Below are 121548 nucleotides of genomic sequence, written 5' to 3' on the forward strand. Positions count from 1 at the left end.
ATTCATCATATGTGTTGACGCCTGGTACAGTCATTTCCACCTGTATGCATTTGTTGTGCATTTTAACCAAAGTTATGCATGTCCGTGGTTTAAGGAATCCAGTGGTTCTTGGGGGTTTTCCAGGAAAAGCAGCTGTCTCAGGACCACCTTCCCGGCAGGCAGTTTCCAAGTCAGGGCTCATCCCAGTCCCTCCTGTGAACGCCTCTGCTTTCACTGCTGCATTCCTCAGCCAGGGCGTACCCCTGCAGGATGAGGAACTAGCAGCTCCCACAGCCCCACACCTACTTCTTGGTCCCTCTATCTTTCTTCCTTTTTTTTTTTTCCAATTTTACTGGTCTAGTTGATTTACAGTGTTGTGTTAATTTCTGCTGTACAGCGAAGTGACTCAGTTATACGTATATATATTCTTTTTCATATTCTTTTCTATTCTGGTTTATCACGAGATACTGAATACAGTTCCCTGTGCTCTACAGTAGGACCTTGTTGTTTATCCATCCTACGTATAATAGTTTGCACCTGTGAACCCCAAACTCCCCATACTTCCCTCCCCCACCCCTACCCCCTTGGCAACCACAAGTCTGTTCTCTATGTCTGTGAGTCTGTTTCTGTTTTGTAGATAAGCTCTTTTGTGTCATATTTTAGATTCCACATATAAGTGATATCATATGGTATTTGTTTTTCTGACTTACTTCACTTAGTATGATAATCTCTAGGTCCATCCATGTTGCTGCAAATGGCATTACTTCATTCTTTTGAATGGCTGAGTAATAGTCCATTTTATCTCTCTCTCTATAAATACATATGTATATATGTAAAGAAGATGTGGGACATATATACAATGGAATATATACCCGCCACATCTTCTTTCTCCATTCATCTGTCGATGGACATTTAGGTTGCTTCCATGGCTTGGCTATGCACACGGGGTGCATGTATCTTTTTGAATTATAGTTTTGTCTGAGTATATGCCCAGGAATGGAACTGCTGGATCATATGGCAACTCTATTTTTAGTTTTTTGAGGAACCTCCATACTGTTCTCCACAGTGGCTATACCAATTTACATTCCCATCAACAGTGTAGGAGGGTTCCCTTTTCTCCACACCCTCTCCAGCATTTATTATTTGTAGACTTTTCTTTTTTAATAATTTATTTATTATTTATGGCTGCATTGGGTTTTCGTTGCTGTGCGTGGGCTTTCTCTAGTTGCGACGAGCGGGGGCTACTCTTCGTTGCGGTGCGCAGGCTTCTCATTGCAGTGGCTTCTCTTGTTGCAGAGCCTGGGCTCTAGGCACGCAGGCTTCCGTAGCTGTAACTTGCGGGCTCTAGAGCGCAGGCTCAGTAGTTGTGGCGGACGGGCTTAGTTGCTCCGCGGCATGTGGGACTTTCCCGGACCAGGGCTCGAACCCGTGTCCCCTGCACTGGCAGGCGGATTCTTAACCACTGCGTCACCAGGGAAGTCCCTATTTGTAGACTTTTTAATGATGGCCATTCTGACCCGTGTGAGGTGATACCTCATTGTAGTTTTGATTTGCATTTCTCTAATAATTAGCAATGTTGAGTGTCTTTTCATGTGCCTGCTGGCCATCTGTGTGTCTTCTTTGGAGAAATGTCTATCTAGGTCTTCTGCCCATTTTTCCATTGTGTTGTTTGTTTTTCTGATGTTGAGTTGTATGAGCTGTTTGTATATTTTGGAAATTAAGCCCTTATCGGTCACATCATTTGCAAATATTTTCCCCCAGTCCATAGGTTGTCTTTTTGTTTTGTTTATGGTTTCTTTTGCTGTGCAAAAGCTTATAAGCTTGATTAGGTCCCATTTGTTTATTTTTGCTTTTATTTCTATTACCTTGGGAGACTGACCTAAGAAAACATTGGTATGATTTATGTCAGAGAATGTTTTGCTTATGTTCTCTTCTAGGAGTTTTATGGTGTTCTCTCTTATATCTGTCTTTAAGTTATTTTGAGTTTATTTTTGTGTATGGTATGAGGGAGTGCTCTAACTTCACTGATTTACACGCAGCTGTCCAGCTTTCCCAGCACCACTTGCTGAAGAGACTTTCTTTTCCCCATTGTATAATCTTGCCTCTTTTGTCAAAGATTAATTGTCCATAGGCGTGTGGGCTTATTTCTGGTTGGCCTCTCTGTCTTTCTTTTTAAAATTTCCGGGTCCTTCATCTCAATGGATTGGTGGAGGGTTCTCCTCTCTGTAAAGGTTTGAAGCCATGTTCACAGTTCTAATTTTCTAGGGGGATCCTTCCGCGCACACCCCGAAGTTCGCCACAGGTGCGTCCAATCATCCAGGGTTACCTACATTCAGATGCGCTCCCCAGATAAAGACCCCCAGCATCCCTGGGCCCTGACCCCACAGCCCCTCCACTCCGCAGGGACTCCATCAGGACCACGAACGACGCTGTGGGCTGGTCTTACCCTGTCCTCTTAAAGACATACGCGAGACAGGTCGAACACACGTGCCGTCGTGCTCTTTAATCGTCGAGGCTGAGGACGACAGGCCCCACCTCCCTCTCTCATTGGTGGAGGACCGAGTCCCCGCCCACCTCGGTGATCTCATCACCATCCGCCTTGGCCGCAGCTGGAAGTACCGTTCGCCGCCGAGATGCCCTTCCTGCCTGGAGGTACCTTACGGCCCTGCAAATGCTTATCAGTCGCTTTAACAGATGCATCCGCCAGCCATCGTCACCTCTCCTCCGTCTTCCTGCCCCATCTGCACGGTCCCCGCCGCCCACCCCGGGTTAGGAGAGCGCCTCCGTTCTGCCTATGGCCTGTTGGATTCTGATGCCTCCTTACTCCGTGACTGTTGCCTTAACAGTACCCTGGTCTCTGTTTTTTGGGCACAATATCTTATCTCTCTGGGGATTGTGATTTCAAAGGGCATTTTGGTGGCGGCATCCCCAGACTGCCTGCTTTGTCCCCGTTTTTCCAGCACTTCTATATGATTTGGTCCTTCCCTTTGGGGGCGGGGGGGGGGGTGCGTGGAATTCCTTGGCTGTCCTTCCACGTGGACAAGAAGGACCAGCAGCGCCTTGTGGGATCCGAGCAGCGCCTGGTGACTGGCCGGCCTCTTTCTTGGGGTCCCCGAAAGGAGGTCTTCTTCCCCTGAGAAGCTTGCTTGGGTCTCCTGCGTGGGTGGGGTGGAGTGCCCGTCTGGCTGGTGGCATCCCGGAGCAGAGTGCGGGAAAAGGGGCCCGACCACAGGTCGGAAGGCGGCACCTCCTTTACCCCTCCCCCAGCCCTCGCCGTCCCCCACTTTCCCAAGGTTGGGGCCTCGCGGACCCAGTTTCTCTGGTAAGGAGGGTCTGAGCTCATTTTGTCCCGGGGCCTGGCGGTGGGAGGTAGGGAAGGTCAGACCCCTCACATCCACCTGTGCCCCACTGCTCATCACTGACCCCTTCTGCAGGGACTGGGTTTTTCACTGTCACAATATTCACATCTGGGGGGTGGGGGGATGGGTGCACTCCTGTCCCTGGACAACTGGCCAGGCCACCTGACCTGCCTCGGCCAGTGGTTCGTGAGCAGTCATGAGGGCCACAGCCAAGCAAAAGCTTAAAGGTCAGGGTGTGTCTCTGCCTCCTTGCTTTTCCCTTTGCTGCAGGATGGCCAGAGAGGGCTGTCTTCCCACCGGGCACCTGGAGGAGGACAGCATGTGAGTGGAGCCTTGGGGAACCTGGCAGGGGGGACACGGTGCCTGTGTGAGAAAGGAACATCAGCTGCCGACAGCCACCGTGGTTGCCGGGCTGTTTGTACCAAGCGCGGCCGGGCCGGGCTGACAGCTGCCCTCACTGAGGTGGGTACCAGCCTCACCTTCCCATTAGAATCTCTCACCCACTGCTGTCTCCTCTCCAGTTTCCTTTGCTCCTGTGGGTTCTCCTCTGGTTAAAAGCCCTCCGTGGTCATTCCGGAGGGGCTTGCCGAGGGGGACGTGGCTGCAGTGACCCTGTGCCTGTTTCCCAGCCAACACTCGTGCAGACTTTACGGGCGCCCCTGACGCCCCTGAGCCCATGCCTCTTGGGTTCTCTCGCCCCTGTTCGCTTTCAGAGCAGCTTGTGGGAGCAAACTCCCTGAGTGCCCGTGTGTTTGAAAATGCCTTTAATTCCATTGTTGTGCTTGAAAGACTGTGGCTTGGAGTAGAATTTGAAGCGTCCCTTCACTGTCTTCATTCTCCAGGTGTACCTGTCCCCCTGATTTTTGTTCCTTTTCCCCCTCGTATCCTCCCCCACCCCTCCGTCCCTTCCTTCTCTCCATCCTTAATTTCCTGTGGCTGCTGCCACAAACCTGGTGACTGAGAACAGCAGACACCTGTTGTCTCCCAGTTCTGGAGGCTGGAAGTCAGAAGATCCAGGAGTGGCAGGGCTGTGTCCCCTGCAGTCTCCGGGCGAGGGTCTGTCCCAGGCTCTCCCCCTCTGCTGCCAGCCGCTCGGCCTGGAGCTGCGTCACTGCCCTGTCTGCCCATCTCGTCACGTGGCCCCTCCGTGTCTCCCTCTTCTTTTTTTTTTTTTTTTTGGCTGCACCACACAACCTGCGGGATCTTTGTTCCCTGACCAGGGATCGAACCCGTGCCCCCTGCAGTGGAAGCGCAGAGTCTTAACCACTGGACCACCAAGGAAGTCTCTCCGTCTTCTTATGAGGACATGAGTCACTGGACTTAGGATGTCAGTGTGACCTCATCCTCACTTGATCACATCTGCAAAGTCTCCATTTCCAAATAAAGTCACATTCACATGTATCGGGGGTTAGGCCTGAAACATATTTGGTGGGGGGACACCATCAAATCCACAGCACCCCTCTCCATTTTGAAGATTTGTCTTTATCTTTAGAGTTCTGACATTTTACTATTATGTGTCAGGTCAAGATTTTCTAACCTGGAAACCACATTCCTCTTCAGTTTCGGGGAAACTTTCCCCAGCGTGTGTGTGTGTGTGTGTGTGTGTGTGTGTGTGTGTGTGTGTGTGTGTGTGTGTGTGCGCGCGCGCGCGCGCGCGCGGAGTGCCTTCCCTCCCCCTCCCTCCCCTCTGGTCTCCTCCTGGAACTCCTGCTAGAGGGACAGTAGGCCTGGGGCATCTCTCCTCCACGTCTCGTGACTGTGTTTTTCTGGGCTCTACATTCTCGAGGGATTCCTCGGCTCAGCACATGAATCTATTTACTGCAGGGACACGATTCCTTCCGCAGACGCTGCCCTCTCTGGCCTCCCTGCATCCCAGAGTCTTCTCCGGCTGCTCCGTCAACTGTGTTTCCCAGGCTTGGGGGTGGGGGTGGGGTTCTTTCTTCAATCGAGCTGCTGTTTCCCGCCCGTCCTGGCCTGCTTCCAGTGCCCGGTGTGCTGGCTGAGTAACAAGCCCAGAGACGTTCCCGTCCAGATCCCTGAGATACGCTATTTCACACGGCCGCTGGGGCTTTGGGATTAAACTCAGGGTCTTGAGAAGCGAGAGCTCTCTGGATGGTCCAGGTAGGCCCAGGGCCATCGCACCGGTCCTATAACAGGGAGGTGGGAGGGTTGGCCCGTAGGGGAGACGGATGTGTCACAGGGTCCAAGAGAAGCTGGGTCGGAGACAGGCTGCGTTGCTGGCTTTGCAGGTGGAGGAGGGGCCACGAGGCAAGGGATGCTGGCGGCTTCTAGGAGCAGATTCTCCCCCGAGGCTGCAGAAGGAATGTCTCTGCTGACACTTTTAAGCCCCCAGGCCTCCTTTGGACTTCTGCCCTCCAGGCTGTTGGATGAGGGCGTGTTGTCTTGGTCTCGCTCAGTTTGCAGTGATTTGCAGCCCAAGGACATGGGCTTAGGGACCTGCTCTGCTGCCCCTCTGCCCCTGTAACCTAGTCATAAAACTAATACGTGTTCATCCGATAAATTCTGGGAAGTACAGAAAAAGTGTTAAAATTTTGCGTGGAAGATTCATACTCTGGCTCACGGGCAACCATTGTAATGGTTGGATGCACTTCTCGCCATCCACAGGAGAGATGGGGGAGGGGACTCAGGGATGGAGGGAGCTGGGCGGGAATATGAGCCATTTCTGTTTCTCCCACTTGTGTCTTAGGTTCCGAGCGCTCGAGCGTCAGGACTTTCTAAGCAGCATTTTGGTGTCTGTACTTCCACTCGATGGGCGTTTCATTCCGTTATTTATGTCACCGGGTTTTGAAGTTTGCATTTTTTCACTATTGGCCTAAATCGTGTATCTCTGATCATTTTCCTGGCCTCAGTGCCCGGGAGCGGAGTTGCGAGGCCAGTGGGAAGGGGAGTTTTAAAAGCTTCGCATCTGGAGCGAGTTGTGGAGACAGTGTTGTCCCCCGGGGCCCAGCGCCAGGACCCGAGCCAGAAAAGGGCTGAGGAGGTGGCGCTTCGTCGGTGGGCACGGGGCACAGTGGGCATTTGGGCTGGAGCCCGATGCCACCCTTCTCTGCCCAGAGAGATGGTGCAGGCAGCGTCTGGGGGGCTGGAGGCACCTGGAGGCGCCCAGCTTCACCAAGTGTCTCCCAAACACCTCTCAGTGCTGGAACGCAGGGATTGGCCCGTGAGGCTAGAGAAGGTGGCCCAGGCCCCGGGGGGACACCTGTGTGGACGGCCTCGGGGGTGTGGCTGTCAGGGCTGCTTGCCCCTTGGCTACCCTGGGCCCCAAGTCCCAGCGGGCCTGCAAGTGGCCTGCTCACTGGGGTGCGTGGGAGAGACCTCAGCCGCACACTCGGCAATTACCGCGTGCCCCCGATGGACGTGTCAGACGTGGCGCCCACGCTGGGCAGAGAGGAGCCTGGCTCGGGCCCATCCCAGCGGCCATCTCCAGGGCTGTCACACCGTGCCCCACCCGCCCCCGGCCGTCCCCCATCTTGTGGCTCAGGGTTCATGGAGGGCCGCTTTGGGCCCTGGAGAAGGGTGGTGGGCACCCAGCACAGGCTGGCTGACCCTTGGCCAAGGTGGACACTCCCCCGGTTGCACGGCTCCTGGGAGAGGCCAGCGGAGGCTGGTGGGGGAGGGAAGGCCTGCCCTAGGGGCCACCCCCGTCTCAGAGCTGGGACCCGAGGCTGCTGTGAGCGCCGAGGCCCTGAGGACGGGCAGCAGGTGGCAGCAGCTGGCAGTGGGCACAGGGCACAGCCCTGAGCTGCTAGAGCCTCCGGAGCAGCCCTGGGCTGTGAGGCCAGACCCAGTTCAAGCTCCGGAGAGAGAACCTGGGGCTGGGGGCCCTCAGGGGCGGGCATCCACTGATGCCTGGGGGAGGGGGCCCCGGAGGTAGGCAGGGGGCAACTCTGATGCCCCCACCTCCCCCGGGGTTGAGGGAGGGCAGGGCCCTGGGGTTCCTGTCACTGTTTGGGGCGGGAGCAACCAGCCACATCCCTCACTTCTGAAGTTTCCACAGTTGGGAGGATTCAGTGAATGGGGTGGGGAGGGGGAGGAGGGCCCCACCCCCGCTCCTCGCTGCCCAGCTCCAGGGGCAGCACGGGATGCAGGGCCCACACCCCTTTGCAGAGCTGGCGACCCCAGGGCACCCCGCCTGCCCCCAAGCCTGGCCTTGAGCCAGCAGCCGGCTTCACACCCCCTTCACCGAGGCCCTAAATCGTAGGTGGTTTTCCTCTCATCTGTGATAAACGATTAACCACAGGTGTGGACCTGCCAGCCAGGTGCCAGCAGGAGGGGTTGGGGGCAGAAGCCGTGACCCCTGCGGTGCCCAGAGGCTGTCGACTGAGGGATGTGACAGGGCTCATCTGCCCAGGGGCCGCCGGGAGCCCCCCAACCTGTAGCCCACGTGGGACAGAAAGCACCCAGGTCCTCGGCCACCCCAGGCGACGGGGACAGGCAGCGAAAGGGCTGGACGATTACTGGGCCCTTTTCCTGCTCTTGGGACATTTATTTTTCCCGACAGGATTTCTTTTTCTTCCGTCTTCCCCCCCTTCCTGAGGCCTGGAGGCCTCCTTTATGCACAAATATGTTATTTGGAAGCACTCTGCATTGTTCTGAGATTTCAAAGTCACGGCCAGAAGCCAGAGACAACATCTTTTTCTGGCTATAACAGTAACAGTAAATCCTGGTCACTGAAGTATGCTTGGAAACTAAGAGAGCACGCGGAGAGAACAAACCTGCCTCCGTGTTGCTGTGTAGAGAGCAGGGCTGAGTACTTTGGTCGCTTCCTCTTCAGTTTAGAGTAACATACACACTCGGCCAAAACTAGCGCATGGCTCTGAAACCTGGTCTTGCATTTAATGCTCTATCCTGTGTGCCCCGGCGTCCCTTCACATTCCTGGTGGCCGTGGGGCATCCCGTCCATAACCAGAGGCTCCTACCCGCCCCTCCAGCAGCCTGTCCTCACCCACAAGGCATGCCTGCCTGGGAGACCCCTACCCTTCGCAGACACTCCCCCCGGCTTTGGGAGTGGGGGGCTGCATTGCACGTGGCAAGTCCGAGGTCTGCCTGGGGTTTGGACTTGAACCTGACGGAGGGACGGGGTACTTCAGCTCAGAAGAGAAAGCCGGTGCCCTCTGACCTTCCCAGTCCCAGGGACCCCCAGGGTGCATGTGGTTTAGGGACCATTCGCACTCAGCTGGGGGTCCACTCACAGTCCCCATTGGACAGAGGGGAAGCTGAGGCTCAGAGAGGGCGCGTGTGGACAGCAGGGGTCAAAGTCTGCGGGTCAGGCAGAGAGACCCCAGGGGCCCGAGGCGCCAGCAGGGTGCTGGCTGGCGGGGGGGGACCCGGCAGGTCCTCTGCCCTGAAGTGCTCACCGCCTGGGTTCCGCGCCGCACCCGAGCCCAGGGGCCGCTTGACCCCGTCCTCCCTGTTCCCCAGGACACCCTGAGATGGGACAGCCCTGGGAGCCCCGTGACACCTGCCATGTCTTTGGAAGAGGGGCCGTTACGCCCAAGGAGAGGCGGCCAGGCAGGCCCCACCTACCACCCACCCAGCACGGCCTCAGCACCCTTGCCACCCACTCTCCACGAGGGCACCGCTGCCAGCTTCAGCCCACGGGGCCTGGCGATTTCCCTCAGCGACCCACTCCCAGGGGCAGGCAGCTCCAGCCCCACCTACGCCTGCCACCCACCGTACCTGCGCGGAATGTGCTCCTCCGACACCCCTGACGTGAGTCAGTTCGACACCAGTGTGGCTGCAAGAGGGCGCACCGTGGAGCAGAGGCCTGGGTGCCTCACCCCAGCGCCAGGCCCCGGACCCGGGGTCCCGGCACAGTCTGACACCAGCACCAGGGCCACCTTGCGACTGGGATCCTCAGGCCGTGGGGAGCTCGGTCAGGCCAGGAAAGGGTGGCAGGGACAGAAAGCACTGTTCCTCACTGGGACCCTGGGCCCGGCATCGCAAAGGAGAACCCAAGCTCTGGTGGCAGAAAAGCCCCCTCCAAGCGTCCGCCCCCCGCGGGAGCCCCGGCCTGATGAGCATGGCCTCGAGTGGAAGCCTGGGTGGTATCCTTCTGTGCAGTTCAGGAAGGCCCACCGGCAACCTTCCCCGCCCGCCTGTGCACCTGCCCCCGCACTGAGCCGGCTCCGTCCTGTGCAGCCACCCTGAGCCCTGCCTGGCCTGCCGCCCGTGTCCTCCGACCCCAGCACCTGGGCCAGGCAAGGGCCAGCCGCCAACACTCCAGCTGCCCGTGTCCTTCTGTTGCAGGAAGGGGGACCCCTTCCAGGGCCGGGGATGGCTCTTGTCTAACGCTCGGAAATGAAATGTCCGAGGAGACAGACGTGCTGACACAGCAAGAGACGTTATTGGGAAGGGGCGCCCGGGGGGAGAGCAGCAGGGTGAGGGGACCCAGGAGGACTGCTCTCCACGTGGCTCGTGGTCTCGGGTTTTACGGTGATGGGGTTAGGTTCCGGGTTGCCTCTGGTCGGTCATCTTGCTTGGCCCATAGTCTGACTCAGGGTCCTTCCTGGTGGCGCGCGCATCTCTCACTCAGGATGGACTCCAGTGAGAAGGACTCTGGGAGGTCGGGTGTCTCCCTCTTCCAGCCCCTCCCGAATCCTCCCGGGGAGTTTTGGCGGTAGCGGCAGCACCGTGTCCCTTATGGGGACCTCCTGTTGTGAGAGAACTCAGGCAAGCGGCCTGGTCAGCGGTTCCCTACCGCTGCCTCATCGGGCGTGCAGCCTCTAGGTGGCAGCCCTGCCGAGCCCTTGGAAGGCAGGGGGAGACTTCCTGGCTCACAGCATCTTCCCTGCGGTGGGGTTTCCCTCAGGCTCAGCCCCTCCCTGCAGGAGGCTCAGCTGCGCCTCCCCCCTCCAAACCTGCTGCCCACCGTTCGCTGGATCTACTTTCCTTTTCCTTTGCTTTTGTGTTTCTAGCATATTCCTCTAGAACATTATGGACCGAGTGGTGTCCCCCCCAGATTCATATGTTGAACCCCAATGTGGTGGTGTTAGGAGATGGGCCTTTGGAGGGTAATTCGGGTTAGATGAGGTCCCCACGATGGCATTATCACCCTTCCAAGAGACACCAGAGGGCTCCAGCTCTCTGTCTGTCTGTCCGTCACGTGAGGACATGGCAAAAAGGTAGCCGCCCGCCTGTAAGCCAAGAAGAGGGTTCTCCCAGGAAACAACCCTGCTGGCCTTGGCCTTGACTCGGACCCCCAGCCTCCAGATGTGAGAAATAGATGTCTGTCCTCTAAGCCTCCGGGGCTGTGGGTCTCTCCTGGCAGTCGGAGCGGACTGGTGTGAGTCTGGTGCCCAGATGTCGTCTTGACTCCTTGTTTCTGCCTCTGCCACACGCTTCCGTCACCCAAGCGAGCTGTGCGCCCCCTTCCAGGCGGCTGAACTCCTACCGCCCAGGAGGGGCCAGCTGGGCTCTTAGCTGTAGGTCTGCCCCCTCCCGTGGTGCAATCACCACCACCACCACCACCACCACCACCACCACCCCCGCGCCCGTGCCCGAGGTGACATCACTGACGTGCAGCACAGCCCTGGAGGGCTGCCCTGTGCTGATGCGCTCAGGCACAGACGGAAAAGTGGAGCAAAATGGTTAGGAAGAGCTGCGTTTCTAACATAACTCATTCTAAGTATTTATAATTAATTTTTTGCTAATGACGGTAACACCCCGCTCACAAAATTCCTGAAAATTTAAGGGCAGGCTCTTGGGAGCCGCTTGGTGTTTCTGTTTCCGGCGGATGCTGAATCCCCAGCCCCCCTCCGTCACCATCGCCCAAGCTCTAGCCCTGGGAGTCTTCCAGCACCTTCCCAGCCTCCCTTGGCGCAGTGGCTCCCAGTGTCGCGGGGTGGGGGTGAGGGGTCCCAGCTGGGGGCACAGGTATCCGCAGGGCCCTCTGGCCCCAGCGGCCTCGCCCTGTTGTGCCCCGGCAGCTTTCCTGGGTGAAAACAAGCACAGGCTGCTCTCCTGCTCTTCCGGGGTCCCGGGCGCGGCCTGGCTCTGGGCTCTCCCGCAGCTGTTCCTGGGCCAGGCTTCTCCGAGCCAGTTTCCCAGCACTGATGACTCGGCTTCGGGATCAGTGTTCCCACCGTGGCCACCTCCCGAGCAGAGGGAGGGAGGTGGGGAAGCTCGGCCTTTCCTGCCCCGAGGTGGTGGCCCTCCAGGGGGGAAGAGCACAGGGCTGGGATACGGAAAGTCCAGGCTGACACAGTTGACCGGCCAGAGGTGACTTGAGACCACTCTCTGGGGGGAGGGCATGGTGACCCAGGGTCCAGCCAGGGCTGCCCCCAGGCCACAGCAGCACCTGGTGGTGGGAGAGCTGCCGGCTCTCCCGGGTCCCTGCCTGGGGTCCCCTGTCCGGGAGACACCGACTCAGGCCCCTCGGGCTCCCGATGCCTCCCCCTGGGCCCTGCATCTCAGCTTCCCCTGCAGACCCCAGCAGGGAGTGCCCACCGGTTCCTCCCAGCCCCACCCAGGCAGCAAACCCAAGGGTGCAGGAGCCCCGACCTCATACCCCTGTGCACTGTTGGGGGTTTCAGCCTTGTCTCTGCGGCGTGGCTCTCCTTCCCTGGGGCCCTGCCGCACCCTGCCCAGGCTGGGCTGCCGGGGCACTGCCTGCTTCCAGGCCCAACACAGACATCCCAGGACTGAGACCCAGGCCACCGCTTTCAGATTCCAATCCATTTCTGGACTACAGAAATTCCTATCATATCTTCGAGTCCAGCCGTTTCTCCTCCCTCTGTATCTGTCTCTCTCTGTCTTGCCGCCTCTGTCTCTCTCCCCCAGGTGTTCAGAAATACTCCAGCGGGGGCCGCATCCTGGACCAAGTGCCTGAGGACTGAAGATGCTCCAGGAGGCCCTGCCATGAACACGGGGGCTGCTGTCAGGGGAGCAGCATCAGGACAGTGAGGTGTGGGGTGGCTGCAAGGAGGGCGCGAGGGCCCTGGACTGACTGAGGGGGCAGCCCCCAGTGGGCCGGCCCCTCCCCAGTTCCCAGGCCTGCATCGCTGTGTGGATCTGCTTCCTGGGCAGAAGAGGAGGCTGGACAAAGGGGAGGAGCGCGGCCCCAGGATCAGGCCTGGCCTTCCCAGGCCGTGGGGCCCTGATCCCTGAGTCCCAGCTGGGGTTCCCTCGAGGGACAGAACCCTGTGAGCACCCCCTGCCCAGAGCATGGGGTGGTCACACCCCTGAGGTCTGGCACTGGACAAGGGCCCGTCGTGAGGCTGGTTATCCCACAGCCAAGTGCACAGGCCCAGGGAGGCCGCTGGTCCGTCCCTGAAGTGTGGTTTTTCCCACCTGAGGTCCGCACTCGGGAGGGGCAGGGGCTGGTTCTGTTGGCCGGGTCATCTCAGGTCCTGGGCCCCCGGCCTCCCTGGCTTTGAGGCAGCCTCGCTCCCTCTGTCTCCAAACCTTCCCCTTCTCTCAGTTTCTCAGGGCCCCTCATGAGGAGGTTCCTGGGGGGCTGCACCCTCCCCCAGCCCCACTTCTGCACAGCCTCAGGGCAGTGCCACTCAGCTGTGGGCGGGGCTCGCCTGGGTGGTGAGAATGGGCTGGGCACCCGCTGGGGTGTCCTCAGCCCCCTGGGCCCCAGGACTTTCCAAGGGGACATGCTCTGTCCTCCCCCTTTGAGGTGTGTGTGGTGTCTGATAAAGGTGACCTGCACCTCCTCACAAGAAGCCATGGGGCCTGGAGTCCACCTGTGAAGTCCCAGGAGGAGACAGGAGCAGGTGAGATGGGGGGGCGATCAGCAAAGTGCAGCCTGGGCCCCTCCGCAGAACAAGTGGCCAGATTTCTTCAGCACCTAAATGGCGAAGGGAAAAAGAGACAAGACGGATCATAACGTGTGGGCCTTACTGGATCTTGATTTGAACAAACTGTGTGTAGTCACACATCTGAAACCACATATATACACATGCACATATATATGAAATTTGAACACTGGCTCTACATTTGATATTAAGGAATTATTGTCAATGTAAAAAAAATTATTTGTAAAAAAAAATACAGTAACATGGCCTTTTTTTTTTTTTTTTTTGTGGTACGCGGGCCTCTCACTGTTGTGGCCTCTCCCGTTGCGGAGCACAGGCTCCGGACGCACAGGCTCAGCGGCCATGGCTCACGGGCCTAGCCGCTCCGTGGCATGTGGGATCTTCCCGGACCGGGGCACAAACCCGTGTCCCCTGCATTGGCAGGCAGACTCTCAACCACTGCGCCACCAGGGAAGCCCAACATGGCCTTTTTTAGTGTATAGTTCTATGAGTTTTACTGCCTGTATGGATTTGCGTAATCTCCAACACAGTCCCATGGCCCGGAAGCCCCCTCCCGCTGCTCCACTGTAGGCGAGGCTGCACCCCAGGCCCTGGAAGCCACCGCTCGGTTCTCCTTCCCTGGTGTTGCGTCCTTGTGCCCATGTCACTTAAACGGAGCCCTGTACCACGTACGCAGCCTTTGGCGACTGGCTTCCTTCTCTCACATGATACATTTATGGCCCCTCAAGTTGCAGAAGTATCAGTGCTTTGTTCCTTTTTATTGCTCAGTGGTGCTCCGTGGTGGGGATGGACCACGGTCTATGCACTCACCCCGTTGAAAGCCATCTGGGTTGTTTCCAGTTTGGGGCGATTATGAATAGACACGCTGTAGACATTTATGTACAGGTTTTTTGGGTTTTTTTTAATTTAATTTTTAACATTTTTATTGGGGTATAACTGCTTTACAATGGTGTGTTAGTTTCTGCTTTATAACAAAGTGAATCAGTTATACATACACATATGTTCCCATATCTCTTCCCTCTTGCGTCTCCCTCCCTCCCACCCTCCCTATCCCACCCCTCCAGGCGGTCACAAAGCACTGAGCTGATCTCCCTGTGCTATGCGGCTGCTTCCCACTAGCTGTCTATTTTACGTTTGGTAGTGTATATATGTCCATGCCACTCTCTCTCTTTGTCACAGCTTACCCTTCCCCCTCCCCATATCCTCAAGTCCATTCTCTAGTAGGTCTGTGTCTTTATTCCCATCCTGCTCCTAGGTTCTTCATAACCTTTTTTTTTTTGCCTTTGATTCCATATATATGTGTTAGCATATGGTATTTGTTTTTCTCTTTCTGACTTACTTCACTCTGTATGACAGACTCTAGGTCCATGCACCTCACTATGTACAGGTTTTTGTGTAAAGGTAGGTTTTCATTTCCCCAGGGTAAGTACCCAGGAACGGCAATGCTGGGTCATTATGTAAAGTGTCTGGTCGACTTTTTTTTTTTTTAAGTAATAAACTTTTTTATTTTTGGCTGCATTTGGTCTTTGTTGCTGGGCGTGGGCTTTTCTCTAGTTGCGGTGAGCGGGGGCTACTCTTCGTTGCGGTGTGCAGGCTTCTCATTGCGGTGGCTTCTCTTGTTGCGGAGCACGGGCTCTAGGTGCATGGGCTTCAGTAGTGGTGGCGCGTGGGTTCAGTAGTTGTGGCTCCCGGGCTCCAGAGCTCAGGCTCAGTAGTTGTGGCGCACGGGCTTAGTTGCTGTGCGGCATGTGGGATCTTCCCAGACCAGGGCTGGAACCCGCGTCCCCTGCACTGGCAGGCGGATTCTTAACCACTGCGCCACCAGGGAAGCCCCAGGTTGACTTTCTAAGAAGCTGCCAAGCTGTTGTCAGAGTGGCTGCACCATTCTGCCTTCTCAGCAGCGACGGCCTATGTCCCAGCTTGCATCTTCACCCTGAGTGACCGACCATCCTGCTTTGCCAGGACCTAGGGGTTTCCTGGGACAGGGGACTTTCAGTGCTGGAACCAGGAAACCCCTAGGAAACCAGGATAGTTCATCACCCTATCTTTGTCAGCACTTGGTATTGTCAGTGTTTTTTATTTTAGCCATTGTAATATGTGAGTAGTTAGTATCTCATTATGGGCTTAATTTGTATTTCCCTGAGAGCTAATGATGTTGAGCATCTGTTCACGTGCTATTTGCCATCCATGTGTCCTCTGTGGGGAAGTGTCTGTTGAAGTCTATTCTCGATTTTTTCTTACTGGGTTGTTTGTTTTTTAACTGTTGATTTTTGAGAGCTCTTTATATATTCTCAGTACATACAGTTGGATATGTGATTTGCAAGTTTTTCTTCCAGTCTATGGCTTGTCTTTTCATTCTCTTAATAATGTCTTTCTGAAAGCAAAATTCAAAAATTTTGATGAAATCCAATTTATCATTGCTCTTTTAAAATTTGTACTAAAATATGAAGAACATAAAATGTATCATTTTAACCTTTTTTTTCATTTTAACCATTTTTAACTGTACAATTCACTGACATGCGTAAATTCACCATGTTGTGTAACTATGATCACTGTCTATTTCCGGAACTTTGTCATCACTCCAAACAGAAACTCTGTACCCATTAGGTAATATCTCCCTGTTTTTCCCCTCCCCCAGCCCCTGGAAATCTCTATTCTACTTTCTGTCTCTTGAATTGGCCCATTCTTTTTTGTTGTTATTGTTGCGGTACGCGGGCCTCTCAGTGCTGCGGCTTCTCCCGTTGCGGAGCACAAGCTCCGGACGCGCAGGCTCAACGGCCATGGCTCACGGGCCCAGCCACTCCGCCGCATGTGGGATTTTCCCGGACCGGGGCACGAACCCGTGTCCCCTGCATCGGCAGGCGGACTCTCAACCACTGCGCCACCAGGGAAGCCTGAAGTGGCCTATTCTTGACCCCTCATCTAAGTGAAGTCATACAGTGTTTGTCCCTTTGTGATAGGTTTATTTCATTTTATTTTATTTATTTTTAATTGTGGTAAAATACAGGTCGCATAAAACGTACCATCTTAACTGTACAGTTCAGCAGCGTTAAATACATTCACACAGGTGTGCAGCCAACCTCCAGACCTCTCTTCATCTTCCCAAACTGAAACTCTGCCCGCATTGAACAATACGCCCACCCTGGCAGTTACCCTTCACCTTTCTGTCTCTACGAATCTGGCTACTCTCGGGACCTCACATACGTGGAATCAAACAGTATTTGTCCTTCCGTGACTGGCTTATGTCACTTAGCGCCACGTCGTCAAGGTTCATCCAGGCAGTGGCTTGTGTCAGAACCGCCTCCCTTTTTCAGGCTGAATAGTGTTCCCGGGCACGTCCAGACCCAGTCATCCCTCCCCGACCGGAGATGCTGGAAGGGGCGGGGCCTGCAGGACAGGACGGGAGCCCAGGGTCAGGTGCTCCCAGGTGCGGGAAGGAGTAGGGGCAGCGCGAGGGCGGAGGGCGGGGCGGGGGGGGAGGGCGGGGCGGGGGGGGAGGGCGGGGCGGAGGGGCGGCCCCACCCCACGGCCGCCCCGGCCCGGCCCCGGCCCGCGGCCTGCCGGGAGACGTAGGCCCGAGCCTCTCAGGAAGCAGGACTCGGAGTCCCAGAGAGCTCTGCGGCGCGCCTGCGGGCCGCGACACTGCTCGCCGCGTGGCCTGCCGGGACTTGTAGTCCAGCGCCTGCGGGCGCCCCGGCGCAGGGCGAGAGAGGGACTCGGTGTCCCAGAGAGCCCCGCGCTGGGCCACGACGCCGCGCGCCCTCGCCGTCGCCGCCGTCGCCGCCGCCGCCGGGCTTTCTCCGGCCGCCGCCGACACTGTCGCTGCTTCGCGGACTGGAGGGCCCAGGCATCTCCGGGCGAGCGGAGGCTGCGGGTGGGAGCCTTCGTGGGCACTGCGGAGCGGGCCGGGGGAGGCCGGGATGGAGCCCCCCGGAGGTGGGCGCGCTGCCGGGCGGGCCCGCGCCTGGGGCGGTTGGGGAGGGGGCCGGGCGGCGGGGGGAGTGGGGCGGGGGGAGGGCTCCGGGGGCGGGGTCGGCGGTGGGGGTGGGGCGCGGAGAGGGCACTGGGGGAGGGGTTAGGGGCGGGGGTCCAGGCGGGGGTCCGGGGTCTGAAGGAAGGGCGGGGGCCGGGGGCGGAGGTGTGAGGGGCTTCGAGGAGTGCCCGGTGTTGGGTGGCTCCTCCGGGGAGGCATTGGGCTGGGCCGGGCGAAGAGGAGAACGCGGCACTGGGGATCCTTCGGAGGAATGGCCCTTCCTTCTGACTCCAGCCCGCCCTCAACCCCAGCTGGTCCCCAGATGGTTGGAGGAGGGGGCGGCCGCCGGGTCCCAGGGGAGCGGGGAGCCCCGTGTACCCGGAACAGGGCACCGAGCAGGCCTGCTCTCCCTGCAGTTGACTGAAGCGGGTGAGCCGAGTTCCAGAGCCTCCAGGCAGGATTTCGGGGCCTCCCGGCGGTGCAGCGGATGGTCTGAGAGCCGCGCAGACATGGCTCACCTCAGGGGATTTGCCAACCAGGTAAGGGGGGCGTCTGGACCGCGGGCGGGTGTGTCGGTGCACGTGCGCCTGACACGGACCGCTGGCTGCAGGGTCTGAGAAAGGGCGCTTCACCAAGGACTGTCTGTTGAAAGTCGTCCTGGCGTTTCCGAAGAGCAGCCCCTGCTAAGGCGTGTGTGGGTTGAAGGGAGGAGCTCGTGGGGAGCCCTGTGATGCACAGCCGTGCGCAAAGCGGGGAGCAGTCTTGCGGTGCTCAGGCTTGGTGGGTGCAGGGCCGACTCCGGTTGGCTGGTTTGCAGCGTTCTGTGGGGCAGGAGTCTCCAAGTCTGTCAGCGTAGAGCCACAGTGCAGGGTCAGTGGAGGGCGTGCAGAGACGTATCTTGGGAACCGGGCCGGCCCGCAGGAACCTGGGTCTGCGCATCTGGAGGCATGTGGAAGGTCGGGGTACACATGGAGCTTCGGCCTGGGTAGGGGCTGGGGGGGGGACGAGAGGGGCTGAGAATGGGTTTTAGCAGCTGTTGGGAGAGTCGGTGTGCAGGGAAAGCCGAGGACACGTGTGTGCCTGTTTCTCTCAAGGGGGCTGGAAAGGGCTGCCCCTGGGCTGGAGGTGCCTGCCTGGAAAGCGCCCACTGCCTTTCTTTTTTGGTTGATTGGTTCTCATAATTCCCGACAGCCACTTTGAGGCGTCTGGCTTTGCACTGGGGACCCTCCACAGTGTGCCCTGAGGCTGGGTGGCTCTGGATAAGAGCGTCGGGGCAGCCAGCTCTGGGCTTCTGGGCCATACGTTTCCCCCTCTTTTGTTAGTTCAAATCGAGTGTGACCCGAAGCTGATGTGAGGTGAGCCACCTGGCAGTTGGGTGTCCCTGCGTCCTAGCTGTTGGGTCTTGTTCTCCTCATCTTGTCGGCTCCAGCGTGGTTTAGGCTGAGCGCTGTGAGGTGTTGGGAGCTGCTCTTAAAGAGAACTTCCGTGGGCTGAGTCTGAGGATGGGTGCTCGGGAGGAACAGGAAGCGTGTGTCTGTGTGTGGGCGGCGGGGCTGGGGTCAGGGTCAGCTCCAGGCCCAGCTGGGCTCCTTGGAGAAACCTGGAGCGCCTCACACAGTTGCTGGGCAGGGCATCCTGGACCGGCTGTGGCTGCAGACGGGCCCCAGGGCCTGCTCGCTGACGCGGACGTGAGCTGGTGGGTTTTCGTTCATCAGTGACATCTTGTGTCTTAAATTACATGACTCAGATGCTGGGAGGGAAGTCTGGCTCGAGTTTATTTTTATAAAGAGCTATAGGAGTGGCTCCCGTGGGTCCCAGAATGAGAAATGGGAGCTATGAGCCCCCCCATACCTGTGTGCTGATGGTGCTTGGAGTGTGGCCTGGGCCTCCGGATCACATGCCCGGGGAAGGGAGCGCAGGCCCAGAGGAGCTGAGGAAGAGACCCCAAAGGAAGGAAGCCCCTTTTGTCCTTTTAGGGGTGGAGAGACTTGGTCTTTGTCGGTGGCAGGAAGCCTGACAGGACGTTGTTTTCTCTTGAGACGGTTGTCACTGTGGCCCTTCGAGGCGGCCCCTGCATGGGGCCGTGGGTGTGCTCCTCCACAGGCATGGGGGAGCCCTGCATGTCAGGCCCCTGCCTAGCTGGTTCCTGCCCTGCCTACAGGCTCTGGATGCCTGCAGGCAGCACCGCGTGCACATTGGCTGCCACCCTTCGTGGGGTGGTGGGGGCCGTTGGGCACCCCTCATCTTGGAGGGTGACGCTTATGGCAGACGTATCGCTAAGCGGACGTACATACAGACACGCTGCTGAGTGGCAGCTGCAGACCTGGCAGCCCCAGGGCTGATTCAGAGAACCAGGGTCTGGGCCCAGCGAGCAGCCTGAGCGATTGTCCAGACCACGCGTGTTGTCAGGAAGGGCGGCCTGAGACCCAGGCCCCGGAGCACTTGTCTCTCCTTCCGCTGGCAGGGCTGTGAGCAGGTTGTGTCTGTGATGTGCCTGTAGGGTTGGGGTCACGGCCAGGAGCCTTCCTGTCACGCTGCCTGCTCAGGGGACTGGCCTGTAGCGGTGGGGACCCAAAGAGTGTGAGAGTTGGGGCCGGGGCTCCCGGCTTCCCTGCCGAGCCTGGAATCTGGTTAGGGGTCTGCCCTGTCCCCCACTTCGGGGCCGTGGAGGGCTGGGCCCCCTGCCTGGGGTATCCCTGGTCAGGCCGCTGTGGGGGACCAGCCCCAGCCCTGCCCCGCGTGGAGAAGGCGGGGAGCGTGTGTCGCTGGCAGAGGCCCGAGAGCTGGAGGGACAGCGGTGTCCATCAGTGCTGCCGGGCCTCGGTCCACCTCCCCTGGGTCTTCTCTGAGACCACCGCAGAAGGAGCGCTGGTGGGACCGGAGGCGTCCCCGGGGCCGTGCCAGCCCTGGCTCGGGCTGGGGCTGGGGCTGGCGTGCGGGTGAGTGGTTTGCTGGACCGGCCCCCAGAGGTGCGAGAGGCCCTCCTGGGCTGGCTGAGCCGAGGGGCACGGGCGGAGGGGCAGGCGGAAGGGGGCTGTGTCCCAGGCTCGCTGGCCCAGCCCTCCCCGAGGCCCCATCACCTGCCACCCTCTCCTGGGAAGGCAGTTCGCTGGCCACTTGGGGTTGACACGTCATCTCAGTCTGAAGCCAGCTGGGCCGCAAACGGAGCTCTGCCTGGGCGTGAACCCCAGGGGTGCACGTGGGCTCTGTGCTCCCCAGGGCTGTCTCCTCCGGACCTGGTGAGCGCGGCTGCCCTGGGATGGGCCCGCCCTCAGCACCATCACGGACAGCGCTTAGCAGCCGAGCAAGTGGTGACGCCGCCGCTTTGGGTGGGCGCCCCCCGAGACGCCCTCTGGGTGATGGTGCTTGGGGTTTGGAGGGACGTGAGTCCTGGTGGATTTGAGGCCCGGCAGGGCTTGGAAAACCCTTTTCACCTCTGTCTGGACTAAATGCTATGCTCCCTGCCAGCCTTTCCACGGGTCCCACCCAGAGCTGCTGAACCTCACGTGGGTCCTGGGGCTGCAGCGCCTGTGCGGCCGCTCCAGGCTCTAAGAACGTCGTCGGTGGCGGGAGTGAGGTGATCTCAGAAGCCCAGGGGACCGCGGGGCGGGGGTGGGGGCGATGCCAGGGGTGCCCCACCCGCTCTCTGGTGCTGCTGCCTCCACGCAGCCCCACGTGGAGCTGTCTCGCCTTGGATGCACTGAGGGTCAGGGACAAAAGCAGGGTTGTCACCGCGGATGCCCCTCTGCCACAGCGTCCAGGTGCTGGGACAAGGAGGCGCCGAGCGCCTCCTGCCCCAGCGGCTCAGCGCCTGTTAGGGTGGTTTTGTGCTTCTGCCTTGAGCACTGGGTGGGACGGCGTTCCGTATATTTGAACCTCCAAGATCAAGCACCCAAGAAAGTGTCAGTTTTCAGCTCTGCGCTGGTGTGAGGACTGATCTGGGGGCTCGAATGGGACTCTCTCTAAGGGGTGTGGCTTCCGGGTGTGGCTTCCAGGTGCGCAGGGAGAACTCGGTTAACGTGTGCTGGGTTTGTTTTTTGTTTTAATTAACAGGATTTATTTTTTAGAGCAGTTTTAGGTTTACAGGAAGATCGGTGAGAGTTCCGTACATCCCTCGTCCCTTCCCCGGGGAGTCTGTTACAGTCACTGATCCAGTGTGGACAGGCTGTTTCTCACGAAGCCGGCAGGGCGCATGAGGCTGGCTCCTGGGTGGTTACAGCGTCGCCCAGGGTCGTCTCACGGTCCCCGCCTCCCTGTGCTCCACCGACTCGTCCCTCCTAACCCGTTACTGTGCCTTTCTGGGCCCTCCCCAGGCGTGGGGTGTGGGCAGGTCGGGGTGACCTGCGTGGCCCCTCTGCCTGCCCACGGCCCTGGTTTCTTGGCGAGAGCCCAGGTCTCGCCGCGCTTTCTGGGGGCGTTTTCCCTTGTGTGGAGGGTAACTTTATCTTCTGAACGAAAAGTGATAAAGGAAGCGAGGAAAGCATCTGGGGGCACTCCCTGGCTCTTCGCGGCTCTTGGGGTCACTGGCTGCCTGGCCCGCCCTCTGTCCCCAGCACTCTCGCGTGGACCCCGAGGAGCTCTTCACCAAGCTCGACCGCATCGGCAAGGGCTCGTTTGGGGAGGTGTACAAGGGCATCGACAACCGCACCAAGGAGGTGGTTGCCATCAAGATCATCGACCTGGAGGAGGCTGAGGACGAGATCGAGGACATCCAGCAGGAGATCACGGTGCTCAGCCAGTGCGACAGCCCCTACATCACGCGCTACTTCGGCTCCTACCTGAAGGTGCCTGCGGGCTGGGGGCTTGCTCTGCGCCAGCCACGCCCGTGCCCGCCCCTCCGGGGAGCCGTCTAGGTTCCCTGTGGCCAGCACGGGGACGGCCCCGGCAGTCCCCGTGTCTGCTTGGGAGGCCGAGGCTGGGTCTGCTCCCACGTGGGCCTGGTCTGAAGGGCAGGGGTCCCGACAGGTCAACACGGACCCAGCCTCACAGTGGAGAGGGCCCCCAAGAAGCGACAGCCCCCAGGGCCAAACGTGCATGCAGAGAGGGGCCTGGCCTCGTCCTGAGGGGGAGCCCTTGGGAGGGCAGGGCGTGAGCAGAGTCTCTGGGGTCGGCCGGCTCTGGAGTGGCCTGGCTGCGCCCGCTGCCCGGGCAAGGGTGCATCTGCTGGGAGAGCTCTGGGACCCCCGCAGCCGGAGCCTGGAGCCCTTCCCAGGAGGGCTTTGAGGGAGGGGGCTCGGCTGCTGACCGGGCACTTGGTCTGTCTGCAGAGCGTCTGCAGCGGGGGCGTGGTGGGAGGGGAGCCAGGCTGGGCTGCCGCAGCCCGTCCCCGGTGGGCGTCCTGGCTGAGTCACCCCGGTGGGGGCGTGTGTCGGGGTCCCATGCTTGTCGGCTGCCCCGTGCTGACGCGCGCTTCTCTGGTACCAGAGCACGAAGCTGTGGATCATCATGGAGTACCTGGGCGGCGGCTCCGCCTTGGACCTGGTGAGGTGTGGGCCACGCAGTGGGTGGCCCGCAGGGCGGGGGCCAGACTGAAGTTGTCTGGGGGTTGTCCTTGGGCCCTGGGTTCCCGTGACCTCCCTCCCTTTGCCGTCTTGGCACATCGGATGTTCCTTGGGACCCAGCCGGTGCTGAGGGGTCCCGGGCCTCTGCAGGCCTCTGGGGGGTAGGGTGGTTAGCTCCCCCAGGCAGACAGCTCAGGGGTGTGGCCAGGACTCCGTTCTCAGCTGTTACGTTTACAGCGAAGGTGAAGGTAGCGTGTGTCTGTCCTCAGAAAAGGGCCTCCCCCACACCCACGTGACGTGGCCTCTGGAACTTCTCTCTCGAGAGTGGGTAAAGAAGTAGGAAGCCCCCGCCATCCAGAGGGTCACCCCGCGCGCGGTAGAGAGGAGGTCGAGCTCAGGCCTTGGCGCTGGCTCTGGGTGGCAGGGAAGGGAGGGTGGGCCGGCGTTGCAGGGGAGGCCCGAGTGTCTCCTGTGTGTCTGCAGCTTAAGCCGGGTCCCCTGGAGGAGACCTACATCGCCACCATCCTGCGAGAGATCCTGAAGGGCCTGGAGTACCTGCACTCAGAGCGCAAGATACACCGAGACATCAAAGGTCCCTCGGGGCTGTGAGGTGGCAGGCGGCTCTGGGGCACGGGGCTGGCGGTGCTCAGTGCGCCCAGCCTGCGCTCCCCGTGGCCTCGGAAACCCAGCGGTTCCATCTTGCTCTGTCTTCCAGAAGACACTGCCAGTAACGGACAGAGCTTTCTGAGTACCGTGTCCCTGTGCGCTGGCAGAGCAGCTCTGCACGTAGCGTAGGAGGGACCCTATTTAGGCCAAAAACATGGACTCTCGCTCAGGTCTTAGATCTGAGAGTGAGGTGTAGTTAGGGCAACCGTGCTGGTGTACACGAGTGGCCAGGCCACCAGGGAGGGACCTGGCTGAGGGGCTGACGGGAGGTGACTGGCAGAGTGAGGGGACGGTCAGGGTCACCTCCGCCTGTTGTGTGACTTGGGAGGAAGGGCCGTCGCTCTGTTTGTGGGATTTTTCGTAAGAGGCGACCACCACGAGGGCCCTGGAGCCTGGCCTGGGGGAAGCACGTGGCTGTGCCCCTCACCTGCCGGCAGTGCCCTGGGGCCCTGGTCAGGTCGTCGGGCGGACGCCGGGAGGGAGGCGCTTCCTCGGGCAGCTGCGTGCGGGCGGGAGCCCTCGTGGCGCGGAGGGTGACGCCCCGCTGTCCTGTGTCGGGCAGCTGCCAACGTGCTGCTCTCAGAGCAGGGTGACGTGAAGCTGGCAGACTTCGGGGTGGCAGGGCAGCTCACGGACACGCAGATCAAGAGGAACACGTTTGTGGGCACCCCCTTCTGGATGGCGCCCGAGGTCATCAAGCAGTCGGCCTATGACTTCAAGGTGGGCGCGGCGGGGGGGGGGGGGCAGGGTCGCGGGCGGGGGCGCTCAAGGTGCCCCGGCTGCAGTGGCCCCGTGTGGCTTTCCGTCCAGGCTGACATCTGGTCGCTGGGGATCACGGCCATCGAGCTGGCCAAGGGCGAGCCCCCCAACTCCGACCTCCACCCCATGCGCGTCTTGTTCCTGATCCCCAAGAACAGCCCACCCACGCTGGAGGGCCGCCACAGCAAGCCCTTCAGGGAGTTCGTGGAGGCGTGCCTCAACAAGGACCCCCGATTCGTAAGCACCTCCAGGCCCCCCGCTCCAGCAGGTGCCAGCTTGCATGGCTGGGCGGGTTCTGGCCGCGCTGGAACCAGGCCCCAGGGGTGTGTGTGTGTGTGTGTGTGTGTGTGTTGGGGGGGTCTGTGTTGGGAGCTGGGAGGCGATGGGGCCTGAGGCCCCTCCCCTGTGCCAGGTGCCCCCTCGCCCCAGCCTCTCTTGGTCCAGGGTGGGCTCTGCTGCAACCCCCGGCGGGTCCGGGGAAGCTCCAGAGGGCTCCCCCCTGGCAAGGACGGCGTGCAGCACCCCCCAGCCTCCCTGTTGCCCCTTCCCACCCGGAGGCCCCTCACCGAGCCCCCGGGAGCAGCAAGGCTGAGGCCCAGGGCTCGGCCCAGGCTGTTTTGCGCCCGAGCCCCCGGAGCTCGAAGGGCGGAGCTTGGCTGCCCGGCGCCAGGTAACCCGTGCCCGTGCCCGGCAGCGGCCCGCCGCCAAGGAGCTCCTGAAGCACAAGTTCATCACGCGCTACACCAAGAAGACCTCCTTCCTCACTGAGCTCATCGACCGCTACAAGCGCTGGAAGTCAGAGGGCCACGGCGAGGAGTCAAGCTCCGAGGACTCCGACATGTAGGGGCCCCGCTCGTCCTGTGGGGCTTCGGTGGGCACAGGGGCGGGGTCCCTGCTCGGGGGTAGGAATTGGGTGCTTGTTCCTGGTGTCGCGGGCCCAGCGTTCAGGGCCGTGAGGCCAGGTGCGCTTCGCGGCCCTTGTGACGCTTCCTCCTCCCCTTCAGCGACGGAGACCCTGAGGACGGAGAGCAGGGCCCCGTCTGGACGTTCCCCCCCACCATCCGGCCGAGCCCGCACGGCAAGCTGCACAAGGGGACGGCCCTGCATGGCCCCCAGAAGGTCTGGCTGTCCCCGCGCCCACGCCAGGAGGGTGGAGGCCTGTTCAGAGCTGACTGAGGGGAGGGCTGTGGGGGGGCACGTCTCCTGGGCACGTGTGCTCCCCAGGGCGGGTTTCCAGGAGACCGGAAACGGGGCGCCTGAGTTCGCTGCCCTGCTCACCCCTCCGCGCTTTGTGTTTGCAGTCAGCGGAGCCTGTCAAGAGGCAGCCGAGGTCCCAGTGCCTGTCCACGCTGGTCCGACCCGTCTTTGGAGAGGTGAGGGCCGGGCCGGGGGGCCTGGGGGGCAGGGGCTGTATTGCTGTTCTTCAGAGATGCTGCCCCCGCAGGGCCACAGCAAGGTACACTGGCCAGCCTGCCGGTGCGCAGGCTTTCTGGGTCCCGTAAAGCCCACGAGGGTGGACCTGTGGACCCGGCCTTCTGAGTGGAAGGGCCAGGGATGGCTGGGGCAAGCTGGCCTAAGGTGACCCTTAAGTTCCCAAGCCTGCCAGGGTTCTCTGGGGTCTCAGGGCAGCTTTGATCGTGAATTACTGTCTTAGGACTTTTTGTCTTGAACCAGCAACACGGGGTGACTCTCTTGTCTAGAGAGAGGCCGGGAGATTTAGATCTTGGTGTTGGGTGTCAGGCCCTGGGCAGGGAGCCCTTAAGGACAACTCCCCAGTGGTCACGTGACCTGGTGTCTGTGTCACCTGCTCGTGGGCAGTCGGTAGCATCCGCAGGAGCATAAGTCAGCCGGCAGTGGGTTGTGGTCAGGTCAGGTTCACACCCAGGGTGTCGCTGGCACCTGGAGCTCGGGGGAGGAGGAGGGGATGTTGGGCGTGGCGGCAGCAGAGCCTTTCCACGGAGGGTGGGGTGCGGGCATGGGGCAGGGGCGTCAGGATGCAGGCAGGCACGCTGCCACCTCCAGGGGCCTGGAATGCCTGGAGTGGGGGGAACGGGATTGGGGGGACTGCCCCTGGTTGTGCGGGCACCTGGGGCTGTGCGGCAGGAGCTCTTGGGGCTCAGCGTGGACAGCTGGATCAGAAGCCTGAGCAAGGCTGCCACGGGGCGGGGACGGCAGCTCTGGGGCTGCGTGGTGTGTGCGCGCGCGTGTGTGTGTGTGTGTGTGTGTGTTCATTCGCGTCCCAGCTGCGAGGGGTGGGCCGTGGGCTGGGCCGTGGGCTGGTGTGTCGGGGTAGGGAGGTGGGTGGGGAGGTGGAGCCCCACCTAGGCTGGCTGGGGCCCCCTTAGGGTCCTGACGCTGTGGGCTGGGCCTGCCTGAGGTCGGCTGCTGGAGGGGTGTCCTGGAAGGTGTGCACCCCTGTTTCTGTAGTGTCGGGCGTGGTGGGGACGGGCTGACCAGTCTCCAGCCCCTCCCTGCCAGGCCAGTTGCAGGGAGGGCATCTCTCTCCTTTGGGTCCTCACAGCCCCGCGGTGCTGGTGGCGCCTGGTCCCGAAGGTCGGGCCGGCGGGTCTGGCTGTGTCCTCTCACTTGGTGGACCTGAGCTGTGGGCTTCTAGGACCCTGGTCAGGGGGAAGCCACGTGATTGGAGAGCCAAGGCCTGAGGACGCGGGTGCTGCAGGGGCAGGCGGGGGGTGGGGCGGCCACTGCCTCTCTTGGGAGCCCCGCCCGCAGGCGTTCCGGGGACCTGCTGTCCCAGCTCTGTGTGGAGGGACCACGCTGCGAGTCACAGGCGAGGGGAGCAGGCCACCAGCCTGAGCCTCTGACCAGGCGCACGGGTGTCTCTCTGCAGCTCAAAGAGAAGCACAAGCAGAGCGGCGGGGGCCTGGGGGCGCTGGAGGAGCTGGAGAACGCCTTCAGCCTGGCTGAGGAGTCGTGCCCCGGCATCTCGGACAAGCTGATGGCTCAGCTGGTGGAGCGCGTGCAGAGGTGAGGGTGCGGGGGCAGGGGGGAGGCCCAGGACGCGCTTTGGGTGCTCGCCCTTGGGACAGGAGGCGGCAGGACGGGGCCGCACCGGCTTCGCTCGGTGTCCCGGAGACCCCACCCCGGGCGGCGGCAGCAGTGACGGGGCCTCGGGTCCGCAGGTTTTCACACAGCAGAAACCACCTGACGTCAGCCCGCTGAAGCCGCTGCGGTTCGCACACAGGGGAGAGAGGGGTCTTCGTCTTGAGCTGCCTTGTCGAGGACCGCGCTCACTGGAAACCCCGTGTGCTGTCGGGGCCGCCGGCCTCCCTGCCGGGCCACGCCCCCAGCCCCGAGCAGAGGGCCGCCCCGTTGCCACGCCCCCCTCGTGGCCAGGCCACGGCCACACTCGGCAGCAGAGCGGCGCCTGGCCGTCCCCTCTGTGGGCTCCCGGGCAGTGCGGCCACCCAGACTGAGGGGCAGATATGCCTCCTCCCCACCCGGCCCGATGGCCCTTGGAGGTTGTAGATTTGCCTTGTGGTGTTGGATCAGGTACCGTGTCTTCTCATAAGTACTTGTCAGCCAGAATGTTGTTTTTTAAGAAAAATCGAACTTCCTTGCTTCCGTAAATAGCCTGAGGGTAAGGAGTTGGTTTTCATAGAACGTTGAGAAGTTCCTGCCACTTTCAATAAAGACCTGACTTGGAGACATGCTGGTGGTGGCCGGGCGGGGTCCACAGCCTGCGCTCCAGGCCTCTGAGCTCATCACAGCTCGCAGGGACCATGTGTGCCCACTGGAAGGAGAGGGGCAGCACGCAGGCATACAGGAGATGCTTTATTTTTAACCACACGCAGGTTAGCACAGCACACCTCCTGGGGGCTGATAAATTACGGGGACTTTGCCTTCCACTTTGCAGAGGTCTGTGGGGTGGGCGGCAGAGTGGCTTCTGCTGGACTTCCATGTGGCTGTGACCCAGGGGCCCTGTCCCACCCCCCGTTTCACCCAGCCTGAAGGGCAGGGTCCTGCTCTGGAGGCGCAGAGAGGGCAGGTGGGCACCAGCCTCGGCAGTGCATGGAGCCGGGCCCATTTCCACGCACATGTGTGTTCGTCCTGCTGCCCCACGGGGCCAAGGGAGTGACTGGGTCTTGAGGGGACTGTGCCCCTCCCAGGTGTCCCTGTGAGTGAGGCCCATCCACTGCCAGTCTGGAGGGGGGACACGGGACGTGCAGTCATGGGCACGTGCTGCTCTGCTTGCTCGGGTCTGTCCTCAGCCGGGCAGGGTGGGCTTCACGCCTCCTCCTCGGAGGTCCCGGCCCTCCCTGGTGAGGTGCTGGCGCTCTTGATCACCTCCATCCACCTGAGAAGAGGTTTCGGGACCGTCAGGACCGGGACCCGTCCCCCGCCCACAGCAGATTGGGAAGCGGGCGTGCTCTGACCATCAGACCAGTGGGCTTGCGCTCAACTGTCTTCCCAAGAGTGACCCCAAATAAGGAGGGCATGGGACTCAGCATGGGCCAGTTAAAAGCCTGGAAACAGTGCTCAGTCCTTCCTTTCTAGGACCCAGAAAACCCGCCTCTGGTGTCCTCAGTGGAAGAGGGAGAGCCGAGGAGATACGGGGGGCCCTGGCAGCCCCCCGCGAAATTACCTCCCTAGCGTGTATTTGCTCTCAGCCCGGAAGAAGTAGACGTGGGACTTGAACTGGAGCTTGAAGACGTGCTCCTTGTGGATGCCGTCGGCCTCCCCGGGGAGGCTCACGCTGTAGCCCAGCAGCGGGAGGCTGGCCAGGGGGCAGTCATCCTGGAAGGCAGCAGGGCACGCGCTCGCCAGGCGCGCAGCCCCCGCCTCTCCCCGCACGGCAGCAGCGGCGGGGCCAGGCTCGTTCAGAACCGAGGGGGTTCTGTGAGGGCGCAGTGGGCGGCCTGGCGGGCCTGCAGTGCCAAGGGCAGAGCCCCCCGCGGGCTCGGTTAAGCACCCCTACCTGGTGGGTTTTGTAGAAGAGCAAAGAGAAATTGGTGACGACCACCCACAGCTTCTGCCAGCCGCTACTGTTCTTGAACTTCCTCAGCAGGTATCCCGAGAGCTGGTTCTGGAAGGAGAAGAAAAGCCTGTGGGCACGGGTGTCCAAGAACCGCCAGCCCCAAGACAGCCACTCTTGCGGGCTCTGTCCTCCCAGGGGCCTCCTGGGAGCAGGTGTCTCCCCAGGGTCACCCCCCCACAGGCTTCGCTGGCTCCGCACTGACACGAGCGCAGTGCCCTTCCCCGTGCTCTGGCGCTCTGCTCGTTGGCAGCTAACAAAGGAGGGTGGTAAAAAGTCTGGACAACGAAGTAGAATAGCGCTCAGTTTCTTTCCCGTCATCACCAATCCCCTGTGACACGGAGCCCAGACAGGAAGGTTCTCAGGCGGTGGGGGGCAGGGGTGCCCCGTAAACAGAGGCCCACGCAGCCAGCGGCCCGGCCTGCAGCGTGGCGCTGTTAGGGAGAGGAGGGGCCGCCCCGCTCAGCCCCGAGGCCTGCGCCGCTCTGCGCCGGCCCTCCTGCCCTCCGGCCGGCGCCACCGCTTCCGTCCTCGCACCTCGCGCTGGGGCGAGGCACACGGGCCCGAGTGCATCCACAGACGGTAGGGCCCTCCCCGTGACGCAGGCCTCTGCCCCCGTGGGGGGCTGATGCTCACGAGGGCCCCGCGCCTCTGACACGTGAGGGGGTGGCACAGACGGTGGACGCGGTGTCCAGGGCCACTCCGCCGTCTTGCAGGCCCCAGCGAGCTGGCCACAATCCCCGCTCTTCCCCGCCCCCCGCCGTGTCAGGACCCACCCACGCTCCTCACCTGCTCTGCTGGTCCCTCCCCCAGCTTCCGCGGAAGCTCAGGCCAAGTGGAGGCAGAGGTGACCCAGGCGCAAAGAGGCCGCTCCCGGTGAGGGAGGCAGCCATCCCAGGATCCCGGGGCGACAGGCCCTTCGGAGAGAGCTCCTGACGGCGCCCTCCCGGCCCCGCCCACCCGGGCTGCTCTCCCCTGCCACCGTGGACCCCGGGTGTCCCATCAGCCCACACAAGCAGGGTCTCCAGTGGCCGCACCTCGACGGCCGCGCTGCGGTCGGCTCTGGAGATGCTGGTGGTGCGGTCCCAGCACACGTGCATGGCAGTGCTGGCCCGGTGCTGGCCCGGCCCCCCTGAGGAGCAGCGGGCCCTGCGAGCGTCGTCTTCCGACTCCTCCAGAGAGACCTCGTCGGAGGGCCCTGGGGGAGAAGTCAGCCCCTGCTCAGAGGAGACGGGACCCGCCCGCGCCCCCGGCCAGCAGCAGGCAGGGTGCGAGACCACGTGCTGCTCCTGCCAGAAGAGCTCCCGCCCGCCCGAAACGTCCCTCGTGGACGGAGAGCACGTGGGCCCAGCGGGCTGCCCGTGACCTGGGTGACACCCACAGGAAAGCTTCCTTGTCTCCTGGGGGCCCGGCCAGCACTCACTGCGGGGAAGGGGGCACAGCACGCTGCCCAGCGGTGCCAGGGCCGTGTCGGCGCTGCTCTTGGCTGCATTGATGGCAGCGTTCAGGTCCCTCATCCACTTTTCCTTCTCCAGCTGGGTGCTGCGGGGCAGGGCCGAAGCTCAGCCACTGGGCAGGGCCCCCTCCCACTGGAGGGCAGAAGGCCAGGGTGCCTGCTTCCCCCTCGTGCGCCCTATCCTTCGGGTCCAGAGGGCTTGTCAGGACGCTGCTGGAGGCCCAGCCTGCACCTGTCACGCTGGAACGGGGGTGCTCTACAGGGTACTTGGTTCCTGGAACGGGTGTTTAGGTCTCTGGGGCTGTGAAGCTGAAATATGAGACTGGGTCCTGGATCATAAATTAAGCTGCCAGGGTTTCCCGGTGGGAGTCCAGTGCCCTGTGCTCTGACATCAGCCAGGACCCCGCAGGATGGGAGCTGAGAGCCAGGCGCCGCCCGCCCGGACACAGGACGACACCTTTGGAAGAAGCTGGGGACGCGGGCTCCCACAGGGGAGGGACCAGGCACAGCGTCCAGGCCGCCAGGAGCTCGGGTCGCCTTGCTGTCCACAGGGTGTGGGGAGTGGGGAAAGCGTCTGTTTGCTCCTGTGCTACGGCCCAGTCAGCCTCCTGCTGCCCAGCTCCGGGGCGGGAGGCACGTGACGCTAGGCCTCGGTGTGGCCGCCCCGCCGGGCTCCCCCCACTAGCCCGCCGGCCCCCTCCCTTGAGCAGCCAGCAGTGTCACAGCCAGTCTCTGCGGATGGTCTCAATGGTCACAAGCTCCCACGGACAGTGAAGCTGCTCCTGCGGTCGCGTAGCTTTGATGCAGTGCTCGAGGGGCTGCGTGTCCCCGCGACCGCGACACTCTCACAACTCAGAGGGGACCAGGGCCGCTGGGATGCGGAACGCGGGCGGAAGGCCCTTACCTGGCTGCCACCACGACTGTCTTCTGAGCGGCGTAGATGGTGAAACAGTGCGGGACAGACCACTCATTCTCCCGTTCTTCCACCTGCGGGCGGGAGAGGAGGGGAGTGTGACCCGGAGCGGGGCTGGCGGAACCCGAGCTTGCGGCAGGACACAGGTGCCGACCAAGCCCACGCCGACTCTACGAGGGGTTACAGGAGACACAAGGGATCCCCGCGCCATGGCGCCTGCTGCCCAGGTGGGCAAGCTGAGGGCCATGGGCACCCAACTACTCACCGGTGGGTCCAGCACTATTAGCTGAAAATCAAGCACGGGAAAAAAGGTTGAGCATTTTAGTTGAAAAGGGAGTTGGACAATTCATGTTTATAAAGTGGTACCAAACGCTAACAGAGTTAGATTCAGGCTAATCTCAGTTATAAGAGATTAAGAGAAGTAACTCCAGAACGAAGTATTCCTTAATCAGACCTAACAGCCTAGAGGAGAAACTGTCCTCTGACGAAGTGAGCTTGTTCTAGGAATGAGGAAGGTGACTGATGGAACCCACCCTGTCACAAAGTCAAAGGGAGAAGAGTGACCATCCCCCTCCACATGCTGAAACACCTTTGCCAAAATCCCACACGTTATTTCTGATAATATCTCTTATATACAAACAGAAGGAAACGGTGTCTTTCACAAGCCAGGAGTCACCATCCTTCCCTCCACAGTCAGGAGCGAGGGCTGTCTGTCTGTCCCCAGGACCAGCCAGTTACAGGTGACCCACCCCAGAACATGGGATGCCAACCACCGAGCCTCACGCTGGACTTAAAAGGGTCTGAAACTAACAGGAGCGCAGCCAGGAGGAGAAGGTTATCAAGATGTCGGCCGCCCCCTCCAAGTCAATATGTAAATTTAATGCAATTTCCACAGAAACGCCAATGTTGTTTCTTGAAGGAATCTGTCCAAATGACTCCAAAGTTTATTTAGAAGAATTAAATAAATACTTGAGCAAAGAACTGTTTAAAAAGAAGGACAAATAAGGGAAGGAACTTACCCACACAGTGACTAACCCTTACACCACCACTAATTAGAAGAGTGTAGACTGATGTTGGGACAGACAGAAATGGAACAGAACCTTCAGAAAGAATCCAAGTGTAAGGACAAGAATTTTTTTATATAATAAAGGCAGACTTTGGGATCAGTAAGAAAATGGAGGATGTAACAAATAACGGGAAAACTGACTATACGAGGAGAAAATGTTACATCCCAACCTAAAAACATCAAAACCAACAAATTTTAGGCGGATTAGGTAAAAGAGAAAAAACCGTAAGCACAGCAGCAAAGAAAGTCCCACAGCAACGTAGTCTTGGTGTGGGAAGGACTTTCTGAGCCCGTGCCAAGGACAGAAACCCTAAATTAGGAAAAGATGGACAGACCGACCACAGAAAAACATCTAAGTTCACCCCTTCAACACATACTCGTCGGGCCTCTGTGCCCGTGGCCATTCTAGGGACAAGACAAACGCGATCCCCGTCTGGAGGGACTTTATAAACTCTGAGGTGACACTGAAGTGCAGGCAAAGTGACGGGAATTACGTACCTGGAAGGCACCTGAGACCTGGAAGGGTTTAGGAACGCTTCACCAACACTAACAGGTCAGAGCGACAGACGCACCCGGTGCCTCCTGGGGGAGAGCAGAGGGCGCAGGAAGCGGCCTTGCTGGCCATCCCTGGGGCGCGGAGGACGGGGTGGATGGCCAGCGCTGCCCAAGGCTGGGACGGCGCAGGCGCAGACGGGCCTGGAGGGAAGGCCACCCAGTCAGCCGCTCCTACAGCCACTCAGTGGGAACAGGGAGCCCCAGGCTCACATACACGCGTGGCGGTTTATCTCAAGGCCGTAACTAAGGACGCGTAGAAAGATCCAATGGCGCTGTTTCTAATTCTGAGAAACTAGACGTAGCCAAAACGTCCGGTGCAGGGAGCTGGTTAACTAAAGTGTGCTTCGGCGCCCCAATCCACTACTCATGGCTCCTGAGCCGGTGGCAGAAGCAGAGGACACAGGAGCATGTTCGAGGTGAACTGCCGAGCAAAGCCAGTGCGGATTACAATGCAGCTTGTGGAGGGTGTTCCCCAGATGATGGCGAAATGCTGACAGCACTTACTACTGGGCAGTAGTACAACGATGAGTGCTTTTCACTGTACATCTTCAGTTTTTCTCTATGCTGAAGGTATAATTTTTAAAAGTATACTTTAAAACAGATGGGGTCTGCTTCCAGGGATGGCAGGTGAGGTCATTCAAACTGACCCCTTTTTGCTGAGAGTTGGAAAAGCTGAACAAATGTTACAGAGACACCTGCGGAGGCTCTGATGCTCTCTGGAAGGTGGTGCAGTGCCCAGGGTGCGGATGGCGGGGAGAAGGCCCAGACGCCACGAAGGAGAAAGGGGCGGAGGACGGCGCTGACGCTTTGGGAATTGGGAACTGGACAGGGGTCGGACCCCACCCATCCTACACCTGGACGGGGCCTGGCAGGGCTGCAGGGAGAGGTGCTCACTGCCTAAGATGTTCTGGACAAACAGCACATCTTTATAGCAAAAACCTGAACTTGGCCTCCTATCTCTGCTGTTCCCAAAGATGGGTTCCAGGCCGAGTCTAGGTTCACACTCAAGAGGGAGTCTCTCCATGACCTTTAAGGCCACAGAAGGCACTGACCACGGAGGAGAAGACAGACCGCATCCCATTAAGACGAAGAATTCCCGCTCATCAGAGACAATATTAACACGCCACGCGGCACTGAGACGGTGGGGATGCGGACACGCCCTGGCGGCATGTGGTGTGGACAGAGCATGAGGTGCGGCCCAGCCCCTCAAGAGCTCTGAAGACAGAGCTTGCGCCTCTTCACGGGGTGGAGGTCAAAGGACAAACGAGAGGACACAGCACGACTCAGTGGAGGTCACCGGGAGCTTCCCTGGGGCCAGTCCTGCCCTGCAGCCCACCCTCTCTTTAGCGGTGGTGGTCTCTGTTTTACCATTATAAAGCTGTGTGTGTGTGTGTGAAATAACTAATTATGATGCCCAAAGAAACCCAAATCGTCAGTATAAAAGAGAGAAGTATAAAATCGAGGAAGTGAACACTCTACAGTCTTAAGAATTCGGGGTCCAGCTTCCTCTTCTCAAAGCTGTGTCAGCACCCAACCCCTCCAGCAGCGCGGTGGCCCCAGCGCCCGACCCAGGCTTTTCACGGAGTCTCCCGCCAAAGGACAGGGCTCCCTGGGAGGAGTAGGTGGGTTCCTGGCGGAGCTGGGCCTTGTCCTGCAGGGGCTGGTGGCCTTGGTCAAGAGGCCCTGGAGGGGCTGCAGGTGGGGCTGTTTGAGCACCGAGAACAGTAGCCATAACAGGGTGAAAAGGCGTGAACAGCCCGGCAGGTGCTGCCACGCGGCGCGGCCCCCGACCCCCGGTCCGGACCCGCCCGGCGCCGGGCGCTCACCAGCATGCCGCGCAGCGGGAGGAGTCCCCGGATCCGGAAGCGGCTGGTCCCTGAGGCACCTCTGCCTGTGTACAGCAGCATGTCTGAGAACTGAGGGACCAGAAGCTTTAGAAAAATGAATTCTAAAAACAAGTAACAAGGATTCAACATCTTAACAATCAGACCAACTTCAACTCCAAGGGCCCCGTGTGCTTATGCAGTTTGCTGGAGGTTTTTGGCAGAAAAAGGATTTTTGTTCCATTCGTACAGTCATTTTGCCCAGGGGTGACCAGCAACCACATGGGCCAGCAGACCTCTTGGCCGGCGGGAGGCGCTGGGGGGCTGGTCCTGAAAGTCACCCCCACCCAGGAAGGCTGGGGTTTGAATCCACTAGCTGGGCGCGAGGAAGGGAGCTGACAAAAGGGGACCTGCTGGCGGCAGGGACTTGCTGGGAGGACCTCTGGGCTCGTGAGTAAGGCCCTGCGAACTGACGCTGGCACGAGCAGAGCGGTCCTGCAGCCGCAGGTGTGTGGATTTTTCTACCTTCGGGCTTTTGCTCATCCTGCAGACAGGTGCCCAGAACCCAGAATAAGGAAGGTGGCAGGCCCGGGAGTGTTTCTGCGACCCTCTCCGGCTCCTGACAATGAGGCCGCCCGCCTGGACCGCGCCCATCGCACCTACCAGAAAGAACATCCTCTGCTGCAGGCCCTTCCTGGTGAGCTTGTGGAGGCAGCCCTCGCGGATAAACTCCTGCAAGACACCATCGGGGTCCCTGTGTGCTGGCCGAGGGCACCTCGGGCCCTTCCGCGGCGCCCTCCTGCCCGGATGGATGCCTGAGGACCCGCCGTGCCACTCCAGCCTCCCTCCCGTCCGCTCCCCTCGGTCACCCGCATCCTGTTTGGTGTCGGTTAACTCGGTGCCTGGTCTCTGAGCTCCCACAGGCCGGCTGTGCTGAGAGCCGGCACACAAGGCAAAGGGCATTGTTGAGGGGCAGCTTCTGGAAGGTTCCACCATGGAGATGACGTGAGTTCAGCTCTGAGAAAAGCTGGGCGGGGCAGCTTGAGAATGGGAGGGAGGAGGACAGGACACCTGGTTCCCACCAAACGTCACAGGGGACTTGTTAGCTGCCACCCTGGTGCTTGAGCAGAGGATTCCTAAGGCCACGAAGGTGCTACGGCCCAGAGTGAGACCCTCCCGTGGGCTGAGGCTCAGCGGAAGCCCCCCGTGTCCCGGGCAGCCCTCTCCCCCCGGGACTCGGGGCTCCCCTCACCGCCGGGCCGGGCCCCGCACCTGCCTCCGGGGCACAGATGTCTGACATCCCTAACTGCCTGCGCCCTGGCTGAAGCACTGTCCCGGGGACCCCAACAGTCCGCTTTGGACGATTTCTGGGGACTCTTCTACCGTCCGCTGTTCTATCAGACAAACAGCACGGGCTGGTGCCCCGAGAACACCCCGGCCTTAACAGCCCTCAGATGACCTGAGCAAGGGCACAGGGAGGAGAGCTCACCCAGTAATCCTCACGGACACAGCGAGATGAGAAACCAGCCCCAACCCAAGGGACAGCCCTGCAGGAGGAGGCGGGCGGCCCCCAGCCCTCTCTGGGCCGCAGCTGGCAGGTCTTCCCGCCGTCGTTGCAGGGCCAGCTCCGCCGCTCCCCAGAGACCCCAGCCCTTGGGGGTGCGCTCCCCGAGGTCCCGCCTCCTCAATGCCTGGCAGTGCTCACCCTCGGGGCCTCGTCACCCACCTTCAGTTCACAGCCCTGCTCTTCGACCCTGCGCTCAGACAACTGGGGTGGGCTCGCCTCTGACTGATGCACACATTTCACTTGGGGAGGCCAGGAGCCCCGGGGGTTAAGGCAGGACTCGGAGACCCTGACGCAAGGCCGCGCCGGGGAGCCCGCCCGGCCTCTGCTCTACGTGGCTGCTCTTGTTTATTTGCCCCTCTGGTGACAGTTTCCTGGGGCCACCATCTATAAGTCACTGCATGGGGCACTCAGAGAAACAACAGTGTAACAAGAGCCCTCCCAGCTCCCAGCCAAGGCCCTGCTCCAGGAGGGCAAAACCTTCCTTAGTCTTGTTTCTTTGAGCTCATGGTCCCACACTCGCAGTACCTTTCTTCTAACAAGGGCTAATGCAAAACAGGATTTATACACCCACGCTCCAATACTCTTACGTTTGTGCTGAGACAGGAACATCCCACATCCCTGTGCAACCCTTTGTTTTCGGGATCTTAGTTCCCTGACCAGGGATCGAACCTGCGCCCCCTGCATTGGAAGCATGGATTCTTAACCACTGGACTTGTGCAACCCTTAAAACAATTTTCTTTTGCTGACAGTACTGAGTCCAAAGCAAAAGGAATTAGTGACAGAAAGTAAGCAGCCTGGGAGACATACAGACCCATGGATACAACTGAAGGTTCAAAAACGAACTCACACTCCACGGCCCACTGATTTTTGACAAAGGAGTGAAGACAGTTCAGCAAAGGTGTTGGGACAACTATACATCCACTTGGAAAAGAGCAAAGTTGGACCCATATCTCACACCATACACAAAACTCAAAATGATCAGCTCTAAATGTAAGAGCTAAAACATAAACAACCTTTAGATGAAAACACAGAGGTAAACCTTCATACCTTGGATCAGGCAACAGTTTCTTAGCTATGACACCTAAAGCACAAGCAACCAAAGAAAAAACAGACAAATTAGACATCAGCTAAATTAAAACCTTTAGTGTTGTAAATGATACCATCAAGAAAGTGAAAAGATAACCCACAAAATGGGAGAACATATTGCAAGTCATGTTCTGGCAAGGGTCTGGTATCCAGAGTAGATAAGGAGTCTCGCAACAGTAAAAACACAACCCAATTAAAAGGTGGGCAAAAGACTTGAACAGGCATTTCTCCAAAGAAGGCACAGAAATGACCAATAAACATATGAAAAGATGCTTGATGTTAGTCACTAGGGAAATGCAAATCACAACCACGAAGGGATGCCACTATGTAACACCAGGATGGCTAGAATCAAAGACAAGATACGGAGAAGGGCTTCCCTGGTGGCGAAGTGGTGGAGAGTCCGCCTGCCGATGCAGGGGACACGGGTTCGTGCCCCGGTCCGGGAGGATCCCACATGCCGCGGAGCGGCTGGGCCCGTGAGCCATGGCCGCTGAGCCTGCACGTCCGGAGCCTGTGCTCCGCAACGGGAGAGGCCACAACGGTGAGAGGCCCGCCTACCGCGCAAAAAAAAAAAAAAAAAAAAAAAAAGATATGGAGAAGTCGGAACCATTCTATACCCTTGGCGGGAACGTAAAGTGGTGCAGCCACTGTGGACAACTCTGGCGGTTCCTCAAAACGTTAAACACAGGCCCGGCAATTCCACTCCTAGGTATGTACGTTTGTGCCCAGGAGAAATGAAAACACATGTTCACACAAGGACTTGTACATGACATTCACAGAAGCACTATTCACAATGGCCGAAAAGTGGAAACAACCCAAGTGTCTATCAGCAGATGAACAGGTAACCAAAATACGGTGTCTCCAGAGAATGAACACTATTCAGGCACAAGAAGCAATGAAGCCCCAACACAACACACAATACGAATGAAGCCTGAAGACACTGCGCTGAGTGAAAGAAGTGAGACACAGAAGGCCACACACCGTGAGAGTCCATGTGTATGAAATGTCCGGAGAGAAGCCCAGAGACAGAAAGCCGATGAGAAGCTGCCAGGGACCGGGGAGCGGGGCGGGGGCGGCTGCTGACAGCGATGGGGCTTCTTTTCGGGGAATGAAAATGTTCTGGAATTAGTGGTGACGGTTGCACAACCTCATGAATATACTGAGAGCCACCAAGTCACATTTTGAATTATATCTCAATTAAAAACAGTAACCAGTTCACAGAACTTTCTCAAAGTCACTCACCCTGCCGGGAGCAATAAGGTTCTCTATGCCGACCAAGTCCCGCTGCAGCTCCATCAGCTTCTGGAGGTTCTCCAGCCGGACGAGGCTGTGCTGGAGTGTGGAGGTCACCTCCGTGATGGCCTTGAGGGCTTCTGCGTGGGGAGGTCCCTCAGTACAGGTGCCCGGGCAGGTGAGCTGGGGGTGGCATGGTCGAAACCCTCCACCCACCAGTTTGTGACAGGAACTGACAATTTAAAGGTGGTTTTAATTCCAGGAACATTGTACTCAAACTCCTCACAGGACTGCTAGGGACAGCAAGTGTGGGTCCCTGCAGATGACCTGAAACGTGGACTCGTTCAGCCCAAACTGCTGACTAGCCAACGCTCACGCTCGGTAAAGAGAAAGGGCAGAGTCTTTATAAACAACTATTTAACGTTACGGGCAAAGCAGCGTCGCCCACCCTCCTTTTACCTGTGCTGCTCTTCTTTCACATTTCCCCTAAAATGCATGGAAACATTCTGGGCAATTTTGTCCCCTCCTTTTTGGCAAACACAAAACACTTGCTTTTAGGATGCAGAGGAAGGGCGCTGTCCACATCATACGGTCTGTTTTGCTCCCTGTACGTCAGAAAGTTATCTGATCTATTCTCAGGACACCGGGAGACCCGCTGGAAGGAAGGGCTACCTAGCTCTTCGTATTGTACTTTCAGAGACAGACAGCGGTGACCGGACCTGAGAGGCAGTGACTTCCTGCTCTACGTTTGTGCTGCAGCTGGAAGTCAGTCCTATCTGAGGTCACAAGGGTCAGGGTTTATTCCTTCGTCCCTCTCACCGAAGTCAGGAATGACAAAGCCCACCGACATCAGAAGCTTCCCCCAGGCCACGTGGCCCCCCAGGTGTGCGGCTCAGAAGCAGACCACCGACCCCCTGCCCTGGGCGCCGCGGGCGGAGAACGGGGTGCCCGCGGGGGCTGGGTGTTGGGCGCGCACTCACCGCGGCGGTCGGCGCGGTCCTGGTCGCCGCGGTCGGGGTCCTGGCGGTCGGAGGCGCACAGGCGGCGCAGCAGCAGCCGGTAGTGGCGCAGGCGCTGCAGCGGCTTCAGCAGGAAGGCGTTCAGCGGCAGGTAGCAGACTTTCTGCAGCTCGAAGTCCCGGCGCAGCGCCTCCAGCCTCCGCAGGCGCCTGCTTGCCGCTTCCAGCTCCGTCAGGACCTCGTGGAGCCTCTGGAAGTGGCGGGTGAGCGTCTGCGGGGCGGGGGGCAGCTGAGCGGCGGCCCCCGGGCCCCGCCCTCCCCTGTCCGGTCTCCCCCTACACCGGTCTGCCTCGGTGGGCATCACAGGGGACGCGCCGGGCTGGAGGAGCGCCGCCCGGCGGCCGCGCGTGCGTGTGGGCCCTAAGTTCACGCCGCGCGCCTCCGCCTCCGGGACGCGCTCACCACCCGCCCCCAAAACCGGGGGCCTGGAGGCACGGCGGGGCCTCGGGGGCGGGGCCTCGGCGACGCGCTGGCGGCGCCCACCCCATCGGTCCCGGTCCCGCGAGAGCGCCGAGCGCTGGAAGCACGACCCGCGCCGCCGCCCGGAGCGCTGAGGCCGCGGGAGAGGCCGGGAACGGGCGCGAGCTCAGCAGGAGCAGCCGCACCGGCCCGCGGCTCCGAGGGGAGCCCGGCCCGGCGGGACGCGGCCCCGCGGGAGCGCGCTTTATCCCGAGGAGAGCGTGTCGGGACGAGAGTGCCGGCCAGCGCTGCGCTGCGCGGGAGGCGGCTCTCAGAGGACCTGCCCCGAGGGGGCGTGTCCCGAGCGGCGATAGCGCTGGGAGCGGAGCGCGCGCCGACCCGGACGCCGTCCTCTCGGGACGCCGCGCTGCCTGAGGGGAAAGCTGCCCTGACTCGTGCACCACTCTCAGGGGAACACTGTCCTGACGCGGAGGCGGGCGCCCACACGGCCAGCTGCTAGGCCGAGAGCCGCGCGCACACCCGCGCTACCTTTAGCTGAAGCATGTTGCTGAGCAGGACGTCCCCGATGCGTCGGTGGTCGCCTGCGGCCTGGGCACTGGAAGACCCCTCCCTGGAGTGGAGACGGACAGACACACACGGTCAAAACCTCGCGACAGCGTGTGAGACACGCTTCGCTTGCTGCCAGTGCCATGGGGGGTCCCAGGCTCAGCAAGCACCTCTGAGGGCGAGGCCGTACTTGACAGAGGCCGTTGTCCCATCTCAGCCATCCTCCAAATGGTGGTGACCGGGCGAAAAGGGGTCTCCTTGTAACCTGCCTCTGCCCTCTCCTCTGGAACAGGGTGAATGCAAGTGACGTTCCCTATGGACTAACGCCGACTCGTGCAATAGCGGCCCTCGCGAACTAGCTAGGACGCTGGGAAGCTCCCGCGCACGGGACGGGGACGCGGGCACGGGACGCTGGGAAGCTCCCGCGCACGGGACGGGGCAGCCTGCGGCCGTTACCAGAGCGCCAGCCTCTGCTCCACCTCGCGCAGGAAGCCGCTGTGGAACTCATAGATGGGGTCGATGTTGGAGAAGAGCAGCGTCATCAGGTCCGCAGGCATGGCGTCCGCCTTGACCACAGCGCTCCGGAACCACTGCCGGGAGAGCTCAGGGTGACCCAGGGACCTGGCCCCGGAGCCCCCACGAGGCCAGCTCAAATCAGCGCCGCGGCTGACCAGCCAGTTTGCACAACAGAAGAGAGCAATTCTGGGTGAAAAGCTTCGAAGGGATATATTCCCAGGTTCACAGAAAATCGGACCCACTATTCTGACCTGACGTAGACATGTTTTAAGGCAGGCGTATTTAACAGAACATGTACACACACACACACACACACACACACACACACACACACGCAGGTCTCGGGGGGGGGGATCCTGTGTCTCTGGCCCAGATTTAAGAAGTATTAAGAAAATCAAAGCAACAAGGGACTTAGGTTTCATACCACGGTAATAACTTCTAAATCCTTCAGGTATGTTCGCTCTGTAGCAAGAATCTCCTTTGCTATGAAGTAGGCCTCGTCCGCGGGCGCACACTGCAAGAAGTGCAGACAGCGTGAGCGTGTCAGCCGGCCACGTCGCCGACGGTCCTGGCGCGCCAGCTCTTCTGCTCAAGTTAACGCTGTCACGTGATCTTCACGTGCACTTCCTGAGAGCGTCACTTCTAAGTAAAGATATAAGCCCCGCTGTATCGCCCCCAGATGTTCTTCTCATTTTATATTATTCTTTTTTGAGAAAAGAATTGCTGTTTAAACAGCAACATATAGTGAAGCTAATTACTCATTTTGTGATGAAATTACTGTTCAGATATCACTCACAGGACTGTAGCTGCTTAACACACAGATACAGGCACACCTCAGAGAGATAGCGGGTTGGGTTCCAGACCACCGCAATAAAGCAAATATTGCAACGAAGTGAGTCACATGAATTTTTCTGGTTTCCCAGTGCATATAAAATTACATTTCCCCCATACTGTAGTCTATTAAGGGTACAACAGCCTTGTGTCTTTCCCTTTTTTTTTGGCCATGCTGCACAGCTTGAGGGATTCTAGTTCCCTGACCAGGGACTGAACCTGGGGCCATGGCAGTGAAAGCACCAAGTCCTAACCACTGGACCGCCAGGGAATTCCCACATTATGTCTAAAAAAACAATGTACATACCTTAATTAAAAATTACTTAATTGGGACTTCCCTGGTGGCAGAGTGGTTAAGAATCTGCCTGCCAATGCAGGAGACACGGGTTCGAGCCCTGGTCCAGGAAGATCCCACATGCCGCAGAGCAACAAAGCCCGTGCGTCACAACTACTGAGCCTGCGCTCTAGAGCCCACGAGCCACAACTACTGAGCCTGCACTCTAGAGCCTCCGAGCCACGACTATTGAAGCCTGCGTGCCTAGAATCCATGCTCCGCAACAAGAGAAGCCACCGCGATGAGAAGCCCACGCACCCAAACAAAGAGGAGCCCCTCCTCCCCACAACTAGAGAAAGCCCATGGGCAGCAACGAAGACTCAATGCAGCCAAAAAAAAGCAAAACAAACAAACAAAACTACTTAACTGCTAAAAATACTAACCATCATCTGGGCCCTCAGTGAGTGGCAGTAGTAACATCAAAGCTCACTGACCACAGATACCACAACAATCATAATAATAATGGAAAAGTTTGAGGTATTGTGAGAATTATCAAAATGTGACACAGAGACACAAAGTGAGCAAATACTATTGGAAAAATGGTGCTGGCAGACTTGACACAGGGTCACCACAAACCTTCCATTTGTAGGAAAAAAAAAAAAGCAGTACCTGCGGAGCGCAATAATACGAGGTCTGCCCATGCATGAATGTATGTGATTAGCAACAGTTAAGCCTAACTCACACAAAAGTCATTAAAATTGCCAAGCGATGTACGTTTTATCTGTGCCGGCGGTTAGAGCCGGAGGCTGCCTGATGTGGCCCAACCCCGGGGCTCTTAAACCTGCGACAGGGCCGCTGACCATCTGCAGGGGCCACAGGCAAGTCAGCGGTGACAGGACCCTCAGGAGCGGGAAGGGCAGCACAGCGCTCCCAGCGAAGCACAGGCCTCGTGCCCACCTGGGCTGGGGGCTGTGTCTTATCCCTGCAGGGCCCCACCCCACTCTGAGCACACCTCAGAGAGCTGCCTCCGCCTCGGTCAAGGTCGGTGCATGGCCTCTCCTCCACCCTCTCCTACCTGGTGGACACCTGGTCCTGCTCCGCCCCCGCACGCTCGCCCCGCTGCTCTTCCCCCAGATGGAGGATTTAGGGCCGACCCTCCCACGTCTGCAGCCGTGCCAACAGGCACCTGGGACGTGCCCAGGAACAGAGGTCCCTGCCCTCGAGCTGACAGCTTCCCAGGCAGGAAGCAACTCCAGCTACCGGGGAAGTGACCTAGCTGGGCAGCAAAGCGCACAGAAGGACCAAGGGAGCAGGTGGGGTGGAGGCTGGCAGGACAGACGGCTGCCTCCTAGAGAGGGCGGGGCCGGGAGGCTGGGCGGTGGGGGCCAGCCCAGAGGTCAAGGATGGGGGGCTACAAGGTGAGCCAAGTGGTCACCAGCGGGGTGGGAAGGCAGGGTGTTTGGGGCCTATCTGAGCACATCGGGGTGCGCGGGGCTCAGGATGTGTCTGGGGGCCGGGGCTGGTCAGGAGGCGCAGGGAAGGGAGAGCCAGGCTGAGGGGTGCTAACCCTGATGGTCAGGGTCTGGGTGGGGGGAGGTGGCGAGTCGGCCGAGGGAAGGAGTGCGGCAGGGCGAGGGTCCGAGTCTGCAGGTGACCCGTTCGGGGAGGAAGGTGGGGCCGGGTTTGCACCGTGGGGTCTGAGACTTCTCCCCGGGGCCCTGGGGAGTTTAGGGAGGTCGCGGCAGCAGAGGCCGCTCCTCCTGTGTGTCCCGGAGGCCACTGCTACGGCAGCCGCCCCCTCAGCCGCGGGGACACCAGGAGGTTCCACCTGACCCTTCACAGCCTGTCCTGCTGTCCTCCCTCTGGGACTTGTGTGTGGCGCGTCCGTGGGCTGCTTCTCACGCCAGCTTTTCCCACAACACTGGCAGCCACACGGTACCATGGCATCTCCTGGTGTCCTGCCCCGGACACCTGCAGGCCGCCTTTCTAAACTTCATGCTCGTCAATTCTTTCTTTCTGGGCTTTGTGCTATTAAAAAATGACTGCTTCAAATCCACTGAAAAATCACTGAGCTTGTGTGCTCAGTGAGCTCTCTGGGGCCAGAGCTGCCCCAGGAGGCCCACGGTCCTGGTCCGGGAGGCTTCGGCCCTCCCTGCCTGGATCTCCCCGTGGCCAAGCGTCCTGGCTCCGCTCTGGGTCGCGGACACGTCGCACGCACGCTGCCTGGGTCCCCACTGAGGCCCGAGACCAGCTCCTCTTCCCGTGGCGGGTGAAGGTGCCCAGACAGACGCTCAGAAACAACCACGGCAGTATCACTGCTGAGGTCACAGTAATGCTGCAGGTGCCAAGGGGATGCCAGCAGTAGAGAGGTCAGCAGCAGCTCGTGGGTGGCCAGCCTGGGTAGCCAGGGCCAACCCGATTTCCAGAGCAAAGAGCACCTCTCAGGAAACTCAGTGGAGAGACAGCAAAACAGCTGCTGCTCTGCCAGCCATACCAGCAAGCAGACCTGCCCGCAGGCCCCAGGTCAGGGCAGAGCGAGAGGCCCTGCTTTGTCCCCACAGAGCCCCGAGCCTGGTGCCCACACACAGGCAGGGGAGCAACCCCACCTTCCCTTTCAGGCCTTCCCAATACTGTGCGTCCCCACCAATTTCTATTAAAAAGGAAAAACAGCACAGTAAGTGGGAGACACAGGAAGGAGGAGGGATCCCAGGAAGCTGGCACACGGGCTCCGAGGGAGGGTTGGGCAGCCCCCCCGCACCGCCCCCCCCCAAGCCGGGCAGTCAGATGCCGACGCGGGAGCCCAAGGCTTCCAGGACCTGCCAGGGGAGTCATCAGGAAACCTGGGGGTCTCCCAGCGTGCATCTGGGGGCCAGGGCCTCGCTGGCGATGCTTCAGGCTGCGGCCTCACTAGCGAGCAGGCACGTTTCTCTGCCTGGTCCGTGGCGCTCTGCCTACCGACCTCACTCTTCCCCCGCAAGTGCACACGCCCAGCCCCTGGGACGCACCTCCAGAACGCCTCAGCCCTCAGCCCCACGGCCTCGCCTGACCCCCAGGCCTCCTCCCAGCAAAGCGGGGAGGCTGAGACCCCAGGTCCCCGGGATCCACAGCCCCGCACTTGGAACCTACGGGCGCCAGGAACGTGAAAGGAATGAGGAGGCCCGTCTTGGCGCAGAGGGACCCCGAGCGCCCCAGAGGTGGTGGGAGGGTCTCAGGACTGGGGAACCCCCAGCCCCTGCTGCCCAGGCCCCCAGCAGCAAGCCCCCCGGGGGCGCCCACCTTGTGTCTCAGCTCCTCCTGGTCGTCCGTCCCGGCTCCGCCAGCGTCGCTGAGGACGGGGCTCAGCAGGGGAGAGGAGCCCTGCTCGGCTGGGCCCAGTGGGCTCAGGCTCGGTGGGGTCTTCCGGGTGGAGGGAAGCTGAGGACTCTCCACGGAAAGGCCTGGAAGTGAACGGGCGATGGAGCAAGAGATGAAGGGCAGACCCGAGGGACAGCACCTGCCACCAGGCCCTTCCGGAGACACGCAGGCCTCAGTGTGACATAAAGCAACGGTGAGAACCGGTGACAAGTGAGAGCCCGCTTCCCCAGAGAACCTGCAGGGCTCTGGTTCCCGGGGAAGACGCAGGCACAATAGAGCCAACGGGGTGGAGGGAGCGCACGTAAGAGGCCAAACTGACGCTGACTTATCTGGAAAAGAACGTGTATTCTAAGGCCAAACTCATTAACCATTCACTTAAAACACTGGATCACACTCGTCATACTGTTTTCTACTTCCCTGAATTGTTCGTTAGCAAGGATTTTATTCTGATTTCTAGAATCATACCACAAAAGTAACTAATACTTAACTTTTTCCCCTTCTGAAGATGATGTTTGCTTTTGACCAGACTGAAGCCAAAATTCTGGCCTCGTTCTATTTCATCCAACAGTTTGTGATCAAGAAATTCTCTTTTCTATTTAAAAAAATCCTCAAAGGTTTATTTCTAATGTTTTTCTATGAGAGATTAGTAACTATTAAATGCCACGTTTGAAAGTCACCTTAAAGCAGAGTTTTAGAGGAGACGTTTAACTGTTCAAAAGCAATTTAAGATAGACATTTACCTTGAGCTTATAAATGTATGGCGTTTTAACACCCAAACTACCATCATCTCTAAGTATGATCATTAAGTCGGTTTACAAAACGCTAGAAGTAACACAACGGGTTTCAAAACGAGATCCTTTCACACTGTGATTGGGGACCAAATGCAGTTATCCACGGTGACCAGTTTATAGACCCAAAACTTAGTTTATTCAGCCTAAAGCATGAAGTGTGTAGGAGGCAGGCTGGTGCAGAGAGCTTCCTGCTGGCCGGGCTGCCACGCAGAAGCTCCTGCAGCCCTCCACCGTGGCCTGACGGCGGGAGGGAGCCCTTATTTTCACATGGACAAGTTCAGAGCTCTGGGAAGCCGGGACCCCACTCAGGGCTTCTGGGGATGGGCTACCAATGCCGGATAGCAGAGCTCTCCTCTGGGATTCTCACAACCACACAGATTTAAGACAGAGAGAAACGTTCACTGACATTAGAAAACCTGGACAACGTAAGGACGTGAAATTATCGGAACCAGTTTTATTAAAATCTGCTTTTATTACACATTTAAAATAAGCTAAGCCACCTTAAAAGAGCGTGCCTTGCCTACGTCCCCTCCCCCGACAGGCCTGCACTGTCACTTCTCCGGGGACCAAACCGAGCAAGGGCTCTGGGCTGTGCCCGAGGCATGGCTCCTTTGACTGCAGAAGAGGCTCGTTTCCGGCTGAGCTGTTCAGGATCACACTCCAAGGCCCGTTGTGTCCCTAAGTAGCCCGGAATTGCATAATGAGACACCTTCACACAGTGAAAATTCAGAAAAGATGTAGAAGCTACTAATAAGCTACTTATTCTTCCAGGCGTGTTGCTCAAGGTGTGAGAACCAAGACGCTCACCCTCGTTGGTTCTGAGAACAAGTCCATGGGGTGACCCTTGCGTCTTCCCGCCCCGCACAGCCCTCCCGCCCGACAGAAAGCTACTAGTGCACAGTTTACCACAGAGTTCTTGCAAAACCTGACTTTATTTTTACATAGCAGAAGGTGACAGGTGAGGAGGTGGTGTTAGCTCTGAAGCCTCCTGTGACAAGGCCAGGGTGGGCTCGGGGGCCGACAAATGGGCCGACGAACGGGAGACCAAAGCCCAGCAAGTGACCGCCTCGGGACAAACAGCTCGTCTGGAATAAACTGCTTTGATTCTAGGAAGGTTAAAAGCCATCATTTGATATTATCATTGTAGACAAGGCTGCCCTCACATCTGCAGGTTCCACATTTGAAGACTCAATGAGGACGGAATATATCGGGGGGGGGAACGTTCCAGAAAGGTCCCAAAAGCAAGACTTGAATTTGCCGCTCTGGCAACTGTTTACACAGCCTCTTACGTTGCATTTGCAACTATTCACAGAGCATTTACACTGGATTAGGTGCTGCACCTAATGCAGAGATGATTTACAGTGTCCGGGCGCACGTGGGTGGGTTGTATGCAAATACGGCGCCATCTCACAGAGCCTTTCCCGTCAGGGGTTCTGCTATTTGTGGGGTCCTGGAGCCAATGCCCCGTGAATACTAAGGGACAACTGTACTTGCTATTTCACAAAAACTGTCAACTCACAATTTAGTGACTCGATTAAGAAGCACCACAAGCAGACATTAAGCATTTGTTTTTATTAAATCTGTCAGCCGCAGCAAAACGTAATACATCGTACCTACATCAAACTCTGTCAACACAGACGCTACGAGACGAAGCGAATAAATCTGCAAGGAGCTGCTTTCAAGCAAGTGGCAGTAAACGAGGCTGCTGGAGCGTGCGGGCCACTGCCTCTCTGTCGTGACGCCAGTGACGCGAGGGCCCCACGCCCAGAGCACGCCCGTGGGGCCGTGGTTCTGCTGACCAGTTCCAGGAGCGGCCGGGGCGCGTGAAGGCTGCTCTGGACCGTGTGGTGGCGTGACAGGCTCTGACCTTAGAAAGCCCTGTCCACGTGGACGACCTGTATTAGAATGCACACCAACAGGCAGATTGCGTAAGCATTTTTAAGATGCTAAACGTCAAGTTTTAGGTGCCACAGAGTATGTGTAGCCTTAACTGACATGGTGAAGAATCTTAAATGTTTGTAAACCCAGACCTCTGCGTCCAAGGTCCTCTACTGTCAAACAGCCAGGAGGAGTCAATGTCGCTCTGAGTCACAGGACCCGCTCACACGTAGGTGGTGCGCTACTGCCCCACCGTGGCACCGAGAACCACCAAATCCTTGCAGACGAGACAGGTTTGGAAATGCTTCCAAAAGGAAATGCTTTGGGATGGGTGGACAGCTCTCCGTTTCTGCTGTCCACCCAGAGTTCACAGGCAGCCTCTGCTCTCAAAGGTGCAAGGTTTGACCGTCTTCAAAAAAAACACTGCAGGGCTTCCCTGGTGGCGCAGTGGTTGAGAGTCCGCCTGCCGATGCAGGGGACATGGGTTCGTGCCCCGGTCCGGGAAGATCCCACATGCCGCGGAGCGGCTGGGCCCGTGAGCCATGGCTGCTGAGCCTGCGCTCCGCAACGGGAAAGGCCACAATGGTGAGAGGCCCGCGTACTGAAAAAAAAAAAACACTGCAAAGGTAAAACTTTCGTTTCAGTCAGTCAGCAGTGAGCCACCCTGGGAGATGATTTTCTTTGTGGCATTCTTTATTTCCAAACATTTCTAAATATCCATCTGATAATTTTTGACATCGTTTTGAGAAGCGCAGTACTGTGCTTTGTGTAACCTCCTTATCGTCTGACCAGGTGATGAAAGAGAAACATCACATTTAGACAGGAAGCTCAGCTACTTTTATTTCGTACCTTTAAATTCTCTTCTTCAAAACTCTGTAATAAGATAAACAATTTTGAAACTTTTTGCCTTATAGCGGAGCAAGAGTCAGCTCCAGTTTGGAAAGTTCAAGGTCAAGTTTGAAGGTTAACATGATGGAGGGAGTGTAAGATCTAGAAGCTCCCTCTGTGGCTGGAACAGTGATCACTAATCCCATAAGAAAAGGGAAAAGCTGATTTTTCCAAAGCACCCAGGTAAGCGTGACCCTGATGAGCCGCAGGAAACCACGTCTGGCTCCACTTCTGAACTAGGACGTCACGAGTCTCTTATGGGAAACATGGTTCATAAAATAAAGTAGGAGGTAAAGAAGCAGCTACTCCGAGGGGCCCGAGGCCCAGCTCACCCCTTCCTCCTGCTGTGTGTTCGCCTGCCTCCCAGGGCTGTGACGGCTCAGTCTGCAAGTGGCTGTGGTCACCTGAGACTCAGGGGGTGACGTCTACACACATGGCGCACCCAGGGGCATTTTCCCGAGTCTTCTCTTCTGTTTCCTTCTAAGCAAACAAGACTCTTTCCTTGTTAAGAGAAACGGGGGTGCCAACCTACAACTCATTCACACTCTGGGCCACTTGTCCGGATGGCGCCCGCCAGGTGTGGGGTCTCCTCTGCTGACACGTGTAGGTAGTCCAGGGTGCACGTCCTTGTTCTAATAAATGACACATTTTGTCTAAAGTTTGAGAAGCTGTGACTTATGGATCTTCTGAACTATTGGAGCGACGGAGGCAAGGGCCCCGAAACAAACTATTCAAGTAAACTAGGAAGTGTGGAGGTGACGTGCGTTAGGAAGGAGGTGCAGCCTGTGAACGTTCTTGGAAGTAAAGGCCACACAACTTTTACCCTCCTAACTGGTCACCCTGTGCATCCACTGGGTTCATCACGGAGGTGTTGCCACCTCATCCCCGCGGGGGTGACGGCAGTGGGGGCGTCAGTGAGGGACGGGCCGGTGTGATGGGGGAAGAAATGGAGACCCTAGTGATCCACTGTCCTCTGCTCTAAGGGGGGGTCCCCCAGGGAGTTCATGCCAACAGGAGCCTTTCTAGACGCTGCCAGCCACCTCCCGCCCCCATCACACTGGGCGCCAGGTGCCTCGAGACCCCAGAGGGAGCCCGGCCCCCGCCCCGAGGGGCCTGCGCTGCCCCGAGCACCCCGTCCTCAGCCGGCTTGCTGCAGCCGCTGCGCAGGAGTGGGGCAGCCCCGAGGCCTGAGAGGGGCTGAAGAGGCAGACAGCTCCGTGGACGCAGCAGAAGCTCGTGGCAGCCAAGAGAGGGTCCAGGAGGAAAGGCCAGTTCAGAATCTGAGCAGCTGCCGCACTTCGGGCCAGGGATTTTATCAGGTGGGGTCTAGCTGACTGCGGGGAAAAGGCAATAAAACGGTCTCATTTTCAGAGTTAAGAAGCCAACAGCACGTGTTCTGTGCACTATAAGCCCAAGGACCGTGCAGTTCAACCCCAAAGCTGCCAACAGTGTTGCTCTCAGCCGGCACCTTGGAGGCTCATGCGGGCCCAGAGCCAGCAGACCACTGGCTCTCCTACATCCCCCTCTGCACACTGACCACAGGGGCCACGAGCCTGAGCGGGGCCGCTGAGAAAAGCAAGGCACTTCCCCGACTGGCCTTCCATAGGGGCGTTGCCACCCACAGCCGGCATGAGACAGCCTGTGGGCTCCATGGGGCCAACTGCCTATGAAGACAGATGTCGGTGGTGATGTGAAAAGATACAGGGCTGTTTCCGGGGTTCACCTGACACATGAGATAACCTTCCATGGGTGTAAATCAAAACTGCACGCAAGTAGAGGGAAAGGAAGCTTAGAAAGCCATCAAAATCCATAGCAAATATTCCCTTATTTTATTGAGTAAACGAAGAGTTCTGAATTAGTACATATCTGCAAATTTATAAACGGCAATTTCAACAGGAAACAAACTTTCAAGAACCACAAACCAGGCAACGTCAATGTGTCTTTAAAGGATGAACGAGTTCAGGTTTACAGGGAAATGCCACCCCCTTTTCTCCTCATTCCTGGGGACATAGATACGTTCATGCAAAAGACAGCATCCAGGGTCACGGCGGGCAGGGCGCTGCGTGGAGAGACAGTCCCACAGCGGCCCCCGCGCCCCGGCCAGCTGCGACAAGCTCTGTCACTTCAGGACAGGGGCCGGGGCGCAATCCCACGAGTGAACCCGTGGCCTTGAGAACAGACACTGAAATGCCCAACTTTAAGTGCCTGAGAGAACGTTAACATTTTCACCTACAAAGTACTGTGCCAAGAATGGATTTCTTTCTGGTGCTCCCTGAACCGGGAGGGAACAGCACACCCTGAAGACGCACAACTGGCATCCCTTGTCACACACACATAGGGGCGTGGCCCGTGTGCGCCACAGGACCGGAAGCACAGCACGCCTGGTGCTCAGCCACCCCTCCAGGGCAGCAGGTGAGAAGATGCCTGCGGTGAGAACCACACCCACAGTACCAGAGCAATTAAAGGACTTTGCAAAGTGGCGACCTTGGGGATGATCAAAGTTCTCCACGTTAAACTTCTTTGTGCGGTTTTCATTGCCCATCCCTCCATCATTACTACCATTTTAAAAACGCGTGTTAACTGGAAAAAGGAGTCCTGCTCTGACCCCGCACTGAGAGAGCTCCTGTGTGATGTGAAAAGGCACACACGGGACACGCCGCTTCCTGCTTTAGTGCCGTCAACCTGCCTAACGTGAGGCTGTCGTTAGACCCTGGAAACGGAAAGACAATCATAGACTTGACAGCTAGTAAACATAAACAGTCCACGTAAGTGGAGTGCGTCACTCCAGGGGACTTGGCGGGGACGGCGGGCACCGCCTCTGGGCTGCGGTGACAGTGCCGGGCTCCCCCGTGGGCCGGCGTGAGGAGGGCTGCTCCCAAGCCTGTGGGTCCCACGCCAATCTGCACATTCATCCTGTAATCCGGGTCTGCGGGGCCACCCTTCCAAGGTGATGCCACTGCATAACGTGTTTTTCAAATAAAAGGCGATCACCACGAACGGCCTTCAGCAAACCCAGCAAAGGCCGGCTGCTGGCCTCACTCAGAACCATGCTGGATATTTTAATGTTTCCTGTAAGCCAGCTCTTACTAGACAGAACACGACAGTGCCACTGCCTGGGCTACAAGCAGAAAGACAGGACCTGTAGGAGCTATCTTTCAGGCTCATTTTCCCGGTTGCCGAAGGGTCCCCTCCGGGAGGGGGCTCCTCCCACTCGAGTGAAGGGGAAGAAGGGCTGTGGGCAGAGTCCAAAGAAGCCACAACTGATATTAAAGAAATGGTTTCAATATAAAAGGAAAGCTGTAAAATTAAACATATCGTGAACACTCTGGAAAAGGAAAGTTGTTCAAAATTTCTCCAAATCTGACCAAAAAGCTAACCCTGAATCTGAAAATCACACCTTCACCAGCAGTGTCCACAGAGCGTCTGGGATGCTGGGCTCGTTCTACAGCCGCGCTGCCCATGCGTGGAACAGGGAGGGGGTCAGGGGTCGGGGTCAGCAGTCAATGCAGCTGCAGGTCCAGCCTCCAGGGCTGCAGGGCCTGAGGGGCAGACCGACGACAGCCCAGGCCGCTCGGCTTCCCTGCAAGTCACCGGCACAAATGGGAAAGAGGAAGAGGAGACAGACGGGCTATCTCGACCTTGAGCAGCACGCGGACCGGGTCTGGATCCCAATTTGAGCAAACCAGACGTCGGCCAGCACTTCGTCCACCTTGTGGGGTGACATCTGTGTGGGGTCAGTGAGGAGGCGCCTTACGTTTCAGAGACACATGAGCGCTGAGGAAGGTCGTCAGCGCGTCAGGCCCGCTTTATAGGAGGGGGGCAACACCCGGGGGGACGTGGCGGGGGGGACACAGGACAGCCCTGCCCAACAGGCTTGGGCTTCACTCCTGATACGCCTCTTTCCGCTTCTGCATATCCTGAAAACTGTCTAAACAAAAGCTAGAAAATTATCCCCAGAAAAAGAAGTTTCTTTGAAAAAACAAGACAAAACCCGTAACAGGAAGGTCCAGTAAAAGACATCTGAGAACACGGCTTATTCAGACTCTTCGACATGTGACGACGACCACACCCCCCCCCCCACCCCCCGCCCCGCATCCTGCAGCCCCGGCTGCTCTGCTGGCTCAGACTTTCTGCCCAGACACCAGGACGGGCTGCTTTAAAGACAAAAGGACACTCTTGTTAGTTCGGAGCGTCGGGGGGCACAGTCAGGAGACAACAACCGACCAAGGACAGAGGCAGCCGTCGTGTCAACTAAGATTCAGGAAAAGCGTTGGATGGACAGCGTCTGTATCAGCTCCTTGCCACACACACCCACGGTGTGTCTTTTCAGTGACACAAAGTGTCCCAGACGTGCCATCCTCACCAGTGACGTCAGTCACGGTCACACAGTCTCTCCACAGACGCCGGCCAGTCAGCACCAATGCAGACGGACCCACGGCCTGGGAGGTGCGGGGGCGACGGGTGAGAACGTCCCGGGACCAGAGCCACAAGGGACCCAGAGCGGCGGTAAGGCAGCTGCGAGGATGGAAAGTACCGACCCATTAGGCTGAAGCCCCTGCTGGTACCCGACTGACACCATCGACACCATCGACGGACGGCGACCGAGCCTGCAGGGAAGCCCCGGCATCTCCACGCGGCCGCCGGGAACGGGGTCCACACACACGGCGAGGATGGGACTTTCAGGAAGAAAACTAACCTTTAAACACGGTGCTGCTCCACCAGGTGAGACCGGGAAGGAAGCACAAGACCCAGTCCATGGACTCGGTGACAAATCCAGCCCTCGAGGGGCCCGGCCACGCAGCCTGTGCTGAGCGCTGGCCCCACGTCCGCGGGGTGTGGAGCGCAGTGCCCCCAGGGCCACAGCCACCTTGGCCTGTCCACACACATGACCTTGCCCAAGGCCTCTGGACGGATGCGTGCGGATGGGGTCTATCAGAATCAGCCCGCAGCTGTGTCGGGTGCACACCTGACCGGAGGAGACACCACTGCTACAAAAGGCCAAGCCCCCTGCAGCTTGGGGAGGCCCCGGGTGCCCAGTCCCCATGGGGAACAAGCCCCCGTCGGCCCCAAGGAAACGGCTGGCCAGCTCGAGCCAACGCCATGCCCCTTGGGCCGGTTGGTGTGTCTGGTTCTGCCTTCCCTGCAACCGAGTGCGTGGCGTCCCCCAAGGAAGGTGGAAAGGACACAGTCCCGCTTACACCGCAGGTTGAACCAACGCCTCTCCAAGCACGGTCCCTGGATCCTAAGTCACGGACGCAGCCAAGCCTCGGGCGCTGAGCCGCCCTGGGCAGTCCCAGACCACAGCACACGGAGGCCGCAGCCCCCGCTGCCCTCCCCAGGAACTGGGTCCTGTGGGGCCTATTCAAGATTTCGTGCAGTCAAATCAGACAAAACCTCCATCATAATTAATCATGGGCCGCACACCTCACCTTAAGAAGCAGCAACAGGCATAAGGCACACATTCCATTAGAGGTCAACACGAATCAGAACCGTGTCACACTCAAAACACATAGCACCACTTTTGCAGTATCGAAGCCAACGCCAGAAGAATAAAGCTGCACAGGCGAGACGACCAGCCCCGAAGGGTGAGCTGGAGACACTCCCCCACTCTAAACCCGCGGCACAGCTTTTAACACCGCTCCAAGCGCAAGTTTTCACTTTTGGCATTCCAAATGCAACAATCAATCAGAGAATTAGGGTGAAAAAGGAACATCTAGCCGTGACCACAAATCACCTTCTGTATCGAAAGCCGACAGTCGGAGCCCTCACCCCCCGAGCAGGTGAGGGTCCCCAGGAGGGAAGCCGGGAACGGTCAGGACAGGTTTTCATCGACCTGCTCTCCAGGAGTCAAATTCTTTATGTTACTCTGCAGATCGAAAAGGACTCTCTCTCCCCTTGTCAGGGCAAAGGGGTTACCGAAGAAGAGGCTCACGTCTAGGGGGGCCTCGGCCTCGGAGCCCCACGAGTCTGTGTCGGAGCCACTCGGGTCCTCAGCCGTCGTGGGCGGGCAGCTGAGCTGCTCTAACTGGTCGACGATGTCCGAGAAATGGAAGGCTGAGCTGGCCTCGGAGCGGACCGAGCAGGCGGGGAAGTTGGCCATGGAGCTGGCCTCGGACTGGGCGGCAGAGCCGGGCGTGTGCGCGGACAGGCTGCCGGGCAGCGGCGCGTTGCTGAGGGAGCTGGTCTCGGACCGGTGGAGCCGGAGCGAGCTGGCGGCGGACGGGCTGAGCAGGCGCTGCATCAGGCTGGCCTGCGCCTTCACCTCCAGCAGCTCCGAGGTGTCGGCGGGGTGCGCGGCGCCGAGGCTGCCCTCCTCCTCGGACTCAAAGCCGCGCGCCCCACTCCCACGGGCCGGCTCCGGGGAGGACCCCTCCGGGCTGGACGGGGCAGACCCCAGGCGGCCACACAGCAGGGCCTGCGGGCGCAGACTGCCGAAGGGGAAAGGAAAGGCCTCAGAGCCTCCGGCAAAGAAGGAGATGTCTGCCAGGCCGCCATCTCTGAACTCCTCGAACGCCGGCAGCTGGGCGCTTGTCAATGTGAAAACAGGGCCCCCCCGGAGGCTCTGCCGGCCACACATGGGCGCCCCCCTGGAAGGGGAGGGGCCCACGGTCAAGGCACCCTCACCATGGCCACTGTGACCCGCACGCTCCCTGCCGGCCCCCCCTGCCTCTAGGCCTAGGGTGGCGCGACTCAGCCCCTCAGTACTGCTGGGGCCACAGCTCCACACGCCCCGACCCGACCCGACACCTTGGCAAGGCTGGAAAGCAGGCGGCCCGGGGGGCGGGGCCGCGGCCACGCCGCTCCTCTCTGCAGCTGGCCACCTGGCGCTGGGAGCCGGGGGCCCCGTCGGGGAGCCGCTGCCGTCCTTGGAACCGAGCAGGCCCACGGGGGCTGGAGGGGAGGCGGGGCCCGAACAGAAGGAGGCACTTGTTGAAGACGGGGACGCGGGAGTCCTCGTGCCCTCGGTGAACAAGACGCTCTGGGGATCAAATCAGGAGAAGAGAAAAAGGAACACGTGAAATGAGCAATTACTGCTGGGAAGTCGCAGAGCTAACTGGGCCCAGGTGAGTACAGCCGCACCCACACATTTCTGTCACAGCTTCTACAAAGGAGGGCAGCAGGTCAGACCTTTCCTTTTAGAACTGAAGATCTGTAAATGCAGACATGATTTCAAACGGACCCAGGATCTATTTAGGTCCCTTGTAAGTCCACTTTTTTCTCTGCATTAGGCGTGACCTGTCTACAAGAAAGGCCATTTCCACCACTAAAGGCCCTGAGTCTCCCTGGCACCCGGGTCACCCTGAAGTTGCCTGGGGCTGTCTTTGGGCATCATTGTTCCCCTGGGGCTGGGCAGCTGGAGGAGGGGTGAGCTGCCCCACTCGGCTACCCAGGCGCCCTCCCCCGCCCTGCCAGGGGTCACCGGGGGACAAAAGGCATTGGTGCATCCACACACCGCCCAGGCAGCAAGGGCCAGGTCCGCACACGGAGCTCCTCGCCCACGCCGTGCACAGGAGCCCCGGGCATCTTGGAGGCGCAGGAGCGGCCCCGCGTATGAGCAGGAAGAGGCTCACGAGGGGGGCGCAGGGTGCTGGGAGGGGCTGCTCGCCCCGCCGGGCGCCTGCGCTGCGTCCTGGCTCACGGTCCCACACGCAGGGACACGGAGCAGCCCTTCCCACTCACGTGTCACCGAGACACAGCCGTGTCACACCGGCACTCACAACATCACAAGGGGGCGGTCAGACCAAAGCAGAAGCAGCAGCAGCAGCAGCAGCACAGCGACCACCCCTTTAGACAAAGCGGCAGCTCGCGACCCGTAAGATTAATCCCTTTTGCGACCCGTAAGATTAATCCCTTTTCGTGTGTCTACCACGTGGCTTTTTCCTAATCATCGACCATATTCCATATTCTCTGTGATTTTTAAAAGACAGCATCAGAGAACTGAAAGCTTAAGTGTAACTTTTAGACTACTCACAAATTTGAACTTTGTTAAAGAAACAAAAATAAGTTCTTTTAATTTCAGTTGATTTAACAAGGAATTCCAAAATAGAAAACATACCTAGAAGAGTTAAAGAATGTTGATATTTAAAAGACCCGATTAAAAGAAAATTTAGGACACATGAGCTTTAATATATGAGGTACAAGTGTAGCTTCTGGAAATACTATAACAGTATAAATGACAAAACTGTCAACGAAAATCAACTTTGTGCAGCAATAAAAATGTATAAATATGAAACTATACAGCCACACATAGAAAGTTACGAAATAACAGTACATGAAAAGAGCAAGATTCTCTGTAAAAATATACTTGCATGTGGCAGTCAACACGCAAATGTGAACACAGGGAGCGACAGCAGAGAAGCAGACCTGAAACACAGAGTCACCGACGTCCCGGCCTCGCAACACAGAACTGTCACGTCTGGGACACTGTGGCCAAACGTCTCCTGTGAGTGTTTGTGTGCACCTGTGTGCACCTGTCTTCATATAGCTGTGATCATGTCAAACACACAGGCATACACATTTGTTTCCTGCTTTTCACCCTTAAGATAATAGCAAAAGATGCACTCAGTGAACACGGCTTCACTAAGCAAATCATCTCCCTAAGCTGGCATTTAACCGCACCTTGCACTTTTACAGAAGGAGTATTTCTCAGTTGTTTTCCTGACAACAAAAAGCACTGTGTCCACAGCACAAAGAGAAGAAAAAAATACATAGAGAGAAGCACAAAGAGAAGATAAAAACTGCCTGGATCCAATCGCTCAGAGATCACGTTTGATGCTGTGCATACACTTCTCTTTTTAAATCAGAACGAGGACGTGACCCAGGCTGCTTCGCACCCTGCTACTTTCACGTACTGATGTTCTCTGGGCGCGTCCTGCTCGCGCACTATTCCCCCGAAACGAGATTTTTAAAGGCTCTTGAGTAGCGCCTCCCGCGGACACGCCCAGAACTGCCAGTGACTCACCCGGCACAGACGGTGGTCGCTAGGATCTCTCGAATGATAAACAACAGTCACACATCTCACTGCACAGAGCTTTCTCTTCACTCAGGACTCCTTTCTGCAAACAGGGTCCCAGGATTGGAATTTCCTCACAAATGACAAAGCTAATCTTAGGGCTCTTGTTACAACATTGCCAGATTATTTCCCCGAAGAGGACAGGTGATCATATCGTGTACGTTTTACGCAGAAGGACTGACCTGCCTCGGCAAGTTGGCATTTAGGGCGCGGAGAGACATCTGGGTCTTGCTGTGTTTTCTGCAAACAGAGAACAGGCTGTGAGCCCCCAGCCCTCCTCTAAAGCAGCACATGCTGTGCCGCGCGAGGACTTGCATAAACGTGTGGCCAAGCCTCTGTTAACGTGAGGCACGTAACCAGGAATGGCGGGATGACAGAACACAAGCACTCAAACAAAAACTACACGTCCAGAAGAGGTGAAATTGCGCCCTTCACACTGAAGGAAAAGCTCCACATGCAAAGCAACAACATGAATTTTCAGATTCAAAGTTTACCACGCTACGTAAAAACATTACATCTAGGCTAAGCGATACAGACTAGAACCAAAAAGCATTATCTGTATCTGTACACAGTAGCTGTAAATAACTGCAAAATACAAACCTACTACCATTAAAATAAATAAGAGACAGAACTCAAGTGCCAAAACACACGTCTACATGTGTGAAGAGGTTTTTACTCAAATACAGGTTAAAGTATTGAAAACGTTAATTCTCAAAGCCCACACTTTTCATCATGAAGATGAGAAAATTTACCTTTCATACGGAATCCTCTTCATCCCACCGTCTTTGACATAATCCACTAGTTGCTTCTGAGTTCTTCCACTGTGAAAAAAAATCAGGTTTTAAAGAAAAGAATAAACAGTAATTCACAGCACTAATTTTTCACAAAAGCAAAGGAAAAGTAAGACTTGCCCATCCTCTCTCACAAGTTTACATATACATTTAAAAATTATACTTTGCAACAAGCATAACCAGTTTTCTAAACAGTTTTTACGAAGCCTATTTTTCCCACTATTTTATTTGATATGCTTTCTCCAGTTTTACAATAGCTGCAGTCTGCGTGTAGTTCTCTGGAACATTCACACCACCTTCTTCTTGACTGAGGCTGTTCGGGTTCTCAGTCCCACAGACAAGGCCAAGACCCGCCCGGCACTGCTGCCCCACCTGTATCTGAAGGAGGAACCTCTGCTGAAGAGGATGGCTCTAGCTCTGGGCTTCGGCTGATCAGCAAGTCTGAAAAAGGTGTGATACTCTACACACGTCTTCCAGAAGTTCTTACACGCGTCCCTACTCCCCAGCACGAATTCCAGGGTGTCCTGGTAAGGCCCCTGGGAACAAAAGACAAAGGTTCGAGTCACTATACGAAGAATAAAATTTAGGAAGGCAAAAGGCTGCTCCAAAGTTAAAGATTAGCACGTTTTCTTCCTCAAGGTTGTATACAAAGACTTCTGGTGCCATTTACATTTAAGAGAAGAAAAACACAAGGTATATATTCATTGTAGAAACATCAGGAAAATGTGGCCATCTACAATTACACAACTGCTAACATTCTGAAGTTTATCTTTGTAACCTTTTCCCACCTAGGAAACTAAGGCATCTTTCCAGGCCGGCTGACGCATTTATCTGTTATCACCCAATCATTCTCCTGGGGGTTCTTCTGGGATGTTTCAGATGCCCAGGACACACAGGGTTTTCAGGCTCACAAACATCACCATGAAGAAACTACTGCATTGTCTCTCACGGCTATTCCTTAGGATAAATTCCCAGAAATGGTATATTGAGCTCAGAAACAACGCACATTTTTGAACCTTATGATATATTATTACCAAATTACTTGCCAGAAAGAACGTAATACTTTGACTCCTATGTTTCATCTTAAAAATGTAAGTGCTTAGGGATACAAAACGTAACCTTGCCAGGTGCAGAGACAGACACAGTCCGGAACTTTGAAACATCACGCTGTTCCAAAGAAGAGCTGCTTTGGGATATAAAGCCGCAATTCTCTTCTCTCCCTGTCCTTTCAGAATAACTGCCAGAAACGTCTTTTTTTTTTTTTACAGAGAAAAAAAACGCAGCCTTTTACTTGTATTTTGTACATGTTTTTGGCATTCCTTATACTTCTCTCTCATCCGCAGAAGAAATATTTGAGTAAAAAACAATTAAGCTATCTGTTCATACTTGCTACCAAACACACTTACACGCCGCACATGACCCTGGGGTTTGACAAAAGCTAATCAAGTTGAGCCTTTGAAAAGCTTAGGTGAAGCCTCTCCTCCAGACTGGCCCGGAGCTCTGATCTCCCAGAGTGTGTCTAAGCTGACAGCCTCCTAAGCTTCAACGCCACAGCGGCTCAGCTAATCTACTTTTTATTTCCTAACTTCCTTTGTACAATAGACATATAACAATGTGAACATCTCTGAATAGTCTGACGTACTGGATTTTTCCAACTATCAGACTGTACAGACATTTACTTTTCCCCCTTTTTACTAATTTCAGTAAATTTATATTTAATTATTACCTTACTGACTCACAATCTCAAAAGAAAGGAACATTTATTTTCTGAAAATCAAGTCTACTTCAATTAGAGCTATTAAAGGGTCAATTTCTGAATCAAAGACACATGAGAATATTGGAAACGCCCCTCTCTTCATTCTGGACAGAAGCTCCAACACTGATTTGCTGTGCAGCTTCTTCTGATCACAGCTAAACACTCCGTATTTCAGCTTTATTACCCAAAGAAGGACTGGCTGTAATAGACCAACAGTTCTCAGCAGCCGTGGGAGTCTGTCCCACGTGCACTCTCTCAGGCCAACCCCACAGCTGAGTCTTGGGCGGGGCCACCCCCGGGGATGCTGATATGCCCTCTAGGTGAGAAGTGCTGGGCAGGTCACCCCGAAGCCTGTCCCCAGTCCCGAATCCTGTCCTTAAATTCTTATGTGAGTTATGCTGAAACGATATATAAAGTAATTAAAGGGACTTCCCTAGTGGTGCAGTGGTTAAGAAGCCTCCTGCCAGTGCAGGGGACACGGGTTCGAGCCCTGGTCTGGGAAGATCCCACATGCCGCAGAGCAACGAAGCCCGTGCGCCACAACTACTGAGCCTGTGTGCCACAACTACTGCAGCCCACGTGCCCTAGAGCCCGTGCTCTGCAACAAGAGAAGCCACCGCAATGAGAAGCCCGTGCACCGCAACTTAGAGTAGCCCCTGCTCGCCGCAACTAGAGAAGGCCCACGTGCAGCAACAAAGACCCAACTCAGCCAAAATTAAACAAATAAATTTTAAAAAGAAGTAATTAAAAACTCAGTATTCTAGCAGAGTAAATTCTCTTACAACTTAAAAAGTTCTCAAAATAATACTTACATGGACCTCTGGGTGGAGTTTGATAAGAAACCTCTTCCTCTTAAAGCTGAGCTTCCGGAGCCTGGACCAGTTGAAAGTGTTGATCTTGGTGCTGCTCTGGAATTCAGGACACAGACGTTCGTTGAGGAACATCTGTAACCTGACGCGTGCACACGACTTCTCATGAAACAGAGAAGGTTAAGTCACATCCTTGCCGGAAAGCACAGCAAGCCCCTGCCACTTTATGTTCGGAAAGACTGAATTAAAACGTCAGTACTAACCACACCGATCTCTGTTTTAGGAAGAAAACTTTATTTCTTTGATAAAGCTTGATTACAACCTCCTTTTTTCAATGTTAACAGTGAACATTTTTGAAGCCCCCCTACTGCGAGGACGGCGGCTGGGAGGGGCCTGGTGGTGGCAGGGCGGGGCTGGGTTTCCCACTGAAGGGAAGGACGGAGGGATCCCAGGGGTGCCGGATGGGACCCGGATCCAAGGCTGAACCCCCGACTCTCCAGAGTGGGCACACCGGGCAAGGACCTCAGCTTCTAAACAATTTTGTCCACTAAGGAGACCAGGGCCCTTTGCTCTTCCAGGGTGGGGCAGGCAAAGAACAAAGGAACCTGGACCATCTTATTGTGTAAGGAAGTAAACAAGTGCTCAAAAAATGACGGGGAAATGTCGAAAGGACACAGGAGGGATTTCCTTCCCTGGTGGTCCAGTGGTTAGGACTGCACCTTCCAATGCAGGGGGCGCGGGTTCGATCTCTGGTTGGGGAGCTAAGATCCCACATGCCTCGCAGCCAAAAGACCAAAGCATAAAACAGAAGCAATATTGTAACAAATTCAATAAAGACTTTAAAAATGGTCCACATCAAAAAAATCTAAAAAAAAAGAAAAGGGCACAGGAGCCACCTGAAGGGACTCCCTGATGTGGGTCAATTTAAAGATCAAAACAAATAATGAGAACAGATCAAGTATCAGATTATAACCCGAATTATAACTTGAGTGATAGTACGATTATAATACAAACCCATGATCCACAGGGACGTAAAGACAATAAACAAACGAGGAGAAAACCCTTCTAGGATCATGAAGAATGGAATTTAAAAAGCTGCCTTTTGGCAACCATCCGGGAAATTTACAGTCTTAAGTATCTCTCCACAAAATGCTTACTAATTACAAAGGATAAAAAGTCACTTCGCAGCGAAGAAGCCTGTCAAATGCCTTCCAACCATGTGATGGATACTGGCACTACCGGCAATGGGACAGACAGGCACCGTGGGCCACCTCGCGGGCTGCACCAGGCACACTCGCTTCTGTCATTCACCCGCCCAAGAAGCTTAACTAGGGTCTGATCGTCAGCAGGTGCTGGGAGGCCCATGTCACAAAATGACTGGCCTTGAACCTTCCAAAGCATCAAGGTCAGGAGAATCAAGGAGAGAAGGAAGAGAGTTCCAGACTGAAGAGGCCAGAGCGGGATCCTGACTGGGCAGAGCGCTTGGCCTCAGAAGGGATCTTCTGAAACCAACGAGACTGGGGCAACTGGTGGAAGCTGGATGCGGTCTCTGGGGAAGGAGCATGTTCTACTGTTCTCATATCCTTTCCATAACCTTGAAACATTTCCAGAATTAAAATGTTAAATGGACTGAAACACTTTTCTGGCATTTTCTTTTCTATTCTCGACTATCATGACCATTTACTCTTTTCTACAAATTCAAGATGGGGGGTGGCAAGGTGAAGAATGTTTTCCCTTCAGAGATACTAAAACAAACAAACAAACAAAACAAAACAAAAAACCCACAACAACTTAAGCAATTAAAGAGGAAGGAGGCACTGAAACATGCACGACAGGGACAAACTCTGAGACAGGGGAAAGCTGTCAGGCACAAAGGCCATTTACAGGAACGTCCAGACAAGGAAATCAGCAGAGACAGAAAGCAGCTTAGTGGCTGTCAGGGGCGGGCAGTGACTGCTACGGTGTGTGGGGTGAGGCTGCGATTTAAACGTTCTGGGGTTAGTGGTGACGGTGACACAATTCTGTGAATATACTAAAAACAACTGAATTATACTTTTAAATGGTGAACTTTACGTTACGTGTGAATTATATCCAGTTTTTAAAATTCCTGAGTTAAGAAGTGTCCTTGAGGCCAAGATACAAATGACAGGGTCTAGATGAGACCCAAGTATCCCAGCTCCCAACACTGTCCAGACACGAAGTCACTTCAACTGCTACTCAAAGTAAAATATTTGAGGGTTTTCAACTGGGTTCTCAAAAAAGCAAACAAAACAACCAAACAATAAAACATCAACAAAAGAAAAGAAAAGAAAACGCCCACCGCCAGCTCTCACCTCTAGATGGTAGGTGCCTAGGGCAAAGGCTTAAGAAAGCAGGTGGCCACAGGAGGGGCAGGGAAGGGCCTGTCCTCCCCAGGAAGACACAGAAAAGAGCGAGAGACACACTGTTCCCAGCTGCAAGCTTGCCTTCCCATTTTCCCTTTGGGTCAAAATAAAAAATCACCACATCCCAGGGCTTTAACCGAGTCATAAATCGAAACAAAGAATCCACGGATGACTGCCCTCACTCTGCCCTGGGCAACCCTGACACTCACCGAGCAGCGCCACTCAGAGCCACTGCTTTCATTTTGGATTTTATCAAAAAAATCCACGGCTCAGCTGTAAATGCCAAGTAAGACCTGAAACAGAACCCGGAGACTCAGGGCTCTCTGGGCCACCCTCAGGCCTGCTCCCCCGGACAGAACCGCCTTCCGGACCTGCATCCGCATGTCCACACAGCTTGTCCAAGGCTGCTACTGTACCCTGCTCTGAGATCTCGTCTCCTGGACCTCCACACCCACCACGACCTCACGTCCACCCCTCCCCACACTCCCTCCAGTTTTGGTAAATTTAAAATTCAGTATTTATATTACTGATCACGTAAGTACTGCTTGCAAGTTGAGCCAACCTGAATTATAACTATACTTTGCTCCTTTGCTTTTTAAAATTAATTAATTAATTAATTTTGGCTGCTTTGGGTCTTCGTTGCTGCACGCGGGCTTTCTCCAGATGCGGCAAGCAGGGGCTACCCTTCATTGTGGTGCGTGGGCTTCTCGTTGCGGTGGCTTCTCTTGTTGTGGAGCACGGGCTCTAGGTGCACGGGCTTCAGCAGTTGTGGCACATGGGCTCAGCAGTTCTGGCTCGCGGGCTCTAGAGCGCAGGCTCAGTAGTTGCGGTGCACGGGCTTAGCTGCTCCACGGCATGTGGGATCTTCCCGGACCAGGGCTCGAACCCATGTCCCCTGCATTGGCAGGCGGATTCTTAACCGCTGCGCCACCAGGGAAGCCCACTCCTTCGCTTTTAATTTTCCTCGAGTCACTAACTGCCTCTTTTCGTTTGCCTAATCTCTAGGTACCCGTCGCTAATTCTAATTCAGCCCAAAACTTCCCCGCAGACCTTTAGAACTCTTCGATACGGTCTAACCCATGAAGCCATCGCTCATTCTTCCCCCTGCCCCCTCAAAGGCCGCACCTCCCGGCTTGCGGGATCTCAGTTCCCCAACCAGGGACTGGACCCGGACCCTGGCAGCAAAAGCACCGAGTCCTAACCACTGGACGCCAGGGAGCTCCCCCATCAGCCCTTTCTTGGAGGCCGCCTCTGTGCTTATGCTGACGAACGTTCTCCCCATCTGAGCACAGCCTGCACCTCTGCCTTCTCCAATCTGAGTCACCCTGTTTCCTCAGCTCCCATCCGAGTTTCTCCCTCCTCCAGTGTTGGCCTTCAAAAGGCTGTGCAGGAACTGAATTTCTGAAAACCTGCATATCTGAAAATGCTTTCATGTTCTCTGTACAGGAGTCGCGTTGCACAGGGCACAGAATCCCGGGCTGGAAATGCTCTTCTTTCACGTGTAGAACCTCCGGTCTCCAGCTGCCAGTCCTGCCGCTACTAGCCCGGCAGCTCTCCAACTGCCCCCACCTCTGGCAGCTTGCGCTGACGAGCCCTGCTGCCGTCACACTGGAACCTGCAGGCACCTTCAACCTGGAACTTTGTGCCTTGAGTTCTGGAAACTTTTTCTCGTGTAATTTCTTTAACAATTCCTCCACTGCTTTTTGGTTCCTGCCTCTAGAATTCTGGGGTGCTGGACCTCCTGGATGGCGCTGGAATTTTCTTTACTTTTCTCTCCCATCTTTCACCCTTTATTTATTTATTTATTTATTTATTTATTTATTTATTTATTAGCGGTACGCGGGCCTCTCACTGTTGTGGCCTCTCCTGTTGTGGAGCACAGGCTCTGGACGTGCAGGCTCAGCGGCCATGGCTCACGGGCCCAGCCGCTCTGTGGCATGTGGGATCTTCCCAGACCGGGGCACGAACCCGCGTCCCCTGCATCGGCAGGCGGACTCTCAACCACTGCGCCACCAGGGAAGCCCACCCTTTATCTTTTATTCTGTTCTGTGGAGATTTCCTCAACTGCATCTTCCAAACATTCTCGTTCCGCCAATGTGCGTCACTCTTTTTCTCCGTAACTGCCCTGCTCTTGTTTCAGAGATGCAAGCTTTTCCCTTATTTCTGTGAGGCTTTTTAGAAAACGTAATACACACAAATTGAAGGTCTGTGGCAACCCTGCACTGAGCAAGTCTATGGGCGCTGATTTTCCCAATAGCATTTGCTCACTTCGTGTCTCTGTGTCACATTTTGGTAACTCTCACAATATTTCCAACTTTCATTATTATATTTGTTATGATATCTGTGATCAATGATCTTTGATGTTACTCTTGCGAAAAGATTATGACTCTCTGAAGGCTCAGATGATAGTTAACACTGTTAGCAATAAAGTATTTTTAAATTAAAAAAAAGAAGGAAAATGTAATACAGTGACATACTAACAAGGTTCAAATCCTTAAGGTACCAAAATTGAGTCCAGAATGAACAGGCCCCTCTCCCCACTTCCAAAAGCCTGCAGGCTATAGTAACCATCCTAGGGGCAGTCAACACCAGTTTATTTTGTAGGGAATAAATAGAGTGTGTGTGTGTGTAAGTTCCCCTCTTTTCCCCATAAGCGGTAGCAAATTCCACACACAGTTTTGAACATCTTCTCCATTTAACAATACATCTCAAAGAATGTTTCACGTATCAGGACACAGAGAGCACATGCAACCTTTGGACAGTTGTCCAATTATCCCATAATATGGATGCCCCACCATTTATTTAACCGGCCTCCTAATAATTAATCACCAGTATTTTACTATTACAAACAAGGCCAGAATAAAAAATCACAAGAGAAACGTTTACACTCATGCTAAAGCTGTGTTCCTGTTCCCCATGAACGCGATGTGGGTAAAGCGATTTTTCTGTTTTGCCAGTCTGATAGATGAAAAGCAGTAACCTCTCTGAGGAAGCGTGCTTTCCATTTCTTCCACCCTCAGCACAGTTTCTGTTTCTTCTGAGTCTCTTCTTCGCACAAATTTGGGACCTGTCCCTCAAATACCATCTTCCCTTGAAGAAAGGCTCTCCTCAAATTTCTGCCGACCCTTGGTCACTGTCTCTATTTAACAGCAAGGCTCTGGGTGTGCCTGAGTTAGTGACCATCCTGGTAAACACTGGCCAGGGAGCATCACGAGGGGACGCTAGTCTAAGGGACATCTGACAAGGGACAGAACATCTGTGTCTTAAAGCGCCTCTCCATGGACCACTTATGAGTTAAAAGAGGAAAACCAGTAACTATGCAGTAGAGGAACCAGAAAACACAGCGATCAAGGTTCGCATCGCCAGGGAGGCCAGGTGGCATCTCAGGTGTGACCCCCGAGGGGGACACATGTCACCTGGGCAGTGGTCCAGCTGGGAACACGTCACCTGAATCTAATCACAGGAAAACAGCCGACAAACACAGACGAGGAACTTTCTATTACAAAGGGGCTGTGTTCTTCAACACCGTCTTCATAAAAGAAAAAAGAATGTTCCAGATTAAAGGCGACTGCAGCGTGACGGCCTGGTTCTAGATGGGATCCTGTCCTGCAGGGAGACCACTGGCCAGCTGACAGGACTGAGGACGGACCCGTGTGCCAGGTGTTAAGAGCCTGCGGCCTCAGTGGTGACTGACTGTGGTCACGACAGAGCATATACTCTGCTCTTGGGAAACACACACTGAAGTTCTCGGGGTAAAGGCCCCGACGTGTGCAGCTTACTCCCCAAGGCTTCAGAAAAAACTGTGTGCGTCTGGGCGTGTGTCTGTGCGGCAGGGATGAGAACACATGTCAGCGGGAGGTGCAAATGGTGACAGCTGAACCTGGGGGACAGGTGCATGGGGTCTCTGTGTGCTATCCTCATTCTCACAGCTTTTTGGGACGTTTGAATTGAAAGTGTTTCCAGATGGAAGTCTTTACAAGAGGAGGCTCTGAAGTGCTGGTTGGCAGCTCCCAGGGCTGCAGCAGGGCCCCCGATGTCAGAACCCGCTCGTGAGGCACCTCGTCCTGGAGCGGCGGGTCGTGCTGTAGCTGCCGGCCCCGCCCCATCCGGCCTCCCCGCCCCCCTGGGGATCCCAGGCTCCTCGCTGGGCCGTCAGGGCCTGCTTCCCTACTCCCCACACTCTGGCGATAGTCCTTGTTTTCTGTGGTTTCCTTTTCCATTCTTTGTTCTTACTGATGTAAGGTTAAAAAAAAATTCCTTAACGGTCATGCCGGTGGGGATTTTGAGGGAGTGGAAATGAATTCAATCTGCCGCCTTTCATTTCAAGTCTCTAACCTCATGCTTTTGCAGTTTCTTCTGGTCATAAATTATTTGTCCTTTTCTGGAGAAATGACAACAACTTGATCCTGAGGGACGTGATTTCCCCTCTGTGCCAGGTAGGAACCGCCATCAAAGGGAGCGGGTGTGGGAGGCCCTGGACACCACTCAAAGGGCCTGGATTTCAGGTGGAATGTAACAGAACTGACATTCTAAACGCAAAATTAAATTCTTTTCCTACGGGAAATTGAAATTTGCTGGCTAAGTTGAGAAAGAGAAAGGAAAAGCAGAAGAAACAAAGTGTCCTTGATCAGGGAGGCCTGGATCAGACCAGCCGTTTCAGGCGCCGGCAGCGAAGACGGGCCACAGAGGGAAGAGCTGCAAAGCCAGCTGGGCGCCAAGAGCGCCACCGCCAACCCTGGGCACCACGTTCCACCGGAGGTGCCCGACTCCACGGGCCGGGAGCAGGCAGCTCCTGGAGGGGAGGCGGGAGCACCTGGCGAGGCGCGGGCTCCGGAGCTGCAGGCCGGCGCCCTGGCAGCTGTTTCCAGGCGCGTCACACCCCACGGCCCGGCACAAGGACATTCACCACAAACACGACTCAGTGGCCCTTTATGTAACGCTCACCCATCCGAACGCCGCTACCGCACACATCCCCGGGAACCCTAGCACTGCCCTCGGAGGGTCCCCAGGTTGTTCTGTCTTGTGCTTTGAACGGTGACTGGGACCCGTGGCGGAGACCCCACAGGGCAGCAGCCTCCCCGCGGGGGTGGACGCCGCCCTACAGGGCAGCCAGAGCCGGGCTTGAGGTTCCACGGGGGCGACCTTCTGTCAACGTTAGAAGGACAGTGGGACATGACTGTGCGCCCTGCGGGCCATGGGCCCCGTGACAGTGAGTCCAAGACAAGAAGACAACTTCTCTAACGGGTGAGAGGTTGGATCGGAGGGTCCGCAAAGCTCTTCCTCCAAGTCTAAGACGGATTCAGCAACAAAGACTTCCCAGCAAACGTAAAACAACCCCAAGAAGCCACAGCACAGCCGCCCTCCTACCTGGAAGACGAGGACGCCCATGTGGGAAACGGCCAGGTTGATCTTGGCCCCCTCCCTGTCAGAGGCCGTGTGGAACCTGATGCCGTACATTTCCAGCTTCCGGGCAATTTCCAGCACCTGGAAATCCGACTCGGCAGGCGTCTGGCCCCTGTAATAAAAGACAGCATGATCACAGCACCCCTGAAAGAGCCGGAACGCAGGACAGAAGCGACCAGGAAAACAGACCACAGAAACAAACCAACAAAGGAGGCTCTGTTCTTCAGAGGGTCGGTCACCCACTGTATGTTTACGTACACATCAAACAGACCGCACACGGGCCACGGAAACGTCCGCTTGCTTCTATTCTGTAATCCATTTCCTAGTGGGTCAAATGTTTTCTTTGCACTCATTGTATGTTCAGCCTTATAATCTTATCTTAATACAAAGTAATGTGCAAACATTACGTGCAGAGACAAATAGTAAATAAAGGAAATACCACAGATAACTCTAGTATCTCATTAAACCCATTTCAAAACTTTAAAAAACTATTTTCAAAAAGTACAATTCTAACCATTAGAATACACTTTTATAAAAATGAAATTATCGGGCTTCCCTGGTGGCGCAGTGGTTGAGAGTCCGCCTGCCGATGCAGGGGACACGGGTTCGTGCCCTGGTCCGGGAAGATCCCACATGCCACAGAGCGGCTAGGCCCGTGAGCCATGGTCGCTGAGCCTGTGCGTCCGGAGCCTGTGCTCCGCAACAGGAGAGGCCACAACAGTGAGAGGCCCGTGTACCGCAAAAAAAATAAAAATAAAAAACTAAAATTTATATAAAAATATTTTGCTAAAAAAGTGACTACTTACTCAGTTACAGCTAAATATTCTCATAAACATTAAGAATATTACATATTGGGGCTTCCCTGGTGGCGCAATGGTTGAGAGTCCGCCTGCCGATGCAGCGGACACGGGTTCGTGCCCCGGTCCGGGAGGATCCCACATGCCGTGGAGCGGCTGGGCCCATGAACCATGGCCGTTGAGCCTGCACGTCCGGAGCCTGTGCTCCACGACGGGAGAGGCCACAACAGTGAGAGGCCCGTGTACCGCAAAAAAAGAAATAAATTATCAAAATGAAGAAAAATATAATCACCACAACAATTGGTTTTATTGACGCCTCGCACGCGGCCCGCATGGCGCCGAGCAGCTCCAAGGCGTGACGCTCAGGTAAGTCCCAAACACTCCATGTGGGATGTTCCATTAACAACTCTTTTTTTCTTCTTACTTCTGAATGCCTGAGTTTTTGGATCTTTAAGGAATAACATAACTGTTTGCGTTATGCCATTCTTGTGATTTCCATTCTTTGACTAAAATGTCTGTTCTCTGAAGCTGATATAGACATCTATTAACTTGCATTTGAATAAATCATCTTCAACTAGATGATGATTCCATTGTATATCCACCACATCTTATTTGCCCATTCATCTATTGATGGGCACTGCTTCTGTATCTAGGCTATTGTAAATTATGCTGCTATGAACACTGGGGTGCATATATCTTTTTGAGTTAGTGTTTCTCTTTTCTTTGGGTAAATACCCAGGAGTGGAATTGCTGGATCATATGGTAGCTCTATTTTTAATTTTTATTTATTTTAATTTTTTTTTAAAATTGGAGTAGAGCTGATTTACAATGTTGTGTTAGTTTCAGGTGTACAGCAAAGTGAATCTAATATATCTACTCTTTTTTTCGATTCTTTTCCCATATAGGCCATTAGAGAGTATTGAGTCTATTTTTAATTTTGGGGGGAAGCTCCATACTATTTTCCATAGTGGCTGCAGCAATTTTCATTCCCACCAACAGTGCACAAGGGTTCCCTTTTCTCCACATCCTTGCCAACACTTATTTCTTGTCTTTTTTTAAAAAATATTTATTTATTATTTATTTATTTTGGCTGCTCTGGGTCTTCATTGTGGCAACGCAGGATCTTTGCTGCGGCATGTGGGCTCTTAGTTGTGGCATGTGGATCTAGTTCCCCGACCAGGGATTGAACCTGGGCCCCCTGCATTGGGAGCACGGACCTCTGGACCACTAGGGAAGTCCTCTCTTGTCTTTTTTTTCTATCGAAGTACAGCTGATGTACAATGTTATATAAGCTATAGGTGTGCAATATAATGATTCACAATTTTTAAGGGTTAAACTCCATTTATAGTTATTATAAAATATTGGCTATATTCCCTACGTGTATAGTACATCCTTGTAGCTTATCTATTTTATACTTAGTAGTCTGTACCTCTTAATCCCCTACCCCTATCTCACCCCTCCCCGCTTCCCTCTCCCCATGAGTAACCAGTAGTTTGTTCTCTACATCTGAGTTTGTTTCTTTTTTGTTGTATTTACTAGTTTGCTGTGTTTTTAGATTCCACACATAAGTGAAATCGTACAGTATTTCTCATTCTCTGTCTTATTTCACCTAGCACAATGCCCTCCAGGTCCATAGAGGCTGCTGCAAGTGGCAAAGTTTCTGCCTTTTTCACGGCTGAGTAGTGTTCCACTGCACAATACATACACGTCTTCTTTGCCCATTCGTCTGCTGACGCATTGCTTGTCTTTCTGATGACAGCCATTCTGACAGGTGTGCGGTGGTGTCCCATGGTGGTTTGGATGTGCACTCCCCTGATGGTTAGTGAGGGTGAGTGTATTTCCATGTGTCTGTTGGCCATCTGTCTGTCTTCTTTAGAAACATGTCTCTTCAGGTCCTCTGCCCAGCTTTTAATCAAGTTGTTTGCCTTTTTCATGTTGAGCTGTATGAGTTCTTTGTATATTTTTGCAGACATATAATTTGCAAATATCTTCTATTCAGTAGGTGGCCATTTGTCTTGTTGATGGTTTCCTTTGCTGTGCAGAAGTTTTTGGTTTTATTAGGTCCCATTTGTTTATTTTTGCTTTTGTTTCCCTTGCCTAAGGAGACAGATCCAAACAAAAACATAGTTGACCCTGAACAACTCGGGGGTCAGGGGCACCGAGCCTCTGCACGTAAGTTACAGCCAGCCCTCTGTATCCGAGGTTCCACATCTGAGAATTCAACCCGCCTGAGACCACGTAGTATGTAGCATCTACTACGGAAAATGGTCCGTGTATAAGGGGACTCACCCAGTTCACGCATATGTTGTTCAACGGTCAACTGTATTGCTAAGACCCACGTCAAAAAATATACTGCCTGTTTTCTTCTAGGAGTTTTATGGTTTCAGGCGTTACATGTAAGTCATCTTTTAAAAACATTTATTTATTATATTAGTTATTTGGTTGCACCGGGTCTTAGTTGCGGCAGCCAGGCCCCTTAGTTGCGGCTCGTGAACTCTTAGTGGTGTGGGATCTAGTTCCCTGACCAGGGATGGAACCTGGGCCCCCTGCATTGGGAGCGTGGAGTCTTACCCACTGTGCCACAAGGGAAGTCCCCTTACATGTAAGTTTTTAATCCATTTTGAGTTTATTTTTTGTATATGGTGTGAAAAAGGGGTCCAGTTTGATTCTTTCGTGTGTGGCTGTCCAGTTTCCCAATGCTGTTTATTCAAGAGGTTGTCTTCTCCCCATTGTCTAGTCTTGTCTCTTTTCACTCACCCACAAGTGTGTGGGCTCATTTCTGGGCTCTCTGTCCTGTTCCACTGATCTGTGTGTCTGTTTTTATGCCACTTCCTTCCTGTTCTGATGGCTGTAGCTGTGTAGTTGTTTGAAATCAGGGAGTGATTCCTCCAGCTTTGTTCTTCTTTCTCAAGATTATTTTGGCTATTTGGGGTCTTTTGTGTTTCCATACAAACTTTAGAGATATCTGCAACACTTACAAACACATGCACATGTGCATACGAACACACGATGTGCAGGCGCGGAGCCACCTCTCAGGTCTGGTGCTTTACTCCCCTCAAGGCGGGTTCTCAGTGTGACTGAGCATAGACTGGTCACCGTCCCACCGGCCTCCCCATGCATGGGGGGGGGGTCACGTCATGAACCCCCACCCACCGGGCCTGGCAGTGAGCCTCTCCCACGGGGCTCTGGTCCCCATCCTGAAGCACTCTTCCCTGGGGTCCACGGCCCCAGGCTGTCTTCCTTCTTCTGGCTGCTCGTGGCCCTGTCCTGGGGGCCTCCTTCTCACGGCCTGTGGGGCCTCTCCCCACCCCCATCCTCCAGGGGGCATCCTGGCCCCGCCCCGCCTCACCCCTTCCCCCGCCTGCCTCACCCCTGGCCCCGCCCCGCCTGCCTCACCCTGCACAGTGCGCTTTGGCTCCACCCCTGCCCCGTCGCCGCTGCCCAGGTGGGACGCTTCACACCGCGGCCACCCCACCCTCCACGGGCGCCCGGCTCCGGCCCTGTGTGTCCTGGAAGGAAGGGGACCCTGCCCCCAACGCTAGGAGCAAATCCCACACAGGTGACCGTCCCCTTTGGGGCAGACCGGGGACTCACTCAGGCTGGCACGGGGAGGGGGCCCTCTGCTCGTCTGGTCCTCGGGGTTTGGGTGTGACACGGGGTGCGGCGCATTCCCCCGCCACCAGCGAGAACCAAGGCAGCCTCGAAAGAGGCCACGCCCCTCGGCGTGGAAGCGGGGCCAGAGCCCTAAGGGCCAGGTGCGCGCTGAGGCCGCGTCTGGGAAAGGGTGGCCCCGTGTGCACAGCTCGGACGCCCAGCGGTGCCCCAAACCACCACACCCAAGACGGAGGTCAGGCCTTGGCTCCGTGACGAAGGGGGGCGCAGAGCCCAGGGCACGCGTGGCACCGTGGGGTCACGTGCAGCCTCCCGCCAGCAGCTGGGGCTATTACTGGCTCCTAGAACCTTGGGGGGCGTGCCCCCCACCCCCAGGCTGCTGCCTCTGCCGGCACCCTCACGGTCCTCCTGCACCCCATCCTCCCCGCAGAGTGGGCTCTGCCTGGCACTGCAGCCCACATGCCACAAGTGACACATCTGTACAGACAGTGCCACCCCGAGCCAGGCACACAAAGGTCCGCTGGTGGCTCTGAGCGGTGAAGGCATGGAAAAGCGCACGGCCCCACAGGGAAGGGCATCCTCGAGGGTTGGAGCCTGGGTCTGCGTTGCCCAACGCCCGCCCTGCACGTGACGTCAGCGCGCTCACCTCTCAGCAGGCTCCCCCACGAGGGGGGCCCAGTCCTCCAGGACCCCTCCCCATCGAGCTCTCCCTCTGGTGAACTCAAGCTCACAACCCCCGGGCCCGGGGCCGCCAGCCCTTCTCACGGCCTCCCCATCTCTCTTCCCCTCTTCCTCCGGGTCGCCCTCACCTCGTCCCAGCGTCAAGCCTTAGGGAAGCCAGGCAGCAGGGCTGCAGCAGGAACCATCCCGCCCCCACCCGACACCTGAGGACTGGGCGCGGCCAGTGCGGGACCCCGTCCACTGCCCCCCACTTACGGAGGGACGCCAGCACTGCCCGGGGCCCGGGCACCCTCCCAGCCTGTCCCGAAGCGGCCTGTGGACGGAGTCCCGCCCGGCCAGCCGACTGCCCCGACGTCCGGCGGCGCCGACTCACGCGTGCCCCCGATGGAGCTCCAGGATCCGCTCCAGGGCCCGCTCCTGGCCCGGCAGGTACTCGTGGGCCCGCAGGTGCTCCCGGACCAGCTCCTCTTCGTAATCTCCTATTTCCGCTAAGACGAGAAAGTAACAGGCGGTCTTTCTCATGTTTACATGAAGAAAAATACAAGCGTCTGTGCGTGCAAGTGCGTAAATTAAAAGCAGAAGAAAATTACCCTAAATCTGTAGCCAAAAACACATCCCTTAAATAAACAAAACGTTGTATTTTACTTTTCCACGTATTTTATGCCGTTCGAGGCAAACATAAAGGCAGGCGAAGAGAATTCTGAGTCTTGAAGAGGAAAGACGCTGGTGAGCGGCTCCAGGGAGGGAAACTCTGAGCTTTATACCCTGTTTGCTATGTTTTAAACGTTTTCTCTGTAAGTTGTCTCAAGACTACTGTGACCAGGATAAGGTCCTTTATTTTGTTTCAAGATAATGTATTTTAAATTGTTTCTTCCTTCAGGCCCTCTCAAATTCTTGAGGAACAGTGAGTGTTTCTTTCTAATTTCATGTATTTTAAGGCCACACATATTTTCAAAATAGTAGTTAAAGCCCAATAATTTTAAGCAACATACTTTGTTTCGAGACAGTCTCAAATCACAGAAAAGCCGCATGCACAGGATCACAGCTTGGGGTGTGTTTTCTACAAAACGGGATATTCTCATGCATAACCCCGGCAGCACCACCCAGGTAAGGACAAGGCCACCAGCTGCTGCCCCATCCGAGCCTCAGACCCGTTCACGTTTCAGCAGCCGCCTAACTTTAAGGCAAAAGACCCGGTCAGAATCCTACACGGCATCTGGCTGTCGTGGCTCTTTACCACCCTTCAATCTGAGCAGCACACTTCCAAGGTGGAACTTCCAGGCGGACGAGTTATTCTAAGATAACTCAGCTCGCACAGAGCCCTCAGCAAGAGGCACTACCGAAGGCCGTCCGCACTGAAAAGCCACCTGCTGCCTGAGAGGACCTCAGGACAAATCACAGATAACTAAGCCACTGCGACACCTGTGCTTATGGGTGTGAACGGGTCCCATTGTGCAGGACGGCAAACCTCTGGTAAAATCTGCTATTTGGAGAAGGTGAGTCAGGGAAAGGACCAAGTAAACTGCACACTAACCCATTAACTTAGAAGTTCCTAAAATCCTGGAACCTCTCTATATCATACTTCCTGAGTTCAAATTTCAGTATTCGTTCTATGCCAGGAAGATGCGGTCCAGCCTCTAGTCCAGAAGCCAGGCGGGAATTCCCTTCTGTCTGTCCTGCGGTGGGGGGCGGGGGGTGACTGGAGAGCCCGGGCGAAGCGCGCACCTGCTCTCCAGACCCTCCTCTCTCATGCTTCTCCCAGGTCATGCCTGAAGTCACCATGGCGCTCAAACCACCTCCCGCTCTGAGATACTGAAGGGCTTCCTTTGTCCTTCGGGGACTGACACTTGACTTGTCACAGGGGCTGTGACGCTCTCCCCAGAGTCAGGGTGCTGCCTGGCCCCCCTACTGGAGGTCTGAGGGCCACGTGAGACGCAGGGAGGACGCGTGGCCTGTCTCCCCTCCCAGGTGGGAAGTTAACCCTCGGCCCTTCAGAAAAACCTGCAAACTGAACCGCCCGTCCTTTGCTGGTGCCCAGCCTGGGGCAGGTGAGTCAGCCACAGGCGCAGCCATCCCGTGTGAGCGCGGGGCCAGCGGGACACTCACCCTGCAGGAGGTGGGACGCCAGGAGGGCAGCCGTGGTGTCCGTGCAGGTCAGACGCTCCTCCAGAAGGTCTCTCTTAAGTTGCAGGGCAAACAAGTATCTAGGAGGGAGTTCCAAGCACAGAGATCAGCTCCAAAGCTTCTGAACATACTTCCCACGTCTGTCTCAGGAGGACACACAGCCCCAGGTCACACCAGAGCAGACGGTGAGCAAGGGCAGTCACAGGAGGCCCAGCACCACAGAGCTTAGCGCGTCCACACGGCGGGCGGGCCGGCCACACGCCGGGCACACCATGGCCCAGGGCCCCAGATCACCTGGAGCCACACCTTCAAGGGGGAAGCTCACAAGTTCGTGCCACTTCTGTGAACGTGCACAAAACTGCACTCGCGGTTTGTGTGAAGCAGCAGAAACAGCCAATGAGGGCAAAGCTTCAAGTGTGGCTATGGAGCTGTAAGGCAGATGGATAATGTTCGGTCTTGGCTAGAATCTGAGAAAAGGTAGTCTTGAATTAACTGGTGAGAATGTAACAGAGAGGGTGACCGAAACTATTTATATATTCATTTATCCCTTGAGCAAATAATCCCCAAGCACATATATGCTCCAGGTGCTGTTCTGGGAGCTGGAAATACCATGGGGCGCAGGGCAGACGCCCCGCCCTTGTTGGGGGTCCACTCCAGCGTGAGCCGTCAGCGTTTACTGTGCTCTCTTAAACTTGGAATGTACACACCCTTGGCCTTAAGCAATCCCACCCCTATGAACTTTTCTACAGAAACACTTCCAGAGTTCACAAAGATATGTGGACAAGCATGTTTATTTGCAGCATTACAGCAGAGAAAAACTAGAAACAATCTAAATTTGCACTAACATGAGACTGGCTAAATAAATTAGGTTACAGCCATACATACTAATACGGAAAGACATCCATGGCATGCCATGGATATGTGGGGGAAAAAGAAACTCAACCTGCAGTTCTCTGTGTAGAGTTTGATACTGTTTTGTAAAATAATGACTTTAAAGCCCCACGTCTACTGGCATACCGCTGTGAATTCATCTGGAAGACTCACGTCCAAGCGGTAACACTTCTGGGAAGGGTGGGTGGGCAGGGAGTGAAGAGGAACGCTGACTTTTTACTCTACATAACTTTAAAGTTTTTCTTCTTTTACCACAAACATGCAGTTTTTTTATAAATAAAAAGATGACCTTTTGCATAAACCCGGCTTGGACCCAGGACACGGAATTAGGTTAACACTTCCTGTTACTCACCAATGTCTAGGAATAAAAAGTGATTCTCTCAAAAGGGACTTCCTGGTAAATGTGAGGTGTTTAATACACTATTAAGACAAGCTCTGTGCTCACTCGTAAGGCGCTTTCTGCCGTCCTGGGGTTCAGCTCCTAACCCGTAAAGATGAGACTAGAGCCTTGCAGTCTCTACGTGTCCTCGCAGCTGAGTCTATGACTTTGTGATTCAGAAGCGGTTGGCAAAGACCTTCTAAGCAGAGGTTCGAAGACTCTGAGGACCCAGGTATGGATCCACATTTGGTCAGGAAGCTACTCTGTTACCACTGCATCATCATCATCGCTCTCTCTTATCTCACTTCTGACTCCGGGTTTTGAGTTGATTTTTAGGTTTTTGCTTTATTCCTCATGATAAAATCAGTACATAAAACACAAGGAAAGAAACCACTTCCATAATCTTATTGCCCAGATGAAACAACTGCAAACATTTTCTTTCAAAGAATCAATCGCGAATTGAAAAGCAGAGCAGAAGAGAAATCACGTAAAGCATTTCTGCCCCATATGTTCACGAGGACACTCCCAAGTAAGTGTATTTTGTTGGTTAAAAAGTAAAGGAATGGGCGAGATTCCTACCGACTTCATGCACAGGCACAGATCTATGGAGCATATCTGTTCAGCAGTGCCCTCAACGCCATTTTTAATTCTCAAATTTGTGCCATAACCATTCTTCCAAACCCTGTTTGCATTTGTGTCTGTGCAAGAGTGAAAATGCAAAACTATGACACCTTGGTTACAGCTTTGACACAGACACTAGGCTCGTTCTTTGAATAAACAACCCTGACCAGGTGCTTAGGTAAAGCACAGGTGCTGTCGGGGACACAGGTGAAGGAGGACCCTGCCCACGGCAGCTCTGGGTCAGTCAAGCTCTTTACCGTGTATATTCTTCTTGCAACTGACCCGGATCAGGTGGGAAAAATTTCACTGCTAGGCGAAGCACTGTATTCTTTGGCCCTATAAAAAGAAAAATTTTAAAGTCCACAAATAAGGTCACACTCTGTATTTGCTATCTTTCTGCATATTCTGGTGTGACTGAGCTAGTGCTTTCAAATGGACTGTTAAAGCAAATCTTTCCAAGTAAGAGGATGTTAAGAAATTTCCTCTGCGTGAAATTGTTAGTCCTAAGTACCAGTCACATATAGCAAAGAAAAAATTGAAAACTTTTGCTTTAAGTAGAGATTACTAAAAGAACCCTAAAAACAAGCAGGAAACTGCACATTAAAATCTTAAAATGTATTCTTCTTTATATTTTAGAAGTAAAAAAGTGATTAAAAAAAATAAAGGTGTTTATACTATTAGTCATAGTAATAATTTTAAAAGCCTGGGAGTTCCGTGGTGGCCTAGTAGTTAGGACTCCGGGCTTTCACTGCCAGGGTCTGGGTATGATCCCTGGTTGGGGAAATGAAATCTTGTAAGCCATGCGGCAAGGCCAAAAAAAAATTAATAATAAGGGCTTCCCTGGTGGCGCAGTGGTTGAGAGTCAGCCTGCCGATGCAGGGGACGCGGGTTTGTGCCCTGGTCCAGGAAGATCCCACATGCCGTGGAGCGGCTGCCCCTGTGAGCCATGGCCGCTGAGCCTGTGCGTCCGGAGCCTGTGCTCCGCAACGGGAGAGGCCACAACAGTGAGAGGCCCGCGTACCGCAAAAAAAAAAAAAAAAAAAAAAAATTAATAAAAAGGCCATTATTTTTGAAATCCTTATATACTTTAGTGAAAGAAAAATGTTATCATTCACTATACTGAACTAGAACAACCTGATTACTGTAAAGAAAAAGTGTAGGATATTAGCTTATCTGAGTATTTTAGCTTTATTGAAATTTTATAATAACACAGCCACATGATTTCCACCACAAGAAAAGAGGAACTGTTTTGCTAAACTGCTATGGCAACCGAAATGGCCTTTGCTTATCAGTGAACAAAAGTCCCTTCCATACAACCTCTTCTCAATTTAGTCCTAGAAAACTTACAGGTGAATTCAGGACTAGAGATTTCACCCCATATGTCTTTTCATAACTTAGAAACTGCACACTTATTTTTGGCCAAAAATGAAGGCAATATCGAGCAGCATATCCTATTTCTTCCAAATTTGAGGCAAGTAACTGAGAACTGAGTTAAACGACGCTCCACCCTCCACGTCTTACAGTTTAAAGCTGAACGGCAAAGTGACCTCCAAGTTCTCCTGCTGCTGGCGTCACCATGCTGCTGCCCAGAGTGGTGACGACCATGATCGTCTGAACGTGCCTTGAATTTGGACAGTCAAGGACAAAGCATCTTAAGTGAGCAGAGCTTTAAAGAGTTAAGAAAAGGACTTACTTCGTACTTGTCTAACGATGGGTTTCATAGGTTCAAGCCAGATCTAAAGAGGATTTAAGAAAAGATATCAAATCCATTAAATTATTTCTCTATTTAGCAAGAATGTTACAAAACACAAATGTTTATAATTAAGGGAGATATTTAAGGCAGAAGTATTTTGGCCCTGCTGCTCTTGGACACACGTCGAATCCTGATATAACAGAGTACAGCAGGGCACGCTTTGGGAGGCGTGGAACAGGATGCTGCCAACCACCCCACGTTACAGAGGCTGCTGTCGCCGTGCACAGGACCGGCACCCAGAGCTCTGTGTGTGCGTGCTGGGGCTGCTATCTGTCAAGACCAAACAAGTATCGGCCACCTGCTGCCTTTGTAAACAGCGAGCTGATGAGAGGGTTACTGTGTGACAGGGGTAGAAAGGGGCTCTACAGTGCTGACATGCTTTTTGAACTAATGGGTTCATTTGGTTTCTTTAAAAAACAGTTCCACCTGTAAATATTAAAGCTCCAAACTTTTATGGTTCACCTATTAAGTAAAATGAGGCATAACCAGTTTAGTAAAGCAGTTTGCTCAAAATCCACTCTTGAAATGATCATCACACACGATATACTCTAGCTGCTTTTATAACTTATGAAGAAAGGATTTCCTTGGCACATGCGCTAGTAGATTGAAAAAAATTAGGGGGGATGCCAATTCAGGCTTAGGTAGAAGGCAAATATATTCCCTACAGCTGTAAATAAAATACTTTAATAGCACAGCTTTGATAACAACAATGTGCCCTGCTTGTTATCATTCCAGGAGGTCCTCAAAGGTCTCTGGCCCGGATGCATCATCACAAGCACCTGCAGCCCACCTACCGCCTATCTCCAAAAGCAGATGAGAAGCACATACCCAGCAGGACTGGACGTTTTGAAACTCCAAGCCGAAGTAGTCACATTCTATCAGATTCAGGCGCTTCCACACCTGGGTCAGTAACACCTGGCCATAGCATTTAGGCTGTGGTGAGACAGACGAGAAGAAACACGAGGAGGGTTACACGACTTTAGACAACAAAGATTTACGAACACTGTGGCATAAAGTCCCTTCCCACACGCAGAACTTCATTATATTTAACTTCTTGCTTCGCTTTCCTTTCTGACGAGGCGCACAAACTGTCACAAAGCGAACAGATGAACCTGAGGCTCTGTGCGCAGGAACTGAGGCATCAGTAAAGCTAAAAGCGCCTCCATTCTACTTTCTCAGAGCGTGTGGAGTCACATTTCTTTGTAACTTTAAGGTGGTAGGAACCATTCTTAGCCTCAGTAAACATTTTATCCAACAATTCTGATATTTACTAAAACGGTGAGTCTCATAGTTCATGTTTGCATGAGATCCCGTGGATAACTTAGCGTCTGGCAGCCTTTCCCACAGGGAGAAGAGCATGAACTAGGCAACAAACCAGGTGGGGAGCCGGCCCTCCACTCTGCTCACAAAGATCAATTCCAGTGGACTAAAGGCAGAGGAGAATGTTTCCATAATCTCGGGCTGAGTACAGTCTCCTAAGCGGAGCACAAAGGAAAGATTGATAGATCCGGTTAAGTAGAAATGAAACATTTCTGAATAGAAAGACACTGAACAAAGTTACAAACTAGAATCATGCTGAAAAAATTATAACTTACGTCTCATGCTGCTCTTATGAAGCAATACAAATGGCCTTAGGCATACAAAAAGGTACTCAAGGGACTTCCCTGGTGGTCCAGTGGGTAAGACTCCATGCTCCCAATGCAGAGGGCCCCGGGTTTGATTCCTGGTCAGGGAACTAGATCCCGCATGCATGCCGCAAGTAAGAGCACACAGGCCACAATTAAGAGTCCGCATACTGCAACTAAGAGTCTGTAATGCCACAACTAAGACCCAGCGCAACCTAAATAAATATTTAAAAAACCAAAACCAAACAAACAAAAAACCCAAAAAGGTACTCAAGCCCTCTAGCAATAAAATAGATTAAAACAGTGAGGTGTCACTTTTCACCCATCAAAGAGGTTATGATGATGCCAAGAGTGAGTGGCGTGGCCATGGGAAGACAGCCACACACCTGCTGGGATAATGTGAAAACACTTTCCAATCTGAAGTGTATACATGTACCTTCGCCACAGCAACTCCGCTTCTACTTCCTCCTACAGATAGCCCAAAACAACTGCACAGAGCTACACACCAAGGACAAACGAGCAAAGAACTGGCAAAATGCGTAATGGCGTATCCCTAATTAAAAATTACGCGTCCCTGGGCTTCCCTGGTGGCGCAGTGGTTGAGAGTCTGCCTGCCGATGCAGGGGACGCGGGTTCGTGCCCCGGTCTGGGAAGATCCCACATGCCGCGGAGCGGCTGGGCCCGTGAGCCATGGCCGCTGAGCCTGCGCGTCCGGAGCCTGTGCTCCGCAACGGAAGAGGCCACAGCAGTGAGAGGCCCGCGTACTGCAAAAAAAAAATAATAATAAAAAAATAAAAAATAAAAAAAAATTACGCATCCCTTAAAAGGAACACAGAAATTCTGTATGGACCATCACAGAATAAAGTCAAGACTACAGTTCAGTCAGGAAGAAAGGTTTCCATTTCTACACAGTATGATTCCCTTTCATAGAACACACCCTCTGTTAACACACAGCAGAAACAGGTCTGGAAGGCTGTGCTCTGTGTCTCTCAGGGACTGAACAGAGTGTGGGATGCAGACAAGGACTTCCACTTTCACCTCAATCATTAACTTGTCTTAGTCATTAACGTCTCAAGTTTTCATCAGTAGACATGTTATTTTCACAATTAAAATATAATACACACAAGTGGGTGGGGAGGGAAACGTCCACTATTTAACCATTAGATTTTCTCTCCGTGTGCTCAGGAAGTGCTAAGGCTCCTGAAATGAGAATTGTTATTTGAAGGGATAAAACCCCGCCCTTCTGGGCTTCCCTGGTGGCGCAGTGGTTGAGAGTCTGCCTGCCAACGCAGGGGATACAGGTTCGTGCCCTGGTCTGGGAAGATCCCACATGCCACGGAGCGACTGGGCCCGTGAGCCACAATTACTGAGCCTGCGCGTCTGGAGCCTGTGCTCCGCAACAAGAGAGGCCGCGATAGTGAGAGGCCCGCGCATCGCGATGAAGAGTGGCCTCCGCTTGCCACAACTAGAGAAAGCCCTCGCAAAGAAACGAAGACCCAACACAGTCATAAATAAATAAATTAAAAAAAAAAAAAAAAAACCCGCCCTTTGTCCTAACAGAAGCTCACAGAGAATCACAGAGCAGAACGAGCACCTCATCAGGACAGGAAGGTGAGCTACAGTGTGACCTCACGCTGAAAGTACAATTAGTAGGGAACACACACGCAGGTCTCGCTGGGTTCCGTTCCTATGACGTCCCTCAGAGCATCACAGTAGAGCTCCCTGTGACAGAGCAGGTGCTGGGGAGGCCATGCAGTGCCCTGCAGGCCCCGTGTCACCGCAGGGACCACCCACACTGGGGCCCCTACATGGTTAACCGGTCAGAAATCACAGATTCTGCTGCAACCCACCCCTGACCCCACGACCCCTGGGTGTCTGACCCCACAGAAGTCCTCTCAAAGCCACGTCACCCCTCCCCCAGGATGGGCCAGGGCACCCCAGTCCCACCCCCAGCCCCCGCCCAGGGCTGGGTGCACACCTCCCTGTCGGGTCGGCCTAAGGGGGGGGCGTGTCCTCTGAGAACCCGCTAAGGTGCCCTTGACCTCCGCTAGCTCCCCTAACAGTCACATCACGCGGCCCCCGGACAAGGTGCTGGTGGCACTGAGACTGGTTCTCACCCGCCCTGGGCTCCCCACCCCGTCTGCGGTCGGATGGGAGGCGGCACAGCCGTACCCGAGCCGCCCACCCCACTACCCGCCGGCCAGCCCTCCACCTGCAGTGAGCGCGGCCTGAGCTCTGCTCTGGGGCCGTCCCAGTGGGACTACGGGCACCGACCACGGCACGTGTGTGACACGAGGTTGCTCACGACACAATGCTGCCTGGCACCGCCCAACACCCAGGGCAGGGGCTGTATATCGGGGCACAAAGCACATGAGTTACACATGTATTTGTATGTATATGCACATATGTACACACATTTATGGATACACGAAAACACATACATGTATAATGCACATAAGAATGGACACACATACATACACACATGCATGGGTATACATACGGACACACATAAACACATGTGGGGATATGCGTATATAAATGCTCATGTATGATACACATATACACAGACCTGAATGGACAACTATATATATTTAACTTCCTGAATTGGAATAATTTTCTTTTTTTTTTGGCAGTACGCGGGCCTCTCACTGTTGTGGCCTCTCACGTTGCGGAGCACGGGCTCCGGACGCGCAGGCTCAGCGGCCATGGCTCACGGGCCCAGCCGTTCCGCGGCGTGTGGGATCTTCCTGGACCGGGGCACGAACCCGTGTCCCCTGCATCGGCAGGCGGACTCTCAACCACTGCGCCACCAGGGAAGCCCTGGAATAAATTTTACTAAACTAAAAAATTTTCCAAGTCAATTACTAGCCTATGTTCAGGTAACAAAAAGAATTTTGTATTCTCCGTGTGTCCTGAAATACATAATCAATTCCCACAAAAACCATCAGAAACAGGTGTCTCCACAAACCATGAAGGCACAGACATCTCCAAAGATATTTAAATTAATCCAAGGTGACACAGATGGCGGGGCGGGGTGGGGGGGAGGGAATCCCTTAAATTTGCTTTATGGAAAAGAACCCCCAAACTCCAAACAAATCCACATATACACACACATTCCCCAAGAGAAAGATTCCTCCTTATGGATGTCAATGGAAACATCCCAAGTAAAGTATCAGCAAACATAACCTGGCAAAAACAGAAAGAGTGACACATCATAGCCAAGTAAACTTATTCAAGAGAGAGAGGATAATTCAACACACCATTAGGAGATCTAACATTAACCTGCAGAAAAATATCCTACGGTTATTCCCAGAACCTGAGACTCTGAGAAGGCATCTGATAAAATTCAATTCTTAATAAAATAGGAAGAGAGGCATGATTCCCTAACATCTAACAAGACAGGGTGGCTGCCCCCAACCGCACATTCCATCACTAACTCTAAATGCCAGCACCAAAACAGGAAGAAACGGGAGGCAAAAAAACTGGAAAAGAGGAAGCAAGGTGTCATTACTTGCAGGTATGATACTTTACTTTGAAAATCCAAGAACATCAACTAGAAAACTATTATAAAAAAGATGAAATTCAGTTAGGTGATGGGGGAAAATTATTATACGGATATCACCAGGCTTTTCAGGATAGAGAGGAAGAAACAACCACATTTGTAACAGCAATGAAAAAACTGAAATATCTTGGAATAAACTTACAATAAAAGAAAGCCTTACGGCGAAAATTTTAAAAACACTGTCAGGAGACTGAACAAGGGGCGGAAGTGGACAGCGCCACCTTCTTGGAGAGAAACACCCGCGGAGACGTCAAGCTTCCTTCCATTAATCCACAGACTCCATGCGGCCCTAATAAAAGTACCAAGAGGATTCTTTAAGGAACCTGAGAGGCTGATTCTACAGTTGATGTATTTTTTAAAATGCAAGAATGGTCAGGAAAATTCTGAAAAAGAAAATTAAGAGAGGATGAGCCTTAGCAGATAGTCAAACTGTTGAAAAACTATAGTAATTAAAACATTTGGTACTGGTGCATATGTCCACACAGACAAATCAACGGAATAGAGTAGGAGGTGAAGAAATATACCCGAACACATAAAACAGTGGAGTGCCTGGTAACAGTGACATTTCAAATCAATCAGTGAGAGGAAAACAGATTATTCAATAAATATTATTAGGTATCCATCTGGAAAAAACTAGGCTGTACCCTTATCTGGCATAATAATTTCAAGATGAATAAAATATCTAAACACAAAAATATCTACCCATCAAAGTACTGCAGTGAGATAAATCTGTTTTGTACTCCACATGGGGAGAGGCTGTTTTCATTTCACTCCAGCAGCTAAAAGCCATCACAGGAGGCTTGAGAGACTGAACACAAAAATAAAAACCTCTGCACAGAAAGAAGCACTGTAAAGTCAAGACTTCTTCAAAGATAAACAGGGGAAAAACTTTGATAGCTCGTATCACAAAGGGTTAATTTCTTTAAAACATGCCAAACTGCAACGGAATAGAAAAATGGGCAAAAGGACAGGCTGTTCACAAAAACAGAAACCTAAATGACGTTTAAACACATAATTAGAGATATGCAAATCAAACCTACACTGAGATCCCATTTTTCGTGTATCAGCTGGGCAGAACTCAAGAGTGTCTGAAAGCACCATGTCAGGGAGCAGAGCAAACAGGCACCCCCCGTGGGACCATGCGAGCAAACTGGGACCACCTCTGTGGAATCACGATGGAGCTACCTACCAAAATTTAAATGTCCACACCATGCTTTTAAAAACCCCACTTCTAAACAGTATTTCAGGGGATTCCTTGGCAGTCCAGTGGTTAGAACTCTGCACTCTCACTGCCGAGGGCCCAGGTTCAACCCCTGGTGGGGGAACTAAGATCCTGGAAGCCACGTGGCACGGCCAAAGGAAAAAAAAAGTATTTCACAGGTGCAAAGCTATGCATATAGAACAACATTTGTCACAATAATGCTTCTAATAGCAGACAATTAACCATACCCTAAATCTGCAGCAAACCCGGTGACTCTTGCGGCGGGTGGACGAAGCCGCTCTCCCTGCACTGAAGTGAGCAGACCGCCAAGGTAAACTGTTAGCATAAAAAACCTGGGTGCTGAACAACGCACACACCACCACTGCATGGGGGGATATAAATATAGATATAAATCTATACATACGCATGTACATACTGTAGGTAAACGCACAGACTCTCTCTGAAGGGGCAGTTAACTAGGAACAGTTGTTGGTTCCAGAGAACTGAACCACGTGATGCAGAAAGGACTTAACCACAAAAGAATGTCTGATAAATGGACCACCTGAAAATCAGAAACTTCTGTACATCAGAAGACACTGTTAAGACAGGAAAATGGCAAGTCACAAACTAGAAAATATGTGCAATACGAAAGTCCAACAAAGGTCATGAAGCCAACACATATTTAAAGATCTACAAATCATAAGGAAAAGGTAGACAGTCCAGTTAAACAGAAGTGGGCAGAAACAGCTGAACAGGCACTTTCAATACAGCATTATCTAAATGGCCAATAAACAGTAAGAAAAGCTGCACAGCATGATGTCAGGGAACACAGGCTCAACCAGACGCCCTCCAGGATGCTAAAGAGGAGAGGACTGGCAATACTGACACTGGCAAGAACGTGGGGAACCGCATGCAGGTCGCGTCCAGGCTGATGTGGGTGCAGGTCTGCAGGTCTCCTGGGGAAAGCGGCGGCTAGACCTGCCCTACGGCTGCGCAGTCCCAGTCCCGGGGTACGCTGAACAGAAGTGTCTGCTTACGTACAGCGAAACACACGTTTGAGAACGTTCACAGCAGCTTCACTTATAGGCAAACCCTGACAAGAGCTGAAATGTCAAACTGGATGGATAAACGATATATGGTTTGTTGACACGATGGAATATGACCCAGTGATGGAAAAGAGAGACCACTGCTTCATGCCTCATGCAGCAATACTGGTTACTGATAAATGTCAGCGCACACACCATATGACTGTCTCTGTACCAAACTGAGTATCTGGCAAAACCATTTTATAGTCCTAAAGATCAAAACAGCAGCTATTTGGGGGCTGTAAGTGGCTGGCAGGGGCACAAGGGAGCCTGGGGTCCATCTCCACCAGGGGTGGGGAGCAAGTGCACACACGTCAGCTCACCAAGCTGCACACGAAGGGCTGCACACCTCACTGTGCAAGTGACACCCTGGTACGAAAGTCACCACAAGGAAAATAAGAGGTCAAACATCCTTGGGAGTTCCTGAAAGCTGACCTTTCACCTTTTACATTAATCCTTCTAGAGTTGCTCTGAGGCGTCAGGACGCACAGGGCACGAGGCACCTGGTTCCACCGCTGGACGGCCCTGCCTGGAAAGAGTTCCCAGCCTTTGGCCAAAATGCCTTTGCCTAAATCCTCCCCTGATCCATCTCCTGCAGACATGGTCCAGTTTGTCAAGGGCCCTTTCAGAAAGGTCACCCAGAACAGAACACACCGGAAAAGCCCAAGTCCAGCGTGGCGCTCCACGCGGAACAGACTCACTGGAGCCCATGACCTGTGCAAACGCAGGGACCTGGGGTCAGAACGTGGGTCTCCGTGAGAGCCTGACGCTCACGCACACACCAGCCCGTTCCAGTTTATAAACAATCGTTTCTCAAAGTGCTCAACATGAGAGACAGAGAGACTTTTTTAGACCACAGGTTTTGGGAGAGCAGAAACCATATCTTGAATTTTGTTCAATAATTAACAATTCACCGCACGTGTAGAGACTTTCAATAGAATGAGTTCTCCTTGGGGAAAAAATACGAGGTGGTTCTTGATACTTAAATTATAAAAGAGCGTCAGGAGGTTCTTGGCGCACAAAGTAATTTACAGGACAGGCACTGAGATGTCTGTTAATGAATCAATCCCATAATAACTGGGACAACCCCTTCCATTATGACCATAGGTACTGAAGTCCAACCCAACGTCATTTATTAAAAGACAGGGCAATCCATCCTGAGCAAAAGGATGAGGTGTGGGTGAGGTGCTCCGTGGGCTGCACGCAACTCGGGAAAGCGAAGCGGGAGGGCAAAGCTGCGAGTCTCCGGCCGCTCCCAGCTGCCCTTGGGCCCTCTGTCCCTGCAGCGACACAAGACGCACAGTTCCCGGGCATGTGAAGAATTTTAGGAAGATGCTGAACGGTTATTTTCCAAACCTAAAGAGGACAAAACTAGAAGAAACAGTTTAATCGACAATTTAGACATCAGCTAAAAATATAGAGAGGCATCGATGGTCAAGATGATGAAAGGTGAAAGAATTGGCGTGCTGCCCGATCAGCGCCAAAACGGCAGAGACAGTGACCTGACCAAGCTTGGTCACCCTCTGCCTGACGTGGATGAGAAACCAGGGATTTTCTTGAGATACCTTCCGGCGCCTTGGTTTCATCACAAGGAACAAGTTGCATCATGCGGCCGTAGGAGCACAGACCTGGAGTTGGAATCCTGGCTTTCCGCTTGGTGGCTATGCTGGGCCTGGGTTTTCCTCATTTGAAAAATAAATAATTCTTACCCTGAAAGGGTTTTCTGGGGCTGTCACGAAACCACGTATGAACACTGCCCCACGGGACGCCTGGCACAAGCCGGGTGTGTTGTCTGCACACGCGCAACAGTGTCAGCACTGCACAAAATATCTTCTAACTGTGCACAGAGAGAGCTCCCACCCCCGAGGACCGTCCGTCCAGGTCTTGTGCTTGTTCATCAAGTGTGCACAGTCTCCTCCTGACATGTGTCTGGAAAGAGGCACTCGTTTCATCTGCCTGGAGCAGAAGAGGAAGCAGACGGGGCAGGGAGCCCCTGGACTCTGCACGGGGAGCATGCTTCTCGCAGGCAGCCAGTGGTTTCTCCCTCCTGTCAACACCTATGCAAACACATAGATGCGGACTATGTTTTGTACAGTGTAGTTTAAGAGTATTTCAACATTACTTGCCAGGATAATTTTCTACAGGTTCATTCCTCTCAATTTTTACAGGAGCGTCACAACCACGACTTGGCTGGTGCAATATGGCAGCTCTGTTCTGTGTCCCTAGTATCTGTCACACGTCCATCTCTGCCTTCTCATGTCTTCCATACTCAGAGCTTACCTTCTGTTCCTAAAAATACAGACACTGACCATCAGTCGGACTGCAGTCTGCACGGTCTGTGCCTACAGGGGCGGATGGTCAGAGGGAATGAGGCTGCCTGACCAGCATGAAGGGCGTCTGAGCACCGGCATCCCCGACAGACAACAATGGAGAGACCGACTTCACAGCCCAAACCAGGGCGGGGCTTCAAACACCAAGCCAGAGGAGACACGGCATTAATAACACAACCAAAGTACAATACAGGTTACAGACATTTTGTTCAGTGTTTCCATTTTTCCAGCTGGTCACAACGGCAGAGCTCTTCTCCAAGCTTAGACATAAAGCATATTGTTAAATATCTACATAGACAAAAGTACCATTAAAGATTTTGTCTGGATGGAAATGGGTTACAGCAGCTTCGCTAACAGTACTTCTTTCTTCTCTGTCTTAGCAGCGTGGGAAGATCCTTCTTGAAAAGCCTGACTTTGTCCTGCAGCTCGTTGCTCCATGTGCCCGTCTACAGCTCATTTGTCAAACCACAGCTCCTCCGTCTCTGCTGCTGGACTGAAACTCACATCTCCACTGCTAGCTTCAGGACTTGAGATTTTTCTTGTCTAATGATTAGATCAACCCCGAACTTCCTTTTATAATATTAGACTGTGCAATGAAGACAATCTTGCGAGCTCAGAGGAAACTGTAGCCACGTTCATTCGGGACGCTCTGCAAGGTCACCGCGCTTCTGACGCGCATTTCCCTCTCACTCTGGCTCATACTCAAGTCTGAGATTCTCACATATTCCTCAAATGCTGTATCACCAGAGACCCACTCCCTCCTGCGCTGAAGGCCACAGGAGCTGTGTGAAGCTGGAGGACATGAAGACATCACTGCTACGTGTGCTTATCAGGGAGGGGACACAGTGTCCTTGGACAGAGGCACCAAATGAGCTCACACAGCCGTGGATCCGCTGGTGCCCCAGCTCCTCCTCCAATAGCTTCCCCAAAACTACTCGAGGAAACAGGACAGCTTAAATCCCCAAATAAGACCCTGTTAGTACGGGTGAGCTAGTTCTCTCTTTATTGCCCCTCTGCTCCAAGCCCGCCCTTCTTTGTGGCTTTGTGACCCTGGGACAGGACCTGCAGACATCTCTCTCTGACCAGCTGGAGACAGCACAGGAAGAGAGGGCCTCTCTCCCTGCTTCTGGGCTCTGGGCTCACAGCTGCTGGCCTGTGCAGGAGGCCCAGAAGCGACTCTCTCTCAAGCTCCGGTCCCACCGCTGGGCAGCTCCTGCCCGCAGCCTGTTCCTCGGGCCCTTGGTCTGAGCCTTGGGCTTGGGGGCGGCGGCAGCTGACTGCACTCCCTGCTCCGCATCCTGCGGGCTCCCCTCCCCGCTTCATAGTTACTGTCTGCTACCAGTTAACAATTGTTGCATTTCCCAGTTCACAGGGCAGGTGTATTCTGTCTCCTGACCCAGACCCTGAATAACTCGGCACACAGACCCTGGACGACGCCCACGGCGTGCACAGCCTAGGCAGGAGAGAGTTCCAGAACTGGGGGGAAAGCCAAACCCACAGCAAGCCTCCTGCAGCTCGTCCAAACGCGCACAGTTAGCACAACAGCCGCGACGTGACGGCGGCAGAAGCTCGTGACCAGATGAGGCTTAAACGCCGAACAGTGCGCATTAAACAGAGGGGCACGTAGACGTCTGTCCTGCGGGGTGCTCTCACGAGCGGGGGGAGGGGGCGACAGCAGAGAAGCAGAATCCGTGATGAGCATCCTAACAAGACCCTGTGGAGGGGGGAGGGGCTGAGGTGTGAGCACAGAAGGAGAGAGACGGGAACCCCCCTCCCAGCTCCGGGAAGGACCATCCCGTCTCCTCCCACCAGAGCGAGGGCGCTGGTGACCCGGGTAAAAGAGGCCGCATGTCCCCACCACATCCTTACGTAGTTTATGTCCCATGGCGGCAGCCAAGGAAGCAACCTGATACTTCTGATGAGTTTTAGTAGCTGGGCGATCAACCCACTATTTTTTTTATCCCTTGTCTTTAACTTACCATCAGGGAAAAATAAAACGGAGGGTGTATCTTAGCGGTGAATCTCCTAGAGCAACCAGTGTCTCGGGTGATTCCTTTCTTTCCTCCTCGTCAACAGAAGGGTCTGGTTGGCTTGCCTGCCCTGACGTGTGTGCCCCTGTGCAGACTGCCTGCTCCCCAGCCAGGACCCTACAGAGGGGACCTGCCTACAGAATCAAACTGTGCCTTTAAAAAGGTCACTGGAACCAATACCAAGCAGTCTGAACCTTCATTTGCAAAAATACACGGACAACCAGGAATGAGCAGATGCTTAACACCAAACTCCTGAAACAGAGGTGTCGACCTGGAAAGCAGACAGATGAATTCCCGATGAACGGAGCGGATGTGGTAACCAAAACCAAAACAACGTCATTAAAAAGAATAACGAAGATCCTCAGACAGGCCAATGGAACAGGTCAATGTATTCGTAAAATGAGAAGATTTCGAAGAAGAAAAACAGCAACTAAAGAATAAGAGGAGGAAATAAAAAGATAACTCCAGAAATTAAAGGTCACCAGGAGGCCTGAACTGAACGGGTAAGACGTGCACCTGCATGGGTGTGGACAATAAATGGAGGCATTTCCCTCGAGATGGAGTAATGAAGAAGCGTTCAGACTCAGGAACGTGGGAACCACAAACGTGTCTAAGAGGAATCCCAGGAGGGGGCGACACAGGAGGGGAGGGGTTGGGGGAAGGGGTGCTCAGTGACTCCTCTGAGAACGGCAGTGTAGCCTGCCACTTCCTCAATCTCTTGCTGGAATCACTGAAGATCAAGAAAGAAGATAAGAAACAAAAATGTAAAGTCCATTTTCAGCAAAACTAGGAAACTGCTAAAGCCTGAATCACAGCTTGGTGGGAGGAGTGCCAGCAGCAGAGCCAGCCCGAGGGCGTGGGAGGGCGTGGGACGATGCCCGCCCCGACAAGACGCCAGGGCACAGGTTTCAGCAGAAAGCCTCACAGAGCACTGAGTCACGCGACCCGCACAGCTTGGGGGGTGAAACCTACACCCCTTGTTTGCAAAAAGGAGGGGAAGAGGCGGCGGCGGCAGAACTCAAACCCGGCCCTCCTGGCTTGGAGAGGCACAGGAGGCGGAGCCACATGAGGCACACGCAGGCCAGGATGAAAGACCGCGTGCAAAGACCCAGGCCAGCTGCTGCTTTCGGCTGACTGAAAATGAGGGGTGAACTGAGTTCCCCCCAAGCCTTAGGTCTTACATAAATGCCAAAGGTCCACAACTCTACAACCAGGCACTCATACAAGACCCCTTAAAATAGCTAATCCATGAACAGCTGAACTGCTTCAAAGATGGGTGACCAAAATAGAACAATCCTGCAAATATCCAAAGACATTCAAGATAAAAGGAGGGAAAAAACAGAAAAGAAAGTCAGATGAACACTTAGCAGAAGAGCGCTGCCTCTCAGCAGATGAGACTGCGGCCAAAATTTCATCATGAAGTTAGAGAACAGCTAATAAAGCAACTGCCTCTGTACTATAGGAGCACAACACAGAGAAACGGGCTCTGGAAAGAGAAGAGAAGAGAACAGCTGTTCAAGGAAAAGGGACCACCTGGGAGTGAGTTCCCGGGTGCCGGCTTTCTGGCCATGTGACCCTGGGCAACAGTGTAAACTGGGTTACTTGTCTTTTATTATTGAGTTGTGAGAGTTGTTTTAAAAAATATATTCTAGGGACTTCCCTGGTGGCACGGTGGTTAAGAATCCGCCTGCCAATGCAGGGGACATGGGTTCGAGCCCTGGTCCGGGAAGATCCCACATGCCGCAGAGCAAGGAAGCCCATGCGCCACAACTACTGAGCCTGCGCTCTAGGGCCCGTGAGCCACAACTACTGAGCCTGCGAGCCACAACTACTGAAGCCCGCACACCTAGAGCCCGTGTTCCGCAACAAAAGAAGCCACCGCAATGAGAAGCCCGCACACCGCAACGAAGAGTAGACCCTGCTCGCTGCAACTAGAGAAAGCCCGCACGCAGCAACAAAGATCCAACGCAGCCAAATAAATTTGTATATAAAATATATATATATTTCTAGATAAAGTCCTTATTGATGTGTAATTGTAATTTTTTCTCTCATTCCTTTAACTTTCTCGATAGTATTATTTCTAGCACAATTTTTTTAAATGAAATCCAATTTATTTTTTTTTGTCACGTGTGATTTTGGCGTCATATCTAAGAAGCTACTGTCTAACCTGAGGGCATGAAAATGTACTCCTAGGTTTTCTCCCCAGAGTTTTATAGTTTTAACTCTGACATTTAGGTCATTGATCCATTTTGAGTTACTTTTCGTGCACGGTTTGAGGGGTCCGACTTCACGTAAGGATTTATTTCTGGACTCTCAATTCTATCCCACTGACCTATACCGTCGCCTCTCGGTATCCAGGGGCACTGCCACAGAGAGCCGGATCTGCAGATGCTCAAGTCCCCAGTGGTGCTCCATGTCTGCGGGTCACGTGTGCGTGGATGCATCCGCGCTCGGCTGAATGTGTGATGTGGGGCCTGCAGGCACGGAGGGTGGTCTGTACCTCTGTCCTGCTGGCACCACACCACGTGGATCACTGTTGCGTTCTAGTCATCCTTGGAACGGGAAAGTGTGACTCTTCCAACTTTCTTCTTTTTCAAGATTGTTTTTGGCTATTCTAGGTCCCTTGAATTCCCATATACATTTTCAGATCACCTTGTCAGTTTCTGTAAAAAAGCCAGCTGGGACTTGACAGGGATCACAATAGATCTGTAGGTCAGCCGCGGAGCACCGCCATCTTAATAATAGCAAGGCTGCTGATCCATGAAGATGGGGTATCTTTCCACTGATTTATTTAGATCTTCCTTCACTTCTCTCAGTAGTTTTACAGTTTTCAGTGCACAGGGTGTTTTTTTGTTTGTTTGTTTTAAAGTTACAGTTTCACTGCTCATAATTTCAGTTTCACTGCTCATAATATGTGTTTGGAATTGAGTTGAGCTGTCTCTGGTGACGGTTAGGTCTGGGCCGTCCCAAGCAGGGGTGGGAAGTGGAGGGATGAAATGCAAAGCAAAACTCCTGGGCTTCCACAGCCGAGCTCGATGTTTCCTTTTACCGCCCTTTGCTACAAGCACGAGGAACAGTTGCAAATAAGCAGTTATGACATTTTGGTAAACACCATCCTAAAATGCCAGTGAAAAATATATGTTCTCTAAACCAAATCTTTTCTTTTAATCTTTAGCTATTCATTGAAGGCAAAAAAAAGAAAAGTCTGTTTCTCCTGACATTTGATTCTGGCATTTAAAATTCATCTTTAAAGATCATGTTTTTCAGAAACAGAGTGGGATTTATTGAATTTGTTTTTAGTAGCATGTAGGCATTTCCCCCCCTAATTAATGGAGCTTTTCAGAGAACATGAAATCTGGTTCTATCACAAATCAGTACTTCTAGTAGACAAATGTAAAAGATTCAATTATTTTAGGACTTTACATATATTATTGTGTTTAGTTTTTAGGAAAAAATGCAATGTAAAAAATAGTTAATATTTTTGTAGCTGGATTCAACATAAACACTCTACAGTTGTGGTTTAAGTTTTAAAACATAGGAAAATGGATGGACAATACAAAAGGGAGGATAATTTGACCATATAAATAAAACAAATCAGTGAATTGTAATTTAATTAGAATTTTATTGTGCTTGAGAATTTGCAATTATTTTTATAATTATACTGCAAAGGAGAAAAGAAAAGACCTTTCTAGGCTATTCCCTTTGGAATTTTTTTTCCCATAAATAAAAAGTTTCATTCAAAATCTACAGGTGACTAACTGGCTTTTTTCAAAACTCTTTTTATGGGTTAAAACTACAGACTTCCCCTTCAAGAAATTAGCAGTTGACTACCAGGCAGCATATAAATTTTGAGGTTCTTTTGTTAAATTTGTTCCTAAGTATTTTATTCTTTTTCGATGCCACTGTAAATGGAATTGTTTTCTTAATTTTATTTTGGGATTGTACATTGCTAGTGTATTGAAATACAAATTGATATTTGTATATTAATGTTGTATCCTGTGGCTTTGTTGAATTTAATAGTTCCAACAGTTCTTTTTTTTTTTTTGTAGATTCCTTAGGATTTTCCATATACATCATAATGTCATCTGTAAATAAGAGATAGTTTCACTTCTTCCTTTCCAATACGGATTCCTTTTATTTCATTTTTTCTTACTCTTTTCCTTTTTTTCCTAATTGTCCTGGCTGGAACTTCCAGTACTGGGTAAGTTTTAAAAATTCCCTGTATCTCAGTTTTCTCAATTATAAAACAAAACTAATAATAATGCTGCTAATGGTTAAGGAGGAAATTAAATAGTACAGGCAAAGTGCTTCTGAACAGCACTCAGAATGTGGTAAACACTCAGTGTTGGCCATTAGGTTGTATACAAGAAACACAGCTGAAGCAAATGATACAGAAAGGTTGAAAATAAAAGAATGACATGGTTGAATCACGAATATGGCAAACAACAACAACAAAAAGTAAGGGAACACGAACTTTATAGAATACATGGTTGAATTTAGGCCAAAAAGGCAACTGAGACCAAAAAAAAGTACATATTTTATAAGAGGAAAACAGTGCTATGCCCATCAGCATATTACAACGAATATCTTGGTACCAATTCACATGGTGTCAAGATTCATAGCACAGAAACTACAGGAGGTAAAAAGAGAAACAGGTAAACGCGCAAACGTTGGGAAGTGCTTACATGATCAAGTGGACGGGTGTGACGTGGACTGTGGGCCTGCACCCCACGTGCACACACACGGCTGACCGTCTGGAAGATTAAACGGGTAACATGACCACAATGTCAAAGGCATTATTTCTGGGTGTAGGAGAATAATACATTTAACTGTTTTCCTCTGTACTGACTGACTGAATTTTTTACTGTGAGCATGTATTAATCTTATCATTTGAAAAAAATACATAAAAAGTTTTCTACAGTGAAAAAGAAAAAAAAAATCAACACGAAATACTATAACTTTACAAAGTCAGTTGACTTGAATAATTAAAAATAACAGCATCAGTTTCTAAACTGTAGAAAATCTGCAGCAATAAAAACTTTGGGGGACTTCCCTGGTGGTGCAGTGGTTGGGAATCCACCTGCCAATGCAGGGGACACTGGTTCGAGCCCTGGTCCGGGAAGATCCCACATGCTGTGGAGCAACTAAGCCCGTGCACCACAGCTGCTGGGCCTGCACTCTAGAGCCCGCGTGCCACAACTACTGAAGCCTGCGTGCCTAGAGCCCGTGCTCCGCAACAAGAGAAGCCACCGCAATGAGAAGCCCATGCACCGCAACGAAGAGTAGCCCCCGCTCGCCGCAACTAGAGAAGGCCCGCGCGCAGCAACGAAGATCCAGTACAGCCAAAAATAAAAATAAAATAAATAAAAATTTAAAAAAACAAAAACAAACAAACTTTAGTTTTCCAGAACTTAGAGTAACAATTTTCCGAAACAAGTTTGCCCTCCTCTGGTGCTCTTAGGTGTCTCCTAATCTGATTCCCCTAAATAAGGAAAAATTGAAGACCCTTCGTAGAAGCCTGTGCTCTCAGCAAGAGTGTATCAAAGTCTCTCAAGATGTCTTTTTTTATTCTTTATGTTAATATGCTAACAAGTTAAATTTTATCTCAGTACTTATGTAAAATTTATGGTTTCATTTCATAATACAATTTGGATTCCTCGCTACATTTAGGATATGTTTCTACTATTTTATACGGTTTTAAAAGACATAGAATTGATATAAATCAGAGCCAGAAGCAAACAGCTATAAAACTGACTATCCTTGACTTAGTGTCTGATTTAAAAGAGTCCATGTTCCAACATAATTTCCAGAAGGAAAGCAACGTCTAGAGCCTTAAAGTCATTCTGAGTTGTCTTAACTGAAAATTACTTTAATAGGGGAAAAAAAGGCTTTTCTTCGGCTATAAAAATCTAACTTTATCAGATTCAAATATCAAAACATGCAAAAAAGCATAAGGCCACATATTAGTGGATAAAACAAATGCAAAAAATATAATTATGAGGAAACATAAATATCTAAAAATAGAACAGTAAGAAAGAATGTATCTTTCATAATCAGTAATGTTAAATTTATTTTAGAAAAAGATATTTTAGGCTTAACAGTGAAGCTACGGCAGAAGTCTACACGGGAACTTCTGAAGAAGGCTCAGTCCCAGGCAGGGGTTTGAGACCAGGAGCCAAGCAGGAAAACATTTCTTCCTGATTTTCACTGTCACCAGAAAAAGCCCTCAAGTAAGGGCTGGGCTCCTCTCTGCCACGGTGGCAAGTTACATAAACTACAAAATTACACACACAAAAGCGTAACACATGTGCAAAGGACATTCCAAAGCATTCCAGTAACAACAGTTGGGAAGCACCTACAGATGTTTTTCATGTTTCTTTTAAAGACTAGTCAAAATCTCGCTGAAAATAAAAGCCCATAATTACTGTGACCCAGGAGTCGAGGACAGGAGAGTTTAAAGCGGCCTCCTTGGTCAACAGCTGACATGGCTGGCACGTGTGTCTCGCTGCGAGGGGCCTGAGCGCAGGAGGGCCAGGGCCTCCCTGGGGACCCACCCCCTGCGTCCCCTCTCCTCCCACCCACACGCCCGGCTCTGGGTCCTCAGCCTCCAGGCCCCTGCACCCCCTGCACGTGCCGGTCCATCTCCACCTCTTCCTGTCTAAGGGTGCACCCACACTCCGCCCCTGCCTGCTTTGTTTCTCTCCTGAGCACTAAGGGCTCTGCTTTCCCTAGTTTATCCTCGAGCTTCTACTGCAGCATAAGCAGCAAGAAGGCTGGGCTCACCTGGCATCCCGGCCCGGCTTCCATAGTGGTGCCCGGAGCATCCCAGGTGCTGGGACACACCTGCCCCCGAGAGCCATGGGGTCGCGGAAAGTGGCACAAACGCACACCGACGGCCTGTCCAGGTGTCCAATCCCTGACTGTGCTTGCCATAAACTTTCTGTCCTTTTCTTCACTGTAAGTTGTCACTTTCTGTGATGTCTCCAGCATCTTCTGGCTTTTTCTTTTCACTTCAAATACCATATACTTACTCTCAACTTCCCATTTTTTTTAACTTCTAATATGATGTAGAAAAATTTGCAAATTGCATATTTGATAAGCGACTAAGATCCAGGATATGTAGAGAACTTTTAAAACTTAACAAAAAAACCAAACAACTCAATTCAAAAATGGGCAAAGGACCTGGATAGCTATTTCTCCAAAGAAGACATATATATACAAATAAGCCCATGAAAAGATGCTCAACATCACTGACCATCAGGAAAATGCAAATCAAAACCGCAGTGAGGTACCACCCACACCCATCAGGATAGCTGCTATCAAAAAAAAAAGAAAGAAAAAGAAAAGAAAACAACCAGTGTTGGCTAGGATGTGGAGAAATTAGAAACCTCATGCACCGTTGGTGAGAATGCAAAATGGTACAGTCACTGTGGAAAACAGTATGGAGCTTCCTCAAAAAGTTAAAATAGAATGACCACGTGATTAAGCAATCCCGCTACTGGGTATACACCCAAACGAAAAGAAAGCAGAGTCTTGAGGAGACGTCTGTACGCCCATGTTCACAGCAGCACCACTCACAAGAGCTGAACTGTGGAAGCAACCCATCTGCCCCTCAGCATTTGAAGGGCTAAGCAAAGTGTGGGCCATCCATGCAGTGGAACATCATTCACCTTGAAAAGGAAGTTGTGACACGTGCTGCAACACGAGAGAACCTCGACACCACGGGGCTGAGTGAAACAAGCCACTCGCTCAAGAACAAATACTGTGTGATTCCACTTATTTGAGGTACTCCGAGGAGAAGAATCACAGAGACAGAAGGATGGTGGGTGCCAGGGGCTGGGGGTGGGTCAGCGTTTCAGGGGGACAGAGCTTCAATTTTACAAGATGAAGAGTGACACGGATGGACGGTGGTGATGGCTGCACAACGACGAGACTGGACTTAGCGCCACTGAGCTGCGCACTGAAAAGTGTTTAACGTGGTAAATCTCCCCTGCATCTATTTTACCAAAAAAAAAAAAAAAAAGTAGAGCAAACACACACACAAAAAACCCCTCAAAACAAAACCAAAATAGTTAAGTCTGATAAAACTGTGTCTAAAAAACATAACTTTTGCCTATTAAACTGGAGATTTCATTAGAAACCATAATAGGTGCTGCGGGGGGTGTAAAGCGCTTCTGCCCTCTGTGGGGCTCCCCGAGGGCCGTACAGCACCCGCTGACGCAGAACCTCCAGCTCCAGATATCCATCTACAGGGAAAAATCTAGAATGTGTACAAAGATTTATCACAAAGAAACTGAAAACTAGAAAACTACGTAGTCATTAAAAATTTAAGGAGAAAGTATACAGAAACATGTTCAACAGTATGCTAAGTTTAAAAACAGACTACAAATGTATGTGGTTTGATTCTAGGTGTGTTTAGTGAATATATGTGAACAGATAAAAGGGTGGAAGGATATTCAGAACACTGTGCTTGGCTGTTTCCTGGGTGGTGATTCTTGGCTATAGGCCTTCCCCATCTTCCATTTTCTTACAAGGGACACGTGTGATTTGTAACAATCAGCTGAACTCCCTCCCAAACAGGTGGCATCAGGAACACTGTGTGCCATCCTGGCTGGTCTCTGAGGTACCGGCTGCGCGAGAGCCTCGCCAGCGGCACAGCGTTGCCAGGGAGCGGACCGATTAGCACCGGTGCAAGTGCTAATCCTGGTGGACACGCTATTCGTGAAACAGTAAGATAAACTTCGGAAAAAACGTGTATTAAACACAGTACAAGTGAAAACACAGAACGCTCTCCTTGAAAGAAGAGAGAATTGCAATCTTCCAGCCAGCTTTCTGGAGAATCTTGGTTACTTTCTTTAACTGAAAGTGATCAGTAACACAGAATTAGGTTCTTAGGACAGAAAATGAATTGTGCGGCTGCTACGACCTAGCAAAGCTCCACTGAGAAGTGGAGCTTGGAGGAAGTCTTGTGGGACACCATACCTTCTGAGGGGGGGAGAGGAGGGGAAGAAAGGGGGGAGGGGAGGGAGGGGAGGGGGAGGCGGAGGGTAGGGGAGGGGGAGGCGGAGGGTAGGGGAGGGGAGGGGAGAGGGGGAGGGGAGGGGAGGGGAGAGGGGGAGGGGAGGGGAGGGGAGGGGAGAGGGGGAGGGGAGGGGAGGGGAGGGGAGGGGGAGGCGGGAGGGGGAGGCGGGAGGGGGAGGCGGGAGGGGGAGGGGAGGGGGAGGGTGTGTTTGTTTTGTTCAGGGATTGAATGAATGGACGGAGGGAAGAAATGAGGGTCAGGAGAAATGGGTCAGCAGAGGGTGCCCGGGGTGGGGGAGGGCACACATTCCAGAACCCGTCAGCTCTTCTCGAAACCCCGGCCGCGCATCCTGCCCAGAATCACCTGAGGATTCCTCAGCAGCACGGCATGTTTTAAAGGTGGCCCTGGCGACCCGAATGTGCAGTAGGTGTGAAAGGCTCACTGGAGGCTGCAGGGGGTGGGGTGGGGGGACCAGGAGGACGGCAGCGCTCTCAGATGACCTGGCTGGGGACAGGAATCAGGACGGGATGCAGACAGCCCCGGGGCCAGGCCCACCAGCGGCCCACACTGGGCAGCAGCCCCCGTGGATGGAAGCAGCAGGAGAAAGGCCACAGGATCAGAGAATGGCTGGCAGTGGTCCTGTGTGGACGAAGGGCCCATGAGACGGTCTAACGGGTTTCCAGAGCAATCCACGTACCTGGGCAGGGCAAAAATGGACACATCCTACAACCACAAAGTGCACGCTGGGGACACACCCTAGAGAAACCAGCGCACGCAGCAACACACACAAAAGCATCCGCAGCAGCACTGCTCCTAACATCCAGACACTGTTCACCACCGAACAGAGCGGATTCTATAAGTGCAGAAAGCCCTGGGGTGTGCCAGGCTACACAGCTCAACATGGGGGGCAGGACATGCGGTGTGTGTCGGGCAGCCGAGTGAAGGCCTACAGAGGACGACTCTGGGCCTTTCTAGCCTCCCCGCCCACGTGGCCCCCGCAGGAGCAGACAGGCACGGACGTCACCGCCCCCCCCCCCACTCTGGCTACACGTCCGGACGGGGCCCCTGAGCAAAGCCGTTCCCAGACTTGGAGCAAGGCCCTTCCTCACGCCATCGGGTGGTGAGGCGCTGAGATTTAAAACCTGGTCCTAACGTGCCCCACGCGGCTGTAGGGAGAGGGATAAGCGTGCGAGCCCAGGAGGCCTCGGTGGTCAGGCAGCACCACTCTCAGGCGGGCCACCTCCTTGTGGGGAGTTGCGCCAAGAGTGCAGGCATCGGGAATTTCTGGGAAGGGGTGGAAGCTGAACGGGAACAGTGATTCAAGGGCCCAATCAGTGAAACAAGTACAAGGTCAGCTCTTCTAGCCTCCTATGAACACAGGACAACAGAACCAAATTCTTTCTGATCAGTAAATGAGAGCATCACGTGGATAAGAGCAAGGGTTCTGGAGACAGCCAGGGGGTGGGGTGGGGTCACAGGCCAGCTGCGTCACCCGGCAGCTCACTCTGCCTCTGCCTCCTGCTGGGGTTGCCAACGACATAAACCCGTCACGTGTCTTAAGGGCTCAGGAAACAGCTTGCAAGTCAAGACAACCCAATGGGCAAGTTTCCTTTCTATGACCCTCTGCTGGGACCCTGAGACAAGTCTGCTGTCTTCCATTACACAACGGTGGGGATGGGTCTTCCCTCGGCGACATTTCCCGATTCTTTTCCATTTGTCATCGGTCATCATCGCGGGGTCATCCAACATAGACTGTGCATGCCAACCCTCAGGCATGTCCGTGTGCAGGCGTGTGCGTGCATGTGTGTTGGAGCTTCGATACCACAACTGGGTAAATGTCCACACCTCTGCCTCGTCCCACCCTGCCACATTCCTGGGCTTCAGGGCCAAAACACAGATCAATTTTCCAAAACAAAATAATAGGTTTCAAAACCTAGGGCAGAATCACATAATTGCTGCATATACTAGGGACACACAGAGCTCTTATATAAAGCCTATATTATCGCCAAACTTCAGATGCTGAATTACTAACGTCTTCTTCTGAGATCAGACCAAAATAAGCTCTCAGGCGGTTTCTTTGCCATATTTAGGGCGCTCGTGTAGGAGCAGCGACAGACATCTGGCTACGGTACTCTCCGGAATTCTGGCTATTTCTTCCTGGCCAGAAAGAAAACATTAAGTTTTTACTGGAATAGCAACTTCCAAGTCCTCCAGCATGGGACTTCATGGCTGAGAATCTGTCCTCCTACTTGCCACATATTTAAGCTAAAGCTTTTGCAATTCTAAAAAAAAGAAAGAAAGAAAGCCCACTCTGAAACTTTTGAGGATGTTAAGAAAAGGGGAAACGTGAGCAACCTTCACGTTCATTAGCACTCCACCACACCTGCCAGCGAAGGCATGACATTCACTCCCGTGGGTGAGGTCTCCCTCACCCAAACCACATCCCAGACTGTTCTCTCAATCACTAAATATCACTCTTTCCGCAATACTGACTCCAGATAACAGAAAAGCTATAGGTGACGTCCATTCCTAAACCCGCCATGAATGGTCAGCGACGCAGGAACGTGCCCTGTCCCCAATGCCGCGCCCTCTGCAGTCGAGGGGAGGCCTCTCCAGGGAGGACAGGACCGCCAGCTCGGCCCCTCTGCTGCTCCCAGGGCAGCATGGACACCGCTCACACGTACAGGGCAAGGAGCTGGACACTTTCTACTCCCTGACTTTGCATGCAGGACAATCGAGCCGACACACGGCCTCCAGATGGTTTCTCTTACAGCTGAGAAAAAAAACTTTCCAGACCTGAGGTCAGATTTCTAATTTCAAAACCACAGAATTCATTTAATTAACTGAAAACAAATCATGATTTTACTAGATCAAAAAATTGGTCACTGACTGACCTTCAGGGAGTTAAAAATCCCATCAGTAAATGTCAAACATCACTTAAAATTAGACAGAGTTGAAGTTCCACCCTGAATCCATCAGACAGATTTCTCCCCCTTTCTTTGCGCCCTTCCGGACACAAATTAGTAATCAATATAAAGAACCACGAAGTACACCTTGCTTCATTATCATACGTAATCACGATAAACGTAAGTTTGTTAAAGCAGATGATCCAAATGGATGAGACTAAATCGTAGACATTGGCAGCTAGTACTTACAGATGAGATAAATATTGATTTAAAAATACAATTGCAGGGGACTTCCCTGGTGGTCCAGTGGGTAAGACTCCACGCTCCCAATGCAGGGGGCCCGGGTTCGATCCCTGGTCGGGGAACTAGATCCTGCGTGCCGCAACTAAGAGTCCGCATGCCGCAACTAAGACCCGGCACAGCCCAAATAAATAAATAAATAAACAAACAAATACATCTTTTAAAAATAAATACAGTGTCAGTAAAAGTCTAAATGAAACTTTAAAATGTTTTAAAAATTTTGACACGGCAGCTCCCGCTCCTCTACCAGCTTCAGTTCCCAGGGCCTCCAGGGCCTGCCCTCAGCCTGCTTTCTCTGTGGTCCTCACAACTCTGGGATGTAGAAATGTTCACTCCACGTGTGGTAACTGGGCCACAGCTAGACGGTTAACTCCACAATTACTCATAATCTATCCAAGGAACCACCCCAAAGATAATTTTTTTTTTTTTTTTTTTTTTTTTTGCGGTACGTGGGCCTCTCACTGTTGTGGCCTCTCCCGCTGCGGAGCACAGGCTCCGGACGCGCAGGCTCGGCAGCCATGGCTCATGGGCCCAGCCGCTCCGCGGCATGTGGGATCCTCCCGGACCGGGGCACGAGCCCGTGTCCCCTGCATCGGCAGGCAGACTCGCAACCACTGCGCCACCAGGGAAGCCCCAAAGATAAATTTTTAATGGTACAATTCTCATATTTTTGGGCTGAAAACCTTCCTTTCTTTAGCCATTAAAAATTTTAAAAATTTCACCTCAAACCACAACGAGATACCACTTGAAACCCACTAGGATGTTTAGAATCAAAAAGTCAAAGAATAGTAAGTGTAGTTGAGAACGTGGGGAAATTGGAAGCCTCATAAAGTGGCTGGTGGATATAAATGGTGCGGCTGCTTTGGAAAGCAGTCTGCCAGTTCCCCAAACGATCACACACAGTCGCTGTACGACTCAGCAGTCCCACCCCCAGGGGTCTGTCCGAGACAAGTGGAAACGCATGTCCCCACAAAACCTGTACCCAAATGTTTACAGCAGCGACGTTCGCAACAGCCCAAAGGTGGGACGTCCACCAGCTGACGAGTGGGGAACAAAAAGGAAAATAGCGCTGAGACGTCCAACAACGTGGATGAACCCCTAAAACACCACGCTAAGTGACAAGCCAGTCACAAAAAGCCACGTACGACTCTGCTCAGATGAAAGGGGTCTGTGGAAACAGGACCCAGGTCACGATTTGCTTAGAGCTGGGGGGGGGGGGCACTGAGGATGCTGGGGCTGCGAGGGCGACAGCTAAAGGGCGTGGGGTTTCCAACTGGGAGGGATGAAAACGTTCTAAAACTGACCGGCGTGATGGCTCTGCGTTTCTGTGAATACGTTAAAAACCACTGAATTGCACGCTTTACGTGGGTGACTGTACGGTTATATCTCAATAAAGTTGCTAGAAAGTTTCAGCTTATCCAGTGCTGCTCAGGAAAAAGCAGACAGACCCCAGCTTCCAGCTTCCAGCCACCCTGACTTTGGGGCAGCAGGACTGCAGACCGAGAGAGAAAGCCAGAGGAAGAAAAGGCTCCCGTGTGGCCAGCGGTTTTGGCTCTCAGAGCGCTGGCCGGTATCGTGGGGCCTGAGCTGGCAGAAGCAAAGCTCACATCACCGCCCTAGTGGGTGGGAGACAGACGGAGCCAGGGGCTCGCGGATGCGCTCACCCCTCTGAAGGAAGGGAATGAGGGCTGGGGGAGGGCAGCCTCAGCTGCTGAAGCAGCAGGAGACGATGAGCCACAGACTCTGCCTGTGAAGAGCCACAGGCACCAGCAGAAGACGCCGTTTCAAAAATAACTAAACGTCAACTTCTTCCCCTAAGAATAAACCTTCAGTATCAACCAGGGGAGTCCACACAGGCCACACCAGGCCAGGTGCCACCGGCTGCACATCAACCCTGCGAGTCTGCAGACAATACTGCAGAACACTTAGTAAAAAATAAACCAAATGAGCACACCGTAAGATAGGTGTGGACGGCCCCAAAACCCCAGACACAAAACACAACACCTGAATCCCTAGCGTCAGAAGACGTTGCCATAGAGGGAAAAACTAAAAACTCCTAACGAAAGCACGTTACCCAAGCTCACCCTCGCTTCCGTTCGGTCGACCGCACTTACCGGCACTGGTCCAAACACGGAAGCTGCCTCGCCGCCCAGGAACTGCCTTCCAGGAGGAGAGCCCGGCCAGCTCCGGGGTGGGGGCGTCTTCCCCAAGACCTGCCTTTTGTGCCACCAACAGAGGCCATCCGCCCCGGGACCTCACTGCCCGGCACCTCAAGTCTATACCACCCACAGACCCACAGCGAAAGTCACCCAACCACAGTGTGCCTCTCAGTCCAACTGTACAGGGCGGGCGGGGGAACGACAGACAAGATCGGTGACCAGGGATGGTGGGGCAGGGGCGGCAGGCCCAGGGAGACCCAGCCTGGGCTCTGCATCTCGGATCTTGGCAACGGCGGCCCACGGGAGACACTGGGGAGGAGGGAGCAGGGCAGATGCACCTTCTCCAGCAGCCCCTCCCGGAGGAGGCCCCACAAAGTGCTTCATCTGGCAAACCCGCCCAGCCCGCTGACACCAGATACCAGACCTGCAGAGACTTTCCAGGGACTGTGCACCTGATCCCTGGCAGCAGCCGTGTGAGAGCCTCTGCAGAAAATGGCCACAGACTCCGGGTACTTCTTCAACCTGGGCTTGCCTGGCAGCCTGCTTGATCAGCCAAACCCGGCAGAAGGTACACGTGTGAATTACAAGCCTAGGCCTCAGGGACCTCACAGCTGCCACCCCCGAGCGCATTCCCATCACCATGCGCACAAGGTCACGCCAGCTCGCTGGAGAGTGAGGTCCCACACGGAGAGAGGTTCCAGCTGGGGCCCCAGACATGTGAGCGAGGCCATCCTAGACCACTCAGCACTCAGACCAGAAGAACCTCCAAGCCAACACTCAGACATGCAGAAAATATTAAATATTTGCTCTTTTAAGTTATCAGGTTTGGGGGTGACGTGTTACTCAGCAAAGCTAACTGATACAGTTGTAGACGACTAGGGTACTTAGAAATAGAATACAACTAACTTACAAAAAAATACATTGAGTTTTAACTTCTCCTGAAAGGTATGCATCAGTGAGTAGCACAATTTAAAAAGGACCCCATCCAACTCGGGATATACAACAGCAATCTGATTCTTTACTTTCTGGTAACTCTGCCAGGTCTATCAAAATACCAAACATGATGGTTCTATTTGGTTAAAAGAAACAACAATCTCAATTTATTAAAACTTCGACATGCTCTCTATATTCTGAACCTTTATAAAATGCTATCTCTGATTTAAAAGCAAATTTCTCAGAGAAGGATTACATCTTATTTATGACTCAACGATAAATGTGTGCTTTTTTTCCTTTTCTGGTCCTAGGTTTAGTTGATAAAGACCATTAAGCAGGCCAGAAAAAGATGCTCTAAAAGTAAACCCTAACTAACGCAATTCTTTTCTTTTCTCTTCTTCCTTCCTTTCTTTCAAAAAATCTGAACCTCTTTTAAGCCTAGACCATAGCAAATGTGTTTATCATAGGACGGCTACACGGTGGGAATTCTTCCAAACATTTGTCCGGAAAAGACGTGGGAGCCCAGCTAATTCCCAGATCTTTAACCTGTTTCTCCAGGTGACTCATCCGAGTACGGTAAGACAGGGACCGAGAGCCAGTCCCCCCCTTCAGGGCTCAAAGGTGGCCTGTTCCCAACTCCCTGCCCTGCAAAGGCTGCTTCTTGCAACACAGGAGTGACCTGGGAAGGTGGACAGACAGGCCCTACCAGTTCCAGTTACCACTGCCCTGACGAAATGACATCTGGTTTCTTCCTCAAATAAGACCTAAAAGAAGCATTCAGGGTTCCCTGAGTTCAGACACTAGGAACCTAGGCACTAGATACCTGCCATCGAACACTCAAGGTGTACCCTGGGCTCCAAGCAGGAGGGCACCTCTACTCCTCAAGCCCCCCAGCTGGCCTCTCCCCTCCGCTCCCCGCCCCCGACCGTGCTCACCTCCTTCCTCACCTCTGCCTTCTCACACAAGGCATCCTGCCATCAGGCTCTGCGGGAGCCTCAAGGCTTCCTCTAGGCCTCTTCACACCGGGCCCACAGCTCCTCAATCATCTTTCTATTTTCTGTGTAGCATCTGGACCTCTCCCCAAGCATAAATAAACCTCCTGCTAAAGTTTAAGTTCATTCTCTCGTCTTTACTTTGTGACATTAAGAGCAGGGGATGCTTCCAAAGGTATTACTTTAAACCAATATAAAAATATTAGAAAAAAGAATGTATTCCTGCATTACTTATGAAAATAAGTAATTTTTTAAAAGAACGTTCATTCTATTGCCATTTAGAAAATCAGAAAAGATGTTTTCAAACATTTGCTATATTCAACTGTCTTTGCCAACATTATCAGTGCAATGTATTATTAGAGAATTTTCACGATAAAAATGTCCCTACTGCTGACCTAGAAAGACAAGCCCTGTGCGAGCGCTGTGCCAGGCTCTTCGTGTGCTGAGTGCTCTGCCCTCACCCCAGCCACCCTGGGAAGCGGGGACCTGAGTCACCCTCACATTCAGACGAGGACACACTGTGAGGCTAAGGGGCGTCCCTCACCCAGCGGCTCGGCCACCAGGACCTGGGTGGAGACAAGCTGGTTCCAGTCTGCACTGCGTGGCTCTCAGCCAGCCTCTCAAAAGAGAAGAATGTCAAGACCATATTACGTCAGAATTTTAAGTCAGGAGAACACCACTCCCCAAACTAAAAGGGGAAACGCAGACGGAGTTCCCAAGGATTTTATTACCAGCCCAGCCACTCATGGGCGACTTGACAAACAGGCAAAGTCTAACCAGCAAAATGGAGTTTGGTACATAATACCAAATATTACCCGACTTCTAGAAAACGCGAGGAACTAGGCCTCCAGGAATCTCGCTTCTTACCTCAACGTCAAACACCTCGACGGAGCTGTCCAGCAGCTGCACTCGGATGGGCGTCCTGGCCGCTGGCCACGCCGCTGCTGCCGAGGGGCCCTGCCCAGGCTCGAGGGTGCTGACGCCCGCGGGGGTCTGGGCGCCTAGGCGTGTCCCTGGGGTCTGCAGGACGCGGTAGGTTCCTTCCAGCTCCCCCATTCTTCACCAGCTAAGAGTGAGGAATGCACTAAAACACACAAAAACCCCCCAAATTATCCCCAGTTATTTCAATATTAAAACAACGTAAGAAAATTGTCAGGTACACAAGAACTCTCTGTACTGTTTTTGCACTTCTACGAGTCTTAACGTACATCAAAATTAAGAGTTTAGAAAGATTATCTTCTCCTCATACCTCGACTGGTGAGCATACACAGCAACACGCCGCAACACCACTATCGCTGGGGTGCACGCAAGCTGGCAGTGCGTGAACTCATTTAACCCCCAGACCCTCTGAAGGAGCCGCAGCATCTCTGCCCACCGGCAGGGGAGGGGAGGCCCACAGCCGCCTGCCTCTCTTTCCCCAGACCACCCGGAGGCCCTGCACCTCCTCCCTCCACCAGCCCAGACATTCACGTGCTGACCACACGCTCTGTGTGCCGGACAGCGCTTTTCAGCAAAGGGAAAGGGGTACACACAGCACGGTGCCAGTATGGGTCCTGGGTCCCACCTCCGCTGACACGGTGGGGAAAATGCCAAGGAAGGTGGATGAAGACAGCCAGGCTGTCTGCCCGCTTTGCACACCCTGGTTTTTCTAAGCTGTGTCACCAGGCTGGAGTGGGGGCCACCAGCGGTTCAGGAGGTAACTTCAGACTTGGCGCTGAGTGACAGCCTAGCACACGTCACGGGGAGCACACGCGTGCCACCCTTCCCAGCACCCGCCCTGTCCCGTCCTCATAATACCCTTGTGGTCACCACCACCCACGCCCTCCTCACCTATGACGACACCGAGGGTCTGCAAGGGTCAGAGAGCTGCCCCGGGAGGCGCTCGTGCCCTTTCAACCCTCCTCAACGTGCCGGGGGAAGGGTCTCCGGTTCTTAGCTGTTAAGTGGAACAGAGCCAATCACGCCATTGTTTTTTAACAACCAAAGGACAGGCTCAGTGCCTGCTAGAATCTGGTCATACTGCCTTGCTTTTAGTCGTCCTTATTAATATAATTACCTTCTATTTATGGCTAATTCCCTTCTTAAATACGTGTATTTATGTATGAAAGTCAACTTAAAGAAACATACCTAATGGTTAAACACAGTATGGCAAACACAAATGTCAGATGTTTAATCAAGAAAGAATGCAGGGGCTTCCCTGGTGGCGCAGTGGTTGAGAGTCCGCCTGCCGATGCAGGGGACACGGGTTCGTGCCCTGGTCTGGGAAGATCCCACATGCTGCGGAGCGGCTGGGCCCGTGAGCCATGGCCGCCGAGCCTGCGCGTCCGGAGCCTGTGCTCCGCAACGGGAGAGGCCACAGCAGTGAGAGGCCCGTGTACCGCAAAAAAAAAAAAAAAAAAAAAAAAAAAAGAATGCAGATGCGGTGAAAACCATTTTATTTTGCTTAATCATCTTCAAAAAGTCTTCTACTAATTTGCAGTAAATATTTTAGAGAATTAATCTCACTAAACTCCTAGTCCGTGCCCTTTCATGCCAATTTAATTGCTGAGTCCTGTGGCCTTTTCCTCTTTTTCGAGCTTATTTTGTTATCAAGATAAACCAACTCATGAACTTATTGTCTCTTCAATTAAGATGGAAAAGCTTCTCAGTGACCCACTGCCAAGCAACTCCTACTTACACCCTACTCAGCGAAGACCTTCCCAACAATCTGCGTGAGAATTTCCATGCATGTCTGGTTTATCAAACAAGCAAACAGAAAATGAGAAAGCTGAAACCCCCGGGAAAGGTGAAATGTGCGTAGCATGAGCAAAGTGATGAGGCGACGTGTCCTTCTGCGAAATACAGCTCCCGACCCACCCCATGCGCAAACGGGCTGACCCCCGGCTCGGACTGGCACGTAGATTCCCTGCACCACACGGGTGGTTCAGGTCGGCAGTTACCCACCGTCTTCAGAATTCTCTCTCCAGGCTGCATGCCCCCCGGGAGCGGTCACTAATTCTGTGAATATTTGCTAAGTATTTACTTAATTAACGTCGCAGGCATCAAAGAACAGGCACCGTGTATGCCGCAGTCAGGAACCACACTTCAGAAAAGCCCTGTTTTCCTGCCACTGACTGATACTCAGCGTGAGGTATATGAAGCTCTGAGAGCCATAAACGTGAGCGTTTTCATGCCAGTCTCACAAACTTGAGTAGTTACTGCGGAAGAGAGGGGTGTTAAGGAAGTCAAGCCCACCTCTCAGGTGTCCCAGGTGCGCACGCAGGTGAGAGTAAAGCGTGGTCAGCTCACAGCACTCGCCCAACACCCGCCACCAAGAGGAGCTTCTCCTGAAACAAGCTACGGGATGTTTCACTTTGGGCACCAAAGTGATCCTTTCCCTTTTAAGTAAAGCTACAATTCTGAAAACATATACACAACCAGGATGTACTTTTAGCAGTCACTTCTGCTGTGTATTCCACTGTAAAATTCTCATTTATATTTCCTCATAATAATTTTAGGTGGAAAAAGATTTCTTCAGGTTCTTTCTCTTTTACTTATCATAAGAAAGTCATGTCTGAACGCCTACTTTAAACAAAACAAACCAAACCAAACCAAGCAAGACTAACCTGTCTTGAGGGGCACATCCGGGTGAGAAAACTGCAAGAACAGGCAAGGAGGTTATTCCTAGAACAGTCACGGCAGTGGTTCCCTTGGTGGGAGGGGCCTGTCCCGGGGGCAGGGCACAGGGGAGGGGTCCTGGGTGTGGCCGGCACAGTTCCATCGCTTCACTGGACAGTGTCCACTTTATTCATTAATCTGTACATTTGATTAATGCAGTTTTTCTGTATCTGTGTTTATTTTATAATAAAAAATATATTTAAACCAGCATACTTTTAATTTACCATTGTTTCATCTCTCATAAGAACATAAGATATGTTAGATGAAAAAAACCATTTTCTTGGCTCAAGGAATTCTAAAACATGGCTCTTGAGAGGAAGCCTTTGCAGGTTCGTACACCTTGTGAGCAGCATGCTTACATCCTAGTTATTTGCACCTGGTCAGAGTAAGACACCCACACAGCTTAGGCTGAGACTCCGGACCACGAGACGGCCTGATCCCAGAGGTTCATCCCAGGGAGACAAGTTCTCTTAAGAGGAAGTGACCCCATGGGGCACCCTCCTGCTGATATTCCAAAGAAAGCTCTGTTTGCTATCACACAACGGCAATGGGGCATTAAATCACCCATTTGATAATTACTCAGCTTTAAGTTTAAGAAAGTTTAGAAAGGAAGACACTTAATGGAAAACTGAATGTAACTGCTGTGCTGTGAATGTTAGTTAATAATCATGGTGTCATTTTAGAACGAGCAGCAGAAGGACCCCTCCCTGCAGGAGCGTGAAGCTGCTCATTCAACAGTCTTGCTACATACAGCCTGATTGCTTCCTGTAGTCTGACAATGGGAAAAAATCAAAGGGAAAAATGTATGCACTGAATTTGCTTTACATAAATTAATAAACTAACAGAAATTACTTTATTTTGCTCTGTGTGCTTATAAATAAACATTAAAAAGGCAAGAATATGCAAACTGAACTAGACACACAGAGCGCGTCCCGCAGTCCTGCAGGCTCTAAACGTCAGGCATTAGCCCCTGCTCGCTCCCCTGCTGCTGCCAGAGACCCTCTCCAGAAATCTGGAGGGAATCAGCGGTGTCAAGAGTCAGGTGCCTACGAGGGACTCCAGTTCCCTTCTCCCTCCCAGGTGAACAAAATGATTTGCAGTCTTCATTCCTAAAAATATTTCTGGTGGCTACATACAAACTTCCACCACTGATATTTAGTATTACCTACTACAAACTCGGCTCCTATATATTCTCATTTAATAAAAAATTTAAAAACCGACTCGTGACATAAAATTTCCATCTTGAAGTTGGAAAAATTCGGCTCAAAAGTCTGTCAAGGGGCTTCCCTGGTGGCGCAGTGGTTGAGAGTCCGCCTGCCGATGCAGGAGACACGGGTTCGTGCCCCGGTCTGGGAAGGTCCCACATGCTGCGGAGCGGCTGTGCCTATGAGCCATGGCCGCTGAGCCTGCGCGTCCGGAGCCTGTGCTCCGCAACGGGAGAGGCCACAACAGTGAGAGGCCCGCGTACCGCAAAAAAAAAAAAAAAAAAAAAGTCTGCCAAGGCTTTGGGTGATGATGTGTCAATGCAGGTTTGTAACAAAGGTACCACTCAGGGGGTTGGGGGGGACGGGGGGGAGACTGTGCACGTCTGGGGGCGGGGGGCATATGAGAAATCTGTGAAACTTCCACTCAATTTTGCTGTGAACTTAAAATTGCTCTAAAAATCAGGTCTATTAAAAAGAAAAAGAAGCTCTGCCACATAACACATAATTCAGAAGTGACAAAGCCAGGACATGAGCCCAGCCCAGATTTGGCCCTCAAGTCGTCTCCCCCTCGGCTGGGAAGTCAGCCTGTGGCTCCCCAGACAAGCGCAGTCCACTGTCCACAGCAGTGGAAGTTGCTAAAATTTCGGTCACGCATGGAAACGATCTCTACGTGCTTCTTTGATGAAAAGGTGAATAAAAGCAAGGTACAAAGAAGGCGCATGGCGCACTAACTGGTTAAAAGAGGAAGACGGTAAACACATGCATTTTTCAAACAACCACCCTGGAGGGTAAACCAAAACCTAAAGGAAAGACCTTCCTCTGGGGGCAGGGGGAGGGGGAGGCGCTGGGAGGGCAGCGCTGGGCTCTGCTTCCTGAGTCTACAGTGTTCAGTCATGTCGCATAGGGAACCTTGTCGATGTGCTTTTGCCACGTAACATAACCTGTTCCCAGAAGTAACACCAGGGGGTGACGGCCATGGGGGCCAAAATTCTGCCCACCGCAAGGTCTTTGTCGGGTAATTCCGATGTCTGCATCATCTCAGCTGTAGCCTGTCTTTTCTCGTGTGAGCTGGTATTTCCCTGGTTCTGTGTAGGCCAGGTAATTTTGGATTATATCCTGGACATTTTAAACACTGTGTTATGAGCCTCTGGCCTTGTTCAAATCCCACAGGGAATGTGGCACTTCTCTTTCAGCAGCAGGGCCTTGCCGGGTTCAGGCCGCAGCCGTGGTCTCAGCATCAGCTCCACCTTCAGAGGCTCCATCCTCCCTGTGCACCATCACCCAGCTGACAGCCTGGCTCCCGGGCTGTGGTCGACCCCTTAGCTGAGTTCCCACAGCCTCTGGCAAGTGGCACACGGTCGGCCCCATGCGTGTACAGCTCGGTGTCGAGCCCACAAGTTCACTGGCAACTGTGAGGGGTCACCTCCTGAGCACCGCCCTCCATGGGGGTCACAGGCTGCAGGAAAGAGAGTAAAAAGCCCTTGGAGTTTTAGGTGTCTCAGGCCTGGCTGGAGAACAGGGAGAGAGAGAAGAAATGGTGGCTTTCTCCCACTCCCTCTAGAGCCCAAACTGGGTGGCTCCCCCTGCAGCCCTCCCTATCTGCCCCTGGAGCCCAGCTCCGGGTTTCGGACACCTGAAGACGCTGGGGACCGGGGGTGCTGGAGGGAGAACAGGAAGCTCAGTGCTCCTGCGGCAGGCACTTCAGGCCCTGGCCTTTGTCTGCCCGCCACCGCTTCTTTGCCAGGGTCCTCAGGGCTGCTCCCGCAGCTGTCTAGCTTTGTGGCCACAGTCAGCGGGAGAGACAGGGTGGAGGAGGCTCATTCCTTCTTCCCACAAACGGAACTTGGCATCCATGCATTTAAAGCATGTTTGCAGAGGTCATCTTTGAGAGAGGGAAGAGGGCTGATTTTTATTTCCTTCCTTCCTGGCGCCTGTATCTCTTGAATTGCCTACCGTGATGAACGTGCGCTACTTCTGAAATCAGATGGCTTCCGGGCAGACGACGGCAGGGGTCACCTACAGCCGAGCCGGCTCGCCTTCAAAGAGAGAGCCGGGGTAAGCACCCACGTCTCCTCTAGGTGTTGCGCTTGTTCTTGCTTCTCAAATAGTGCAGTTAAAATAAAAACTAACATTTTAAAACACTCTCTTTAGATCAATTTAAAAAATTGATTTCTTGTTCCGACACTGAGACTTGTTCCCCCCACACTCAGCTTGTGTTAACTATTACCAAGGCAACTGGGATCTGAACGACGCAGGAGGTAAAGTGAATCACGCCCAGTCATTTAAACGGCTGTAAAACAGCCAGCGCTGCTTCCTGCTTCCAGACACATCCCGCCAGCCGCAGGAGGAGGCGCCGTGCACCCTCACGCACGTGCCTCCACGGTGTTGTGTGGCACCAGGCAACGGACCACAGGCTGCCCCTATGCCGGCAGTGTGACTCTAAAGCCATTCTGCCTCGTTTCTGGGCCCCTACCTGGCACCGGCCTGCCAAGGTCCTAAGAAAGGCCCTCAGTGAAGTGCGGCCATGATCACAGCCTTCTGGGAAATTCGAAAACATATTCAAATTGCAATCGACTAACACTGCTGCCCCTTCCACCCCAAGTCTGTTTCTGTCCCTCCTTCCCTCCACGTCAGGCAGCTCAGGAGAGGACCCAGCTACCAGCACAAGGAGCCAGGGACACCCTTAGTTTGGGCTGAAGTGGAGACGTTTCAGGTGTTCACACTGAGGTGACCACCCGCCTCACAATGCAGCTATGGCTCCCGGAACACCACTGCCAGTCCCGTGCTTGCGTGCTGGAGGGTTACAGAACAAAGGTGCAGGGCCCAGGCCCTGCAGCAACATGAACAGACCCGATGGCACCTGGTGCTGGAAGCATGTGGGCCCTGGGAAAGGAGCAAGGTTTGAAACTCGGGGAGCCAGACGCACATTTGTGGGAAAATCATCACCAGACTTGTCAAAATGCAAGCAGAGTTTGGTACTCAGTAGTCAAAACTACACTTCTCGCCTGTCAGAAAAAAAAATTTATAATGTAGCAGTATGACTATAAATACACCATTGATTTTTTAACGTTTTTGAATGGAATTGTGCAAAACAGAATTTATCAGAACTCCTGCTTTTCCGAGACATAGCCGTGCTAGAAACAGCAAGTGTGAAACCATGTTTTATGCATCCTAACAATCACTAATAAGATTTCTGATCAGCCATGCTAGAGGAATCACTGAATTCTTTCTATTCTCTGTCATACGAAGAGACAACTAAAAAGTACATAGCCAAATGAAAAGTATTACAGAAGTGTGTCAGATAATTAACAAATATGCTATCTTTCTGGATTTAGTGATGTCTGTATCAATGGTCAGCTTTTTCAAATCTGTATCTTATTTACGTTTTCTCATTCTAAATAAATATCTGCAAATTAATTTTCAAATTGATTTTTATTTGTAACACTGTATTTTCTTAAAGAGGTCTCCTCCCCCAAACTGGATAAGTCTCAGGCCCCATAAAAGTTGGCATCTGCCCTTGCCCCAGATAAAATTTGATTAGTTCAAACACTGATTGAGCACCTTGCCTCGGTATCAAGCAAGTCTAAGTCCTTAAAGATACGGGAGCCTGTAAGAGGGAGGAAATCCCTCCCATGACAGTGGGAGAAGACAAAGAAGACAGTCTGTTAAAGGGCGGTAAGAGCCATGTGGAAGTGAAGTGAGGGAGCCTCCAGGAATCTGGTAGGTGGAGAGGGAGGGAGGAGACCTCAGCAAAAAGCGGGTGTCTGCACATCTGGTCCTCACAACCCCCATCGCACACATGCTGTCCCGTCTCCGGTTTAAGGGACCCCACGTGGCAAGTACACAATGATCTAGAAGGGGAGACCACTGTGGACGTGGCCCTGACCACTGCCTGCCGCAGCAGTGGAAGGCAGGAGGCACGAGGTAACACCGAGGAAGGCAGCGCGGCTAGCCTGGCCAACGGCTCTCCGGGATGAAGCAGGAGCTGGGCCCTGCGGGGCGACAGGAGACCAGCTGGACAAGAGCAGCCTGTGCGCAGGCAGGGGCTGCTGGGCAAGGCTGAGAGTGGCGGGGGCCCTGAGGATGCCCACGGTGGGTCGGGCTGTGGGGGTCTCGAGGGCCCACCTAAGAGGTCTGGGTGGAATCTCATACCTCCTTCTGTGCTGCAGCTGGGAGAGAGGGGATGAAGAAAGATTCGTCACTGCACCCGACAACGTCAGAGGGCCTTTCTGCTTTTGAATTTTAAAATGACTATAAGCCAGAACACCAGCTTAGCGAGAAAACAGTCCTGTGACCCTAAAATAAAACTACTTACATCACTCCACCTTCCCTTCTGATCCTTGCCCATGTCCTCGCACATTTTTACATCCGTATAATTGCTGTGTACAAACTACCTCGCCTTTTTGGTTAAGACGTGTTTTTGAACATATTTCCATGGATCAAAATGGTTCAAATTTTGCTGGGAAGGAAGGATAGGAAGGAGATTGCCAGAGCATGTCTGCTGGCTGAGGAGTACTCTACCCCTCTGACATGCAGAGTTTATGTATCAAAGTTTGTTTTCAAAAACAAACTGGGATTCCAAAATCAAAATCTTTATCACATACGGCTAGCTGCTCTCCAAAAAGATCAGACGAAATTTACAGAATCACCAGAAACCCACCAAACACCGGCCTCTATCATATTAGGCTTTGTGGAACCCCCTCACATTTCTGGCACCCTGTTGCCAAGGTAAAACCTGGAAATGACACATATGCTACCATGCAATCATGCTCTACACACGGGATCTCAGAGAGCACCACCAGAGTGACCTCGGCGCAACATCCAGCTTTACAGGGGGGTTTCCCTGCGCCTAACGCCAAGCCGTGTGCAGGAAGCTCACGACCCCTGAGCAAATGAGGAGGTGGCAGGCTTATACGAAAGCAGGTGAAGAAAAAACAGGAACAAACCTGAAAGGGCAAAAGCAGCAGCAACAAACACCTGTTACCGTCTCAGGATAGAGGAGGTGCTGGTGTGACTAGAGGCAGGAGTGTTTGGAAAGGAGTGGAACAGAATTCCTTGGGGCCCAGGGGATTTAAAAGAGCTTGCATGGAATTACCCATGCATCCACCTTTGCTTTCTCAATCCAGTGCATATCCTTCCCTCCAAGCAGGATAATTCTGCTTAAATACTGCGTACTTCTCTCTCTACTGTCTACTCAGATCATTCTTCCACCTGGTAATACAATGGCTAACACTTGTCAAGCACTTACTGTGTCCCAGGCATCTAGCTAACAGCGTTTCCACTGATGTTTAATCCTCACAACAAGTCTATGAGGCAGGTAAACTGTAACCTCATTTGCTGATAGGGAACCTGAGGCAGAGATAGATGAATGTATCATACAAACTTCCCTTTTGGGAAAGGATGCCCATGCATGTAAATGAGCCAGTAAACTTCTGCAGCTCCTGTCAGCGTCTGGTCCAAACAGCTCAGTGTGAACTGCTCACGGAGAATCTGCAACAAAGCAGGAGCATGGGGGAAGCAGGGCCAGGGTGTGACCCTAAACCGGTCACCCCGCTCCTCTGCTTCCAGACGGGGCCTGGGCACGTCTCCTCTGCAGATTGTGAGAGAACCAAATAAAATAACGGGCGTGAAGCGCTTCACAACCCTTCCCAAAGAGCTACGTCTGTAGTGTACAGGAACTCATAAAAAACTTTCAAAAAACAGCCGATACAGACAATGAACATTAGATGTGGCCTACCAGCAAAGGTCACTCCATGCCTGCTGACCTCAAATGTCCTCTCCCATCTCTGTGGCAGGAGAAAACTGCACACTGTCCACACACACAAGCAGCCCGCTGGTCCAACGCTCCTGACACCCATCAAGCACCTCCGCAGTCCTCCGCCGGAAGCGCCCTCACAGACGTGAGCAAAGGTACAGAGAAGAGCCACCCTGAGATGTAAATCTTCCCATCCTTTCACTGTGGACTGACATTATTTCCTTCAACGCACCTTGTGTGAATTTGTTTTTCACGGCAATTACTGACCAGCACACGAAAGGCCACCAGAGGCTGCAGCCACCATAGTAAACGGAAACGGGGGCATATTCCAGCCCCAGCTTTCACCGTCTGCCTTTAGAAGTCTCCCCACTGTCTGAGGAGCCGTTCTACACTTCATGGAGTAAAAACATTAACACCTGAGCTTCCCTGGTGGCGCAGTGGTTGAGAGTCCGCCTGCCGATGCAGGGGACGCGGGTTCGTGCCCCGGTCCGGGAAGATCCCACATGTTGCAGAGCGGCTGGGCCCGTGAGCCATGGCCGCTGAGCGTGCGCGTCTGGAGCCTGTGCTCCGCAACGGGAGAGACCACAACAGTGAGAGGCCCGCGTACCGCAAAAAAAACAAAAAACCGAAAAACAAAACGAAAACATTAACACCTAATACCGATTCCCGGCGTTAAGATACAATCTAAGGAAAGGCCAAAAAGGACGTGGTCTCAGGCGGCGCGAGCTTTCACCTGTGGCTCTGCCGGGGCCTCCGCGCGGGACCCTCCCCGCCCACCCCTGGCGCCTCCACGCGGGACCCTCCCGCCCACCCCGGGCCTCCAGCGGGCAGGCTCCCCACACACGGCCCTCCCCGCACGGGGCCTGCCGCCCTAAGTAAGGCCTTCTGAGCCCGGGCGTGGACTCCTCTGGCCTCCCGCCGTCCGGAGGCGCCCGCCCTGCCCTGGGCTTCGGCCCACGGCCTCCGCCGCCCACCCCCGAGGCGCAGCCCGGCCCCTGCCTGACCGGGGCCCCGCTGCCCCGCACGCTCACCAGCCGCCAAGCCCGCGCTGTCGCCTGCAGCGCCCTTCAAATCCCTCGTCTGCTCCGCCCGCTTGCTACCGCCCGTAGGCCGCCCCCGCGCCGCGCGCCCAGTCCCTACCCCCCGCCCAGGGCTCCGCCCCCGCCCCCGCGGACGCGCCGCCGATTGGCCTGCGGACTCTGGGGCGGGGCCTCCGCGGCCGCGGCCTAGAAGCGCGGCACAGAATTCTGATTGGTGAATGGACCGGAGGAGGCAGGGCGAGAGGGCAAGCGCGGAGTCCAATGCAATTCAGCAGATATTCAGCTGGCAGGGCGGCGCGGGGTCCTGGGCGGGGCGCGGTTCCGGCTCGGGGAGGGGCGGGGCGCCGGCTCAGGGGGGCGGGGCGTCGGCTCTGAGAGCAGGGTCCGGCTCGGAGGGCGGGGCGCGGTGCCGGCACGGCCATCTGCTGGCTCCCTCCACCCCCGCCCCTGGCTGCCAGCCTTCCCGTTACCTGCTCCACCCACCAATTGCGATCCTTCTGGGGCTACTGGTGTGGCCTACGGGCACCGATAGCCCCGTGAGGATGTGCTGAGGAGGAAACGGGCCGTGCTGGCGAGGCCCGAGGCCCTTCCAGGCTTCACAGTCCTCCTCTAGCCTTGTGGCCCCCACCCGGAAATGGAAACGTGACACCACGTCCGGAGCCCCCAGGCCCGCGACTAGCGGCAGCACACGCACTTTATTCGAAGAGGTTCAGTGAACTTCTACGCATCCTTCAAGACCCGGTTCAATTTGCCCTGGTCCTGGCCCCCGCCGCAGTCCCCGCGCCTCCCGGGGCAGGCCAGGAGCGCGCCCGCGAGCCCCCGCGCGTCTGTCTAGGGAGTAAACCGAGGATGGACCCGGACCCATCTAGGAGGGACTCCTAGGTTTCTGGCCACCGGATCAAAACCCCGACCCCTTACGTTTCCCAAAGGAAGCAGGAACAGCCGCTCCCCGCGGGGCAGCTTCGGATTCGAGACTCAGAAGGGCACTCCTGTCCCCAGTCGCTCCCTCCGAGCTTTTCCTCTAACTGGCCCCCAGCGACACCACCGGCAGCCCTGATGTCAGAACCCAGGCGCTGTTCTCGCTGCTCCCAGGGTGGCACACACACCCCTCGGCACGGAACCCCGACAGGTGAGCAGCGCCAGTGGGGACCCCGCAGGGGGAAAGCCTGGTCAGAGGCTGCGGGGTGTATGCTGGAGGGCCTGAGGCAGAGGTGCAGGACCTGGGGGAGGAAGGGACCTGGAAAGAAGGAACCAGAGACAGGGTTCTAGGCAGACACTGAGAAAGAAGTAAAGGGGCCCTGGGGTGGTCAGTGGAGTGGGCAGAGGGCCGGCCAGCCACCCACATCAGGCTTACAGTCCAGGTTTTCAATATTTCTTCTAATAAGTTAGTAGTTGTTACTACAGTGAATGAGATCCTTCCCCACATTTTCTATTTAGTGGGCAGACATCACTGAACTCACTAGTGGTCATTTTTATCATTCACTTTAAGTAGATGATCAGA

At 53.8% G+C, this 121548-nt stretch overlaps 2 protein-coding genes across 4 annotated transcripts; one reads left to right on the plus strand and one right to left on the minus strand.

Annotated features, from left to right (window-relative positions):
• The first annotated feature begins 16873 nt into the window (after positions 1 to 16873).
• STK25 (serine/threonine kinase 25) lies at positions 16874 to 27680 on the plus strand. 3 transcript variants are annotated; one of them, XM_082658515.1, is made up of 12 exons: positions 16874 to 16997; positions 17513 to 17635; positions 21650 to 21880; positions 22521 to 22577; positions 23081 to 23189; positions 23826 to 23983; positions 24074 to 24259; positions 24717 to 24862; positions 25027 to 25141; positions 25324 to 25395; positions 26871 to 27007; positions 27163 to 27680. In XM_082658515.1, the coding sequence occupies exons 2-12, from the start codon at positions 17606 to 17608 to the stop codon at positions 27200 to 27202; spliced, it is 1281 nt and encodes a 426-aa protein (XP_082514641.1). In that variant the 5' UTR covers positions 16874 to 16997; positions 17513 to 17605; the 3' UTR covers positions 27203 to 27680. The 3 variants fall into 3 exon arrangements, with proteins under 3 accessions (XP_082514641.1, XP_082514640.1, XP_082514642.1); XM_082658514.1 differs by having other exon boundaries at positions 16894 to 17059; XM_082658516.1 differs by having other exon boundaries at positions 16894 to 17059; positions 21650 to 21823.
• Positions 27681 to 27836: 156 nt separating this feature from the next.
• Positions 27837 to 120107, minus strand: FARP2 (FERM, ARH/RhoGEF and pleckstrin domain protein 2). Its single transcript, XM_082658131.1, has 27 exons — positions 120039 to 120107; positions 109258 to 109474; positions 81074 to 81178; positions 80186 to 80228; positions 78750 to 78828; positions 76584 to 76681; positions 74851 to 74965; positions 69352 to 69499; positions 61604 to 61699; positions 59408 to 59571; positions 58997 to 59065; positions 58427 to 58484; positions 55979 to 56210; positions 45597 to 45757; positions 41640 to 41729; positions 41156 to 41289; positions 40682 to 40763; positions 39695 to 39944; positions 38724 to 38854; positions 35492 to 35560; positions 34832 to 34921; positions 31376 to 31458; positions 30439 to 30557; positions 30053 to 30213; positions 28959 to 29066; positions 28626 to 28777; positions 27837 to 28337 (listed from the first exon to the last, which is right to left on the minus strand). Exons 2-27 carry the CDS (start codon positions 109444 to 109446, stop codon positions 28268 to 28270), a joined length of 3096 nt encoding a protein of 1031 aa, XP_082514257.1. The 5' UTR covers positions 109447 to 109474; positions 120039 to 120107; the 3' UTR covers positions 27837 to 28267.
• Between the last annotated feature and the right edge of the window lie 1441 nt (positions 120108 to 121548).

This window comes from Grampus griseus (assembly GCF_964374135.1).
Source record: "Grampus griseus genome assembly, chromosome: 7".
Classification (NCBI taxonomy): Eukaryota; Metazoa; Chordata; class Mammalia; order Artiodactyla; family Delphinidae; genus Grampus; species Grampus griseus.

Excerpts from the sequence above, each read along its gene's own strand:
- STK25 (XM_082658515.1), top strand. The coding sequence starts at position 17,606 with ATGGCTCACCTCAGGGGATTTGCCAACCAG. Across the intron at positions 24,260-24,716 it reads TCAACAAGGACCCCCGATTC|CGGCCCGCCGCCAAGGAGCT; the intron begins GTAAGCACCTCC and ends CGTGCCCGGCAG. Across the intron at positions 25,142-25,323 it reads CCCTGCATGGCCCCCAGAAG|TCAGCGGAGCCTGTCAAGAG; the intron begins GTCTGGCTGTCC and ends TTGTGTTTGCAG.
- FARP2 (XM_082658131.1), bottom strand. The coding sequence starts at position 109,446 with ATGGGGGAGCTGGAAGGAACCTACCGCGTCCTGCAGACCCCAGGGACA. Across the intron at positions 78,829-80,185 it reads CATCGTTAGACAAGTACGAA|GGCCAAAGAATACAGTGCTT; the intron begins GTAAGTCCTTTT and ends TTCTTTTTATAG. Across the intron at positions 30,214-30,438 it reads GCTGTGCCCCCTTCCCCGCA|GGCCCTCCGACGAGGTCTCT; the intron begins GTGAGTGCTGGC and ends CTTCTCCCCCAG.